Consider the following 120,639-nt stretch of genomic DNA (forward strand, 5'->3'; position numbering starts at 1 on the left):
CAGGTCAACCCCCAACCTGTACTGGTGACTGGGGTTATTCCTCCCCAGGTGCAGGACCCTGCATTTGCCTTTGTTGAACTTCATGAGGTTCCTCTCCGCCCACCTCTCCAGCCTGTCCAGGTCCCTCTGAATGGCAGCACAGCCCTCTGGGGTATCGGCCACTCCTCCCAGTTTTGTATCGTCAGCAAACTTGCTGAGGGTGCACTCTGTCCCTTCATCCAGGTCATTGATGAAGAAGTTGAACAAGACTGGACCCAGGACTGACCCCTGGGGGACACCGCTAGCTACAGGCCTCCAACTAGACTCTGTGCCACTGATCACAACCCTCTGAGCTCTGCCATTCAGCCAGGTCTCAATCCACCTCACTGTCCACTCATCTAGCCCACACTTCCTGAGCTTGTCTATGAGGATATTGTCTATAATAACTGTGTTTCACCTCAGTGTCTAGCACCTGTAAACTAATGCAGCTTTCCCCTACTGTATCCATACAGTTGGCTGTTTTCAGTGAGAGGGTTATTCCTCATTGTACACAGCAACCTGGGCCAGGAATCCTGGGCCAGGATTTCAGAGCAGTGGAGATTTTTTTTTTCTTCCCTCTTTCCAAACCAGTGTCAATTATTTTGGCATGCTTTCCATGTATGTTATTTAGTGACAGACTGTTTTCTGGCAGTATTTTATATTTCCAAGTGGGAATTATGGGTTTGTAAGCAAATGAGGTTTCAGTGTGCTGCGGATGTGGCTCTCTGTCTCAAAGGGACAGGACATTGACAGACTGGCAACCATGCTGTATAATGGTATCCTAAAGAGAGCGCTGCCCTCATGATAGCAGAGCTAGGTGTCATAATGCTACTTAAAAAATCAGTAACTGATTTTTTTAATTAATTGGTTATAGTCTGAACTGACAACACATTCTGTATTGCAAGCTGACTTTTATCCTGTTGACATCTTTCCTAGGACTGCTGTTTGATAGTATATCATCCTTATAGACCTTTGCTCCAATATGTGCAAGATATGGGCCAAGAAGACATGCTGCTACCTCTTGCATGGTAATGAAGAAAAGATTAATAATAGTGCCTCTTCTCAGCAGGAAAGCAAGTGTTTAATAGTTATGCTTCAGAGGTGGTTAAGTAAAAGCAAACTTAGCCGTATTTGAATACAAAGGGTGCCCTAGTTAACCTATGCAGGTATATGTCCGTGGCTTAACTTATTTTGTCTTTAACTCTGTAATGATTTTACTTTGAAATGGTACAATTTTTATTTCTAGACCAGCTCTAGTAGCACAATTTTCTATGCTCCTGAATGGTGGCTGAGAGTAGAGAAATTTTTTCTATTAATGTTAGTTTTCTGTACTATCTTGTCATAGCAGGTAGAAGCAGTATATAATTTTGGTTTGTTTAGCTGGGTTAGCAGAACTCTTAAATACTTGAACTGTTTCTCAAATATAGTAGACAATAAAATATTACCTGTATGTTTGCCCTAACTTGCTTATCTATGAACAGGGATTTTTTTTATGGCGTATGTCAACACCCTCTGCAGAATGACATTTATGATGCTATATTAAGTGCTTCCAAACCTTTGCTCTGACAACAAGGAAAATAATGAAAAGCTTTAGGAAATTTTATACAAGGATAGAGATCTCAACTGTGCTAATTTTGCCCTTGCAGCTTCACTGTTTCTGTTGTTTGGGAAATTCACAAAATGTTTATAACTTTATAACAAACTAACAGCAGTTTTTGAAGTCATGCAGACTAAAGGTGAACAGAATAATACTTACAAGCTCTTTTTGCACAGGAGGATAGTGAATGACACATACAGAACTGATCTTTGTCTGCTGTACCCTCCTTTCATGATAGCTCTAGGTAAGTAACAGCAAGCTGAATTTCTCTGTCATGTTTAAATAGATTGCTTTTGTACAGCATCCCATCAACAAGCATTTCTTAGAATGCCCTCCTAACGTTCTTTAGTTTGCATTTCAAATGGTACTGACAGCATAGCCTTGCAACTTTGAAAGTCTTGAAGAAAAATCAATTAATTTAATCCTGAGTTTCTCTCTTGAAAACTGACTGGGTTGGTTACAGAGGAAGTTAAGAATAATTTAGATCTGTATCATGTTTTATGTGACTAACAAAAAATATGCTGTTTCTAAGTGTATCAAAAGTGCATCTTTGTTCAGTGTTCATATCATGTTATCTTTGCAGCTTGCCTACATGTGGCCTGTGTTGTCCAGCAGAAGGATGCAAGGCAATGGTTTGCTGAGCTATCTGTTGATATGGAAAAGGTAACTTTTTCTTCTCCCCTAACTTGTTATGGACTGACCAGAAAAGTTTGTCATTGTTACAGAATTACTGTATTACATGTCTGTGATACTGATTTGAACTTCATTTAGTGATTTCATGATGGACACTGTTGAACTTGCATAGATCTCTGGGGTGAGGGGGAAAAGATGCCAGGACAGGCAGTTATCACTCTGCTCTGAAAGTCAAGGTTGAATCATTGCAAAGTGTTGCTGGTGTTGCCATTTTTCAGCTGGAAATATAAAACCAATATCCTATGCATTTTTGGTCAGAAGAAAATTCCTGTGGTGGTTCTTTTTATTTATTTATTTATTTTATTCAAGACTGCCAGCACAAGTTTGAGATTTAAATTCTAGTGCACATAATTTTCTGATTCATCCTTGAGCATCTTGCCTGCACACCACTCATTTCCTCCCTAAATGCATGTAGTGTTGCAGAGCATAAAACATTTCTCAGGATGAAAGAGACTGACTTCAGTCAATGTTAAACAGGTTTTGGGGAACAGGGAGAACTCCAAGATCACTCAGACTAGTTCATTGCAATTGCAAATGCCATGTCAAATAATCCCTTTCATAAATTTATCAGGTGCTAAGGTTCTAGTTCTTGTACTGATACGGTTCTTCAACTTAAGTTGCTCCCTTTACTTTTTAGGTTGATCTCCCTAATGTATTCATTCTTTTTTTTACCTTTGTTTTGCTCAAGTAAACAAGCCAAGCTCGTTTGAAGTACTTATTCCCCTTATCAGACTGTGTCAATCTGCACAGATTCTTCACTGTTTACCTTAGTTTAACCATGTCCAGAATTATATAGCATATTTCAGATGAGACTGTACCATTGCCCTCTGTGTTAGCATCAGCATTGTCTTTTATATCCCACTGACCTGTATTTACCTTTTTCACACTGGTACTACACAGGGTATTTTTTGTGTAATCCTGTGATTAGTTGGGACACCTCATCCTTCTGTTCAGTCCTGAGACAGATGATGTTGTTCTTAGTGTCCTCATATTTGACTTTGCATACAGTTCTTTTCATCTCCTTGAAGTTATCTGGATGATCTTAAGGACTGAATTCTTTGACTGTGATTCTGATCTTTTTCTGTACTGTATTGCTTCCTACCATTTGGTTACACCAGATTACTTCAGCACACTCTTCCTAGTTCTCATGCCAACCTTATTACTGAAAATGTTAAATAAGATTAATCCTTCAGGAGCTCCATTTGTAGCCTTATTTCAACATGATTATTCTTACTTCAATTCTACCTGCTGTCATCTTAGTTTGAGGTGGCTTCTTACGTATCTTAGAATTCCTGTACTAATACTTAGATTGTAACTTTTTGCACGTGGCAGATGGTTAGTGAAGTCCGAAGAGATGAGACCTCCTGGATTTCTTTTGTGTAGAATATCAGTTGTCTTATCAAAGAAGGATATCAGGTAACTCTGGCATGATCTACCTGCAGCAAATCCATGTTGTGTTTAGTCTACTTTCTGTTCTCCTGCCCTTGCTCCCCACATCTTGAAAAATTCCTTCAAATCTTGCATGCTTTTGAGATCATGATGATAGGCCTTTATGTGCCTGGATCTCTTTTCTTCTTAAATATAGGAGCTAGAGCTACCACTTTCCAGTCATTATATTATATTTACAGCTCTTGCCTGATAGACTTAATAAATATACTTTCTGCCAGACTTGCTGTTTAATTTACTAGTTCTTGTAGCTTTTTGCAGTGGAGTATCTATTTCCCCTGCCTTGAGTATACTGAGCATTCTGAGTTTTGCTGCCTTTTTTCAAAATAAGCATTCTGTAACCTATATTTCCTGCATATCCATATACATTATTATCGTTCCTGAAAGCTGAAGTGGGAGATTATCTGTTAGCTCTGCTTCTTTCCTTGTTTTGTTAGTCATATAACTGAAGAACCATTTGTGGTTTGGTTTGTGGGTTTTGTGTTTTTGCTTTTTTACAAGCTGTCAATTTGACTTTCAGAAATAATTGCTTTGGTCTCTGTTTCTTCAACTCTAGCTCTCTTGATCTTCCCTGATCCAGTCCTGCCACCCTTCCTCTTCTGTACACTCTTTGGAGAAACACATACACATAGAATATTACACGAGAAATTTAATGAGGTGAATGTAATTGAGGTGCAGTAGATAGCCTCCAAACTGGTAGAGAATATTTCTGCTTCCAGAAGTGCAATATGGAAATTCAACAATTTTTACTATAAAGTATTTAGATACTTCTTGGCTCCTTTCCCTTTTTTAAAGGAATTCGGACCAATGGTTTTTAGACTGTATTTCTGATATATATGGAACATTGCTGATCCTCAGACACTTTACTGTTAAGCCATTGTCATCTAGCTACTGTCGTGCTGCTGAGTGTCCTTATTTTCCCAGTGCCATAGGTATAAGCTGTGACAGTAATTGAGGGGGAAAAAAACAGTTGTTCAGTCCTCAGGGGAGGGGATGTGGTCTACACAGTTCTGAATAAGAGGGAAAGTATTCTGTTCAGGCTTATGTTCATGATTAAATCAAAAAAATAATTATAGAAATGGTTGATTGCCAGACCAGATTAAATGTGAGATGACTCTCTTATAAGATAAAAATTGTGCTTCTTAATTTAGTTCAAGGCATGTTTAGTTAATTACACGCTTAAACTGACTATGCTAAATCAAAATCACTGCTGCATCTGACCTTAAAAATCTACTTTTTTTCTATTTAGATTTTAGAAATAATCAGGGTTATTCTGAAGCTGTATGAGCAGTGGAAGAACTTTGATGAGAGGAAAGAGATGGCTACTATTCTTAGTAAAATGCCTAAACCAAAACCACCTCCAAACAGGTATTGTACCTCTTTCACTTAATATGCCTTTCATACCTAGACTACTATCTTAAGCATGAGTAGAGGAGTAAATGGTTAATTTGAGGTATATGGTTTTTTGTTTTTTTACAGTGCAGACCTTTCTATTATAAACAGCCAGCCTGATTGTTCAGGAGCTAGTGAGAAACATAGTATCTGTTGTTTTATGGAGGGCATTAATGTAATTAGAATGTGATCTCAATATAGCTCAGCAACTGTAAGGAACTGTGCTTGACTCCCATGGCTGGGAGGGCCTGATTCTTTGGACCTGTGCCTGCACAGTGCCATTTTTAATTACTGTGATTAAATATCAGGATTGGGAATCTGCACATGCAAGTTCCTACACACATGCTTATGTAATGTGAACTTTGAAATATTGATTTCAGAAGTAAATTCATCATGATGCTGCATGGGGATATATTGAAATTATTTATTACTCAAATACACTGAAGTTATTTATACATGCATAGAACAACCTTTGCATTTTTTTATGAAACTGCACAGAATTTCTTAACCTACTTGTGTGTATGTTGAAGTATTTTCCCTCAAAAGGCACTTACTACTTTCAGAACACCATATTTTTTCTTTAAAAAAAAATGGAGACATGTAATGTTATACTTCTGTTTGAAGATATATGTTTTTTTTCCCTCCAAACAGTGAAGGAGAACAGGGTCCAAATGGTAGCCAGAACTCTAGTTACAGCCAATCTTAAGACATTCCAAAGAATTTCTTTATGGACCACTTTGGATCAAGGCGTCCTGGGATCTTTCCTGTGTTCATGAAATGGACAGAAGGTTTTAGTTAACATCTTTGACAAAGAACTTGAAGAATAAATAGCTTGTTTCTGTCAAGCATTTTGAAAGCTTTTTCTTTAAAACTGCATCATCTTCTCTGAAGCTGGAGCAAATGTACTAAGATTTCTCAGTGTAAGGAATCATACGTTAAACCGAGCTGCAAAAGATTAACACTATCCACTCAAAACAAATAGTTCATTACTGGTTTTGTTTGCTTTGAGAAAGTTGTAGCTTGCCATTAAAATGAACTGTTTTTTTTAAAGCAACAGTAACCTGAAGCCTAAGTGTAACTATATTGATGACCTGTGTTGTCTTCATTTTGTTTGTGACTGAAGGAAGATAGTGCACTGTATGTTAAATCTATTCATTACCTAGTTTGTTTGTTTTTTTAATAAATATGGATACTGTAACAGGTAAAACAGCAATCCTTCAGAAACAAAACCTAGAAGAGTCCACAAAGAATGTTGTTTTAATTAAAACTGCAGGAAAGAAATTCAGTTCCTTTTTGGATTAGAGAAATGCTGTTTTACTCAGTAGATGTACTTGGATGTTTTTACCATGAAACCTAGTAGCCCAGCTTACCAGAAAAGTGCAATATGTATAGTGTTTCTGCAGTTTTCTTAATCATTTCAAGTGTTAGGAATTAAAAAACCCAACATACTATGATTTATTTGCAAGTACATGTACTGTATAGTACAATCGGAGTATTTTACAAGTGAATAATCAAATACAAATCTAGATATGAGTGCTATTTTTTATTGTGGATTTTTTTTTTTGTACAAGATATACACTGTTAGTCTGCCTTCACTGTTAGTGTGAATTTGTGTGGTTCATTAGAGAGGTTATTTAAGAGGATCAAGCTTTCAGTGAGCTTCATACTGGCTAATTTTAATAATGATCTTAAGAGCAACTGTTTAAAATAACTGAAATGGGATTCCTTGGTTAACTATGTGCTGGAGAAAATGCGATTCCTTCAAACAGAAGGCCATATCCTGTGTTCCTTACTCAGGCAGATCTCCCACTAAAGTCAGGAATTGGCCTAGATCAGACTTGTTGATTTTTAGATAACTCTGTTTCTAAACAATTTCTGTACAATTTCATTTTGAATGAGAATGTTGACTTGCCCAAGTATAAAAACTGAACAATAAAATAAAGTGCAGTAGCATTGTTGTCCAATTTCCTTTTCCTGAAGCAACACAGTTCACTAGCTTAAAATATTGGAGGGAAATTGCTCTATGATACTTTGGGTTTAAAAAAAAAACCCAAAAAACTGACCACTTGAAAAAAACACATTCTGTTCCTGCAGACAAATCTCTAACTGACTGGTCATTCAGTGAAATATAACCAAAATATGTGTGTTTGTATGCAGCCAGTTAGGTTATTTGCATTTATTACTGTTCAGGTTATTTTTGTAAAACATTAGATGATGAGCCCAAACCACTTTATGATGAGATAGAAAATGTGTGCATTTTGGCCTTTGCTATTTCTGTTGGAATTTAATCCATACCTTTATAAACACTTGATTGATAAAGTGAAATTTGGCTATTTATCTTTGTTTCTTGAAGTCTAAAATGCATTATTTGTAATGTGGACTTGGCAAATAGGAATAAATTAATGCAACCTGACCACCATGTGTAGTTCTCAAACACAAACTGTTCTTTAATTAAACATCAGTCTTCTCACAGCTATCACATACTAGTAACAAAGCCAGTTTTTTTTTTTAATTAGTTATTTTACATTATTATGAAGAATTCTGGTTGGAAAGATGAAAGGTTTTCTTATAGCTGTAAAGTCTTTGTGGACTTTACTTCACAACTATATGACCTAGGCCTCAGCTAAAACGTCAGGCACTTCTTGATGGTAAATAGAGGTATCTAAAGTGATTTCTGTACTGGGAAGGTGAGGATCATCTTACTATCTCCGATTGCAGTGTAAACAGTCAAAAGCAATGAAGTGAGGTCAGAGGAAATGGATTTAGTGAAGACAAGTAGAAAAAGAAAGATGTAAATTGGAAGCTGTTAGACTACGGAGTAAAGTCAGCAAGTCTATTTCAACAGTTTTAGTAGTATGGTTTAGATTGCTTTTAAAAGATATTTAACAGTTGAGATAAAATCCACAATTGATTGTCAGAAAATGTATGTTAAGATGATTTCTTATTCTACTAAGTTACTGAGTTCCTCGCCGCCGCCCCCCCCTTGCCATTATCATTCAACAAGCCTCAATTCTGTGAGAATGAACTAGGGAAGGGTAAGTTCCTTCAGCAGGAAAACGGTTTCACCCTAAGTGCTTTTTCCATGCTTGCCCTTTTTTAAAATAGGGATATACTGAGTACTCTGCTGCTTCTAGGTTAAATATTGTGTGTAGAGAGAGAGAGGGAGCCCTGTTAGCTCTCACTTCACAGAGGATTACTTATCTAAATGTCAGTTATTGACTCGTTCTACTAACTTTAAGTACTATACAATTGGCAAGCTGCTCAGGCAGTGCCAAGGAACTTTGTGGTAGTAATTCTGCACTTATTAATAGTAAGCCACATTCTTCTTAAATTTAATTTCTTAATAAACTTTAGTTTGATATATCCTGAGATCATAGACCCCCTTGTTATGGGCTCTTTTGGTCCCCAAGCACAAATTTGAAGTTTTTACCATTTATAGGAAGCCCTACAATTTCTGGAAAAAAAAAATCTCAAAAGGATTCAAGGGAAGTCAACCTGGCTGAGAAGGACATATCTTGGTTTGAAAAGGAAGTATTACTTGAAAAGCATCTAAGGAAGAAAATAAAAAGCAGTAATAAAATTGCTTTTATGCAGATAGTCCAAGTCTTAGAAGTAAGCTGAGGAAAAAATCAAGTTCCTATTTGATATAAATATACAAACATAACAGGCATATGAAAAGCTTGGTGGAAGGAAGGCGGGCAGTTTTGTACTCAACTATCACACTCCCACTAAGGGAACAACAAACTGCGCAGATGGCGAAATTGTGCTTTGTGAAAGCTGAGTTAGATATTGTAAGGAGTATGTATTAACACAGGTGGAGTTCAGGCCTGTAATTTCATTCATATATATATATAAATATATACACACACACACAAAGGCACACACATTTATACCTACATACATATATAAAACTAGTTCCTTTTCATGTGTAAGTCTATGTTACCAACAGCTTGCACAGGTAATTACTGTGACATGAAGGAAGTCTCCGTGAGAGCAGAAGATGCTGCAAGAATAAATGTAGTTGACCCACATTGTGTAGACAGATACCTGACACACTCAAGTGGCAGACCTAGATTTTTAAACCCAGTTTAAACCCAGACTACTTCATGGAGCAACAAGTTACAGAACACAAAGCGCAAATCTTCTCTAGGCTTGGTGCTGAGTTCAGGAGACGTAGTGGCTATTCAATGACAGGGAATGGAACATACTTGAATTCAACATCCTTGCTAGCAACCAGACAAAAATTCACCTGAATTGTGCTTCATTTCAAAGAACAGAACTACAGAAAAATGAGGAAGCTTGTTAAAAGAGAAGCTAAGGGGCAGGTGAAAGTCTTGATGGATAGCATGCACACAGGTGACAGCAGAGTGTCAAGGCAAACACAGGCCATCTACCACCTCAAAAAGACTTAAGAAAAATCTAACAGAAAGCAAACATGGCTCCACTGGGTCAGAGAACTTATTAAACTCAAAAAGCACCCTTTGAAAAACTGAAGTTATGTCCAAATGAGGAAGATATAGAAAGGAAGATTAACTTTGACAAGCTACATGTAAAGTTTCAGAAACACCCTGCAAAAACTACCACAACTAGTAAAAAATTCTTTGAAATCAGTGTGCAGTCCAGAAGTTACGATCACAGCCTCATCTTAGTCATCATTCTTCCTCATCTCAAAGCGGGTACAGATCTCAAAAAGATACTGAGAAAGATCTTGGTGCAATCAGAGGTGTACAGTGGTTTTCACATTAAGAAAAAAAAAAGGACTTTTCACTCTGAAAGGATAACAGAAGTCTATAAAAATCATAAGTGGCCTGAAGAATGAATAGGTGACTCCTGTCCGTCACTTCTTTTGACAGAAGAAATAGCGTCATCAAATGAAATCAATACGTGGCAAGTTTAGAGTGTACAAAGGGAAAAAGTTCTTCCCGCAACACGGAGTTAAGCCACGAGCCCCCCTTGCTACAGCATGGTGTGACTGCTAGAAGTTTGCATTGCTTGAAAAGCAAATGCACAGATTCATAAAAGATCCAGACACACCAAGACATGCCAAAGCCTGAAGAAACTTTCATAGCACTCTGACTTGTACATCAAACTACTCTGGGGATCATATCACTACATGCTTATCCTGTTTTAAAGTCGTACTCAGACATCTATTACCGGTTGTTGCTGAACAGAAAATGATGGGCTAGACACACCTTGTTGTGACCCAATATAACTGTTTGTTGTTCATGTTTTGTGGCTACATAATTTTAGATATTCCACCACACTTAACATAGCTACAAAAGGAAGCATTGTCACGAGTGAATCATGAAGAAGTTTAGTTATTAGGTCTCTGGGCTCTTCGTTCATCTGTATGATGAAATCTGGTGATTTGGTCAATACAGCTAGGCCTGATTACTTAGACATTTAGCTAAATACTTTCAGTGTTTCAAACTCTCTGTACAATCTGATCCTAATGGTCTATATCAAAAGGTGTCGTTAGTCCTGGTGAGGCTTGGCAAGACTAAGCCAACAGTGGGCTTCAGTTGCCCCTTTGATTACATGCTCACGCTGTGAAATTGATACTCTATGTCACATTAAACAGACAAAATTAAAAGATCATAGATTTGGCCAAATCCTACACACCATAGCATGTGTTACTCCTCCTGATCCAGCCTAAAAAAAAGAGACCTTTTAGGAGTAAGATGGCAAAAATTACAGAGTAGCCAAGAATGACAAGCTAATACCCACTCATCCTGGCATTTTAATTTCATCTTACTCCCAATAATTCATCAGTTAAACTAAACCGAGGATTTTGGAAGTTAGGTCTAAATTCTGGTTCTTCATTTAACATTTATTTTTTTATGGGCTGGAAATAAGGCCTTGTGGTAAGATTGCTAAAGAGGCAATGATACTTTGAAGAAAAATGTATTACCCACTGTTACGACAGCTACACCGCAGTTCTTTCTAATTATTAGAAAAGATGAGAGAACAGACACCCCCGTAAGCTAAAAGATACCTAGTCAGGCCAGCACAGTTAACACAGCTGGCTGCACCCACTTACTGGAGTTCTGCTCTAGAAACAAATGACAGCAGGAAGACAGATAAGATTCTAGGTAGATTACTTACCTTTTCTTGTCTGTTCTCTAAACCTGACAAGCCGTATATTTTTAGGTCCTCTAGTCATCTCGCCCTTCAAACTTCACTGTCAGAATAGAAGAACGCTAGGATAAGTGCACATTGCCTGCAATACTGATGAGAGCAGAACCAGGTGAAATTTTAATTCTTTTTTCCAGACAACCTGCAGAACCATGGACTTCTGTGCTAGGACTTCAGTTTTCCAGAGGCCAAAGCAATTCAGCTTTGCTAGTTTCTCTAAACTGTTAATACCATTAAAAAAAAACAGTTCTTAAAATTATGACTATGCAAATTTATAGGTGGAGACAGGTTTGTTTGTTTGTTTTTTAATGTCTAAGACATGCAAATTTATGTACAGAAAAGAAAGGAGTTAAGTAACTTCCTTGGACACCTCAAATTTTCCACCCTAAGATGATTACAGCTCTGTAATACTAACTTCAAATACAGGCAAGTTCTCACTTGACACCGAGCTGCCAAAGGAACAGAAGGAGTTGACTGCATGCCATAGCATTTTGTGCTCAGGAGTAGATTTGTGTATAAATATGTATATACTTTTTTAAAACAAGAAACTGCACAACATTTTGAAAGGCAAGTATTCTAACATCAGGTCAGTTTCTTGTTGTATTTTGTGATCGATAGCGGACTTTAGGTCTTGCAATCACATAGTACAGACCTAAAGAATCCTGCTCTCTACTTGTACTCTTCGGAACACAGCAAATGTTTCAGAACTATAGCTATACATGAAGTATAATAAATTTGTGCTTAGGACAGTTATCCCAATTCCATTAGAATAACTGCAGTCTATTCTAAACAAACTACCCAACACAATTAATATGGAAATGATAAGTTTATAAGAAAGTATTATCATCATTTGTTTAAACAGACATAAACCACATTTCACAAAAATCCTAGTAAACATCATAACCATTGAAATTGTTCCACATAGTTCCAGTGAAGAACATAGCCCACAGCAAATGTTGAACAAACGTAACATTCTCTGTTCAAATCACAGTGCTCAGATTTGATTTACAGCAACCAGTTAACATGCATGACTGCTTAAAGGTACATACCCAGTTACAAAAGAAAACAGGAGAGGGCTGTATTCTGGAAGTGGAATCCATGCAGTCTGAATGTTACAACCTACAAAGCATCCTGAAGCCTTGGTGGGGCAGGGGTTGGGGGTGGTCATCTTCATTTTTTCTCTGGAGGTTCACGTTTTGCCCACTCCTCAAAGCCACCAGCATAGTGTTGAACTCTGAAAATATACGGAAGATTCATCTGTGTTATGAAGGGCTCTTCTTGATAAAATTGTGGAAGAGGGCATGGCAAAAGAAAGAAACAGAAGGCAAAGCATACAGGAATTCTCTGAAATTAAATATACTTGTACCTAGTTTCAAGGAGCCAGACACAGTATAAGGAATGTCAAACAGTGCTTCTGTCCAGTGTGTTCTGTAACACATTTCCTCCAAATGACACAGTGCTGGAGATCAAACATCAAGCGAGTAGCAGTAGGCTCACCAATGAAACGGTTTGCCACTACCTTTTTAAAAAAGGAGAGAACTGATTCACTGTGGTGGGAGATTTACATGGTATTATGTCTAGCACCTCAGATATCATCAGATAAAAGCATCACACTGATCTTTAACTCCTTGTGAACCCACATGCTATGTAGATCTGACATAAGCCTGTGAGGAACCAAACCTAAACAAAGGAAACAAAAACCCACCATGCAACACAACACAGACTCCTTCAATTAGGCAGCATGAAAAACAGGTAATGAAGAATATTTTGCACTTATTAAAACAATACATTTATAAAACAAGAGGGCGCTTCTACTTTTTTGACTGGAATTGCCAGAATTATTCCAGTTCACGAGCTGTGGTTTAGTAAAAACACATGCAAACAACCAATTGTTGAAATTTCACCCTCAGTCTTCCAGTCAGCAAGACACCTTCTGTCAGGGGGGGAAGGATTCTGCCAACAAAATGCTGTTTTCATTTTCATTTTATCAATCTCACTGTCTTTTAACTATTTCCTCCACTATTTTATATCTGGCAAACAATGCACTGGTTTACTGAAAGCAAGGGAGTATTTTGTCTTTGATGAACTGCACAGGTGGAATTGCAACTTAACAAAGGGTGCTGTTTCATAAACTATTTAATGTAATTTAAGATTGTACTTCTACCAAAATGGGCAGTTCTCTGCCTTTCCAAGCATCCCACTGCCACCTTCATGTTAGGACAGGAGCGTATGAAGCCATATAAGCGAGCAACGTTTTGGTGAGGGAGCCACAAAAGGCAGGAGAAGGACCCTTCAGAGGCAGCATGGTCTTGCAGTAGCTTGTATCACTTGTAGCACATAAGCAGAGCTGCTGGGAAGTCATTTCACAGGACAATACACTTCACTTCACTCTAACACCAAACAGCATCTTTCAGGGTTCAGTGGAGACATAAGGAGGTACTATACATAAATAATAAAAAGCCCATACTGCCTACTTGGAATTGCCTAACTCAAATATTGGTCACTTTGTTCAGATTTCACATCTAAATTTTTACCCACACCTGTAAGGATCGAGTAAGAGTTTTGCTTCAGAGTGGCCTTATTAATCCCATCCTTAAAGGCAGAAGTCATAGGCTCACCTGCTGAAACCCAGGGACCTGGCAAAATCCAGTGCTTGTTTGCTTCTTACGCCTGCCAAGCAGGAGAAAACCATACGGTCCGACTTGGCAGGCATCTTTTGCTTGTATTGCTCCTTGATGTCCCCTGGGCTCATCTGGAGAGCTTCCACTAGCTCGCTCACTGGGAAACACAGAGAGAAATCTCACTTACCCTCCATCCACAAACAGGTTTGCACTATTTGTAAAGGCAGGTTTCAAACACCTCTTGGAAAAAGTCTAGTCTTACAACTTATTAGATGCTGTTGAGCACAGCTCATTTTTGCTAAGTCATCATCATTTGTCCACAGATTTGACCACTGAACCAAAAACCACCGTATTTCTAGGCAGCAGCCTGAGTATCTTACAAGGTATGTTGATGGACTCTGGGATTTTTCCAAATCTGTCAATCTCCCATCTTTCTCAGACATCTATGTGAATGACACTGTTTTTTTTTCAAGTCTTTTTTACAGATTTACATTGCAATCCTCTGTAAACTGGACTATTAACAACAACTTTAGGTATAGCTGCTATGTTGTGTAGCTTTTAGATATGTGAGCAATTTTGCTCTGTGAGATTATAACACTTTGGTCATAACAAGAATTAACGTCCACAACTCTCTGGCTTCACCTTACATTGGAAAGTCATGTCTCAAAATGAAAATAAAGATCTAAATAGCTTTATCATCACTGCATGTTAAAAACACTCATTAAAAAGGTAGCAGGGACTCATTAGTTATGATAATAAAATATTATACTTAATCAGCTCACAACCCTATATGGGAAAGCAAAGGGAATACAGAGGATGTTGTGGCTTCAAAAAAGGTGAAAGCAGGGAGCTGCTTTAGGTGGGGCACCTCCGATTACAGGAAAAAAACAGTCCCAAACAATTACCTTTACACTTAAACAGAAACACAGTTTAGGCCCCGATTTTGCAATATCTTCACATACAAAACTTCCACTGACTTAATGGCTCTGTGTGACAGAAAGACAGGATCAGGCCCCTTCTTGGACTGTTTTGTCTCTTGTGTACACTTCTTGCTGAGCAGGTTCGGAGGCCCACCTTGTGCTTCAGCTAATAGTTATCTTTTGGTTTGGACCTAACAGAAGTGTTTAGTGCAAGGCCAGGGACAAAAGAGCCACTAGAATCTTAAAAGCTATGCAGGAAATACTGTGAAGATCACTTAAAGGTTTGACAGGATTTCATGATAAATAACCATAGACCAGAAAAATGAAACTGCTGCTGTGAAGATGGACTGTGAAAGCTCGGCAAGTGTGTTTTATTCAGTGACAGTTGTTTTTTTCAAGCATTTTGTCTTCCTACTGTAGCTACTTCATTGTATTTTTTAATAAAAACCTTGAGAAGAGACATGACTAAGTAAGACCTTGGTTCAGCTTTCTCTGATCTTAATGAAGCTAGATGTCTTACTGGCAGAAGGCTTATTAGCAACTCTACGTCTAAAAAGCAGGTTATGTTAAATTCAACTTACATGTTGAATTTACTAATAAAGATGAGTAGTTTAACCTTTAAACTACTGATCATATTTGTAAGTTTAAGTCTTAAGAGTTATTTTCTTTTGCTTTGTTGCTGGATCAATGGATTTATTCTGTCAGCTTAATAACCTTACTGTTTTCACAATTTATTGTTCATCCTGTATTGATTATTTCATACTACTTTGATTTCTGAGTAAAAATATATATCTATCTTTATAAAAGAACATGGTGTTACTCCAAAATTTTAAAAGATGACTTCCTAATCCCTGCCATAAAATATATTAAACACGATCTGAAACCCAGTTGTTTCCCCTCAGTAGTCCCACTGTAATTTTATTCAAAAAATATTACTCACTGCTCTCTGTACTTTCTACCCTAAATTTATGACTAAACATTGATAAAATATATGAACATTTAAAACATTTGATGAGTTTATGATAGCATCTCAGTGTTCAGTGAAGCCAGTGAGAACATTTCCACTGATTCCAGTAAGGTCTGAATTTCACTGCAGGTACTTAAAAGTTAAGCAGCCTGGGTGAATAAATTATACACAGATTTTCCACTACCACGTACAGTACCAGCAAATGCTTTACACAGTTGGAATACTCAGTTGGTGCCTTCAGTTTCAGTTCACTCAGAAATTCCAGTTCCTGCTGCTTTATCTGAGCTAAGTAATTTCCATAAATGAGTCAAATTGTTGAAAAACATTAAAGTCTAAAGTAAAAGTAATAAAACCCACAAGATTAAACACAGATCAGTAATTCTGAAATTGAATGTACCCAAAGTAATTCTAAAAAGAATATCACTGTTATATTTGAGGACAAAAGCTGGTTTTATCATTAACTGCACCGCTTTTACCTCTATAATTGTCCATTTACATTTGCAATTGCTGTGGTCCACTGTTAACAATTTTGTGTCTAGTTTTGATAGGCTTTGATTTTGTGAACTGTCAGTCTTCCAGCTCCAAGGATTTGTTGTTAAGATAACGCTACCATTTTAAGTAGAGAAATGAGAGTCCCTCTATTTGGTATGTTTTAAGCCAGTATTGTATACTTACTACTGTACATACCTTTCTTTACACATATATGATGTACCTGAGATTCCAGCCTTCTAAAGGCAGGCACATTGCACCTTTTCATTCACAAAAGATGTATTTTGAGGAGTGTGTTGTTGAATCTTTACTAATGAGAGTTTTGTTTCTCAAAATGAGAAGAAAATATTTTTCAGTACTGTAAAGTGTGACAAATTGAACTTGGCACATATAACTGGTTCACTAGCTGCCCTTCTGCCAGCCCTTCCATATGGCTTCCTTCTTGACAGACATTTGCAAATTGTCTCTTTGAAGCAGTATATCTATATATGAGTTGAAGTTTTACACAGTTTTCATTTTCAACAAGATATGGGTAGAACACAATACTTTTGGAACTCTCTTTTGAAGTATATTTTACTGTATATTTGATCTGTAGTAAAATAAAAAATGACCAAAGTTACTCTCCATTTATTGTATAAATAGCTATGAAGATCATAAAGTAGGAGCTGCAGTGTCAGAATACTTGTCGTATGAAATGCATATTCATATGAGGTTGTATTTTTATAAATTAATTTCTAGTTATAATTTGAAACTGGATCACACATATATACATACAAACAGAACACATTAATTTTCTTGAAGAAATGGAAATGACACACTAGCCATCTTTTCAAATGCTCAGTTAGGAGTCAGTGGAGATCAAGCTAGGCAAACTCCCCCTGTTGGTAAAGGGATGGGAGAGAGAAAGATGAGCAGCAATATTCCAACCATCGATCCCCGTTACAGTATCACATAAATCTAACAAATCTAAATAAATCTAAGTTTCTAATAACTCTTTTGCCTCTTTTTTTCAGAGGTAGCATATTCAGTTCTTCTCTCCGCCTGCCTTCATGGCACTGCAATCCAGCACACACACCAACCCCTCCTCATCAGCTTTCTTCATTTCACCTTTTGGAACTATCTGTCTCTCCATTTCTGCCCAGTCTGGCACACCCGTCCCTGGTGGCTTCATTTCCCAGCTGATTTACCCAGTCACATTTATTTACCCTTGTGCATTCTGTATCCTTGCATTCTCATTTGACTGCAGCCCTCATTGATTAAAGAAATGGTTCTCTGACCTAGGCCTCCGGCAAGTATTGCTGGCCTTTCTGATTTTTCTGTTATTGCACCCTCTTCTTTTGACTATCACCTGGTTTCTTTCGTCAACTTTCAGCCTTCCCATACACTGATACTTTGCCTTCCCATAGCATTCTTCATCATGTCTTATTGTCTGCTCTTGGATTTTGCTTTCTGCTTTCTCTTTACTCCCTTTCATGGCTTTTGATTGCTGATGATCTTTGTGTTTCATTCTTCTTTGCCCTTGACCCTCCATTTTCTCTCATTACTAAACCGCAGACACAACTCAAATTCAACAGCTGCTTTTTCTGCCTCTGCTTTTGTTTTGTTCAGTCCTTCCAGCAGAAAGTTGGTGACCTGGCTGACTTGTGTGACAAATTTGTGTTCCTAACATGCAACTTTAACTTATATCTGTGTTTCCCCAAGACAACAGAAACCCATGCACAAAAACCCTAGACACCTTTTTATTAATTTTTTAATCCGTCCTGTCCTCACTCTCTGCACAGAACTGAATCAGTTCCTTTCAGGGAGCATTTTCTCACCTGATTTTTTCCACCCCTGTGCTTGCCGTCCCTTTCTGCCAGTCTCCTGACATTCTGCCTTTTCCAGATACTTCTGTTCCCTTCTCCTGTGCTAAATGAGCATAAGGGGGGAATCCCTTTGCATCACACTATCCCCTTTCACACACGTTCACAGTTTCCTTTCCTTCCCTTAAAAGGTTAAAGAACCTTTTAATCTAGTGTTTTCCCTTGCAGCGCAAGAATCCTTCCATCTCTCCTGTGCAGAGAAGAAGGAACCAAATTCTCAATCTAGTTTGTTTCCCAGGTATTACCTCATCTTCTGCATCCCTCTCACATATAAACTCAATGAACATGGAGCTCACTATCATGGCCTGGTGTCCCGCTGCTGCAGCCTGGAGTCTGCCTGCTGATCTTTGCGCTCAGCTGACACCACTGTCATTGACGTGCCTAAAGAATTGCTCCTACTGAAATCAAAGCCTGCTTAATCTGTCAATCTCCTCCAACAGTACTCTTCTGACATCTCATCTTTGCTGGGTCTGGTGACTTCTGGATGGATGTTGCCCTAACCATACTTTCAGCCAGTTTGCCAGTAGGACCAGGATTATCCAGGTTCTCCACTCCTCGTTTTGAGGCGTTCCATAGCAACCGCATCCTTTCTCCTTTTTTTCTCTAGGTCTTATCTCTACCTAATCTTCTTCCATTAAAATTAAACTACTATCTCTACATGACAGGCACACAATTCTTTCTCCTTAATTCAGACTTGCCTTCTGTCTTAAATATAGTTTTGTTTGGTTTTTGCCGCTGGCATCTCCCTGTGGATGTCTAGCCACATGTTGAGCTTCATCTCCAACCCGAGTCAACCAGCTCCTCCTCGTCCCGGCCACCCATTGCCCTGCCCGTCCCATCTCCCGCTAGTTCCTCTCACCTAGGCTCCCCTGAAAATGTGCGTAACGCATAAACCTGTACATGCAGCCCCTGCGTGTGACCACTCGTGTCCTCGCACGGAGGTAAAGCTGCCAGGTGGCTTCTCAAGAGCACGTCTCCCGCCAGCTTTGCTCGCACTCGGACCCCCACGGACGGGGATGCCCGGGTAATTCCGGCGGCGCCGTCTCCCCCTCCGCACCTCGCCGCTCCCCGTTGCCAGGCAGAGGCGCGTGAGCTGCCGGGCCGCCCCTGCCGCTGCCACCCCGTCTCGGCCCGCCCGGCGGCCGCTACGCGCCGCGGTGGGGCGGGCGGGCCCCGGCGGCGGGAGGCGCCTCGGCGGGCGGGGGCGGGCCGCGGCGGGCGGGCGGAGCGGCCCTGGCTGCGGCCCAGCTTCCTCCGCCGCTTCCTGCCGCCGCCGCCGCCGCCGCCGCCGCCCGTCCCTGCGCGCCCGCCGCCGCCGCCGCTCCGTGAGTGCGCGGCGCCCGGGGGGCGGGAGCGGGGCCGCGCGGGGGGCGCCGGGCCGCGCCGGGCCGCACCGCGCCGGCCGCGGGGGGCGCGGCCTGACCGGGCCGGGCCGCGCCGGGCCGGGCCGGGCCGGGCCGATCGGGGCCCGCCGTGGGGCGGCCGGCGCCCAGCCCGCGGCCTGCGCAGCCCAGCGCGTTGGGCGGCCGGGGGGGGGGGCGTGTGTGTGTGCGCGTAATTCTACCTAATATTGCTTCCGTCGTTTCCTAAACTAGTCAAGAAACCGCGCTCTCTGCGCCCCTGTGCTGATTTGCCGGCTGTGAGCTCGGTGCCGTTGACTATTGATTATTGATCAAAACCGCGGCAAGCGCCCGGCGAAACGCGAGCAGCGGCGCCGGGCTGTTTCCTGGCCTCGCAGGAAGTTTCTCGGCGAAATGCGTGTTTAACTGCGGGGCACCGTCGCGATCGGTTGGGCTTAGGCATGAGCTACGTTTGCGTTGCGTTGGGCGAGTTAACGAGGGCGTTCGACGAACGCGGTTTAAGACGGTGTTTCAGCCCTGTGCCACGACGCTGCGGCGACCGATCTCTGCGCGGCCCCGACAGCATGGCGTATGCCGGCCTGGTGATGCCATGGCCAGCCTGCGCCCGCTCCGGAGCCCTTCGGATAAAAGCAGACGGCAGGCGCCTCTGCCGAACGCTTCGGCGTCTGGCCAGCGCGCTTGGGTCGTCGCTCTCTTACGCGGGGTTTGCTTTCCGGTGAACAGCGGTTGGTATCAGTGACACGAGGGGAATTGGTGGCGATTAGGCGAGAGCCTGGTGATGGCACTGGCAGTTAGTGAGGTGCTTCCTATTTTAGACCTGCAACTGCAACTCTGCATGTCACATTTGAGTTTCTGTTTTGATTTTGGGACCTGGATTTTTTTAGAACTTCGCTCAGCCTTTTGCAGTAGATATGCTTTACTTTTAGCACATTGCGCTACTTTTGCTGTAGATACACCCAGTTAAAGGGAATTTGCAGGACTGCACCTTAAACATAGATGCACAAAAATAAAGTAAAATATCAGGAGTTTATAAGCAGATGTCAAAAACAACAAATATTGTTGTGTGTTGTCTTTAGCTGTCAGTATCCCCAAATTCCATTATGCAGTCCTTTCATACAAGCATATTATGCAGATTTTTGTTTGAAGGAAAGATGCTTTCCACAGTCATTCCTAGCTTTTCAAATATCACAAACATGCGCCAGGTTGGTCGTAGAATATGCCTTGTAAAATTACTTTGCAGTTTACTACAGTTGTAAATATTTTGTCAGACTTCTTCAGGAGCTACTGACGAACTGGCATTTTGTAGTTTTGTTTCCATGAGATTCACAGATACATAGCTAGTGTCTCATGGGTTTTGCTGGTAACATCAATCGTAGACCAAGGACAAGTTGTTCTACTTTAGATGTGTCATGAAAACAAACTGGGGCAGTTTGTATGTAGGGAGAAAATTGAATGAATTTTTTTCCTCTTAGCAGCCAGACTTTGACTTTCAAAGAGCTCAAACTCATTTTTCAGAGTCCTTAAAATTTTTAGTTGTTTTACCACCATTAATTAGCTAGCTGCCGCAACACCCCTCCGAAGTAGATGGAAGGTTATGCATCGACATTGTCTTCCTGTCTTAAAGAGACCTGCCCAGGGTCAGCCCTTAGGCAATGGTGTAGCACATTAGAAACTAAGATTTTAGCATTCAGTCTGTCAGTTTGACATGTTATCTTGTGTGGGCTTCAGTATACTGTTTCACATGGTATACTACAACCACAGTTCCTTTTTATTAGTTGCTGTTACTTTACTTTCTCCTTCTGTTTTCAGACTTTGCAGAATGAGCATTTCTCCCAAGTTCATCCTTTGCTGATACTGCCCTTCATTTTCTTTTATGACATCTTGAACCACTTTTTCCCCGTTTTTGTCCCATGACTCTCCTGCCAAGATACTGTGAATTCAGTGTTTGTCCTCCAGCTGTTTCAGTTGCCGCTCCCTCAAGTTTTCCATGGTGATGGGACTGTTTACAGCATTGTTCATATCACTTGCCTGCACAGGCTGTTAGCTGTCTCCTCTAACGGCCTTTTCACTGTATGGGGTTCTTTGCTTGCAGGCCAACATCATTACTTACAAGCTGTAGCTCTTTTTGTGTTATTTATGTGTTTTGCTGTTTAAGGGGTATCTGTGAATATGTTAGACCATAAACACATCCATCCAGATGTTTTTCCCTCTTAATATGTTAATATTTTTTAAGATGCGTTTAAAGTGGGATAGGGAGCATAAGCAAAAGTTGTATGTTTGTGTTATGAGGTTGGATATTGACAGGGACCCCTGACATTTTCTGTAAGACACTAGCAAAACCTTTGCTATAAGATACTAGCAAAAATATTTGACATCCAAATACTACTCCTTTTGTCCACTCAAGCCTTTTATTTACTTTAGTCATAAAACCAGTTAGAGGGTCTTTTATTCTGGTTTCTAGACGCATTGGGTTTTTGTTATCATTAAAAGTTTCTGTGGCAAGTATGCTTCAGTAGCAAACCTGGATTGTGTAGGATGCAAGCATGAAAATTGACAGACCATGTTTAGCATGGGCAGATGGATTAAAATTATTAATAAAAGTGAGAAATGCTATGGGATTTTTGCAGTCACTTGGAAAGTTGTACCTAGTACTCAGAAAGCTCTGTTTCACTCCTTGTGCAAAAAGTACATCCATGTATCACCCTTCTAGGACTGTAATACAATGTCAAGATTGGCATGCGAGCCCTAGTGATGGTGTAGGATGTGTGCGATGTGCCTTTGGGCAAGGAAATCTTGGAGATGACAATTCCAGAATCTCGAATGACATTTTCCAGGGGAAGAAGTGTTGCTGCCACTACCAGTTGGTAGTTCTGGTCCTTTTACTGCTCTAGCCGGCAGTGAGGGCTTGTTTGCTGTGAAGGTTTTGGTGCCTGTCAGAGCACTGAGCGCCCTGGCCTGCTGATTGATGGCACTGCCCAGTTGCTAGCTGTGATGGATGCAGTTCCTGCTCCGATTGGATGACATTTGATCTAGTAGCGAGCCAGCCAAAATGCCACAGGTAATGCTCTGAACAGCCATCCAGAATAGATCCACTTACAGCTTACATCAAACATGTAGCGGTTCTGCAATACTCGCAGAAGATCTGGCATTACCGACTTGTACAGGTCTCGTCCTTTTGTACTTTCACAGACATAAGGAAGTTCATAAAGCTTGTTCACAAACGTGCTACAGAGCATCTTGACCTTTTGACTGATTTTACATATCTTTTCTGTTCAACAGCCCCTTGCTTGGGTGGTAGTCTGCTGTTGGCAGCTGTACAATTCTTTTAAGTTATAGGGAAGCCCTCTGCTAATTTTTGGAGTGCTGTATTTGTGCCCTCTGTGCTGTCCCTGCATTTTTAGTGTGATGCTTTTTTTGTGTGTGTGTGTGTTAGGAACAAAAAATTGTAGCATCTTAATTGAAAAGTTTGACTACAAATGGTTGGAATTTAGGGTACCTCAAATGAGTTGAGAAACAGGTAGGTAAATGTATTTGCCCCAGCTCCTTTGAATTCAGATGTTCGCTGATGAAATAACTAACAATACTGATTTCACGGTTAATTACTGATCATACTATGTTACCCATATCCAAAATAGTACACAGGGACAATCTGTAGACTCATTTGGATATATTTCATAGGGTAAGAAAGTTTAGATAACTTGATGATTATTACATCATTTTTATCTTACTGTTTGCATTCTAGTAATGCAAATGCAAACCTCTTAGTTAATCATGAGTTGGGGAAAATGTCGTGCTAATTGTTGTACTGACAAAGAACAAAAAACACAGCACTTGCCTGAGAAAGCTGGTGCCCTGGTTATAAGATCAGGGAAAAGGTGGATCTTGACAGATGAAGTGGAAGCAATGATATGGTAATAGTCAGTATGACAGGTTATTCCTCTAACATACTGATGGTCTGGCTTGGGTTTCTTATAAACATCACAGTAAAGGTACAGCGTGGGAAAATCCATTAATGTTGCATATTTCAAAATTTAGCAGGTGAGCTATGAAGACCTTGTAGGAGGAGGGATTCAACCTCTAAGTAAGGAGTGCAGGACAATACGATGGGAATAGGCCTTGAGGAATCTAGACAGTGAAGACAGCTTCCCCACCTCTGCTGTGTACAGATGCTGTGAGAGGAATGACCTGGTTTTGCTTTGCTCTCCTAAAGAAAAGTGAGTTCTAGTTTATGCTTTCCGTGTATGTTTTATTGGTCCTAGCTCTATGGATTTTTAGTAGACTAAAACACTTAAAAAAAAATATATATATATATATATATATATATTTTTTAAGAACTAAAATCTAGCTCATTTTAGTTTCTAACTATATACTTTATGGAATGGCTGCTTTACTGTGTTAAATATGGACTATTTTAGGCATACCTTACATTTAAAATAGTCAAGGTATACCTTAGATTTAACTTAACAAATTTAGCACTGGTACCATATGTTGATTTTTGGCACTGTGTGTCAACTGCAGAGCTTTTGAAATTAGGTGGGCAGATTGTTCTGCTGCTTCTGAAGCGTTTTGATTTTTCTAGAAAGGTGGAAATGAGCAATTGTAGTAAGGAACTTCTGATCTTAATTGGCTTTTTGTAGGCAGATTGCCATTAGGGTTCTTTGTGAGTGTAAAAAGTAAACTCTACACCAAGAGTAGCAAGTGATGATTATTATACTTCAAACTCTTGTATGCTGAGTTCACAAATCTGAACCAGTTGGGCGAAAACTAGTTTCTAGTTTTGCATGAAATGACTGTTTAAAAGGATGCAGTTCAACTCTTCCTACTTTTACTTTTTTTCCAAGAAACTGCACAATTTTTACTTCAAATTATTACTGTATACTAAATAGAGATCAGGGTGAGGGAACATACTGTCCAAACTCAGCTTTTTCTACTTCAAAGATCTTCCTTACTGTTGTTATTGTCAGATTCATTTGTCAAATATCATGAGCAATGTGACTTCATTTTGTGGATAAGAAATTAAAAGCTTACTATATTTGTTTTTCCATTACAAAAAGAAACTTCTGAGCAAGACTTCATAGAGATTTCTTTCTGCTTGTCCTTTCAGAGAATATCATCGTAAAATGTCTCCTCTAGGACACCTGACAGCTGATGGCCATAGTTACAAAATAGAGTCGTTGAACATATTCAGAAAAGAGGAATGGGTTAGAAAGAAGCAAATCATGGGAAAATTGTCAAGGCTTTTAATTTCCAGAGGACTGAGCTAATTCTGTGCCAGTTGATCATTTCTCCTCTGCTCTCTTGTCCCGAATGGATTGTGCCCACGGTCAGCAGACGTATAGAGGGTTTCTCTTGATTTTTTTCTTAACTGTATTTTATGCTTTTTTGGCCCTACATTTCTTCAGGCTTTTCATTACAGTAAAATCTCAGTCTGTTATTTCACATAAACATTTCTTAGAATTAATTTCTGAACTACTTTACGTTTCTTCTTCCTTTATCTCAATTAAATGCAATAATCAGATTCCTAGCACAAGCATTTTGATATCTGAAATGTTGATCTTGTTTTTAATTGTTAAATCTTTTACTTGTAATGTTTTCTGCCCTCAAGTGTGCTGGAAAAGGGCAAATAGTGCTGCCTATGTACTGGCCTTCTAGCATCTCTCATGCTTGCTAAGCAGCTCCCTTGCTCTTACTCTTCTGTTTGCTTTTCAAAATCAAGCACAAACCCTGGCTAGGTCCTTGATATTATGTGGCTTCTCTAAGACCTCACAGGTCAGTAAGCCATGTATGATGTATGCTTCTCTACATGTGTATTAGTGAGAACTGTTTAATGTAATGGTACATGTTATCTTTTGTTCTACCCACTCTTACTAAAAGATGGCTGAAAAATCTCTACTTTGGTCAGTGGATTCCCAAATCTGCGGTGTGAATGCTTGGTTACTATGTCAGTGTTCATTTCTAACACCTTATTGATTATTTTGGGATAGAAATACTACATTTCCAGTCGTTCCAGATGCCTTTTCCACGTGTCTTGAAGGTCTGTGCAGCGTGGGTTCCAGTGGTGGGCTACTGATGCCCTGATCCAGATGGTATTAAGTTGCCTATTGGCCTCATGATTTCAGAGGTGGAAAAGACTTGCTAGCATTTCAGCTGGTCTGGTGCATAATTGTTCTTTCCTAAAGTTGTCTGAGATCCTGAAGTGTACTGATACGAACAGAATTCACCCGAATAAAAGTCATGTGGTTTGGACACTCTTACATAATCTGTCCAAATAGATAAAACCTTTTATGCTGAAATGAACTTGTATGATCATTTGTGTCCATGTTGAATAACCTAATCAAAACTACATTCCTCTAGGGAGGTCATTTTTCTGTCTTTGCTATTGACTCTTTATGTCATTTAGTGTAATGTCACCAGTTTTCTAATGGAGTCTGTACCAGTTGTACTGTTTGATCAATGTCTTTGCCTTACATGCATTGGCAAGTATGCTCTAGTAGTTTATGGTGTTAAATGCTGCTGACGGATCTACAAACAAGATACCTGTGAATAATGCACTTTTCAAGCCATATTTGGTGAAATGAATGCTCTTCAGAACTTGTATTAAGCATGACTTGCCTGCTTGAAAAACGTTTTGTGCTAAGTTAAGCTGCTGTACAATAACTGATGATGGGTAGTTTCACAATAGTTTACATGTAAATTATAAGATGACAAGGCAGAAATAAGCACTTAAAAGTGTTTGGATATGAAGCACCTTTTCCTTTTATAGGGATGCTGTGATGCACAGCTGCTGCTACACGTTAGGGATTTTAAATGTAGTTGAATATAAATGCTGAAGAGCTGGAATAGTCAGATCTTGTTGCATGAACATGAATTTCGCTGCAGGCTTGGCACTTGCGGTACCTGCCCCTTTCTATCTGTTTGGACTGTTGTGTACATTTTGATGCCTAACATTAAAAAATACTCCTGCCAATAATTACTGCATGTAGGACATATAGTTATTTAATTTAACTCATTCACTACTTCATTTTTTAAATTGTAGAGATGATGCATAATATTTTTCTTACGGAGTGAACGTTTTTAAATTAAGGAATGCATTTGTTAACTCAGTCTTTCGTAAAACAGTTCAAAAGCTAGTGGAAATGGAAATGAATGCAGGTGAAATTTATCTTGAAGTAAAACTTCACGGTGATGACTTTGACTGATTTCTGACAGCAAAATTTATTATACCAATCCATGTCATTATTATAGTTTAAGCTATTCAGCAACCGTGTTACCCTCAACAACTGATTTCGCTAGGCTTGCTTGGAATTGAATGTCTAAGTAGACCTTACAAGTATATTACGAAGTGAATAAAGTGATTAAGTTGCCGTCATGTATGTGGGATAAGAGAATAACGTATTGGGACTTATCATTAATTATGCATGTAAAACAAGACAGAAATTTGTTGTCTAGTCAAAGCTATAGTTTAGCTAACAAGCTTTAGGTTTTAGTTTTGCAAACCTGCAAAATCAGCAAACCTGAATTCAGTGGCATCGTTTACTTGTGTTTGAAGCTTTAGACTCCTAAGTATATGTAATTTAAGAACGTTATGATATTTAATATAGTATAAACTGATTGCCATGTAAATGTAGCATTTTACAAAAAAATGAAGTATTCTGAAAGGTTGAAGAGGCATGAAACCAGCACTGCAAGGATGCAGAGTGTAAAGGTTTCTTTCTTACTCTGCATAGTTTTGACTTTCCCAAAGTAAAGTTGTAACTGCTATGGCCATACAGAAACCCCCCATCACTAACAGTAAGTGTGACAGATGCAGAGATGTCTGTCTGAATTTGTAAGATTCCTGAAACAGTAGCTCTGAGGAATGAATTGCCTGCTTTACTTTAGTGAGGTCTATTCAGACACCAGTGATGGTGCTTCAGTATCACTGTTGCAGACTTTTTAAGTGATTGGCACAACGGATGAGAAAGGAGGAGAATACTGAGCTCAACATACGGCTCAATTCTAGTGCATCTCAGAGTTTCAGTCTCTCAGTTTCAAAAGTCTAATTGCATATGCACAGAAGAATTAAAAACTTAGATGGACAAATTTTTAAACTTTGGGAAACTCTTAACCTGATTGATCTACAGAGAGAATATATTTATTAGTATTACCAAATGTAGGACTTTTCAGTAGTTTCATATACATAGATGTGGTACTACAGTTAAAAATATTTCAGTATTAGTGGATCAGGTGACATTAGTAACCTGCAGGTGATACCACAAGAAGTCATTTATTTTCTAAACAGAAATGATGGTTCACAGGTTTGCAGTGTATGACTATTTGATTATTTTACATTCATATGCTTTGTATATCAAAACATAAATTTCTTTATCTTTTTATGAAGCATATTGTTAAAACGGCAACCTATAAACTATGTTACAGAAGCTGTTTGTATGATGCACAGCTGCACTGATTCAGTGGATTCACATTTGGATTTTGGTTAAAAAAAAATGGTGTGTTGAAATCTCTGGAGGATTTTAGAAAAAGTTTGGTGGGAAAAATGTATCCTTTAGTTCCATTTCTCACAGAACTCCTTGATTAATGAGCCAGTTTTCCTATGAGAGAGTTCGTCTGTATGGATTCTCTGATGCTTAATGAAGGCGTCAACTCACACTGCAGTCTGTCCTCACTGATAAGTGAGGTCTCCTTCCTTTTCTTAGCTTCCCAATTTCATGAGGTCTGGAAGACTTCTGTATTTTATTAAACGATTTGGAATTGCTCAAAAGCTTTTAGGGAAAGCACACAGGTTAATGGTGACATAAACCTTGTTTCTTTTGGAAAATATGTTAAGAAAGAGAAGCTTCTATTTTAATAAAGTTTTTCTGTTAAGGTATGTATGGAACTCTGTGGTAGTTTATTTTAAAACAACAAAAGAAAATCCCAGTATTTCAGATATTTAACACTGCTGACTGGAAGTGTGAGTGTCATGTAGCTACAGATACAATTTGTAACTTCATGTAATATAATTGATCTTTCAGTATACCTAAGAGTTCATTCCTGACATGTTCATATTCTTTATTACTCATTACTCTTTATTAATCAAATCCTAAAACTGTTTGTGAATTATGAGTTTTGAATGTGTGATTTGATCTCAGGCTTTCAGTGTTTAAACTCTCTAAATTTGATGAAGTATTTAGACAATAAAACAATCCCTATTTCTCTTTCCTAGTCAGTAACAGATGCGGGTGAAAGATCCATCAAGAGCTAACTCTGAGAAAACAAAGAGGAACAAAAGGCCTAATAGGCCACAGGATGAAGACTCTTCAGATGATATTGCAGGTAAATACATTAAGTGATGCTGGGCCCTGAGGTTGAGGGATATCTTCCCTGTTAACTGTTGAAAACCACAAAGCAGTGGTAGAGTGAAATGCTTTTCCTGTTTGAATTCATAACATAAGTATCTTCAATCAAATGTTTATGACATGATCAGTTGTTACACTGCATGACTACCCTGAAGGGCAGGAGAGCTGGTTGATCTTCAGTGACAACCTCTCCAAAGCACAAGAACAGCCCTTTCCAATGTGCAGCAAGTCAAGCAGGCATGGCAGAAGGCTGCTTCGTCAAACAGGGAGCTTCTGATTGAGCTCAGATGCAAAAAGGAAGCATGCAGAAGGTGGAAGCAGGGTTGGGCTGCCCTCGGGGGGGGTACTGAGTCTGCAGGGGTGGGACTGGGTAAGCCAACCTCAGTTGGAGTTGAATCTAATGAGGGATGTGAAGGGCAAGAAGAAGGGCAGGGATACTCTCACAGCTAAATGAAGACTAACGAAACTGTGAGCACACTGCTTGAGAGGTGGGGAACCTAGTGACAAGGGACACAGAAGAGGCTAAGGAACTCAGTGCTTCACATGTGCCTCTGTCTTCACGCACGAGGTCTGCACTCAGTCCTCCCAGGTCCCTGAGCCCAGTGGCAGACTTGAGGTGATTTAAGCATTATCCAGAGTAGAAGACTGAGAGCACTTAAGCAAATTGAACATAACACACGTCTATGGGATCAGATGGGATGCATTTGAGGGTGCTGAGAGAGCTGGCTGATGTCACTGTGAGGCCACGCTCTGTCATTTTCATATCAACAAATTGGGAAGAGTAATCAGTATCCTGGAGGGTAGGTCTGCCATTCAGAGTGACTCAGACTGGCTGGAAAAATGGGCTGACAGAAACTCCATGGAGTTCAGCAAAGGCAAGTGGAGAATCCTGCACCTGGGCCAAAATAACCACATACAGTAGTACAGGCTGGGAACTGATGGCTTGAAAACAGCTTTGCAGAAAAGCCTCTGGGAGTCCTACTGGCTTGCACCTACTCTATAGTGGATTGTAATAGCAGAGTATATTCGACAGTTGGAGGGAAGTGATTCTTCATGCCTTTTCGACACTTGTGAGACTTCATCTGGAGTACTGTGCCCAGTGGCTCCCTAGTACAAGAAAGATACGGACATACTAGAGTGAGTCCAGCAGTGGGCCAACCCGCCACATGGTTAAGGGGATGGAGCATATGGCATATGAAGAGGGACTGATGAAAATGGGTTTGTTTAGCCTAGAGAAGAGAGAGTAGGGTTTCTTTCTTCAACTGTCTGGTGGGAGGTTATAGAGAAGATAGAGCCAGACTCTTCTTGAAGGTCCACAGTGAAAGGATTAGAGGCAGCAGACCTTAGCGCAAGGGAAATTTGATTAGATACAAGGAAGTTGTTTTTTCCCCATGAGGATGGTCAGACAGAAAACAGATTTTCTAGTGAGATGGTGAAACCTCCATCCTTGGGGATACTCAAAACTGAGCTGAACAAAGCATTCAGCAATCCAGTCTAAATTTGTAGTTGGCTCTGCTTTGAGTGGGGGTTTGGACCAGGTGCCTGTGGTATTTCATTGGAGTTGGTGCAAAAAGTTGACAAAGAAGAATGGTGGTTGTTAGTCATGTTCAAAGTGGGCAGTTGTAGTAGGAATGGATGGGTAAGTGATGTATCTGGAAATCCTTCTTTAAGGATAGGAAGGGATGTCAGCTGTCTGTGTTGATATATGCAAAAGTAGCTTTGCGTAATATTTCACTGTTGACAAAAAAACAGGGAAGTGAATTTTATACAAAGTAGTCCTTAAATTTAGCTGTTTTTAAGAGGTAGTGTTTATTAACTTGAAAATGATTTTCATTGTGGAAAGACCAAACTAGATCCCTCATAAAATTCAATATATGGGGGAGCTGTTGGCCAGTTTTTGCTATTTGAGCTCTTTGCTATTTTTTTCCTGATGCTGAACTTGCTGAAGATTCAGCTCTTCCAGTATACCTGTGCTTTTTCAAAACTATAATTTTTAATTGGTAAAAGTGGGTATGTGCCATTTTCTCAAGGCTTAACCTGCCAGCATGTGAGCCAAGCAGTGGATGTGCATCATGTGAAGAGAGCGGTAGCTCAGAACGTGTGGTCAATATGTTCAGAATGTCTCAAGGAGAGACGGATGAGCGATGGTGAGCCCGTGGCACCTTCAGACATATGGCTGTGTCTCAAATGCGGCTCTCAGGTAAGCTTACACTGTAATTTTACAGAGGTGAATAGGCCTTGATTTGCTAGAAAATGTGACCAGTATAGATCCTGTCTGCATGGAATCTAGTTACTTTCAGTGAAACACTGTGAGATAAGCGCTTGGCTGTGGTCTTGTTTTCCTGATGTCTGGTTTTCAGCAGTGATTTGGGTTAGGTTTATGTATTAAGGTGCAGTTTGGCATTGCAATTAGTAAGGGGTAGTCCCATCATTTTTCTTTTCTTCAGCTGCAGTTTCTTGCCACTTACATAAATATAGCTCCAGGAACTGTACAATTTCAAAATACATCAGGTTAGCTGGCTGATCTGGCAGAAAGTCCTGCAAATAGAAACAAATAAATAAATGAATGTGTATATTGCTGAATCAGCTTGCACTGTGGATACTCTGTTGCTAGATTTGACTGAAAGCTAGAAGAAAGGACTGTGCTGGAATAAGAATGCTGCTTTTTGTGGCATCTAGCCTTTAGATTGGATCAGTTATATTGTCAAATCGTGCCCTTGGAGTTTAAAATGACAGGTCCTGACCCCAAGGGCTCATGCAGATTTCTAGCCTGAGAGTGAAGTAAAGACTGATACTGAAAAATCTGGTTAGCAGTCAATGACACGCTTGATTCAGCTAATAGCTGCCCAAATAAAGCATTTCACAATTTTCTTAGACTTTCTGTAGGTACAGTGCCATAGTACGAGCAGAAGCAACCCGATACGAGTATTTTCTGAACAGATTTAACTTTGCAAAGAAACATGCTGTTGGCAGGCTTCGGAAGATAGTTAACTCATTCTGAGGAGAGCTTGTAGAGTATTTATGTAAATTTGTAATTAAGGAGGCTTTTAAAAGGAGCTAAATCTCTGTGATTTTTCATGTTTATGCTCTTGAGACAGCCTCCAAAACTCATGTGTCATTTAGAGACCAGTCTTGAAGCCTGTTCACTTTATCTTCTAAGTCCCACTCTGTAGATACTTGAACAATTGCAAATGCTTTTTCTCAAAGTTGTTGTATGTAAATGATGTATTCTGAGTAGCTTCTTAGTACAAAACCAATTCTTGTGTTTTTTGCTTTTGCTGTCTGGAGTATTCTTGAGGAATAAGGGTTACCTGAGGGGTTCCTTTCCTTGATGTTTAATCCATGGATCAAATAAGCCCATGTAGTTCTCTTGTTCACATTTTTTAGGGATTTTTTTTTTTTGTGAATTGTACAATTTGCTGTCTGTTGACAATATTTATTTTACTTATTAAAAAAGTGGAAATTATTTCTATTAAGTAAAAACAAGCTTAATAATTTTTCCATACATGTAACTGTTTTTTTCAAGTAGAAAAGATGAGATTCTGGTTTTGTGTCATAATAGATTTTTCTTTATTGGTAAAAATATAATGTGTTTATTTTTGCAAAAAAGTTGACTGATATTTATAATATTGGATTATAAAGAATGTTAAACTCTCTCATTCCTTGAGAATGCTAAGAGCATTCCAGACAACTGTTATAGCTGTGAGTATTAAGGATACTATAGATTTCTGCCTATTTTTTAAAGTAAATTTTTTGTAGTTTATTTACTACAAAACTATATACTATTTTCCTACTTTCCAATTTTTTCTTACTGTGTTAATATTTCCATTTCTAGGGATGTAGTAAGAACTCAGAAGGCCAGCATTCTCTAAAACACTTCCAAACAGCGCACACAGAACCTCATTGCATTGTTATCAGTCTCAGCACGTGGATCATATGGTAAGAATGGGTATGCAGGTTTTTATATAAATTTTGTTATATATATTTATGTATCAGGACTACTTTTAACCTAAAGCAATGTCTTCTCATGTTAAGGAATAATTCTGACAGATAAAATGAATACTTTAGCTAGGTCTGCAAAGAGGAAAGGGAGGCTTTCTGGAGAGCAGAACAAGAAAAATAGTTTGCCCTTAGGACTCTCAGAGAAGGCAAACCAAATCAAGTGTGGTTCTGGTTTGTTTCTCCATTGTGAATGAGACCTGTTGTATTCCCCTCATCTCCTCCATTGTCCAAACATAGGTTTCTTCCTGTTAAGCAGTTATCAATCATATCACCTACCTTTCTCTATTATATCAATAATTTTGATGTAGACAAAATGTCCTGACTTGCAGTCTTAATTATGTTTTTTGCAGTGGCCAGCATAGTGTATTGCCATGGAAGAAGGTTAAACAGCCTAAGATAGCAATTCATGGGTTCCTTGTGGTCTGTAAGAGTTGGCTGGTTATAGGATTTTGACCTTCCTCCTTGCTTCTGAGTATTCCCAGGGCTATAAATTGAGATTATTTAGATCTGTAAGCATTGAAGTGAATCAGGGCTAATCTGCAGAAAAGTATGTATGGGACAGAGGAATTCAATGTTATTCCCCTTTTTAGTATGGAAAATTGAAACCTAGAGCTTAAGTAATGCTTTCCTGAATTCCAGTTTATTTCTTCTTTTGTTTAGGTGTTATGAATGTGATGAAGAGCTGTCAACACATTGCAACAAGAAGGTTTTGGCTCAGATAGTTGACTTTCTTCAAAAACATGGTTCCAGGGCTGAACCAAGTAAGTTTGCGCTTTTACCTGGAGACCTCTGTAATGTACTGTCTCTAAAAAAGCACATCTCAGATTTTGAAACATATTAAACATTAACTTAAATTTAGTTAAGTTTAGTTAATAATTAAGTTACTAGTTGTGAATTTAAGTTTGTGTAAGTGGATCTTGTAGTACTCTGTTGTTGGATGTAATGCTTTCTGTTCATTGATTTCTTTGGGTTTTAATTGATAGAATGCTCATTTCTGTTGATAGAAAATCATACTAAAATCTTCTTTTACTTTAGAATCCTGCTATATTTTCTTTGCTGTACACGTATAGTATAGAGAACTTTGTACACATGGACCTCAACTGTGTACTCTTGATTATAGTGCTGATGTTATTCATCCCTACCATAACTCTGTCTGCAGCAGTTCAGGCTTGTGACTTATGGAATACATCAGATTTTAGATTGTCCACACACACACACACGCACGCACGTGCGCGCGCTTAGGTAAAGCTTGGTTGCAGTTTTTAGCAGAGACTGATAGTCTCATCTAGTTAGAAGTAAGATTAGAATAGTATGCCTTACTGGGTTGGACTATGTATTCTTCTAGCTGTGGGTACATAAATCCTGGTAGTTTTAAGAGGTATTACATATTTTTTGAGAAAAAAAACCTACTAGGGGTCACTCAAAAATTCATATTCTACATTTTCATCTAATCACAAGTAACAACTTATTTAATTATAATAAATTAACAAATTACTACTTTTTGTGTTCTTCTCACTTGGCCCAGTGAAAATACAATATATGATTTCACTTTTATTCACAGCTTCAGTTTCAGGTTTTCATGTGCTAATAAATTAGCTTGTTTGCAGAGGCAAATGCTGTAGTATTTGTTTCAGTTAATTTAATGGAAACAATTTCACTCTGTTTTTGAACTGCTGGATAAGATTTTCAGGAGTGATATTATTCTGTATGCTTCATTTTTTAGGCTCTTGACTTGTGAAACTTCAAAACATCTAAAGTTTTCTGAGTTTGGTGTTCAGAACTTTTCTGTGAAATGTCGTAAACTAAACATCCAAAATTCCAAACCAACTTAGAAAAAGTATGCTTAAATTAGACTCGGTGTTCCTGAAAAATCATGTGTTTGTAGTAGAATTTATCAAAATATATTTCTGTTATATAGGTATTTATATTTCATGTTGGTATTCTGTATTCTGTTTTGGTATTCTGACATATTTCACTTAAATATCTTCCAAATAGAAGAGGGAAACAAAAATGTATTGTTTTTGTTGATTTTTTTTTTCTAAATTTTTCTGTTTCATTTAAAGCAGTTTCCCCTTCAGTTTCTTAAATCAGGCATTAAGTTGAAAAACTGGCTATCACCCAGCTTTTGTCTGTAGTTGCCTATTCTGTGATATATGTGTACTGAGTAAATCAAACTTACTCTGAAATCTTGCAAGTGATCTAAATGTAGGCATTAACAGTGTGACACGTGCAATGATGTGAGACTAGTTTTTATTGTGAATGTTTTTTCAATGCGTTACCCAGTGAAATTTTAAACCAGAGTCTCACGCTGTATTTTCATGAGCTTTTTAAGCCAGCACTGCTTCAAACAGAAAGGCCCTGGCTGCTTGCTGCTGCTCGTTCGTTTGCAGTCTCCTTGTGCTGGCCCAGGCATTAATTGGATACGTGGGACACTGGTTTGGGGAGCTGAGGGGGGGGATTTTCGCTGTGTTAATTCTGATCTGGATCAGTTCCCTGATATGATTCACCAAGGGTGACATCAATGTTTGTGCCGGGACTCCGTGTGGAAGGGAATCGGAGGGGCAGGAATGCGCTGCCAGGAGTGGTGGGTGGACAAGACCACTTCTTCTGTGCAGCAGTGCCAATTGGTGTCAGCTAAAAGGGCTTAGAGGACTACAGTGGTGGTGTGTTACGGGCAATCTGGCTGCAAAGCTACGCTTTATCCTTCAAATTTATGCACATGTCTGTTTTTGAGCATGCGAATAGCCACATTGATTTCTGGGAGTTATTTGTCTGTTCAAAGCTAAGGAATTCACATGTAAGCTTTGCAAAGTGGCCACCTTAGCAGCAAGAGGTCTTAACCTATGGGGGTTGCTCCTGAAAGGTAACCGTATTTCCAGCTTCATTCCAGCAAAGGGTTAAGGCTCACATCTGAGCTTGTATTCCTGCAAAAAGTGAGCATATGTGCATACATCCATTAATGTTTTAAACTTAGAAATCAGCAACCCTCTCTGTTTGCCAGAAATTCTGATTGTACTAAGCAATTAGGATCAAATTCTTGAGAGCTCTGGGAGTATTGGCACAAAGATAATTTGCTGGGTTTTCTTAAGTGGAAAGGAAAAGAGGGAAAAGCTGTTTGCCTGGCATAGTCTGTTGCATTGGTCCCGGCTACTTACTGGAAGAAGCTAGGAAACATTGATGTACTGGTGAATAACTGATATGTCTAAGAGGAAACTTCCAAACCAAATCGACAGCATTTTTTCCATTTGATAAATTTAACAGCAGTGCCCTTTCTGTTGTTTTTTTTGTTTTGTTTTGTTTTTCCAAATCCTGAAACAATGAGTGATTGTAAAGAAATATAACTTAGGTAAGATTTTTATTTTTTTTTCAAGTTAAACTGCCTTTAAAGATTTTCTTTTTAATAAAATCTGAGATTCAAGTGTAATTCATGCTGTTGTCCAGAAAACAAAGGAGAAAAGGTGTAACAGTGAAAATTAACTCTATTATTATTAACTTATCTTTTTTTTTTTAAAGGAGTAGCAGTCTATTTCATGTTGTAGTGATATTTTCACTATCACTATAATGATATTTTCACTATAACTGTCATTCTTTAAATTCTTATCTTTTTTTATTTTGTATATTTACTAGAGGATCAACAATGTTTATTGCAATAGTTAATAGTAAAAATAAACTACTCTGATTTTAAGTGGGGAAACATGAAATATCAATGGTCAATTTTACAATACTTGTTCCTCACAGCTTATTTTTCATTTCTTTAAAATGAATCTAGTGCTTTTCCCCCATTTACTTTTTCTTTCAGTTCAAAAAGCAGACAAAGTGAAGACACTTACTTAATTTTCATATCAGAACATGGCACTGTAACAAAACTTCATTTCATATCTGTAAGAACTGGTTGGCATGGTGCTTCATAAAATATTGTGTAGAAATTTTTCCTTCAATGCAGTATGGGCATGGGTATAAGTAATAGATGAGAACTGTTAGGGTTTTGGGGGTTCTTTTAAGTGAAGGAGTCATTTAAAGATAAAGTAAATTAGTTTAAACATGTATGGGAGGGTATATAGATTGCCTAGTTAATGCATCTTGGAAAATAAACAAAAGCAAAACGCATGTCATCTGGTACTAATGTGGTGGAATAGTGTGGCAGCAGGATCCCTGCTTTTCACTCAGCTTCTCATAAAGATTCGACTTCACTTCAGCTGTAAAAATGTGCAAATTACATTACTACTACATGACTGACTTTTGTAATTACATTAAGCGATTGAGATAAATCCCAGTGCTGGGTTCCCAAAAGAATGCTTGCAGCTGTGTGATTTTCACATCTGATCCTATGGTTTGTTGTACCCAGCAATGCCTGCTTTTTTTTTTTTTCTTTAAAGGAGTCTGTTTGTTTAAGAGGTCATGTTGGGCACAAGATGGAAGAATAAAGCAAGATTGCTTTCCAGGGTGTACCACCCAGAAATTTGTTTTGTGGAAAAGGTTAGCAGGCCATGATGATTTTCACAGAAAGGCAGGTGCAGTATTGTCAGCATGGCACACTTGTGAGCTTCACATGGGCATAATGCACATGTAGTACACAGGAACCATGCTGAGACATTGATGTCTGGGTGTCTGCTCATTTGCTGGAGAAAATAAATTGTTCTGCAGTCTTAAAAATGAATATTATGTATATTTTCTTATAGAAGGGAAATTAGATATCTGTGAAGACACAAGATTGCAGACTGAATTTCTTTGTATACCAGTTGATTAAATTTGTTTGTGTGGCCATAGAATGGGAAGGAAGAATATTTGTTCTCAAATTTTGTAGTTAAATTTATTGCTGGGAAGATCAAGTAGAGGAATGAGATTTTGTTAATAAGTTCAGCTGTCCTGCTTTTGCCAATAGGTTAAACTTAGAAACTTGATTTCTGTTTTAATGGATACAACTGGTGTAAAAGTGAGATTAAAAAAATAATTTTACAATACAAGTAAAGTTTATTAACTTGTGTGGAACAACAAATCATATGAATACTTTTCCAATTTGCATTTGACAATGAATATTAGCAATTGACAGAAGATTGTACTGAAAAAAATAAAGTTGTTCTTTCATAACTGACTTTCACAGCATGTAATTTGAAGCTTGGAGTTATATGAGCCCATTGTATCTACTTGTAGTTAGAAATATAATTAACTAGCAAATATGTTGACTGTCCAAATAGGAGATACACTTCAGCAAAAAGACATTTCTCTTGTCAGCCATAAATTTTCTTTCACATGTGCTTACTTGTCAGGGGCTACAAGAGAAATCAGTCTTAAAATAACATAAAAAACCATAAAACTTGTTAAAAAACATAAAACTAGTGACCATTTAAGAAGTGAACTGTGCTATTTTTCTAAGGGTTAGGTTTTCATTATTGTACAATGCTGAAAAAACTTAAATTGTCTGGCACTCCTTTTTTATTTAAAAAAAATTAGTAGCCTATTTCATAATACAGCATGATGAGAACTTGGTAAAAGAAAGGAAATCTATTAACCTTGTTTTTACTGCAAAGACCTTCAGCTGAAGTAACAGAGTTGTATTCAATAGAAAAGGCTTGACCTTGGAATAAAAGTGCATATCCCGGAACCCTCCTTTTTAATTAAAAAAAAAATTGTATTGAAAAGACGAGCAAATTGCTTACTCCCCCAGCTAAAAGAAAAATTGAATGTCATTTATATTTTTGCTTGCATACCATCTGCACCCCCAGGTACATTTCAGTTTCAGCAGGAGAAGTGTAGAAGTACGTGTACACTGCAAATACTTGAAATACTGTCAAAATAAATTGATACAGAATCTGTGATAAGTTTTCTAAGCATCTTTTACAGGAGGACATGTCAGTGCTATGTTGTTGGTTTTTTTAACTCCTCATCTGGTGACTTGTTCTAATTGACAAACTGAATAGCTCTTCATAGTAACATGGTGCTTAAAAGTCTCAGTCACAGACCCATTAGACTGGTGCTGTACAGGTGTGGGACAAAAAGATGTTTCCTACCTCCCCAGAGCTTGCAAGAGAAGACAACAGATGAGCAGAAGTAGATGATGGCGCTGGAGGAAACACTGACACGGTATTGGTCGGCACTGTAGGCAAGAGTGGTAGCACAGCAGCAGTCTCCAGCTGCCGTTGTCTTTTCTGGGGATATCGTGAAAAGGACAGTTTTGCTAGGATGGGAGAGAGAAGGGTAATGGCAGGAAGCTCCCCCAAGCGCGAAGGCTGCATGTAAGCGCAAATGCAGTTATCTGAGAATCAAAGTAGGTGCAGGAGATGGACATTATCACTGGATCAAAGACAGGCACTGATCTGATAGCAAATAAAAGGTGATGAGTAGGGTATGGCATGCTAAAGGGACGGCTAGGATGTGAGTGTTGGCAGAGCGCTCTGGTAGAGTATCTCTGGTGCAAGGTACACTTTGTCAGAGGAAAAGGAGGTTGTAGTAATTGAGGCACAAAACAATCACTTGGATGGGAGTTTTTCCTGTGTGATTGGATTAGAAAGGCCATCTCTCCAAAAAAGCTGCAGAAGTAATCTGACAGAGAGAGGCGTAGTCCAAATGTGAGAATCCCCAAATGGTCAAAGTTTATTGTGTCAAAATAGTCAAAATCTATTGCTGTCCAGGTCACAGAGAGATAGGTCTGCATGAGGCTGATGTTCACAGTGCCTGAGAAAGACAGAGAAGTTGGGGGGAAATCACGTTAAGACTCTGAAAGATGCAATAGTGAACTACAGGCAGAAATGAATATATATTTTTAATTATTTATGTGTTTTTCACCTGCCTTGCTCATGTTAACATCACTGAGAGTTCCTTTTTAATAGGTATTACTGCATGGGTGTCTTTTTCCACTCTTTCTTTTCTCAGAACACTATTCGGCCAGGAGTGGTAAGGCCCTTGTGGACACCAACAGATTATAACCATTTTGATAGAACCGTTTTGTGAAAGTCTTTGTTGTAACTGTACTGGCTTAAAAGTCACTTTTCTTTTCCAAAAGCACTCCTTTTAAAATGTTGCAGAATTACAAGATTGAGCCAGGAAGAGTGTAGGAAGCAGTTCAGAGCAAATTCACTTTAAAAAATTACATATTACTCTTTGATTAAAACATGCTCGTATCCTTGGGTTATCTTGCAGAAGGACCCTCCAGCCACAATCTGTGGAAGTATTAGCTATCACAGTCATTACCAGCATCTTCTGTTAAGACTGACCAACTCTTCACATGTCAGCTAGACACATCCAGCTTTAGGCCTGTCTGTCATTTATCGCTGACTGGGGACTTTACAGAGTTAAATTAAGAACTGCTGTTCATCCTATGGCTGTGTGTATGTCCTTGAAATTCTTTGCATGGAATAAGATAAATACCAGATAATGCTTGTAATAGCAAAGCAACACTTTTCTGTCAAGATTTTTTCACAGACAGAAAAAACTAGTACAGTGTCACAGGAAATGTATTTGTAAACTTGGTTGAAAGGTAAGAGACAGTAATTAAAATCTTTCTGAATGAAAGATTTCTGGATGTGTGTAGCAGACTTCTTAATTTACTACTACTTGTCCTTATCTCTATACATTTTATTTAGCTTTCTGAAACCAGATGTCTGGTTGTCATTTATTGCATTTTGTAACTACACATTCATCCAGCTCTTGGCTCAAAACTGGGTGCTTTTACTTTGTTTTTTCTCCCCTTAAATAATTTATATGTAAGGTTCAGCAAATGGAACCTTGCTACTTGTGTGAAGCTGCCATTTAACCATGACGTGAAATGCTTTTATTGAGTTTGCCCTGCAGATATGGTTTGCTGTGGCAGGGCTGTCCATATTTGGTGGCTGTGCAAGGAGAGCCAGGTGGTGCTGCAAAGCATAGCACAGTGAAGCGTGGACAGATCTAGGTTTGACATTTGTCATCCTGTACTGCTAAAGGGAAGAGAAAAATCTGCTTTTCCATATGCTTATGCTTTAATTTTTGCCTGCAGTTTTGTCCAGATGGCCTTGTGAACATTGTTTACTTTAAGATGCTGTCCCAGATGTTTTTGAATGCCAATGGATAAATGCAACAACTGTGGTATACTAATACACAAATTATTTACACAATTTTGGCTTTTTTTTTTTAACCATCTCTTCTCCCCAGCACTCCTCTGTATGGCACACTTCTCTGAGGGGAAGAAGACTCCAGTAATTTTATTAACTTTCTGAGACTGACCAGTGCCTTCAAGTTGCAGATATTTGGAACTCATTCTTGTGCTAAGGTTCTTCGGGAGCTCTGCGTGGACAGGACAGTTTCAGACACTGTAGTGTGCACCTTGTGAGCATGCCAATAACACAGAGCCTGTAAAACAGAGAGCCTCTTTGGGGTGCGAACAGCTCCCATGCTATTTGTCATCTGCTGTGTTCAAAAATACTTTACCTGCTTTTTCAAAGAGAATTTGGCCTCTTGCTTTGTCCTTGTACTGTCTTCATTTTCCACACCAGTGGAATGGAGGATATTTTAAAGCTGGGTAAGCAGTATTACCAAGAACATTTTAAGATGTTTTTAAACAGCAAAGCACCTCTAACTGCATTTTGACAAACTCAGATATAAGTTGGAAAAAAATTATTCCTTAACGGTGTTACAGGGTGCAGACAAACTGCATCAAAGGTGCAGTGGATATTTTTTAATGGGTTATTTTTATTTGATTATGTTTTTTGCATCTTCTAAGCAAGAAAGTATCTAGGAGTGTACATAAAAGAACCTTTTGGCATGAGCATTTCATTAACGTAAATAGGTCTGTTAGTTATTTCTCAAGAACGCTTTAATGAGACTTCACTGTGAAACTCATTAGAACAAACATGAATTCATATATCAAGACATAGATTGCAGCATCACAGTTCTTGGCATCGATTAAGTCCATAACTCGTTTACATTGATGTGCATTGTTAATCAATATTTAGGACACTGCAGATGTCAGTAATGTTCATATTTAGTCCTGCAACCATGACAATATGAAAGTTGCTAGTAGAATTCCAGGCTAAATGTTGTTATCTCAAGTCTTTCCATTACCTCTAGGCTACAAGTTAATGACTGTCTAACTTTGCTGCCTCTCATCTATTTAAATAGTAAGGCAAACAGGAAAATGCATAGATGCTGTGCTGGTAGCATATTCCATTGCAGTTTTATCAAATTTTTGTTTTTAGAATGAAACCAAATAGCAGCATTGTATGTATATGGGTTGTGTTAGCAGCTCCTCAAGCTCCTCAAAGGGAGGTGGGTGGGGGAAAAGTGTAGCGTTTGGGAAAACTGATAACAGCTCAGATTCAGCTGTTGAGTGAGTTGTACAAGCCAATTTGAACAAAGTACAGTAACTGATAAAGAACTTAAGTATTCGAGTGGTAACTTTTGGTTGCCTCTTTTTAAATGCACCAAAAAGCAGAGTGATAGCTATTGTGTGGTGTTTCTGCGGTGTGTAGTGAACATATATCTGAAGTGCCTCTTGTTAAAGAATGAATGAAGCCATTTTATTTATTTATCATTTGGAATAACCGAAGAAGTTAGAGCCTTATGGGATAATCTAATTTTTGTGGAATGTGTTTGTTGGATATATGTTGGAGGGAGACTTTTTCCAGGGGTTTAGCTGCAGATGCCTCTTGTTTTTTAAAGACTGTGAAAAGCAACTTAAAGTAGCATCAAGGTATCTTTCAGTATATGTTAGAAGGTAAAACCTAACCTATGGAAGGATGGAATTGCTTAGACTACAAAATTATATAGTAACGCTAATCCATAGTTTAATTACAGGTTCATCAAAAATTATCCGACTCCGTGAAGAAAATACCGAAACAAGTGAAATACTGAAAGGAAAAGGTTCTGGTAATGGTGCATCAGTTCCAGTTAAAGGAATAAATAATTTAGGAAATACATGCTTCTTTAATGCTGTCATGCAGGTAAGATAGAAAGATAGTGTACAGCTTTCTCTTCATAGATTTCAGATATACTTAATCTATATAAAATGGGGGGTTCATAAAAGATTTTGCATATTATCAATTTTCCTGCTACTTTCTGAAGGTCTTTTTTAAATCCTTTTCACTCCTTCCTGTCTAAGCAGTATTTTCTGATATAACAAAAAAGAATTCCCGGATCAGTAGCATTTTTCAAAGTAATGAGACAAATGAAAATGTCAAGTGTGTTACACATTGCATGTGTGTGGGGGTTGTATTCCAGCATATGGTTTTATTTGTAGCTCTACATTAGGCACTCATGAGTAATACACTGCATTTACCATACTGGTGGGTGTCAAAGTGGTACTTTATGCATAATTTAAATTATCAAGCACCAAAGTCTGCACAGTGAGTTGTGTTGATTTAAGCCCCTACAATGGATGCAGATATAAAAGTACTTTTATTGATTATGTTTTTTTTTTTCTGACCAGAATGAGCTATACTGATATGCTTTTATTGATGTTGAGGGTATAACTAATCCAGCATACTAAAACCAACAGCAACCTAATGGAAATGGGTTTTATATTGGAACATCCTATTGCTTGTTAGTTGAGCAGAGACGTCTGTATGTCTGCAGGCAGGAGTGAGCAAATGAGATAAAACTACTACAAAGGTGTTGTGAACTAGCATGCTTTACTTTGCATATATGATTATGGTGACTACAAAATTCAGTCAAAAAGAAGTAAATTTTAAGGAGTAAAATTACTGCAAATTGTTGTCTGTCCGTACTCAGGGCATTGTAGAGACCTAAGTGATTTGTGATCAAAGCTTACCAAAAATAAAGAAACAAAGTGGAGATACGTTGAGTTGGTTTCTCATAAATTCAGACGCGCAATGCTTGTCTGTGTTCCAAACCTGTATGCTTCCTGGGGCACTGAGGGAGGCTGCAGAGTTTAAAAGAAACAAATGCTCTCTCATATTAATCTCCTCACCATTAGAAGAAAAAAAAACCCTTAAAATGAATGAATGTTGTTGTTCAACAAAAATAACAAAGTAGTTACTAAGAACTTTTGAGAATTATAGAAACAGAAATAGGTACAGTTTTGGCAACATTCTGAGATCAGTGGTACCTACTATGAGGGTGAGACCTGCTTTTTCTAGTGATTTGATTTAAACCTCAGTGGTATATTTATTAAATATATATCTTTTGTCTATTCCTGAAGTTAGAGTTTATAACTGAAGAAAATAGTATAATTGAAAGATCAGTGTTTCTTGTTTGTTTTTTTTCTTTAAGAACTTGGCACAGACTCACATACTAAATGAATTGATGTATGAGATGAAGGAAAAAGGAACAAAGCTAAAAATCTGTCATACTTCAGACTCCCAGTTGGTAAGTATGCAGTGAGAAATACAAATTTGGGGAATGTGGGAAGAAGCTGGAGAACAGAAAATAGCATTTCTTTGAAAGACATGCTCCTATTATCTGTTTTCTTTTTGCCTTTAAATTTTTTAGACATGATATCTATGAACTCACTTCTTTTATGAAACTAATTATTCAGCCCTGAAGAAGGAACAATCACCTCCTTTGACGTTTTGTGATATTAAAGTAGCAAATAACACTTGACCTTAAGAGTGGCTGACTTTTATTTGTTTCGCATTTCTTTTCTTTAATGTGCATGTATAATACAGGAAATAATATGTTTGACTGTATAAAGTGTTCATGAAATATTTTATTCCAGTCTGTCCCAGCCCTTCTTTGGTAAGGCTTGTAAAATTTATTAACTGCTTCATAGCCAGAGGATTAAATGTAGAGAAGCAAAATTCCAGTGAAGACCAAATTTCTTATCCTCAAGCTTGTTGGAGGCATATGGGAAAGAAGATACTGTGGTTATTATCAAAAGAATATGTTGCTGTTCCTCATCATTTCTTAGACTTGTGTTTTTATAATACATTGTTGGTAAATGTGAAAAAGATAATACCCCTTTCCCTCTGCCAGCTAACAAAAGCAGTTTACAGATGTTTTCTTACTCCCTTTTGTTTTGTTTTTTTTTTCTCTTTTTCCACTGTTTGCCTGGAGCTTTCTGGTGGCGGTAAGGGTTGATGGGGTGGGAGTCTGTTTTGGATACCTCTAAAATTACGAACAGTTCTGTTGGTTGCCATTGGTGATGTTCGTAGCCTCCCCAGGCAAGAACAGCATGAAATTCACTGGATCGTTGTCTATATTACCTCTAATAGCAGCTCTGAACAGCAACATTTCAGTAAGTTATTCCTGAGCTGCAACTGAGATCTGGAGCTTATGCCTGGAGGCTTGGAAAGACAGTGGTATGTTGGTTCACGCTTGATGTGAACCTTGCACAGCCATAAGGTTGAAAGATTTCTTTTTTTTTAATTTAATGTGAGTGCTTACAATGTAAATAAGATCTTTGGAGCAAAGACTGTATTTTCTGATTCTTGAGTGTTAGCACAGGCTTAGAGGACTACAGTGGTCTAACAAATAGTAATGTAGAAAAGCCTAGCTTCCTGCTTGGTAAAGGGTATTTTTCAAGTTTTGATAGTGCAATATTTGTGAGTATCCATAGAGCTTATCTTTTGGGGGGTGGGAGTGGTTGTTGTTGTTATTGTTTTTAGAGAGGCATCCCCTCTAATAGTTCATCCGAAAGTTGTAATCTGTTCTGATGAGAATTGGACCAGCTAGTAAGAAGCACTGTGGTCATGCATGAACCTAGGGGCACGTAAGGGAGAGCTGGCTACACTGCAGTTTTGGAGGCTCAAGTGGTGCCAAAGAGGTTTAAGAGTGTCTCCCACGCTAAGACTGTGTCAGATGGCTGCAGGCCGGGTCCTTCCAGCCCGGGAACCTGCTGGGTCACTTGAATCTCCACGCCGGAGGGTCTGCTGAAGCCAAGGGCAGCTGGAGATCTGCCACAGCCTGGTGCCGCCTCCTCCCCTGTCCCCTACGGAAATGCTAGGGCTGTAGGGACCTGCTGCCGGCCCCTGCCTGTGAACTGCTGCTGGGGCCCTCCCTGCTCTTCCACTTGACATTTATATTCTAAATAACATCTTGAATAAATGAGCTTTCATCTTGTGTGTAGCTAGTTAGTTTCAGAGAAAAACTGGAAAAAGTTCCCTTTGATGTCCCATAGCCTAACAATAAAAGAAGTTCCTGTTAATTTTTAGAGGAAAATTATAATAAATTATACTGCTACCAGATGATCTTATATCAGTGCTCTAGTGTGTTTAGAGGACAATGACATAATTTTAAACTTTTCCTGCAGTCTTAATTGCTTGGCCTTGATAGTTTTATATAGCAGACAGAGGTGAGGCAAACTTAAAAATTAGGAAACCCATGTCTAGCAAAACTATGTGAACAATATGGGCAAAAATAGATCAAGAGCTGTGCTTTCTTTTTTATTTGCTCAGACTCTGTTTTTTGGCATGGTTTCCAGCCTGAACTTTGAACTTGGGAAGCTCAGTCTCTTAATGAAAAGAGTGGGCAATTTGTTTAGCTGTTGGGCAGGCAGCACCTAATGTTCTGGAGTACCTGACAGCACCATTTCAACATTATAAATCCAGCCTGTAAATGTGATTTACATAGCAAGAGAGAATATTTGAGCCTTCTGAATGTTAGTCAGGAATATACTGAGAACTGTGTTTAAAAACTCATCCCTATTTGTTACCTTAAGTGTTACTATATTTTACTTCATTCCATTAATCATTGACATGCCTGTTTCCAAAATTGATGGCTACCAACCAATTTGCTCATCAAGAATTGTTTAGTTTTGTAGCTATTATTTTTTAAATAATAAACTTTCTCCTTGACTTTTTCAATCATATAGGTGACAACACGATTAAAAAATAAACCCTCTAAGACTAAAAGCTACCTTCTTCTTGGGTATAAATGTACTAATCTGAAAGAAGTCTTGTGTGTCATTCATTATGGAATCTGATGTTGAGTTTACTTTTCCTTTGAAGGATCCTTTGATGGTAAACCTCTCCAGCCCGGGACCCTTGACTTCAGCCATGTTCTTGTTCCTTCACAGCATGAAGGAGGCTGGAAAAGGTCCTCTTTCTCCCAAAGTGCTGTTCAGCCAGCTTTGTCAAAAGTAAGTGTTGTTGGTATCTTTTTTTTTTAATTTCCAACAGTATGTTTCTACGTGTACCATGTCTGTTGTCCTTTCTAAGGAGCCACTAGACTTCATTGGGCTGTCCAGAAAATGTCTTCCTCATGTTTTAAAGTTGCATGGCTCCTTGTTACAGTGCAGGATTATCCCTGCTCTACATGAGGTGTATGGCCCTGTCCCCAACCACTAACTTGCAGTGGGCTTTGAAGTGGAAGTAAGGGGGTGGAAGAGAAACTAAAGAGAACAGCATTGCCACTCAGGTTTTGCTGAAAGTTGTATATTAGGACGAAGCTGTGCTAATACTGCAAAATGTGTGTAGGTGTTTAGGAAAAAAAAAGGGTAAGCTTTTAAATGTGAAACCTCTGCTATGTCTGTCCTTGGCATTAATCCAGTATTAGAAAGGACCTAACAAGTAAGGACTTGAAGCACTACTGAAATGGCATATGACTCCAAGGTTGCAAAGGCTCACAAGCCGTAAAGAAGCCTGTTTCTTGGGGTGGAAAATGTTTACAGTGGTATTTGTAGGTGTCTTCAGTTATGACACAAACAATCTTGCTTTTTAAAACACCTGTAGAAGGCCTGTTTGAAAGTTGATATACATATTTAAATATTGACATTACAGGTAAAAGAAGCTGTAGAAGCAGAGTAACTGGAATATGATATAGCTGAATCTTGCATTTTAAAAGATTTGGAAGTTAATAATGTATGTTAATGTATTTGCCACAATATTTTTAATGGAATTTTAAGTGCTCTGTAGCAAGAGAGTTGGGAGGAAGGGTGCTGCTTACTGCTACCTCACTGTGCAAGCACGGGTTAAAATATCCTATAAAGAAACAGAAGCTTTTAGACTAGAACAGGGACAATTTGATTCGGATACAGAAATCCGTTATTACTTTCTATTTGTCGTCAAAATTAATCTTCAGAAATGTATTGTTATATTTTTGTTACTGTACTTGACTTCCTTTGGGTTCTTTTGAGCTGTAAAAGGAAATGTATATAGGATGTCCTTATAGTGACTTTGAATCAAATAGCAGTTTTCTCTGTTTAGCATTATTAACCTGAAGAAAAAATATATAGGAAAGAAAAATATGTCATTCCCACCCCTCCCCCCCCATTTGGGAGGACAAATCAAGTGACTGAAAGAAAGTTTTGGTAAAGAGATGAAAGGGAAATGATTAAATAGGACTAGCAGCTGTTGCTCCAAGTAATAATGGTAGAAGGGAGAAGATGGCATAAAACATGTTTTGGAGTCCCTCTCAGCAAAATCAGTGTAAAATAATCACTGTGCGATGCATTTTAGATGGCTTTGTATTTTTTTTAGATGACAGCTGTTTTGTATCTTGTGTGTACCTGTATATGTGTAGTCAGGTGATGCAACAGTATTAAATCTCAGGTATCTAGATTTTCTTTTTTGTTATTATTTGATCTTTAAAATGTGTCTGTACTTTAAATACCTGTGTAAAAGTGTAACATTTTTTGCATGGGCAGCAGTCTTTTGTTACTTAGGCATGTATCTGCCAGCTTCTGCAAACTCTTGCTTTCATCCCTGCTTTTACTTTTGTAGCCTTGCAGAACACACAACTCGGAGATCTGAATCCTTTTGTGGCTCATGTATCACTAATGAAGCTGTCAGCTACATCCTGTTAGCATGAAATTAAGCATTCAGGGACAGGAAGTGGCTGTACAGGTAGGACAGAAGGTTTTGGTCGTCTGATTCCGTTGTTATTGGAGGTGGCATATGAGCCAGAAAGAAGAAAGGCAGGATTTCAGAAAATTCAGCAGAATTTGGGGGGAATCTTTGTCTTTTCAAACTGAATACATTTGTTACATATTAATTTAAACAAAAATGAATGCAGTGTTCTGTCATGCCACTTTTAAGAAGCCTTTTTTCATGTTCTAATGTTAGCTTTCTACTCCCTGGCAAAGCTGAAATAAAAAGAGAAAGCATGACAAGATTGTGAGAGCGCCAGCTAGGAAGAAGTATGTGTTGCTGCAGCATTCTCTATAAGCTGCTTCTGAATCCTACCAAGAAGAAGTTTTATTAACCAAGTAGTCTTAAAGGCATGCGTTACAGTTATGTGGTCTTCACATGTATTAGCCCAAACTCATTTCTTTAACAAGCAGATGTGTGAGAAACAAAACTAAAACTACTTGTTTTCAGATACTGTTCTCCTACATGGGTTCTCTGCTGTTCAGTAAAGCTTAACTCTTCCACAGGGGAAAGAGAAAGTGGAAGGGTATTTATAGTCTTTCCCTTATTTCTATCCAGCCACGTGTTTTAACAAATTTTAATGAAATATTTCTAATTTTCACCAAATTTGTTTGAATCTAGCCAGCAGGCTCAAAAGTTATGAGGATCAGATGACTGTGTGCATGCCTATGCATTTCTTCATGTGTATACACCCACAATAGTGCTATCACTTAAACCTCATTTCCTCAGGAAACTATTTTAAATCATCAGACCAACCCACCTAAATCTGTGACTGTAGTTCTGTATCTGACTTTTTTTGCTGCTTCATTTCTGTGCTCATGATTGTTCCCTCCCTGTCAGCTCTGGTGATACAGAACTGGTGAACTGGACCCTCAATGGTCTGAGTTAAATGCCCTTCGGGGTGGTGGGGGGAAACTGCCTTTTTAAATCCGTGTCATTTTAGTGATCTGGTTTAGCAAAAAAAACACAGAAGCAGTTGATTAGTGCACCTTCAGTATAAGGGCAAAAATAATTAGCTGAAGAAAGGAGTTCTTTATTATCTTGGATAGCAGCGTTAATATGTCGAAGGATTTGCATCCCTCTTGCAACTCCACATCTATGCAGGTCTCTTAGTCCTTAAGTAATCTAAATCCACCTGCTACAGTGAGAAATAGCAGTGAAGGTAAGATGAAAAATTTGGAAGTAAGCATGGAATTTTGAGCAAAATCACAAATAAAAGGATTACATCAACTATACTAATATCACAAAATTAATTAGAAGACTTGCAGCTACTCAGAAGGCGATTAGGCAGTTCTATAGCACAAGCGAAGCTGAAAAGGTGGGACTGGGGGTATTCTTGCTGCCTTATCTGAGGTCCAGAAGTTGCAAGACTGATTTCCTGAGGCTTCCCCTGCGGTGAGGGAGATGGGCGCCCTGCAGTCTCAGCCTGCTGAGGTCTGAACAGCCTTAATAGAGGTGTTTTATATCCTTTTCCATTAGCTATATAGGGAACTCTAGACCAGACTATCTTCTGAATTCAGGTATACAAACTAGGTGCCTAAAGTTGCACACAGGTCAGCCTGTGTGTTTTGTAAACTGGTGCAGTTATTTCTATCTCCCTTACCTTTATTGGTTCTGAATTAAGATTAATGTCCCTTAGGCCCCAAGTAGGGGAACGTTTAGGAGGGGTGCAAGATGGTCTTTTGGACCCCAAAAGTAGACCAGGTTTTCTTCAGACCCTTCATCTGAAAAATTAAACCCCTACTCTTGTAATGAATTTCCAAGTGTAGAAGATGGTTGACAAGCCTTGTGTAATGTACTCTGATGTGCGGTTGTAAAAGGCAGGTGAATATTTTTGTAGTGTGGACTGCGTAAGTGTGTATGGTGTGGTAGTGTCTGTAATTTGAAGGGAAAGATCAGTAAGAAGGATATAGTACATATAGAAATTGCCACATAAAGTAGTATTCTCTTCTAATTGCTTTTAAAAGCTGCTTGGGAAAAAAAGAGTAGAAATAAAACCTGGCCTATACTGATCTAAGAAATGTATTCCAAACTTTCTTGCTTTGCAGTGTATCAAAGTTAATTTAGTCTTAGACTAACCTGGCCTCAAAGTAATATTTTATTATTTTTTGAATGCCTGTGACTTGAATTTTAAAAATGAATTGAATTTATGCTTTTAAATATCCACTGGCATTTGGGGGCGTTTTAAATATGGAATTATTTTGTTGCTTTTGTAAATGTGTAAACAAGTTTTCAGGGGAGCCAGGGAAGGCTGTGTTTTTTGAAGGGATTGCCTTTCGCGTACCTACTTCATGTTGCTTTCAGCAGAAGTTCCTAGGCAGGATCCTTGGAAGTTCTCAATAGAAATATAATCTTGGTCGTTATTTAAACGCTTCATTGTATTGTAGATTTAGCAGTAATGCTGTTATAGGTGTGATACTTGAAAGACATGAGCTAGGCAATAAGCCCTACATATTTTTAAGCCTATAATAAGCCTATACATATTTTTGTTCTTTAGTATGCTTAAAAATCTACTGAAAATGTTAGCAAAATTAGCTTAAGGGAGCTAAAAAAAAAAAAAGATATTTGGTTTTGGTGCCGAAGGTGCTACCTGGTTCTAAGGGCAGAGATTTGGTGGGGAGGGTTAAGTCCACTTTAAAACACTGTAAGTCTGTTTTGATTTGTCAAACTCATTACTGATCTGTTGTTCCATCCAGGTTAACTTGTGTGATGAGGAAATGCTGGGATGTAAATTGGAGTCAAGATGCCAGGTTTTTTGTGTTTGGAGGTTTGTTGACATTATTTTGAAACTAGTGCTAACTGACACTGAAATGTGTTATGGTATAGACAGCAGAAGTATTTAAAGCTTTTATTGAAACTGCTATAAAAATGTATTCTAAATTCTTAATTTCTAGTCAGTACTGGATGAAATAATTTGAAGATTTCAGTAACAAAAGTGATGCTTTTACCTGAGTGTACCTTCTCTCTAAAAAATGTCATCATTCTTCTGCAGATTTGACAAACATAATATATAATTTCAGCTGATATTGAAGAGTGATCAGCAAAATTGACACAAGAGTTTTTCTTTATTTTATCAGCTCTTTCCAGCAAGTTTCCATTTTCAGTTAGAACGGTCTGGCTCTCTATGTCTTTAAAATAGACAGAGAAATTAAATTTTGAATATTAGAACTATAAAAGCTTCCAGGGAGGTAAAAGTCCAAACAGCCTCTTCCCTAAAGAGATGAGAGTTTGAATATGTAAAAGGAAGAACCATATTGAAAAAATACGTTCATATTTCTGAGAACTCAGTGTTTTCTCTTGGGAAGTGGAAAGACGAGTCAGTTAACTACCAGGGAGAAGGGCATGGGGAAAAACTTCTAATATTACGGGTTTGTTTTTATGTAATATACACAGCATAGAGGTTTGCTGAGTCCAGTTGCAACCTGGTTGTTGTTTTTTAATTTCTTCTTTCCCCATCATGGATCTCACTGTGTCAGTTCCAGTGCACAATATATGACCGTACTAATGTATCTACTACTAATATATGACCATACTAATGTATCTACTAATGTGCTACTGTACTTCAGTAAAGAATTTATGAAATCGATTATAGGATGTGCTTAGCTGTGATATCAAGAATTGGACTCGGTGACCCAGGACTTCTCTTCCCAGTCCCATGTTCCCATTTACCCGAACACTGTTTGTTTTGAGTAGTTTCTTGTAGCTTTCAAAATAGGGAAATACACACTGAGCGATAATGCAGAATTTAGGCATTTTACTTAATACTTTTTATAGTCACTTCCAAATACATATTTGGATAGCTGAAATGCTGAAGCTGTCTGCAGGTAATGGTATGCTGCTGTCCTTTATATGTTTACATCCATCTCCTGGTCAGGAGATGTTACAGCATGCTGTCTGGCCAAAAAGTAGCACAGTGATTTCCTAGTAACACTGTTCTCCTGCATAGCAGCAGGCTGATCCTTTAAAAATGGATGCTTTTCCCTGATGATGAAATAGGTTATAAATATATGAATTTTGATTAAACTGGTATTTGATGGATTTGGGTTTTTTTGATTTTTAATCTGCTAGCTGAATAGTGACATATTTGCATGTTAGATCAGTTGATGCAAGATATAGTAAGGATAGGTGTATAATTTAACGCCTGACACTTTTGCCCTCATTTGCGGTTCAGTGCTGGACTAGCACTTTTAAATTGATGTCTGGAGTTGTCTTTTTTGATGTCCTTGTAGGACTTCAGGTGTCCACCTGAACCATCCGAATGTTTCAGCAAGAGTTTGAATGCCAACATTTGAATGGGGCATCCTTACTCAAAAATGGTTTGAAAAGTGGCCAGTGAAAGAAATCCCGAGAAGGTGGGGAAGAAAGGAAGAGGAAGAAAGGAGCAGATGAAGGGACTTGCAGCTAGGTTTCGGTGGAGAGCGTGTAAAGAAACAGAGCAGGTGCTGCCGTTCTTCAGCTGGCGGCTCTGTAATGTCACCGCATGAAACCCCAAAATCAGTAAGTGAAGAACTCGGTAGGTCAATACATGTCTTCTGCTCAAAAGATTTAAGAGAACTGGGAAGCGGTCCTTTCAGTTGTGAACTGTGTCTTTAAGCATCCAGAGAGATCACGGAGTGAAGTTCATCGTCTTGTGTATGGAAGGGTGGTACGTTTTTCATAAAATAACAACAGAAGAAAATTGATACTGAGTGTTAATTTTATCAAGTGGTGGGGTAGCCAGGTTGAAGAAAAGGGGAAGAAGAGAAGAAATGGATGAATTTTTCTATAGCAACTGTTTAGCGTCTGATACTAATTCATCCACTGTTAATTTTATTAGTGTTGCAGCTGTCAGATGTTTTGCTAGGACAGATTGTGAGCATAGCTACAGGGCCCTTCTGTTTGTTTTCCACTGTTCTGAATATGAGGACTGCAGACTTCTGACTTATCTAGAGACTTAGTGACTAATGCAACATTTGTATATTAAGAGGACATAAATTTTATTTCATTTGTTATGACCGAGTAATTTTATTGGTAGAAAAAAGCGTAGGTTTGTTTAGCAAGTAAATGTTGCAGTATTTAAGTGATTAGTAAAAAGTAGTCCTTACAGATCTTAGAAAAACTGCTTCAAACTTCCACCAAAGAACAATTTATAGTGGTACTATATTGCTACATTAACATGCAAGCAGTAATTTTTGCTTACCAAAGATTTTATTGGTGGTTACCAAACACAGAGGTTTTTGTTTTGTTTTGTTTTGTTTTGTTTTGTTTTGTTTCCTAAGAGATAGTAATCATTCCTTTGCATGTGTAGAAAGTAGAATTCAAGATAAAGGTTTATGTGGGACTGACAGAATTGAGATCATAGGCAGTTAGGGCTATTGGCCATTTTGGAGGGAAACCTGAAAAAATGCTTGGAGCATTCCACATGAATCCCTTCTGAGAGAAAATATTTAGGGAAAAATGAGATAATATTGTACGAGACTTAAGGACTGAAGGAACCAGAGGGTTTTTCTCATGATTAGGAGTCTTTTTGATCCTTTTACTTTCAGTAAAGAAAAACCTTTTTAAGAAAAAAAATTTCCAACTTTCCCATTTTCCAATTCTACTTTTACCATTTAAAAATAATAGCAGTGGAACACAAGGTTTATATTTTCCTGACCAACTGTAAAGTATTATTTTGGGTCCACGCTGTGCCTTGCTTGCAGTGGCTGCTTTGTGTTCTGGAGTCCTCTGAGAGAGGAGGTTGAATGGTCTTCTGGTTGCAGCCAAAGTTGAGAGATTGCATGTGTTTATCTCAGTTAAGTTTCCCAGAGTTTCCCTAATTTTAGGAAGAAGTTAACAAAGCTGGATGGATGAGGTTTGGGAATGCAAAACAGATAAATTGCATATGTAAGCAGCGTGCACTGAGTTTTATATTCACTTTTTCCATTTGGGTGGAGAACTTGTGCATTGTTTTGAGCAACAAAAGTATTGGCAATGTGTGTGGTATTGATGAACTGACAAAGAAATGTTTGTAGATCTAATAAAACAACAGGAAAACAGTAATTTCATTAACTACATCAGAGGTGTATCCTCGGCTGGAATGCTCATGCTAACCTGAATGGAGCATTACAAGATAAAGCAATTTTAGAGCTTTAGGGAGAGGTAACAAAAGTAGGAAGCTTTCATATGAAGAGGGACTTAGGAATTTAGACAGGAGAGGAAATGAAAAGGAAGCGTGACAGCAAAAGAACACAATAATGATAGAAGATTAATTAGCTGTGCTTATTTAACTGCCCTCATAAGAGTTCAAGGAGCTGTCTGTGAAACTGAAAGGCAACAGGTTTAGAGCCGGGGGAAAAAAAGTCCTTCTAGCATTCTATGTAGCTAGCCTGTGGAATTTGCTATCCTTGTTGAAAATAGTAGCAGGACTTGAAGGAAGAAGCATTGGGTGTCCATAGTTATATAATGCAATGACTTTTTTTGAAGGGATACAAGACCTCGTGCATAAGAGCCTTACTTGACTACCAGATAGTAGTCAGGAAGAAATCTCCATGGACAGATAATTCTATTATTGTGAGTAAAAAGAACCATGTTTTTCCTCTGATGATCAAGTGGGGAAATGGATCTGTTCTAGCATGTCAGCTATTACATCCATTCAAAGATGCTTCTCACAAGTGCTTCATGAGGAAGTAATGATGCCTTGTTTTCTCTTTGTGGGGAAAGTGAGGCAGAAAAAGATGGAAGAAATCGGTCAGCAAGTCAAAAGAAGAACTAATTCCTCTCCATGCCACTAAGGTAGGACAGGCATGTGTTTCATCATTTATTCTAGTTACACGTGGTGGCAAGCCTATCTTTATTTTATTTATTTTTTTCCTACTCAGCACCTCATGATAGCAGAGTTTTTATGATTCTGGAACAGGCTTGAGATAGTACCTGCTTCATTGAAATTTAGCAGGCATGGGGGGATTAATCACGTGGTAGGACTTTGTTCTCCTTTTCTTACATACTAGTGTTGCATATAATTTTGGATAGCTCAGTTCATCAGCTTTATGTTCTTGTGTTGTTGAGACCAATGTCTCATTGAGATGGTAGACCCAGCTATAGGGCACTATTGCAAGAAGGAAGATGCCATAGCCACATGATGCAAAGGCACTGGACTGTGCAAAGCTCAGTCTTTTGATTCAAATTTGTTTAAAAAATTTTGGAGCTGTAAAGTTTTGCAGCCCAACATTTACTAGTTTTTTAGTGTTTTTTCTCTGTAGCATGTATCTGCTGGGTCAGATATCATCTGTCTTCTTGCTGCTAGCCTAAATCCAGCACTAGCACTGCATCATATGCTTTCAAAAGAAAATGGATCAGGTGCTCAGTCCTGCACTTGTGGTAACCTGGTAGTGTGTGAATGTGGTGTTAATAATATGGAACCACGGCCTCGAAAGCTTCCCAATTTGTTTATGTATTGAGTTTTATCTGGACACATGTGGTTTGCTGTAACTGTACTTTGATAACATTAAATGTGCTACGAATACATGTTTTGAGAACTGTGCAAAGTTAGCAAGGAATAATTAATCTTGAACTTTAGAGTTATGCTAGAAAAAGTTTTAGGTTTTAGTGACAAGCATTGTTTTAGAACCTTTTTGTTCTAGCTATTCTATAATGACAATGAGTAGATATAGTGTCACTAAGGAAGAGAAGTCCTACGAATTGTGGTAACTTTTATAAAATGGCCCTTCATGTGCTTATTTATAACTCTCATTGGTCTTTTATCTGATCAGTCATGAGGAGGGATTAACATCTTCATTTGCAAATAAGCAAAATTTCTTCAGAGACTAGCATTAAGTATGCATTTTACTTTGCTTCTCTGTAGCGTATTGCAAGATTAAAAAGTTTCCTCTGCATTTTAACATTATTTGAAACAATCAAATAGTATGTTCTTTTTTTTTAAATATTTCCAGGCATTTATTGTAGTTCCATAAGTTTCCAAAGGTATTAGGCTATCTGTTCAAAAATAGTAATTATTGTTTGAAAGGAGCACCTTAGAGAGGGTTTTTATTAAAGACAGTAAAGTATGTCAGTTCTGTGCAACATGACTGAATGACTTTTGCTATATTTAAGTTTTGTTTTTAAAGCATAGCTTAATCCCATCATATGAACCAGACTGAATATGATAGGAATAAAAAAGCATTAATATTTTTTTTCTTCAAAAATATATGTTATTATGTAGTTTTTGTTATTAAAAACACTGTAGGAGGGGATCATCATAAAAAACATTTCTTTAACTGATAGTCAAGGAATTCTAACTTGTCTCCAGATAAGCAATGAGAGGATAGGTTATGTATATAGCTGTCACTGTTGTCCTTCACCACTTATGGCCATTTGCAGGAGTTCAACCCGTTCTGTCATTATACTGCTGATACTACAACAGGTTGTATCGCATTGGCACTGGCTTCCATATGTCAGCACATCTGTGAGCGGTCAACTCAACCAACCATCCTGAAGTTCCTCACTTCTGCCAAGGATCTTGCTTGAAGCATATTTTCAAGGAGATGAGAGTGCACATCTTTTAGTTGTCAGATTCCTATGTATCAGCATGGATTAATTCCTTCGCCCTCCCCCCCAAATACCGGTTTATAAGTGCAGGAAGTGTCCAATAAATTGTGTAGTATACGTTTCCCTCCCTCCTTCCTTTTCTTCTTGGCTTCTTCTTTTGTGGCTTCCCCCAGAAAACAAATGCACTATTCTGAAATGTTTCTCCATGGAATATCAGCTATTTAGAATTATATGCAGCATTAAATAGCATGCCACAGACATGAATGACCAATTATCCAGATATTAAACAGTGTTAATAGTGATATCATTTGTCAGAATAAACCGCTCGGACCTTACAGAGCATCTTTGCAAGTTGCTTTCCCTGCCACTTCTGTTTTGAAGTGGTAACTGTTACATTCCCGTTGTCATCAGTTCCGTTAACTTTCAAGCATGTGGCAATAAGCAATTTCAGTTGGTTTATGTAAGGTTGGATGAGGATTTAGTGCAAGCACAGAGAAGTCTAAATCATCTTGTCCTCTTAGGTGTACTGTGGGCTAATAAGATATTAAAAGAAACTAGTGCTGCCCCTGAAAACTGCTATAGTTGGGTTTCATTTTTTCCCTCCTTTTCATTTAAGCCAATAAAATTGGTGTGTGAAACATACAGGTAAACTATTTTTCCCTGAAATACAGTTTAGTAAGTTAATTTTTGTCTGAAGTGAGTAATATGTTTTTCATCAGTGGGAGGTTACTCTGCAAACCATAAACATAAAACTTGAAAGGTATGTGTGGGGCTTTTCTCTGAAATGCATTGAAAATTTTCTCTGAAGTGCACCTATAATGAAAAGAAACTCCTGTAACACTGATGAGATTTTTGATTGTTTCCTTGTCAAGTAAGTGTTCATTTTTCTTCCCTTTTACTATGTTGTCTCTTGCAATCCTGTGACCCTGCTTCTGTAGCAAAGAAAATCCCTGTTAGGAAACTAATAGCACAAGAATCCAGTGTTGTGTAAATGCAAGAATTTTGTTTGCGTACTATACAGTGCATATATTGGCGGATATATGTTGAATATGCCCAGTATTGCTCGGTGTCTCAGGAAAAACAAGAAATTTCCCATAAATAAAAGTAATAATGCTGTGGCTAACTAGTTTTCTCAGAATTGAACTGATTTCTGCACGTGGGTAAGCTAATAATAATTCTTCTAATTTCCTCACTGTTCATTTAAAGAAATGATGAGAAAAATGTTTTAACAAATTAAAAAGGTGCGTGAATGTTCCTATAAACATGTGCACGCAGGTAATATGTTACTTAATTTTTTAACAGAAATTGAATGTTTTATTGTATCTGAGTGCTTTTCAGAATGTATCTAGTTATAATCAATTTGACTGGAAACAAAATATTTGAGTTTAATAGAAGCAAAACATGACATTTTAATAGTAAGAAATTAAATATTTTCATTTCATAGGAGGAACATTTCAAGATTGAATTTGTTGTTTTTTAATTTGAAATAAAATTTTTAGGTTGACCTGCACATGCAAAAAAAATTTGGTTCAAAAAGAATGCTAAAAAATGTTCACCTGCTTTGCTAATTCCAGATGTCATAGTCAACCTCAGAATAAAGCAGCATAATTAGTACATTTGTTAACTATAGATGTTGCCAACTTTGCATCAAAAAGTAGATACAAAATGAAATGTTTTCACATTTCATATTTGTTTCATGTGTATCGTGTCATTTTTGTAAATGTGAACATGTAGCTTTGCATATGTAAGTCCAGATTTATTCCACTTAATTTTAGGCACTGACCTTAGATGCCTAGTCACCTTAGATCCTTCTCCAGTTACTTACTAAAGTGCCTCCAGAGAGCTGTTCAAAGCTTAGACCCTTGTATACTGCATGTAACCCAGGGCTACTGTGATCCGAACTTGGAGTCTTGACATCTTGCCCAACTTTTAAGTTTCATCATTTTACGCACATTATATGTCCGATGCATTCCCTTATGGCAGCCTTTAATATCTCATATCCCTGAGCAAAAATTTCTGAAGCAAACTTGACTAGCTTTGGTGTAAGAGCAGGAAAGAAACCTCATCTTCAAGAATCCTAGAGCAGATAAAGAGCTCGGTTGGGCAAGTAGGATTACTGCATGTTGAGAAAACACTGACACGTTTACAGCTTGATGCACTGATTAGTCAGCGCATGCAATCTGAGGCTGAAAATGAAAACTGGCTCAACATGCATTAAATAAAATTGAGTAACTGAAGAAGTGGTTGGTTATTCTGGCCACTCTGCTAGTTTGATAAAATCCCTATTTGAGCTGTGCTCAGCCAGTTGTCTCCTGTGCTAGATTTTGGAAGAGGTGCAAATGTGCCTCAGCCTGCATGTGCTCTTACCAGTGTGCAGGGAGAGTCACAGCTGCCATTTGGTGGCAGTAGTGGCAGAACAAAAAAAGCCTTTAAATCTCGTTTTAGATGAACTGGTCTCAGGCTTTAATTAAGATCTACAGAGTAACTTGTCTGGAAAGATATATGTGGTTTGGTCAATAAGTTATACTCAACGTGAAATAAAAGTATGTTAAGAGTGAACAACTACACGTAGTCTCATTTGGGGCTGCAAGAAGCTGGAGATCCAAATTATTTATGAGAAGCCTTCTAACTGTGGTTATCCTAGTAACATAAAATAACACCCTAAGGATCTGGCCACATATTTGTAAGTGTATTTTATAATTTGTATATAATTTATGCCCATAAAATACAATATTTAGAGTATATTTTAGATGTTGTGGCTAGTACAAAGGAAGTCTACAGTTTTTGAGTAACAGTGATTTAGACTACTGAATGCTTGTTTTATAAGCAGAGGCAATATTAACCCTGTGCAGTTGACTGAAACATCGTTGGTGGAAACTGGTAGTCCAGTCTGAAGCAGACTTTTTTTCCCTCTTTTTGTTTGAGGGTCATGCTATTGCTGCTGATATTCTTTTTACAAGAATTTTATTTGCTGTGGAGTCTTCAGTTTTCATTTGTCCTGTCTAGTAAAGTGTAAAAGCAAAAAATCATCAACTTCCAGAGTTCCTCCTGTGTCCTTGGGTCGACTCGCAAGCTGGCTTGCCTCTTTTGGCGCTGTTGCCAGACACCATAAAGGAGGGCAGCTCGAAGGACAATGTAGTGTGAGAGGATAAGGGCCACATCAAATGCATATTCACTAAGGCATGTAGATCCTTTGCTTTGAGACTTCTCATTTCTAGAGATGAGAAGTTTGGTGGAAGTAGGCTGTTTTGGGGTTTTTTTGTTTGTTTTTTTTAATGCTATTGCAGTCTTTGACAATTCAGATCATTGTTTAACCCTAGTAGTACATAGATATTATTCTAGAAGGTGTGCATGTGATCTAGGAATAACAGTCATTTGATATCACACATCCAAAAGACAGTGATATTTGCATTTATGCAAAAGCATTATCTTTTCTAGTCGCAGCTCTAGTTGCATTTTTAGCCAGCGCAGATCTCAGAAAAATTACTTCATTCAACTTTATTGTAAGAAAGAGGCCTGAAGCACACAGTTCTACAGTAAGTGCTCATCACCCACCTCACAGACAAAATCTCAGGGCAGTCGGACTGTAGGAACCTCATAGCTTTCTCCTGCCGGCCCCTTGCCGTGCTCAGCCAGAGGCGCTGCTCGCCCCTCTCTGCCGCTTTGGGGATAGCCAGGGAAATCCCCGTGGGGGCTGCCCCGCCAGCACAGTGGACTTCGATTCTGGTGGGCTTGGTGCTGGCAGATGTGCTGTCTGGGCTCACGGGTGCAGCGGGCAAATTAGGCTCTGAAAGATTTTACCAAGGGTTATAAAGTGCTCAAGGGTTGGACCCCACTATCCCGTATCTTTTAAACCTGGTTAGCATGAGGAAAGAGCACTGTATTGGGATTTACTTTTTAATGCTGGCTATTCAAATTAGTAAAATAGACTAAGTGTGGTAGGAAACACAGCAAGATTAAATCACAGTGACAGTATGGATTCTTTAGGATCTGCCATAGCTTGTGCAGATAACATTTTTGATGCACTCAGGAACTGCAGAAAAGCTAAAATTTGTAATGCGTTGCTATTTGATTTGCTGTGGGAGCAATAAACTTGACATACTTTGTTGTTATGATGGGGGAGTAAGGAGAGTTTCTTTGAATTAGCGCAGAAGACTCTGGTGACATTTGAACCTGACTCTGTCTTCTGAGGGGTTTAAGGGTTTTGTTCGGTTGTTTCTTTTTTGTTTTGTTTTTGTTGTTTTTTGGTTTGGTTTTCCCAAAACTAGTTGGGCATACAGCTCTCTTAGGCAGCTAAGAAGGAAAAAAAAGAAGGATCCTTTGAAGAAGGAAAAAAAAAAAAAAGGATGTTATGTAAACCAATTTATTACCTGCTTTTCCAGACATGGTAGTTCTTAGAATCTGTATTCAAATGTGTTGTCTCAAACAAAAAATCTCGAAGAGATTGTCTCAGCAGTTCCAGGCTTTTTATGGATTTTAGATATAGAGCTGCATTCTGTTTGTTTCTAGTAGTATCATATGTTTTAATATGAATTTCAGAAATGATCTGAGGTATTGCAGAAATGAACTGAGGTATTGCAGTTTGTTAGACTGGGGAACAAAAGTTTGGATGTGGATATGGTGTGAGTTGATAATTCATGATACTAAAAGGTCCTTTTAAAACTTATATGAAGCAGTTGTTGTTACTCTTACCTGATAATTTTAAGACTAACTCTACAAAAAAAAACCCTCAAGCACCTGGCTGTTCTCGTGAGAAATATTCTCCAGAATGCAAAACCTGTGTTTAGAATATTTATGATATTAATTGAAGAAATTTAGCATAAATGAAAGGCTAATAGAATACTGTATAAATTACATATATTAGCATATCATGTCATTACAGTTTTTTAAAGCTTTTTTTAGTAGCATTTGAAATCCATGTTCTGTGTGACACTAATGTTTTTTAGCATATTCACCGTCTTACTCACTGAGTGTTCCCTCAGTTCAGTAAGCTACAGCTCAATGGACTGATTGAATGTGAAGCCATTCTGAAGAGATGGTTGTATATGCTTTAGTTTCAGAAGTTAAGAAGTTCGTATTTGGATTCTGACCTGAAGTTTGTTTGTCTGATGCACAGCTGCTGACATGCCTTCCATTTCAAGAGACTCTTTTTCCAATAAAGATGATAGTGCTGTTTCAGTTTTACTATATACAGACTGTTTATGCACATTTGAAGTTTCTTTTCCTAGTGGTAGAGAGGGTGGTGAGGTAGTAGGAGAGTTTAAGCACTCTGAAAATGTTCTTTGCTCTCTTCTATGACCCTGGGATATGTTCATACTGGGACCATTTGCTGATACAGAAGTACTGGTGTACTCTGACAGCAGTGCTACTAGTATGGATGCAACTACAAAAAGCTGTATTTTAGTCAAACCATTCCCAGTAGGGTCAAAATGCTATCCAGATTCAAGTGCAGACTTTGTGGTGTAAATGCAACCATACCAGGAGCTTTCTACAGCCTCATTATGTCATTTAGGAATTGCACCTATTTGTACCCCTGACATCCAGCAGGAGTCTAACGTGGATGTTGTCTCATTAAGAACTCCCAAAGTAAATTTAAAATTCCTTCTGCTTCTTCCATAGGGCCCCTCGGTTTAAGGGGTTCCAGCAACAGGACAGCCAGGAGCTTCTGCACTATTTGCTGGATGCAATGAGGATTGAAGAGACAAAGGTAACATCTTTCTGTGTATTTTTGAAGAACTTACTGTGTATTATAAACTAGGAGTCATTATTTCAATGTTGGTTCACGTTCCTAATGTTTTAAAGATAAACTTAATGGAGTAAGAGTGGCTTTTCTCATTATCTTCAGAAAAATGCTGACTTTGTATACAGATGATTTAATTATGTTCATGTTGATATGCTAAAATTGCTGATTGGAATAAAAGTTTCAATCAGAAGCAGAAAGAATATGATAAATACATCACTGATAACTTTACGAATCTGAATTTTTTGGCTTTGTTAAAGAAGAAAAATGACTTGTTTTATAAATAAGACACTGCTTTCCAGTATTTAAAATCTACATCTAACTATGCTTAGTAAATAACAAGTTATATTATATTGAAAATGTGCCTGTGTTTCTTTTTGTATTTCTTTTTCCTTTGCTATTTCTGCCTCCTGTATTGTTGAATACAAGAGAGTGGTTTTTGCTTGTTTTACCTCTTTTAACTAATCTGATTTGTTAGTTTTCTTCTGCTTGTCTTTGAACCCTCTTTTCAGATGATGTTTTGATAAATAGCCTTTTCCAAGACTAGTCAAAAGGAGGTGCTTAAACATCATACTGACCAGCGTGCTTCCTCTTTTGTCACATTTGATAATATAATGAATGTAATGAACCTAACCTGAATTATCATGGAGATAAAGATACAAAGCTGTATCTGAGCCCAGTTCCTGACACAAGAGTAGCACTGAACTAAATCTTATCCTACCAGAATATTAACATATATTGTCCTTGGCAGCAATATAGTGAATCGTGAACAGAACTGAACTACAGAAAGAACTTGCTGAATCTTGACATTGTCATGCTTATAAAATTATATGTTGAACTGGGCACGTAACAGAAGCAGCTGACTGCTGCTTCCTTCTCTTTTCATTTAATGAAAAAGTTGTCATGTTTTTGCAGTAGAGGGAAAGCTTATTTTGTTCTTCATAGATTTTTCATATAATAAAAGGTGGAAACTATATTTGCTTCACAATTGAGGGCTCACCAAAAGCAGAATTATTACAGCAAATAAGCTTCTTCCCCAGTGATTGATTGCTGTCTTTCCCCCCCAAATCAATCTCCTGTTTCATCAGTGAATGTGCTGTCATTATGATAACCTATGTTTTGTCTTTCGTGTAGTTTTATTAGCAAGAAGTGATAGCTGCTGTAGCTACCATAAGAGTAATGGACTATACTGAGGATTTTAAATTCAATTTTAGGCAGTACAGTATTTCTGCAACCCGCAGCACTGGGCAAGCAGAGGTTGATCCCACCCTTTACTGCAATTATACCCCTGCTTTGCCATAATGGTGCATTACTGCAAACAGTGACTTTATCACCTCAGGCTGCTCAGCAAGGGACATTACTAGTAAAAGCTCTCTGTCTTGTTCTTTTTTTTCCTTTTTTTTTCATCCCGGTTTTTGGGTCCGTGGATGGTGTGACAAACGGCGAGTGTCAGATGCGTGATGCATTCGGGGTGGTGAGCAGCAGCAGCAGCGGGGCCGGGCGGACGCAAGCGGCGCGGGCATTGTGCAGCCTGGGAAGCCCGCAGCTGTTAATCGCGCTATTGTTGTGCCCTGTCGCTACCATGTGGGCTCCGATTGAGGAAAGCCTACAGCAATATGTCTGCCACCAGAATCCTTTAGAAATGCTTCCAGCCACGAACCTTTCCCTTTCACACCGCTTTTAAATGTGCTTGCTTTTGAGTGTAGAAAGTTTAGGTAGCAGCCTGCTAAAATTGCGGCCGGCTGCTTCAGCATGTACTTGTGGCTGTTTCAGGATCCCTACCTGTTTTTTTTTTTTTTTTTTTTTTTAGAAACCGTGAGAGTTTTGACCAAAGAAATACACATAACACTGCATTAATTACAAGAAGTTATATAACTAATAAAAATCACATTGAACCATGCCTCTTACTTGCATCTTACAAAACAGCTTTCCGAACCCAACAGTGACCTTTTTGCTATCTCCATTAAAAAAAAAAAAAAAAGCACATACACACACAAGTGGATTTTTAAGATAAAAGGTTGTTGATACTACAATCAAAATTGCACACTGCCTGCCGTTTCCGGCAATGTGGGCTGGAGATTGTTTCACACCAGGGCCCGAAGAAGCTGAACCCTGCTGCTAATTGATTAATGTCTGCCGCCGTTGTTAGCGGCACCCTGACCATTCAAAGCCTATGTCTTTCTTTGACCTAAATAAATGGTTCAACGCACTAATCCCAACAAAAGGCTTGCTTATGGCCCGCAACCTGTTTATGGTGTTCAGCTGGGTGAATTACCTATTGATTAGTCCGTTTAGTATATTGTTGACTTTAAGATGAACAAAGCTGAGCTGGGGCAAAGAGAGTTAATTCACAAGCCAGGTCACATACTCGTAAGGTAGGAGTATGACTTTGTCTGATGGGTGGCTGCACTAGAAACCAAACCTCCAAAGCAGTCCATCCTCATAACGTTTTGTTAATGTTTTCAAAGTGTACCTTGCTGTCTGCAAATAAGTTATTAATTTTTTTTTATTAGTACATGGGTTGTGAGCTATCTAAAGAAGGTTTTGTCTCACACTTCGTTTCTAGAATGGTACTTTGCTCTAATTGTGACTTCAGTGTCATATTTAACAGTAAATTTTGTTTGCGCACCTACATGGGAGAGATCGGTACGTGTTATTAGAGCTTGTGAATTAGAGAGCAAGTACTTTTACCAGGAAAAAGGAAAACACAGCTCATGCATGCTACAGCGTTCCCTGGTGGTGTGTCTGATACTGCATTCTGCTTCAGTCCTCATAGTTTATCAGAAAAGGGACCAAGGTATATTTTGTACCAGCGTGTGCAATTCTGTTACCAGTGTGTGCATCTGAGTAATACAGTATCTCATTATAACAGGTGCAACTAAGAAATAGGGTGGAAAGCCCTGCTGTTCAGCTGTGCAACTACAGCATATGGTGTGAATTTGTTTCTTTGTAATTCTTTCAAATATATTTTTTAGGATTTTTGAGTAAATGTTCATATGGATTCATAAAAAGTTTTGTCTCTCTCCTAAGGTATTAGAAAATAAATAAAAGTAATAAAAGTACTCTGTAAATATGATCATTGAAGTCTGGCTATTAGAAGATATTTAACTGCTTTCAAACATTTTGTAGTCCCAGTCAGTCTGTAACAGCCCATTTTTCTGTCAGTACGTTTCTTTTCTAGCAGTGGAAGAAGTGAAAAGCATTTGTTCACTGAAAATCTCGGTTTCTACATAACCTCTCCAGTGATCTGCAGCTGCTTCCTTTTTATGGGGAGGAAGTTTTTGGATGGCTACTTACTGAAGTGGCTCGTGTAGCTTTGACAGTGTTAACAAGTAAAAACAGTAGTTTTAAAATATTAAACTATGCTTCTCTTATGGAAATAAGAGTGTAGAAAATCTAATCATATATTAATAGTTTTTAGAATGTTTAACTCCCACTTAAAGTACTTTCTTTGTGGCTTTTATTGTAGCGTATACAAACTGGAATCTTAAAAGCATTTAATAATCCAACTACTAAAACAGCAGATGAAGAAACTAGAAGAAAAGTCAAAGGTATGTAACTCTTTATTGAATCACCTTTAAAAATGCACAAGTTTTCAGATAGTATTTTCTTCAAAACTGTTGCAAACAGCAATCCTAAAGTACTGTAGACAGCTTTACAGGACTTCTATTTTATTTTATTCTAGTGCCATCTAGTGCTTATCTAAAGTATAGAAAGCTTAATATGTATTGACTTACATCTTTGGTATCCAGAGTAAAAGCTTCCACTATATTAATAATGCATCTTGTAATGATATATAGAGTTGTTTTCTAAAATATTCTGCTGCATCTTCAGATTTGTTATATCGCTATACTTGTATCACTCAGAGAGGCCACTTCAAGAAACAAAACTGAATTTTTGTTAGTTCACTGATACTGTGAGAGTTCCAAATATGATTGCAAAGCCAAGATATGAAGCTTTTTGATAATAAGGCCAGTTTTTCAAAGCAAGAGTCGTTAATTAAATTTCAAGGTTTTTTTCTTTTGTATATGTAAAACAGTTCTAATTTGGGGATTTTGTTTTAATTAAAATCTCAATACAGTTTGAACAGTTCCAGAAGTGCCCCTTCTCACGTCTACAAGAGTTGGTGCATAGAGACATATTAGAACAAGCTTTTGTCTCATTCTTTCGGGTTTTATAGTTTCAAAAACCATTTAGAAAATGGGACAGCCGGTCTGCCATCTTAGCGTCTACTTCAAGGCAATAAAATGTTATAAGACTGATAACTCAAAATCTTGTTTTTCTTTAATGCAGAATATATTTAAATGTCTCTTCTTGAAAGATGCATTATTATTCTGTTTACAGTAGATGGGGAAGGGAAGGATAAAAGGAAATTGTATCACTGAATAACTAAAATATTATTAAATGTTAGGATAACTATATGATGTATTAGTCATTGAATTGTGTTGAAAAAGTTTTGAATATGCTTAAATATTATACTTTCACAATAACTCTTAGAAAGAATTTTGTACTTATAGTGTGGCATTGGATCTGTTTTTTCACATTTAAAAAAAGGCAATGTTTTTTCAGCATATGGAAGAGAGGGTGTGAAGATGAACTTCATAGATAGGATCTTTGTTGGTGAATTGACTAGCACTGTCATGTGTGAGGAATGTGAAAATGTAGGTATTTTGGAATTTGGTTTGATGTGGAATAGATCACATACCGGTTTGATTATGTTGTCTTGAAAGTATAAAATTGTTTTGCCGATTTTATACTTGCTTGCTTGTTTGTTTGTTAAAAAAAAAAAAAGACTTTGTTGAAAGTTTCTCATTTAAAATGACTTATTCCTTCTTTAAAGCATTATCCTCCACAAACCTAGGAAGAGGGGTCATGTGAATTTAAAAAGAATTCAAATATTGGGTTTGATTTTTACATCTAACTAATTTAAGGCTGGAGGTTCTAAATTCTGTAATTGTCCATGCTACCCCCCCCCCAATTTTATTTTATGTTTTTTAAACACCTATCTTAAAACATAAATCCTCCTGCCTATTCTTCTGGGTATATCTAAAATTTGGGAAATATTTACTTTGAATTAGTAGGAGTGGGGAAATGCTAAAACCCCTTTTTTTTTTCTTGAAGTACTTTTGAGAATTAACTTAATATCTCTAATGAACAACATTTTCCTTTCATAATTAATATCACTGCTATTTCATCATAAATGCTTTCCATGATCCTTATAATTTTCTTTAACTTTGGAAGAGAAAAAGCTTATTTGCATGATTCTTTTTAATTGAATGTTACATTTCTGTTTGGTTTAAAACATTATATTTCATATTATAGAGATTAAGTAAACCAATCAGTCTGAATAATTAAGCACAGTTCTGCAGTGCCAGGTAAACTTTCCTGTGTGTGATGTGCAGATTATATTTCAGTGTGCTACTAGTATCAATGAAGAACTTCAACTATATCCAAAATAGAGATTGTATGTACTATGTGCATCTCATTTATTTTTGCTTGATTCCTGTATTCCATGCACAGGACTCAGGACTTGCTAGCAGTAGCCGTATTAGGACAAGTTTATCATTCAGCTTCCTTTGCCTGCATTGGCAAAGATATTTTTGGCTAGTGTTTGTTCATGCAAACTCATGCTCTAGAGGAACCCCAGTTTGAACATTGCTGATCAGTGAGTCAACATAGTTACGACAGTTTTAATCTAATTTATTGTTTTACTAGAACCTAAACCATGCAAGGTCACTTGCACAACAGATAAACATAAGCTTTTTGCTAAGAGGAGCCTACAGTCCCAATCAAATACCACAGGTGGAAGATAGGGTCCTAAATATAAGAGAAGAGCAACAATTGTGTTCAGTAAGTTAAGTGCACAACATGATTTTTTTGTAAGCCTTGTTTTTCACAGTCTTTTCAGAGGTAGGATAAGTCAGTTTTGGAAGGAATTTCAGAGCGGCAGGGAAGAGAGTTTAAGAAACAGGCTTGAACAGAATATTCTAGCCATAAAGGCAGATGGAAAGTGCTGTGAGAGAATGCCTTTAGGTACGATTTACTTTCTAGTTTCAGCACAGATTTTATATGCTTTGTAGAAGACAAAATAAAACTGTAGAATAAAAAAAAGATATTTCTTTTAAAAAATTTTACAGTGTGAAAATTTCTAATAAAACTTTTGGCTATAATCAATAAGCCTGACTTAAGCTTTCCTGGGAAGTACGAGGTTAGAACTGTCATCTAACTGTCATTAACCAGTCTTATTACTTAGCATTGCACAAGGTCAAACCCTGCACAGAAATGTCCAGGATCAGGAAACTTTGAAAGTTAGTTTTCTACATAATTTCACTGGATTTGCTGCTTCTGCAGTCCAAAAAGTTCTGACCCATCTGCAAGCCCCACGTGACTTCCCAAATGTGCCTGGAGCTCAGAGAAACTGTACCAGTGCTTCTAGGTCCAGTTTGACTCTGCCTAGATGAGCGGCCCGGCCCCTTATTTCTGTCTGCTGAAATTTCTGGTGCAGTGTTCTCCCCTAACTACTGAAGTAAAAGAAAATCAGAGCTACCTTAAAATTAAAAATAGAAAAAATGTTTCTGGGAAGTTCTTCATTGTAATCTGATACATCTTGTAACTAATTAATTTGTTGTATGGTCTTTGATAATAATTAAAAAAAATGGGAGCTACATACTAATCCCATGTATAGTTTTATGTATTTAATACAAAATTTTTCTTTTTTTTCTTCAAGATTTCAACAGTAAAAGAACCTTTCATTGATCTTTCACTTCCTATAATAGAGGAAAGGGTAAGAAACAGAATACCTAATAAATGACTAAAGTTTCCAGTGGACTGTTTTTACATACTTTTATGAAAATGTGTGTTTCTGTGTGTATATACACACAATTTTGATTTTGAGCCTAAAAATGTATGCCTGTCCCTAAATATATGCACTGTTATACTGTCTGTTCTTTATATGGTGTTCATATATACAGACATACATTGTAGTAAATGCATATATTTCTAAATTTGACTAAAGGTGGAACAAATCACCATAGTTAATTACAGTATATGTAGGTCTGAGATTAATTTAATTTAACAGTATTTTTAGTGTGTACATATGAATTGAATGATTGTAAAGTTTTTTTTTTAAAAGGTCCTTCAGAATATTAGATTCTAGCCTATTGGTTTGCATCTAGAGAAATGAGCTGTAATGTTTTAAATGCTGTTAGATTTGCCTAGGACTGAAGTGTATCTAAGGGATGAGATGGTGTAAAAATGGACAGCATTTGAATATTTGGTGTTTTCAGCCATAAACAGTTCACAGAATGCCTCCATTAGCTGCAGAGGAACTGTATGCCTTTTAAGGGGTATGCTCTCTTCCCATGCGGTTTGGGGATTTAATTTAGGAGTGGGGGAGTGGGGTGGGGGTGGTTCTTCCCCCGCCTCGGGTAAATTCACATGCAGTTAAGGAAGAGTATTTAATGTATTCTGTATAAAATGTACTAGTCTCCAAACACCAGTTTTGTCCGTAGGAAGTTTTTCATCTTTGTTGCTGCATGGAGTAGATAGTAGATAGGAATTAAATGTTTAAGTACATTTTGAATATTTGGATCCCTGTGCTTCCCGACTCACGTGGGTAGCATGGGAACTCATGGGTTTTGTTTGAGAGAGATGCCTGCTGGCTCTTAACTATCATTGCACTTATTCCAACATGCATCTGTCTTTGTGGTCATTTCTCTTTGCTTTATAGTCTAGATATGCTGCTGCCATTAATGTGATAGGGGATGCACAGCAGCTCCTTCGTCATGTCACAAGGTGGTAGGATGCACCAGAACTGATTCATGGTGTCACGCTGTCATGCTATGAAGGTTCGATAGCAACGACTGGGACAGTAATATAATAATAATAAAAAAGATGTTTATTTCCTCACACAAGTTCTTGGATTAGTAACATCCATTAAAATAATGCGATTACTAATTTAGGAAGGATAACACAAAACCATCAGTTATAATTTAGAAAGGATAACCTGAAACCGTCGATTACTGCGTTATTAATTGGAAGCACTGCTTATCCCTACTTGAAAGCTTTCTTGTTCACTCTCCTAGTGAGAGGGCTCTCAACCTCGAGGAGTTACCTTAACCCAGCGTCCCAGGAAAAGGGGAGGGGGGGGAATACTCACAGTCCAGCCGGAGAGGATGATCAGGTCACGTTCCCGTCCCTGCTCAAACTCTCCTAGCTCCCAAGTCTCTTTTTATACGGCTGGGGCTCTGGGCAAACACTGCTTTTGCTGACTTTTTGCGAGTTTCGCAATCACAGGACTGTCTGTTTGTCTGCTTGGGAGGACCCTGCTAGCGAGGCAAGACCACAACACCTCCGTATTGCTTCTCCCCTCCCCGGGGGTCCGTGCGGATTCCAGGTGGCAGACCTCTTCAGTCTTGTTAGTGCTGCCATTCCGCAGCCTTGCGCATATCAGTCCTTGCACATATCGGTTGGTAGACGACTTTAGTCCTGTTAAGTCCTCTGTTCAACAGCTTTGCGCAGTCAGCTCTTGTGCTATCAGTTCTTCTGCATATCAATTGACAAACTTCAGTCCTGTTAACTCTTCACTCGCCCGTCACATGGGGAACTGTGTCCCCTTTGGTAAATCAACATCTCATATAGCTACATATATGCTTATATGATGCTAGAATAGATTATTAGGGATATTTTCTGTACAGAAACTTTGTAATACTTCAGTTTCTTGTGGCTCTCAGTGGATCCTTCAAAGATGTTGACAGTATGATATGTAAAATCAAAAGCAGTCTTGTATCACAAGTCAGGGGCTAGCTAATTAGGTTTATGTAGGTTAATATTTTCTGAATTAAAGAGAAAACCCTACATTCCTCTTTTCTGTGGGTTGCAAAGGAACAAAAAGTTTGTATACTTAATTTCCTAAATCATACTGTCTAATTTCTTAGGTTGCAAAACCTGTGCCTTTGGGAAGGACAAGTAAAGGTAAAAGTGTACAAGAAGCAGATCTTGGTCAGTATAACTGTTCTTCTATCACTACACTGAATAATCAACCAAAAATTGTCAAGAAACACCCTTTAACAAAAGATAAGGTAAGAATTTAATACCCTCACTAGACAGTCATAAGTTTTTTCTGAAGTTTGTAGGGCTACAGGGGTGGGAATTTTGACAGCTAACTGTTTTATTTTTCATATGTCTGATGTGGATTTGTTTTAAAATATTTAGGTTGTTATTAGAAATGTGAGAAATGACAGTCATTGAGAAACCATTTGCTTTTCAGTTATGTGGTCTCATTTTTAAGGAGGAAAAAAATCTGCAAGTTAGTTTTAATTCATGTTGCTTTTGTTTTTGTTGCCCTCTCTGCTTTTGCTGTCCTCCCAGTTTTTTTCTGGCTGCAGTCACAAAAACTGTAACACTGGCTAAAAGAGCAGGCGAGTCTGCGTTAGTGCCATTTGAGGGATTAGTTGGCAGGGGGTGCAACAAAAATAGCGCGGCCAGCAGAGTCTCTTGGAGACTGAGAGCATGATTTCAGTGATGCTCTTGGCCTTCAGTAGCCCAAGGGTTGGGGAGTTCAGTTCAGCCAGTTATGCCTCTTCATAGGGTTCTTCCTGATGGTGGCAAAGGGTTCTGTAAATATGCCACCCTAACAGAATGGAGAGTTGTACATATTAGCATTTACAGATTAAGAGAAATCTGTAATAAGTATTGTGCACATATATTATTCTCAACAAAAACATGACAAAGGCTCTTGGTTATTATTAACATTATTTTCTTTAATAAGCTTTATCTTCCTTACAGGGTTATGCAGTTAATTAGAATCTGTAATAGAGGAGACACAGCAATTTCCAAAATAGCGTGTGACAGTGTTAATGGTACATACAAATGTGATTACTGAGATGTTTTCAAAATTAAGAAATAATTCAGATTTTGAAAGCTTTTTACTGACTCTAGTATAGATTCAATAAACTAGACTAGATAGAATAAAAAGGAGACAACAACTCTGCTTTCAATAAGAATGGATAAAATGAGCTACTAGGTATGTCCGTCTAATTGATGAGGCTTGTAATTTCCCCCTTCCCCTTCATCTTTTCAGACATTCTGTGTCATTACTTTCATCTTTCTGAATGATTTTAGTTGTAATGTGTCCGTCCTGCAGTAAATCTTTTAATCCAAAACAAACAGTTGTTGAATTCAGTTAGTGTTTGTTGATATTCTGTGACTTCAGCTCATCTGTTCATAAGTTTACTTGTGAAAACGGGGGGTATCTAGTTGGTAGTTTTGCAGATTCAGAGTATCTAAACGCTGGTTGCTAGGCTTTTCTCCTGAAATGGAGAACTTCACAATATTAAGAGTTCTTTTTTACAACTGTTTGCATAATACCTCTGAGCTCTAACAGTAGTTCAGAAGTTCCTCTCTCTCTTCTATACCTATTAAAAAAAAAAAAGAAAAAAAAGGCAAGCTTAACTGAGACAAGAAATAGTCCTAATGGAAAATAGTGTTTTGGCTTGTTAATGAAAATTTTTTAAATTATTCTTTGCTAAATTATTCACTTGCTTTTAAGTTTAAGGCCTTAAATTATGAATGCTTATGTTATTTCCCTCTTTAAGAAAATATTTAGGAATGTGTCTGTCACATTGACTTCAGTTGGACTTAAGTTCTTGCTTAAAGTTTAAAACTGAGTCTGTTCCTGAATTGAAGCCTGTGGTGTATATTTAAGGAACAGAATAACCAAAGAAAGATCTTAAATGCCTGCAAGTTAAGTGCTTGTAGTTAAGTGTCTATTATTTAGGTACCTGTGAGCTAGACTGGAATCCAAAACCTCAAGCTTTAACTGTAATGCATATATACAGATAGGTAACAAAGACAATCCAGAAACCTTCTCTACTAAATGAGAAGCTTCCTAAAGATAGTCAGTAGGAAATCCTAAACACAAAGCCATGTCTAAAATTTCACCCTTGCTGCAGCTCAGGCACATGATCAGGTCTGCAGGAGGGGATTGCTGTCAACTCAGTTTCTGTGCTATGAAAGCAGCCTGTGAAAATTAGTCTGTCTAGTCTGTTCTGCAAAGGCACTGATATACTATAAGTAGTACTGTGCATCACTTTTTTTTTCTGTTTAAAAAGATATCTTTGAAGTAGTTCCAAAAAATGGGAGATGCAAGTGCAGGGCTGCTGACACTTGGAGGGGATTCCTGCTCCTCTTTAGGAATGTACCTAGTTGTAGTATTTTTCTGTGGCAACAAAGTTGTTTTTCTTCTTGCAATCTGTCTTGATTAAAAAAAAAAAAAAAAAACTCCAGACAATGTAAAATTTACAAATTAATAAACATATTGCCAGGGACAGTTTATTTACTTCCAAGACAAGCGCCTAGGTGGGTGAGATGAAATTTCTTTTGGGGGTGCTAATTTTCATCAGCTAAGGCCTCTAAAGGGAGGCAACAGTGACTAGCTTAAACTTGAGTATTTTTAGATGCTTAAACTAGATTAAATGAATACTAGTTTGAATGTGCCATCCACAGCTGTCACACAGTGAATGTAATTAGCTGTGGAAAGTATTGATCTCACAATAAGCATATTGCTCTTAGCTGACTGGTTTATAGTTTCTAATCCTAAATTGGTTTAAAAAGATCTTAAAGAGATCAAGTTGCTTAAACATGTGTGAAAAGGAGAAGATAAAAAAATAGGCTTAATTGACTTTGAATTTGCCATGTTTCAAAAGTTATAATAGATCACAAATATTTTTCCTGTTTCTCCCCTATATTAACAAAATAATAATGCCATAATTTACAGAATCAATTGAACCAGGAGAGAAGGCTTGCCAGAAAAGCTTCCTCTAATGAAGAAGAAAGAAGTCCTGTTATCATGCAGGAAAAAAACAGAAAGCTGGAGTCAGAAGGCAGCTCTGGCATTTTGTACTCCAAAGACACAATTGCTGAATCTGCTGTAAATGGGAGTCAGACTGATGGCAGTGAGAAAGAAGCCAGTCGTTCTGAAAGCAGCTTTGATGCAGACAGTGAAGCCTCAGAAAGCGAAAGTGCTCCTAAGCAAACAGGTTTTAGCTCATCCAGCACCGTGTCTGGTTTGCACGTTAACCACATAAATGTTAAAATGCCACACAACAAACCAAGTGACAGTAATGACGAGGTGATTTCCTGTGCCATATCCCAACTCAGCTTCTGTGATACTATAAATGAAGATGAAAAACCTAGCCATGGTGACCCAGCATTAAGTTTATCAAATAATTCTGTGTTCTCAGTGGAAAAATCCGCTTTATCCCCAAACCCACAAAACGCTTTCCAGACGCTTTCTCAGAGTTACATAACTAGCTCCAAAGAATGCTCTGTTCAGTCCTGCCTTTACCAGTTTACCTCTGTAGAGCTATTAATGGGGAACAACAAGCTTTTGTGTGAGAGCTGCACAGAAAGGAAACAGAAGTATCAGAAGAAAGCCAACTCCACAGGTAATGTGCTAATATCTGCCAAAACAAAATGATAAACATGACAAACAAAATCTCCTCTCAGAACCTGTAGTCACTGCTGTTTCATTGCTCCAGCATCAGGCTTCCCCCTTGTGGCTAAACAGAAAATGTCTCCCCAAGCAAAACTTGCTTTTAACCACTTAAAACTTAATCCTGCAACAAATCTAAATTTTATTTTAGAATGTAATCGTAAATGTAACATAGAATTTATTTTGCAACTTTTCTTTAGTTTTATACAATGACAATAACTTAAAGATGACTTTAAGGTGGATAGGCTCATCATTTGTTGTTAATCTTTTCTGCTGTTTACATGGTCCTTACAATCCTGGCAGCTTTGAAATAAATGCTGTAATATTCAGCTGCAATTTACGTTTGTAAAGAAGAAGCGGAAAAAAACTTTTAAAGAGTTGGAAGATGAGATAGAGTTGGAGATGAAATAGAATTGTTTTCCTTTATATTTGTGTAGTCCAAACAGACAATTAGTGTTCATTGAGCAAGAAAAACAATTTAAATAAATGAGAAAGAAACTTATAAAATAAATTGGGCAACTTCTTTGAAGTACAGTAATTATAGAAGGTGAATTAAAAATCATTGCAACATAGATCTATTCTGTCAGCTATTTAAAAAATGCTTTCATTCTGGCTGCTCTCACCTTTAAAAATTGTGATTTCGATATTCCTAAATACAGAAAAGAAAACAGAAGGTATTTATACAAATGCTCGGAAACAGCTGCTGATTTCTTCAGTTCCTGCTATTCTTATTCTCCATCTGAAAAGATTCCACCAGGTAAAAGGCCATCTTGTATATTCCTCTGCCACACTGGTGGACAAGCAATTTATTACCTAAGTGTTATTGTGCGTAACTATTTGCTTTATATATGGAGAAATGGTAGAGACACCATTTATTTCTGTTCTGAAACATGCTTATGTTTTTTTGAATCTCTCATACCTTCAGAATGTGCATTTAGCCTTTCAGATATATCCATGGAAACCTCTTACGCTTCCATTATGTTTGTATGTAGTGTGTACTGTATTGAAAACGTAACAAAGAATGTTTAAGAAAGAAACAAATTTTATTCTTGGTTATGGTTTATTTTAATAGTACAGTAATACACTTAGCTTTAAAAAGCTTCTAGGAAAAATATTTACCTTAGTCTTTATTTTTTTTTCTTTTGAAGGCTGGTTTGAGTCTACGAAAAGTAAACAGGCATGTGGATTTCCCACTGGTTTTAGACTTGGCACCGTTTTGTTCTGCTTCTTGCAAGGTACACATTTTTAAATTGATTTTTATTGTACTTCAACAGTTGCTGTTGTCCTGAGCACAAGTTAAACTGGATTGATTTTATTACTATTATTCCTTTCTTTCCCAGAGAAATTGTATATTGAATGCTTTAGAATAATATACTGAGATCAGAATCTTAACTGACTGAATTCATTGATATGAATGGATTGATGTTATCTAGTACCAGTTAAGCTATGGTACCCTGACTGTTTTACTGCATCTAACAGCATTCAGGACAAGTATTGCTGCTTCCATGGTAACTGGACTCAGTTAGTAGACTTTTAAGTATTCTTAATGGATTTACTTCACCAGTGGAAATGCTGTAGCTGCCTGTTTGCCTCTTTTAAAATAATATTGTTCAAAGCTAATTAAGATATCTGTAACAAAAATCCATCATGAAATAATTCATTCTTATTTTCTGTGTTTCTTGGAATACAGAATGTTACAGATGGTGCAAGAGTGCTATATAGTCTTTATGGAATAGTGGAGCACAGTGGGTCAATGAGAGGTGGTCACTATGCAGCATACGTCAAAGTCAGGACACCCTCCAAGAAACTACTGGAGCATATTTCTACCACTAAAAATATTCTAGGTATGTACAACAGAACCTCCTTTCTCTGTGAGTAAAACCAAAATCAGCCACTGGCTACAACTCCTTAGCTTTAATCAGATTTATAGCAAGTAATTATTTTGGCTCAGAATAGATTCAGTTATTTGTATGGCCACACAAATCCTTTTTGTTATGTTACACCCAGTACATAATATACTTCTATATTAACTCCACTTAGAGCTGAGCAAATAATGGAATTTTGGTTCAGTTAAACAGAAAACTGATTGAAAGAAATCATCTTTTTTCCTAGTCACAATTATTCACTCAGATGAGTAGTTATGTCTCCTAAAATGTAACTATTTTGGCAAATTTGGTGTTTGAAAATACCAGTGCAAGAACTGAACCCACAACAATTTAATTTAAAAGTTCCTTTTTTCAGCATCTTATCTATCATAGGTATGTTAGGGTTGGAAAACTTTTAATGCTTACAATTCTGGAATACTCTGGTTTAATGTAGCAATCAAGATGCTTTTTCATGGAGGACATAAAATTTGTCATGGGGATTCTGTTGGTGTTTTGAAAAGAGCACACCTGTTCTTATTAGTATGTTTTGGATATTGTGGAATGAAATAAGATTCTAAGATAGAATCTGTTTGTGAATGATTTATGGAGGCAAGGCTGTTGAGTTGTCACAATAAGGTAAATGTATTTACTGTTTCCCTTCATGGGTAAACATGGGGAGAGGGAGAACCAAGCACATACTTTGCCTCTCCTGTGTAGTATCACTTTGCATTTGAAGCGTATCTCCCAGAAGTACAATATTTTTAAACAGAGGTCTCCCTCAGTCCTATGTTTCCCTTGTTCATTCCTTGAATGATTATTAGAATTGATTCAATCCTTTCTGTGTTCCTCATTTGCTACTGGTCAGCTTCTGAAATAAGATTTTTCCATGTCAGAACTGGTCCTGGGTGCTAGCATAACTTAATGTTAAAACTCAGTAAGCTATACTTGAAATGTCTTTGGCTTTTTGAATAAATATGAAAAAAAGTGATGGCAGTGTAAATTTATAAGCATTATCTTTCACCAGTTTCTCTTACGGCATTCTTTGACATGTAAATTTCAAACAAACTATAAATACTGAATTGCACTTAAGTCATGAGTTACCCTTGTGGTTAAAAGTGTTCTCAGTTTTTGAGATATCCATCGTCTTTGTTTGATGATAAAGTGAAAGACAAGAAATATGACAGACTTTGTTTTTGCATTTCAGGTTTAAAAGAAGCTGTGGGAGCATCAGCAGGACAGTGGGTATATGTTAGTGATGCTCATGTTCAGGTGGTTCCAGAATCACGAGTACTAAATGCACAAGCCTATCTGCTTTTTTATGAAAGAATATTATAATTTTCACTGGTTAAAATTAAAAAATGGTAGTGGTTATTTAGTCTATTTTATTTAAATGCTACAGTGGTAACAGTACCTGTAAATATTGTGCCTTTATCTTGTAGAGAATTTATCATATGTTGACTCTGAAGTTCAGTCAAGCTATTACAAATATCTGAATGGTTCTTTTAAAATATGCACTTTGCCAAACATTTAAAATTCCTGAACTCATTAAAATACAGTACAGTTAGGATGTGAGATGATGTCCTATCCTAGTGAAGTCAGTGGAAAGTTTGTTCTCGATTTTAATGAAGATAAGCTTTCGCCCATAGTTCTAGAACAGTAAAGAATAAAAATCTTGATAGTGTTAAGTGCCTGGATTTCCTGGTGTACAGTAACAATATAAAGTATTTCATCTTCTTTGGGATTTAGTCCAGACCCTTCCCATCACCGGGTTGGGTGTCTGCTGTTAAGACTTCTGCAAATAAAAACATGTCAAAGCACATTGCTTCCAGATGTAACTAATGGAAAGCAGTGCTTCCAGAATGGAGTTATACCAGATGTCTCTGGGTAATGCTGCAGTGTAATTTCCTGATATATTGTTGGGAAAAGACTGGGAAAATATAGCTTCTGCAATGTGACCATGAATCTTCAGATACCCAGTGCCCTCTGAGCTGTCTTCAACTGGCACTAGTATAGAAACTTACTCCTGTTTTAGTATAAATATATACTACTGTGGTGTGCATGTATATATCCTCTGGGATATATGTATATCTCTCTCTATAGGGATACATATATACACACATACAATATATATGCACACCATAAATCCATCAATAGATATTGTCATTTTACCTACTACAATAGAAGAATTGCAAATACTTCTATATTTAGTAAATTTTCTAATTCATATTATGACACATGTACAGCATATAGTAAGCTTGTGTATGAATATATATGGAGTTTTCAAGTATAACTGGGTAATTCTTTTACTTTTGGTTCTAAACATTAATTTGTTTATCTGTTCCTGAATACTCTTCTCACAGGAGTAATAAACTATAAATTATTTTTGCACTGTGTGAGTTGGAGAGTAAATGATAACTCTTGCCCTCTGATGCATGTCTGGACCTCCCTTTGTCATCAGCGGAGGACAACACAGCTTGTTCCTATATGCTGACTCCTGTCCATACTGTGATTGCCCTGTTTGAGTTCTTTCTTCTTTTGATAATTTCTCACTTCTGTCCCAGATAGTAATACATACAGTACATTTGAAGGCCAAAACCTCATGCAGTTATGTGATAATTCATTCAATAAGCAGTTACTTAAATACAATTTACAGTTTAGATGCATCTTGTCCAACTTACTCTTTGGTAAAGAAAAACCTGTGTTAACTTCTACTTGCTATTTTCATTTATAGAAACACTTTTTTTCATGGTGAAAAACCTTGCTGTCCCTTTTACCATCTGTACCACGTCATCATACCCTACTTACACCTCTCTTAAATATTCTAGTCCTATTTCAGAGCTACATCCCACCTGCATTTATCTTTTAGTGTAAGAAAATAACAAAATCTGCCATAGCTACATTTGCTTAGAGATAGCAATCAGGCTGCTGAGATATGCTCTACAGCCACACTACTTGTACATACTTGCGCAGGCACTGAGGAGGGTTAGACCATACAAGTGAGTGCAGAAACAAATACAGTGAGCCCCTGGTCACACAGGATTTTATTTTCCAAAGGAAAAAAGCCCTTTGGGATAGGTCAAAGTTAGGCCATGTATTTTAGCCAACCCAGGCATTTCTTCCCTCCACAGATTAAAATTATCAGTTTACCTAAAAGAAGTAAAATTCAGAGAAATCAGTCAACTTTAGCCATCTGCATTCAAACTAAATGCACTGAACCAGAGTCTGCACTAAAAAAGAAAAAATCATGTTTAGTTTGGAGTTAACATATTTACTAATTTTCTTTTTTACCTCTTTACCGTCTCATACCCTTCCCCCACCTACACACACCTCCCTCATCTTTGTATATAGCTGGCCAAAACTCAAAAATAGTCCTGGCCAAGAATCACAGCAAATACAGGCCAGGTTTCACTTCTGTGACACAATCAACTTCATCGATCACTGATGAGCTGTATTTAGATCTACCTTAAAGCAGGCAGATGGACTGAATGACACCCTGAAGTTCCTGATTTTGCTGATTTCTGAGAGTTTAAAACTACTGAACTTATATATGTATCTGTATTAACCTCCTACTTTTTAACCTATAACTACACTCTAGAGTGCAAGACTAGGAGAGAAACAGAACAAGATTTTCTTAATCTGTGGGGGGTATTTTAATGCTATTTTCAGGAAAGTCCTGTTGAGGTGATCTTCACTTCTCTTTAATCAGAGTTCATCATACTGTTTAGGCTGCCTAAATTTTCTTCCCATGAAAAATGGACATACTGATTAGGATGCCATGAAAGATATTGGCAGGATTTTCTCATTAACACACCAGAAACATTTTCTTGCTATTACGGTATTTTATAGAAGCTGGGGGGAAAATGACATGAAAAAAAGCTAGTATCTTTATCCAAGATGGTCATCACTGCTGCTCCTGGATGATGCTACCTGAGTTGAAATAAAAAACAGTGGTAGCAGCAGCTCCAGTAAGTTCAGAGTCAGAAACAGGTATGAAACTTCTGCAGGAAAAAGCATTCTGTAAAAATGAGGGCAACAGATGCAGCTGTGGCTTTAGAATGAAGAACTTGGAATGATATCCACACCTTTAGTTTTGTATCCACACCTAAAGTTTTGTATCTCTGAGTGTATCCCTTAAGACCACAGTTTCTTGTGGTAAACTCTGGCTCTGGCTTGTGTTGTACACAAATATGAATGTAGAAGACCTGTTATAGTTGGCACATTCTTTATCAGGAATTGCAAAAATTGCAAAAACTGCAAAAAAAAAGTTCAGAGTGTTCCAGGAGAACAGGGATGTGCATCCTACATTTGCTAAAGTGTTGAACACATTTCTAGAGTCTATTTATGAAGTCTAGGAGCTCTTAGTTTCCCACAACTGCCAAAGGTGTGCACACTACTGTAAAGTTATGGGGTTTTAGAGTTTAACTGAAGGGCTCAAACATTTCAGACTCTCCTTGAAATCTCTTCTACTACTAGACTAGAAATCGATTCAGGCCTACAGTACCTGCTCTTCATATACCATAATGTTATATTTTTGCAGAAAAAGTGCGGTAGTCTACTCCACCAGGGCCCCGATGTTTTCTTCAGCCTCATCTGGGTTTTACATTTTGGGGTCTCCTTAAGCCTCTGTGTACATGCCTTTTCTTTCACCCATCCTTAATCATAAAATAATGTCTCCTCATCCCATCACTTGGGTTGCTTGAACTAGCAGAACTCTACCTGGAAGAGGTACTGTAATCATAGTCCTACCTCTCCCTACCATCATACTGGTTCTACCTACAGATGGCAATACAGGTATCTGAGAAAAGCTGTGACTCCCGAGCAGTTCTCTGTTGCCCAGTCACCAGACAGTGCCTTTAAAACAAAGAAAAAGAAAACAAAGTAAATAGTTCCACAAGCTTCACTAAGTAAACCTAATTTATGAGAAGTGTTTGATTTGTAATGGAACAACTGGAACCCCATGAAAAGTTTCCCCATAGCTGAGGCATCAAAGATGGCTCTTATCAGCTGAGGAAGGTGTCACGCTACGACAGTTTGATAGTAACAACTGAGACAGTAATATAATAAAAAACCTATGTTTACTTCCTCACGCAAGCTCTTAGGTTAGTAACATCCATTAAAATAATGCGATTACTAATTTAGAAAGGATAGCCCGAAAGGATAGCCCAAAATCGTCGATTATTGATTCAAAAGGATAGCGTGAAATCATCGATTACTGATTTAGAAAGGATAATCCGATACAATGCAATTACTGATTTAGAAAGGATAACCCGAAATAGTCAGTTACTGCACTAGTAACTGAAAGCACTGCATATCCCTACTTGAAAGCTTTCTTGGTTCACTCTCTTAGCGAGAAGTCTCTCAAATTCGAGGAGTTACTACTTGCAAGCTTTTGGTTCACTCTCTTAATGAGAGGGCTCTCAACCTCGAGGAGTTACCTTAACCCAGCGTCCCAGGAAAAGGGGAGGGGGGGAAATACTCACAGTCCAGCCGGAGAGGATGGTCAGGTCACATTCCCATCCCTGCTCAAACTCTCCTGCTTGGTGACCCTTTTTTATGCCTGGCTGGGATTCTGGGCAAATGTCATCTATCCTGATTCATGCATAGTTGCCTATTCTTAGAGCTGCTTCTCATTGGCCTTTTTTTTGCTTTATTATTCGTTTCCTGCCCCTTCCTGATATGCTAATTAGGAGGGGGTGTGTGAGATAATATTAAAATAGGGTGTAATGAGCTGAAGGTTATCGTGGGTCAGAGTTAAGTTCTGTGATCATGGTCTTTTGCTCCTTGAGAAACGGGGAGGTGGACTGCAATGTCTTCACATAGCTTCCTCCTTCGTCTCGTTTGTCTCGCCACCATCTTCATGTAGACAGCTTGACCCGACCACGCTCATTACTCAATCCTTAACTTCTCCAATTTCATTGATTTATGGGCTCATAATAATAATTTTGAGACGGTCTTTAGTACCCAAGTATCCTTTTTTATACGGCTGTGACTCTGGGCAAATACTGTTTTCGCTGACTTCTGCAAGTTTCATAACAACAGGGCTGTTTGTCTGTTCGGAAGGACCCTACTAGCCTCTGCAGGTCCATGCAGACTCCTTAGTTGGCAGACTTTTTCAGTCCTGTTAACCCTTTCACTCGACAGTAAGAAATCAGTCCAGATTGTATAGTCTTTCCCCTCAGAAAGAACTTTATCTTTGGATCTATAGCATTATGCTAAATTTGGATGAAGATGGCAAAAAAGTCATGTGGAGGAAAATTATTGTACTGACCTGTCTACACCAACATACAGACAGACAGCATGTTTACATAAGCCTGTTCTCCTAAGAAAGTGGGCTGCAAATACACAGTGCTGAAGAAAAAAAATTAAGAAGCTTCTCTGCCCAAAATGCATGCACTGTAATTGTCTTTGTTTAGAAAATGAAATTACATTTTGCCAAATGTTCTTCCCCTACTCCCATCTTCACCTTCAGGGTGTATGAATAAAGTGCCCTTACTTACGAATTTCAAGTGGTAGCAGATGAGAATGGTTTATAAAATCATTAAAAGGCTGAAATGTCTTAACTTCACCATTTGCTTCTCTTTTGAACTTTTTTTATACTAACACAAACTGAATCTAAAGGGATGTGAAATTAATGCATCTACATTCTCAAATTAACCCATTATAGAATTCTTATTTGAACATATCAGTAACAAGCTAATATTTGGAAATGAAAAATTTCTTGAAGAGAAACTTCAAGATGTATTGAAGTGAGGACAAAGAAAGCATTTGAATACAACTTTTATGTTAGGAAGAATTAGCAAATATAATACTAACGTGGTTTTGGCTGTACCCTATACACATTTATGTATGTTGGGATGGACATGAGAAGGATGTCATTAATTTTCAGTAGAAACAGTTCAGTCTAATTATTTTAATGGGTTATTTTTGCTTCTGTATCTATATACTCTGTTTTAGGGTATCATTTTGCCTGTTGTTTTAGGTGCGTGTATCTCTCCCCTTAGTGTATAAATGGCAGAAATAATGAGAAAGTGATTATTCAAAAAGATTAAACATCTATTTTTTCCTATAAACTGAGTTTATAAAATATATTTATTTTCAGACAGAAGTCTGTTAGCGCAAGTCAAAACACTTCCTTTGTATAACATTACATAAAAAATCTAAATGAATTCACTTTTTATAATAAAACAAATGGAATTCATTGCAACTATTCTAAAATGGCTTGGCAATCATTCTATTTATATAAAATTAAATACTTCTGTCTTCATTGATAGCAGTACCAAGCCAGTATTTTTAAGTGTTAAGAATGTTTCTTCCATCTATTGCAGCTTCCAATATTTTTGTAATACAAAACATGCAGGTGCAGTACTGCTTTTAAAAGAGAACAAAAAGCATTTACTTTGAGTATTTTTATGACTTTTTAATACCTCATTGCTTCGCTCTATTAAATTTTTGTTTTTGAATTGCATAACCTGGGACTGCAATGAATTCTGTGTCTTGAAATCTCTATGTCAATGGCACCAATTCCCTATTTAGCCATTTTACAAAGTCAGGTTCTGATTCTGTTATCTGCTTGGGGATAATCCCTGAAGTGCTCATATGTGGTTGCACAACTGGAAATCTATATAATCAAAAAAATTGTTGCTAAGTCTGAAATACTCTGAGCAATAAATTAAATACATTAAAGTTTCACCTTGTTTTTGTTCATTTACTCTTACAGGGCCTTAGATGGAGATTCTGCTTATAAGAAAGAACACCAAAAAAGGTCTGATTATTTTTCCAATCTATCTTAGGTACTTTCATGAGTTTCTCAGAATAGAGGTGCCACTTATTTTCTATTCATTTTGTCTTTTACATCTACAGTATATATTATTTGACAGCTGTATGAATAAAATATCCAACCATTTGAAAAACTGTATTGTCTAATTCTAAGCTGTATGTTGTACAGTTGAGTTCACAAAGCTGCTGCTTTTTTTTTTTTTTTAACTAAAGAAAGAATTTTTTTCCTTTCACCTTGTGTGACAACATCACTGCACCTGGAAGAGTTCCCCAGATGAGTCCATATCCTTGAAAGCTTAAGCTACACCACTTGTTTCCCACTGCCTTACCATCTATGGCATTGCTCATAGACTATGAGACAGTTTGTTCCCTTTACAAAAACAGAGTCTTGTAACCCTGTGGTAAATAAGACCAGGACCTACACCAGATCCCTCCCATCCCCAGTTTCACTAGTAGCTTAAAGCTTGTCCAAGCATGAAGTACCACTCCAAGTTCCCAGTTGTGCATCAGGGGACACGGCACATACTTGAGACTTCCAAACCATTTTTGTTCATGGAAAGCATTCTTGATCTAGCCATTTCTTACAACACAAAGAGAGAGAAGTCTAGACTACCTCAGTTAATAATAATATACAGCATAAATGGCACCAACAAATCTTAAAAATAAAACCACTAAATGAAGTAAAGCGCAAATTTCTTGAAACTTTGAATTTTCTATACATTTATAAAAGTTAATTTATTCTGTTAATCCATGTCAGTATTAATGTTGCTTTACCAATGATGAAACAGATTATGGATGTTTTATGCATTTTCTTCAGATGAAGTGAAGGAAGTAATCATAGTGGCAAGTAATATACTGGCTAATGAAAATTTCTGTTCCACAAAAAGCAATGCAACCACTAATATTAATTCCTTTGCCGGTGAAATCAGCCCACTGTTCATACAAGAAGAGCTGTTTACCAAAGATGATTTTGATTCATCTTCACACTTGAGAATACAGCGATCATAATATCAAAGGTAAATTTCATGGGAACACAAAGTTTAATTTAAATATTCTGAAACTATTGAATTTTTAATATTTAAATGATTATTAAAACAATTAAAACTACTTATAAACTACCCTCCTCAATGAGGACTCCAAATATACATACATTGACTTATTTAGATACCACTCACATCCTGCAACTATGCAGGATGAGATATTCATATATTTTAATGCAATGTCACCACTGAGAGTTATATTCGCTTAATGTAACGTATATAACTTACTTTTAGGCAAGGCTAATCACAACACATTCACATGTCTGAGAGGGGAATGACAAGTCTGAGTCAGCGTTGGCAGATTGCCCCAGGCAAAAAAGCTACCATGCAATGAGACAGACAAACCTACAAAAAATTTGATCTTTTGAAGTTTGCAATCATCTAAATGAATTAAAATGAACGCGTGACTACATAAATTGACATTACTGCCAATACCTTACGCCCACATAAAGCCCTTATATACTTGTTCAGAGGCGTTATCTAGTCGTTCAGACCGTATTCTCCGGCCAGCAGGCTCAGTCGAGGCCATACGGCTGCGGAGCTCCCACGGCGCAGCTCGGGTTAAGGCGCGGAGGAGGGAAGTTTAACGCCGGTGGCTTCTGGCCGCTGCGGCAGCCGCCGAGGCGCCCCGTGCCGGCGGCCCATCACGGAGAGCGGGGCTCGGAGCGGCACAAACCACACCGCCACGCCGCAAAACGACTGCGTTTTTTCCCTTAACGGCTGCAGCCGCCCAGCAAAGCCACCGATTTGCCTCAAGCAGATCGAAGCTCGGTGCCAAAAGGGTCTTTTTATTCCCCTCGCCACCGAGGCAGCCCCGGGGCGGACCCGAAGGCGAGAGGCCGGGGCGAGCGCGGCTCCCCTCGGCCGCCGCCCCTCCCCGCTGCGCGCAGCCCCCGCGGGCGCTCGCAGCCCCGCGGCGGGCGCCCTCCGCGTTACCGCTCGAGACGGTGGTTTCCGCCGAGGGCCCCCCGCAGGTCCTGGCCAGCAGCGCAGCGCGGCGCGCAGGGCCGAGGACGCGCCTCAGCCGCCGCTGGTGACCGTTGGTCGCGGGGGCGCGCGCGGGGCGGGGCCGGGCCGCCGTTGCCGGGCGCAGGTGCGCGGCGAAGGGGAGGAGAGAGGCGCCGGCCGAGCACGGACGCGCCCCGCCGTGCAGAGGAGGCGCCGGCCGCCCGGGGCCGCTCTCCCCGCGGAGGCGGAGGCTAGCGGGAGCGCTCTCCCTCCCTCCCTCCCTCCCTCCTTTCCCCCCGCCGCGGCTGCCATGGAGAACGAGGAGCGACAGGAACTTGTGTGGCTGCCCTCAGTAAAGATGGCGGCTGCTGGGCGTCGCCTGGCCGCTGCCTGAGGCCAGCCGCTAGCCCCTTCCCGCCGGGGAAGGGGGCAGGGGAGGAGTACGCCGCCTGCCTGCGAGCCCTCACCAAAGATGGTGGCGGGAGGCGTTCGCGTTGTCCAGGGAAGGGTCAACAGCGTGACGCGTTTTACTTCCGGGTGAGCGCGGCTAGGCGCCATATTGTCTTGTTCGTGAAGACGAGAAGCGAAGGGGGGGGAGAAAACGGCTGCGAACCGATAGTAACGGCAGCACCTGCGGCGGCAGGCGGGGGAGATTGTAAGTAGCGGTGCGGGCGCTGCTCGCTGAAGCTCCTGGGGGGCTGGCGGATGCGAAACTGGCTCGATTTTCCCCTTCACTCCTCCTCCCCCAGCCGAGCCAAGCAGGGAGGCGTTCGAGGGTGTTGAGCGCTGTGTCTGGAGCCGCTCGGGGTGCGTGAGGAGCCGGCGGCCCCGCGCTGCCTCCGAGCGGAAACTCATGTGCCTGGACGAGAAAGAAAGACTTTAGCGCCTCGCCTTCCCCCCCGGCCCGGGGGCCCGGTGCGCATGCGCGGCGCCCGGAGCGGGAGCAGGGGGACAAGAGGCGGCTGGAGCCGGGAGACCTGGTTTTCCCCCCTCCTGCCCAGCGCGCATGCGCCGCCGCCCTGGCGGGGGTCCTGGGGTGGCCGCTGGAGACGGGTCCCGTTATCTGCTCGTGCGCATGCGCTGGGGCTCCCCGGCGTGCGGGCCCGGGGCTGCGGGGCGGGCGCCGTCGGGCAGGGGCTCCGCGGGGCGAGCCTGCTGTGGGTGCTTTCAGCCCTGGAGCGTGACGGTGAAAGGCCCGGGCAGGGGACACGTAGCCAGGCCACGGGGCGAGCACGCAGCTTGGCCGGGGAATTGTCCGGTGGATGCTTTTCAGTTGCTAATAAAGTAGTGCCCGTTGGTGCACAGCTGAGAACATCTGCTCACCTAGCTAGTAACCCGGTTAGGAAGCAACACTTGCTCTAGGATTTTGTAGTTGACTGTATTAACAGCCTGACTTGTGCAGATAAAACTCCTTTGTGGAATATTTGTGCTATTTCATGGGTATTCTCATGAGTTCATTCCACTGGAGGGCTCCAGAGAACTAAAATTAACATTATCATCACATGCAGCAACTTTGTAAGACACCTGAACCTGGTTCTGTAGCTTGGCAAATGCAGGATGTTCCGAAATGGATCTTCAAACAGACCACAAGTTTTCAAGCCTTTCTCCATTAAGCACTTATCCAGACAGATTTTAAGTACTTTTTGGACAATTGCATGAAGTTCAGTGTTGAATTAAACATGCATGAGATGTGCCAGGCTGAGCCTTTACAATTAAGGATGTGCTATCCCAGCTGAAATTTGTCTAGTTTCTGAAACAAGTTAATGTACAGATTAATCTAACCATATATAGCTTGTTCATTTCATCTCTTAAAGTCTTACCTGTAATTGTTTGTCTGTAAAATACCATTATTGAAAGTTATGGGAGATAGGGAGTAACAGATGATCTGAAGGATTTATTTTGAGATAAAGGGTCAGCAACATTTTAAAGATGAGAGATCATAGTCTTCCTTCAAAGTGTAAGGTAGGTCTACCAGTAGACAATAATCAAACCTCATTTTACAAAGATAGGGTTACAAATAACAGTCTGATACAGCTGAACAGCTACATCGTGTGCAGGAGTAAGAAACCTCTTTCCAATTTTAAAGTCAGGCCAAGCTGAGAGCCGTTGCCTCTCATGGAGGTGAATGATGCTGTGGTTCATGCTAATTGCAGAACTCGGTGGAAACTGAGAACCTTGGTTTTGTTGAGGGACAAGATGCTAGCATTATTGTGAATTCAGTAATAAGTCAGAAGACAAGCTACTGATTATTCATTTGTCTGGGGCAACAATGAACCTTGTGTCATCTCTGCTGTTTTGCCATTGCAAGACTTCCTATACTGTCTCTTTCACATGTCATGCAGACTCCTGCTACGAAGATTGGTTTCTACGCTTTTGGGCCCAGAGATTCTGTAGAACTTAAAAGTCCACAAATTCAGTACAGTTCCACAAATTCTCAGTGGACGGCTTGCCATATCATCTGTAGTGATAGAGGGTAGTCTCAATCATGGTTAATTTTCAGTTAGGCTCAGGATTATGCAAAGATATTATAGAGGCAGGAGTATCCAGGCTCTTTTCCATAACTGAGGTCATTGTGATCAGAAATCTGCCTTTCACAATAAATAACACAAAGCAACTTATCTGTGGGTAGGTTTTATCAGTCATTCTTGCTTCTATCTCTAGCTAGTTTCCTTTGCTTAAATGATAGCTATATTTGTTGTTGGAGGTAAAATCTGTTCACAAACAGGGAGGAATACCTGTTTATTCAGCTGTTAGTTCTTGTATTTTGTTAATTGGCTGTTGATACTATTTGGTCCAGAACACATCCTTTGAGAAGGAAGTTGCAGATGGACAGTATGCTTCAGGAAAAACAATATAGTGTGTTACATGTCTAATAGAAAGTTTAATATCAGATCTTCTATTGGAATGATGTGCACAAAGTAATCATATCAGACTTTTTTTGCCCAAATCAGTAGAATTTTGACTGAAACTACTCAATTATTTTTAGTATTTTTGTGGTAATGAACATTTTAACGATGGTTTCTGTGCTTTATAGTAGTCAAAGTAATGCATGTGTTTGTCCTTATGTCTTCAAAATACAAAAAGTGAGTAAATATGTGAGTTGCTAGTACCTTGCCCTTTTGTGCTTTTAAAAAGGTTGGCTACAGCTCAGCTTACCCACTGTAGATTTAAGTTTAAAATAACAGAAGTTGGAAGCCTCATTCTTTGAATGACTCACTGTAGAAGTTTTCAAAGCACTTTTTTTTTTTAATTTGGCTTTTGTTCAGCCTACTTCATCTTAGTAGTACCGTAAGCATTAGTCAGACATGCTAACATATGAACCAGATTCTTGAAAACTTATAGATACCAAAAAAGCAGTTTTCTTCAATTACCTTTATGTTTCTATGTTTTGGATCTTGGTTAAGTATTTGGAAAACCTGTATTCCTCACTCTGAGAAAGAATAGCTTTTTTTGTTGTTCTAAATTCAGTGAAGTAATTAAGACTGACTTCCAGCACTCTAGTGGTACTCAACTATAAATGAGCTGAAGGATTTTACGCATTTTTTGACTTGATATCTTGCTGACAGATCCCAGCAGGCAAAAATACATTCCTGTTGTTTCTGGGTCTCAGGAAAAAATACATAGTATCTCAACATTAAATACCAGCAACAACTTAGGTGATGCCATAGATACTATAGCAAAGTCTTTGGCCAAGCATAAGTGGAATGGGTGAAACAGAGTAACAATCAGGATAGCTATTCTGATTTTTTTCAGAAGTATGCAATCTTAACTCACCTGTGAAACATTTCACTTTCTGGTCAGCAGTTGAATATAGTATTGTAGCTATTGCAGCAGTTGAATGTAGTATTGTAGATTGGTTTTATCAGATAAAATGGAAGCTGGTATGTTTTTCTCTGAGTGATAATCCATGTTTGGTTTGACTCTGAGTGAATGTGTCTGCAGCACTCCTGTAGTAACTCTTAGTGTTCGTACACAGTGCATAGGGTGGAACATTCTTCTGTACTCTCAGTTCTTTTCAGCTCCTGAGATGAAGTGACTACTTGGATCTCAGACATGAAGACCACCTGCTGATGATTCATATGGTACCTTCTCTGCATTATTTTTTCCTTTTTGGTAGAGTGGCTGGCTCCTCAAGGTGTGGAAGATGTTTTTTCATTTGCATATCCCTTTTTAGTCACACCTATTATGTACAGATTCATACAGTAAAGTAGTATTTACTCCACAGAGGCACAGTCATGGAGGAAGTGCTCAATTTATGCTTCCTTCCAGTTTACAGCACACTGAGATAGGTATTCTTGGAGTTTGTACAGTCTGAGTGCTTTACTGACTTTGGACACCGGCTCTGTTGGAGGTTCATGATACCCAGGATGGTCTGGTCTTTGTTCTTCCTTGTGAAACTTATGAACTGTTGGGGGGGGGTTATGCGTGAGTCCTCCTAGCCTCATCAGTGAGGTCTAGGCTATCATGACCCTGATGAAGCAATAGCATAAGGAGAGAAAGAGGGAAAAATGGCTCTTAAGTGAAAGTGTTCAGCTTGAGTTCTGCTGGTGGCATTTATCTGATTCTTGTCTTGCTTTTAACTGCGCTACTCCGGGTATTGTAAAAGTATGATTAGGTTTATCCTGCTCACAACTGAATGGTTCTGCAGAATTCATCACGCAAATTCACCACCAACCTTAAGTCCCTGTGCTAAAATTTGACAGTGTCAATATCCTTCTGCAATAACTCCCCTTGAATGAAAGGATAAGACCCTACATTAGAACAAGACACTGTACAAAGGATCGGAGATCAAGCTGTGGATTTCAAGGACCTTTGCTTCCGAGCGCTATTCATTTTTCTTAAGGTCCATCTCCAGAGCCTAAACCTATATGGGCCGGAGATGCTCTGCCTGCAGAGTATGTGGTGCTTTTGAGATCCTCCTTCCCAAGCTGCAGCTTGGATGACCTGCTACAGCCAAGGAATTCCACAAAGAGAATCGACCAGAGACTGGTTGATACATTTGCTGCTAGAAGCACTTACATTATCTCGAGCTCATGCCAAAAGGTTACCCAGCTAACGACAGTGATTATGAAATAATTTAATGAAAATTAAATAAACAATAATTACTTTACCGTAAGCCATCTGTTAGGATCCTTCCCTTCAGCTACTTGGTAGACTTAAAGATAGGCAAAAAGTCGTGGCTGCAATGGCAGTTTGACTTAAAGGAGATAAAGTATCTGTTTTTTTACCTAGATATTGACTGATGAAAGGAACATCAAAAAGAGCAGGCCTTCTTTAAACGATGGAGTCCAAAGACCATAGTTGTATAGGGGTTCTGGGTGCCTGCTGTTTCAGCATCTTTGTTTATTTTAGATAAAGGATGCTTCTTTGCTGTAGTACCATGCCTGTTTGGAAGGCCTGCAAGACCAGATCTTTATTCACCAGAGGAATTTTTGCAGGAATTTATACGTATTAGAGCTCAGACTGCAAACAAAACTTCTTGGGCCTTCTCATATCACATCTGGAGTTGTCATTCAGAGATGATGGGTAGCATCATCAGAAAGGTGATGCAGTGGCCTCTCTTCTGCATCAGAAAGCATTTGGTTCCTGGCACTGGTTCAGTAGGCTCCAAAATAATCTGTTATTAGTCTGCTTGTTTAGAGGGTTGAGTAAACCCAATTGCCAGATTATGTCTTGGAGATTTGGTCAAATGTTGTTGATATGTGGTATAGGAATTCTCCACCCTGATCTCTTCAGCTCATAACACAACAGAAGGTGCCTGTTACTTTCCTCCTAGGACAGCCTGAGTCCTGGGCTGTCTCCTGGTTTCTTGGAGTTGAGATTGTTGTGTGCACTCCCTTTAATCTTGCTTCTAACATGTTTTCTTTGGAAGATGAAATTAAGTAGTGTACTTGTTTTTGTCTGTCAAGATATTTTGGTTCCAGGAATTTTCCTGCCGCTAGCCAGAAAGAATCTCCAAATCTCATCCTCTTCTGCAGGAGCTGTTTCAGGCATTTTGTCTAGTGCACTTCAGAGTTTGGATGCTGTATGACCCTTTTATTGAGGAGGAGCATATTTTCACAATGACAGGAGATTCTTGGATTTAGGAGATTCCTAGAGCAAGAAAGAGTCTGCTAGATGCACTCATCTGACCAAGTAGATATGGGTGGTTCTCTTTATGATGCTCTTCTGGAGTTGAGGCAACTTCATAAGCCTCTGTGCTTCTTATCTTGCACCATCCGCATGAATTGAAGGAATTCACATTATCCATTAACTCTACTAAATTTTGTTCAGGGACAGTTTTTGCTTATGTTTCCATGGAAAATTTCTTGGTATTTTTCAGTTCTGTAGTCAGTGTCATAAGGCATGTAATGAGGACAGTCTCTCCACGATGACAAGACTTTGTCTTTTTACATTCACAGGACTGACCTCACTCCCTGAGACTGCTCCTCTCCATTGCCGAGAGGTCCAACCATAGTTACCTCTATACAAGCACTGTTGAATTGGATGACAGATTTCATGGGATTACACTATGAATCTGCCAAGGTAGAGTTGCCCCAGGAATCTGAGGGAGTGCATTAGAGCTCAAACTCTGTTGGTGACCTTGTCTAAAAAATGACTCCATTTTTGACATCCATGGGCCACAACCCAGAACACCACTGGGGCCTTCGCCGAGCACTGTGCCACTGGGAAGTTGTCAGGAAACTGTGCTGCACTTGCCAGGGTGGCTTTCCCGTCTGTGTGAAAGAGTCTGTAGCTTGCCTCAAGGTAACTGTGTTTTGTGGGGAGTGCTGGGGGCAGTCTCCCAGAGGTAAAAGAGGGCACATGAACTACCACTCAAAACTGTGGTTACTGGTAAGCAGCTGCTGTCTGTGGAGTCTTCAGTGTGTGGTGTGTCTGGGCACGTCATAGAACTCTGTCAGAAGATACCTTATTTTGTGGATGAATAGGAAGTCTAAAGAAGATGGCTTTTCTTCCTAAAAGAACAAGTTAACAGAGAGTCTAGTCTGCAGCTGAGATGTGCATCACAATTGAGGGAAGGAGTGGAAAGGCGCCTTTTAAAATACTTGCTCCTTCTCTGTCCTGACCTAGCATTTTTTTGAGTAAAATCCTGAAGTAAAGTAGAGAGTTTGAAGCCTACTTAAATTTTTTCTGGGTGCTGTTGGCTCTTGAAGGTTGCTATCTGTTGGGGATCAAGGTAAGTCCTAGATATGTCATTATTCCTGATTCTTGTTGCCAGAACAGGTGCTTTCACCAGCAATCCTTTTGAAGGTGTTACATTTTTTGCCAGTAATTTGATATATGAACATTCAAGTAGATCCAGCCTTTGAATATAAATCAGTCTTTTCAGCTTACAACAGCATATACTTCTGAACGTGTCTGCTTTTAAAAGCTTTAGCAAAATTTTGTGATGTCGCATTGACTTGTCATAATCTGTGACAGTCAAGTACATGTAACTGAAAACCAATGATAATTGACTGGGTGTTTTTCCTTCTTGTGATTGTGTTTCTGTATAAAAACAGAACAAAAAAAAAATCAGAATTGGCTTCTGTTTTTCCATTGGTAAACAGATTTTTAATAGATTCAGGTTCCTGTTCTGTGATCTGGCATTCTTGGAGTGCCAATAAATACTCTTTTGTTACTCATGTTTGCTAGAAAGAGGAAATACAGAAAGGCTATAACCAACTAAATTGGAGGGTAAAACAGCTAAATAAGAGAACTGTAATCCATTGTCATGAGGGAGGGTTGTGCGTGCATTTTCCTTTGCCTGTAAAATCTATTCTTTGAACCTTTTTCCTTTTCAAAAGTTGTTACATGCGCATTACCCACCCATGACATCAGGACCAGAGTGTCTTAATGACTTCTAAGTTGACATACCTCTCTATTAAGAAGGAGGTGTCTTCCTAATGTTTGAATTTAGTAGGCTTTAGGAGGTATTCATCTTCTTCCTTTTCAGTGGAAAATAAAACATTTCACTGGAATTCGGATGTTCTGCAGTGTATTTGGCCTCATGTTACTAGTGGGAAATCGACTTAGAGCTGTCCACTGCTGTTGGATGAGGCCTCTTTCTTTCAGGAGATGCTGATCTGGAAATTTTGTAAGAAATCCAAAATTGTTTGTGTTTTGTGTGGCAGCATCCCAACTTAGTTTTCGCAGTGTAAATTTTAATTAGATCAGAGAGATCTTTCTTGTATCTGTAACTGATTCTCTGTTCTCCATCCTTTTATTATTACTACTTGCATGTGTGAAAAGGATGTCTGCTTCTCACCATATGCATCAGCATAAGGGGTTTCAGCTGTTCCAGAGATGTGAAATTGTTGATTTGGTGGGGCAGGGGATGTTGTTCCCCCCCCCCCCCCCCCCCCAGTGTTTGGGCTGATTTCTTTACAGTAAATTTAAAATTGCTGAGTACAGGCTACTTAGTTGCATTTTTATGTGTTCTTTAGAAATAGTTTGTGGCCACTTCCAGTTTATGGGCCTCATTTCAAAACTCTTATTTTGGTGGCTCTCACATCTGGTTAGTCTATTATGGAAATACTTGCACCAATCTGTATAGATACTATTTTTATTTTTAACATCTCTAAAATAGTTCCCCTGGCAAAGGAAAATGTCTGATGGAACAATATAAAGCTTCTCTCTAAAAATTCTTATTATGTGCATCACGATAAAATTACCCAAGGCTTTGGTTTTTTATGTAAAGCAGACTAACATCAAGTAGCCTATGTACAGGAAATTTTATAGATGTGTGTATATATCAAAATTTTTTAGTTATCTTTTTGAATATGATAAAGAATTAAAACCAGTTTATGTTTGCCTAAGAGTATTTGAATACATCATATTTTCTCCTTTTGCCAATGTATTTTAAGGTTAGTTTTATTTAATAAAACCACTTCAAAATGCTAATTTTGTTCCCTCTGTATCCAATTCCTGTTTCTGTCCAAAAAATAGCACAGTAGAAAAGATGAGTGACAATAAATAGCATGTGAGAAATGGTTTTGGCCATTTTTCACATAATATTTGAAAAGTGCTTGTGTGTGTACATACACAGATGCATAAAGAAATTGATATATTTGCTCAAGTATTTGTGTAGTACATGCTTCTGATTAGCAAGGGAAGTTTTATGCTAAATTTGACGGTAAAGCTGTTTACTTGAAAGCCAACATGTTTTATAGTTGCCAAGCTATGAAAATCAACATTTCTTTAGGAAAGCAGCTAAAGTACAAATGCAATACAGAATTAAAATCTTTCAAATACAGATCACAAATTAAAATTTGCATTTTCAAATGGCAGTGACTTTAAATCAGTCTGCTCTGGATGGTATAAATTGAATTAACCAAATGCAGAACTTCAAAGTTTAACAGAATTGTTGCTGTCTTATCATCCTGTTGTGGCATGTATTTCTATCAAAGTACAAATTGATTCCATGTCTGTCGTGTCCCTTCAACCTCTTGCTTTGCACTCCCCCACCTGATTTTTTTCCCTAAAGTAGCAATGATAGGGTGAAATCATCTCTCTGGGGAAAATTGAAGACTCCAGGCTGTATTATATTGTAGAGCGATGCACTAGCAGCTATCTATACTAACAAATACAGCATGACTGGGATTTTCCTCTTGCCCTGAAGCCAGCTGGCCCAGCCCGGCAGTCTCTGACCTTGCGAAGCAGAATGGCCCCATCCATGCTGCTGGCAGGGTGCTGGTCCCCGCCGCCTCCTCAAGTGCGCTGGGACCAGCACAGCGGAGCGCCGACTGGCCTGGGGCAGAGCTGTGCCGGGGACTTCTCCCAGTGGTGGTGATGGTTGGATTTCTGTGCTGTTCTGTGGCATGGTGGCATAGTCTGGACTTGGCCTCAGAGTCCTAACACAAGGCAACATACTGCGGGGAAAATTGGGAGGGGAAGGAGATCTGCTGGCGCCCGGAGTCAGGATCCATGTCTCTCGTGCCACCTTTACAGATGCCACAGGATGTGGCTGCAGTATACTTTACCTCCCCCAATGATAAAGCGCAATTTATGTCTTTGGACAACTTGCAGAATAATAGGATAGTTGCTGACTGTCTTGAGTGTAGGCTATAGAGAAGAGATCCTGAGGAATTAGTTCTCTTAGACCTTCTTACATTCCAAACTGGTGTTTCGTTTTGTCCATAGTGAGGATCAAGGCCTGAGAATAAAGAAGAAAAAGGTAGAATACTAAACATCCTTTTCAGTGATGAATCCATTAGAAACAGATAAGCAACGAGCATTTTAACAGGTACAAAAGTTTATTGCAAACTAATTGTGTAAGTTGGAACATGTCAAAAGATCTGATTTGTCCAAGATTTTAGTACAGAGATACAGACAGTACAACAAAAATAAATCTTATCTGATCCTATTAGGTCAAAACTGTATGTGGGCGTCTCCAATTCAGTTGAATTTATAGATGTGTTTTAATAATATTGCTACGTTTCCTTAAGAGAACAATTTAACCTCGTAAAACCTTTGCTGAATTTATTTTAGTGACGTATCACAAACTTTTTCCAAGGTAGTACATATTTAGGTAAATAACTAATATCAAAAATACTGAAATAGGTTTTTCATTGCTGGTGTGATTTAATAGTTGGAGCTGAGCACCATGAGGCAGTTCAGTTCTTTGAAGACTAGTGATTATCCTGAACCACAGTTGATGCAGCTTTATTTTAATATGTTAACAAGTTTATTTTGACAATTGAAAGACTCTGGATCCTGAAAGGGAAGATGAATTGAAGGGAGGAAGAGACAGAATGATTTGCTTTCTTCTTATTTTAGGATGATAATATTTATGAGATTACTATTTCATATTTAATGTGTGAAATATGTATATGTGAGTACTCAAAGAGCTAGATGTTTCAGGGCCAGCTTAAACGTTACTTTAAGTGGCAGGGTAGTTCCTTTATTAGCCACTTTTTCTACACTTAACTAATGCAAGAAAGTTGGCTTCCCAGATACAGATGAAAATGCTGATGACATGCACTCTGTCTTCACCTACTAAAAGTTTGAATATCGTAAAAATGTCATTGAAATAAAAAAAAAAATTAATTTGGCTAAAAAAGGTAATAAAAGTAGCAAAGCAGGTTTTGCCTGATACTTTTCTCTGGTATTAAACTTGATCTGATCTTGTTGAAAGTCTCCAAAAAGGGGTTTCCAACCTGTAGTTTTTGTATTGGCTTGAGTGTAAGTGGTCTCAAAACTAAGGTGATCTACAGTTTTTCAGAATAAAAATAAAAATTGACAAAAATATGGAGAAATAATGTAGCCTGCATTCATCTGTGTTTGACCCAGCATCCCACAATGTTATGTACAGGGTTTTTGGTAGCTTGCTGCTCTCTTCCTGTACAGTCATGCAATTATTTATATGAATGTGTAGCCATTAGGCACGAGGTCCCTTTTTGAGCAGGACCCACTATAATTGCTTATGTTGTGTCTGCTGAAAGCTGGCCCTCTATGTAGGGATTCTTGTATACTATAAACTTTTATGAAGTAAAAATGGTTAGGGATATATCCCTGGCTGTGCATCCAAGTGGCACTGACTGCTTTGAGCTCACTTGCTCTGAAGCAGACTGGCTGTATTCATTCATTCTGTATAGCGCTTGCCTCCTGTGAGTCTCCTCTAGGTTGTGTGTGCTGCCCTGGTAGCTTCAGGAAATAAATGTTTTTGTGTGGGTTATTCAGTTGTTTTTTTTCCTTTAAGTTCAGAGTGTTTGAAGCAGCCCACATGACTGATGTTTTATAGCATGAAATCAAGAGTTGAGTGCCCTGTGGAATGGCATTATGGCGTATAAGGTGTTTGAGGGTGTAAAGCCTTCTGAGTTGTCGTTAATAGAGACTGGTAGGACAGAGAGAGTCACGCTTGGTGCGCTCTCATCCATACAGGTGCTTGGGAACAGTCCCTGGAGTGAACTGTCTCCAAAACTGTACCCAGGCTTGGTCTTCAAGAATGCAATTTGGAGCAGTGTAGACAGCGCTATCTGGCTCTCTGTATATAGCAGGTTGGCTATACATAAGAGGTGCAAATTACCCGAAGAATTTGGTGTGCAATATGGACATACCTGGTAAACTGCTGTACCTCATTTATTTCTTGCAAATCTGGTCCTGGAACAGCACTTGAAGGAGGTTGTGGAGCTCCGCTTCTTTTAAGTTCTAGTGCTGTTACTTGCCACTCAGCAAGGATATACATTGCTACACCAAAAAGGTTTCTGATGATTTTAAGGGACCATGTGGTGAATCTGCATATATGCAGTGAAGCTTTTCCTCAGATTTTAAGGCATATTTCACTTAGAAATTATAATGAGCTTATACCATATATAAAGCACATGTGGAGAGCATTTTGTAACTGTTTAGCTCTCCATTGTAATTGTTAATGATCTGTTTACCATTCAGTGACTTTCCTTTGTCTTGGTTAACAGCCTTGTATGAAGCTTGCATAGAAAAATACCCCTTTTTCCCTAAAAAGCAGGCAAGAATATCATTTAAATAGCATCTTGTTTATTCTGACTTTCTTTAAATTGCATTTATTGTCATACATGTGTTTTTTCTGACGGACTTCTCATGTCTCTCCTTGAATGTCATTTTGTAGTTAATTTCCTCACAGAAATATGGAGGAAGCATACTAATCTTCTGGAATCTTACAATAATATTTTCAGATGTTACTCTAGAGGATGAACAGTTTCCTTCAGCTAAAAATACTGAGCCAGCATTGCTTCAGCTTGCTTTGGAAGGCTTAAATGTATCTGCAGTTATATGTTTCATTTATGTGATATTTCATGGGCATCCATTTAAACATACAACTATTATTTTTAGTTGGAATATAGACTATATAAAGACTTAAAAGATGTGGGATCAAGGTGGACAACCTTGGCAGCAATGGCCTTTGAACCAACAGCAGTGGATGCAGTCATTTCAGCACCAGCAAGATCCAAGTAAGTACAGAAAGCTTTGGGATTTAATTTTATCTGTTGTAATGTGAATTTTAGAATCTTCATTACAGATCATTACTGATAATTGCTTTATTATATCTGCTTTTAAGATGATATGTTTATGATGCTTTTCAGAACAACTTAAAAAATAGAATCCGTACCTTGATTTCTAGTCTTGACACTTTTAATATTTAATATGCAAAACAGACCTCTAACTGAGTTTTCTTGGATAAATTATCAACATTCTACCAGTCATACAGACCTACATTTAGACCTCATGTCCTTTTACAGAATCTATATGCTTTTCAGTTCTTCAGCCAAGCTAAATCATAAGAAACCTTCATTTGAGAAAATCTGCCTTGTCGTGGCAGAATTTTTAATGCAGATTTATACATAGAAAAACCTCTCACTGGAACAATTGATACAATATTTATTTTAGGTTACAGTAGTGATGATCATGACCTAGTTTATTCCCCAAAAACATTTTAAGCAATAGAATATAATTTACCTTAAATTGTGTACGAGATAAAAATTCAGAGCATCCCGAGGTATCCAGAAAAGAGGTGGAAGGATGTATTTAATACTCAGAGTGAACAGATTGACTGGTTTTGCGTTGTTATCCATTGCTTAAATTTCTGCAACCTCAACATTTGTTGACTTGATAATGAGCAGTAGACATAATACTGTTCTCAGATGACAGTGCAATTTATTCACCTACTGGTAGGAATCATGGTAAAGAAAATAGGGGAGAGAACTGTAACATTAAATGGCATTCTGAAAAGCAGATGTTATACAAAGACCATACATTGTAAAATGTTTTCTAGCTATGCACCTTTCCTAAGCTTGAATCTTTATGAGTTTAGAATTTAAGGATATATTTCTTTCTGACATAATTAGTATACTTAAGAAAAAAAGAGTACTGCTACTATCCAGTGCTAATGTGAACCTAAAATAATCTGCCTTATGGCTTTTTGAATGTACATGGAGAAACTCTACTTCAACAAGTGTGTACATTTTGGTATTTGCAGCCAGTTTGTTTTATTGTACACCGTGAATAAGTAACAATTGTGCTGGTGGTACTTGCTGAAGGTAAACGTTGCCTGTTTCTCTTGAGCAATTAGACATGTAATTGAGAAGCAGTGTTACACTTCAGAAATGTGAACACTAACCTTTTATGTTTTCTCTGTTTATTTTAGGCCAGATAGACTGGGCTGCATTAGCTCAAGCATGGATTGCTCAGCGAGAAGCCTCAGGGCAACAGAATGTAGTGGAGCAACAGGGAATGATGCCAAATGGACAGGATATTTCAGGAATAGAATCTGGTCCAAACAACCATAATAATTTTCAGGGGGATCCCAACTTCAACAGAATGTGGCAGCCAGGTTTGTTTTCCTTTCTATTCATTTCTTTTTTCCTATAATGAAATTTTCTTTTTGTCAGGCATATTTTGGGTTGGTGTATGCTCTGTCCCTCTGAATCCAATATGCAACACTAGCAGTAGGATCAACTAATTAATCAAGTATCAGGCTGCTACTCTGGTCAGTGTCCCACAAAATATAGGTAAGAGTAGAGATACAAAGGTCTTAGATTAGTGAGTTGTGTTATAAATAAAAACATTGGTTTATAATAGTACATATGCAATGGATTTGTTCTATCCCTGAATATTGTAGAATGATAAAGTGTGAATTGCAGTTATATATTTATTTCCCCAAATCTATTCTTGCATCTTAAGTTTCATTGGTTATCCCAAGGCACTGCAGCACTGAAGGCAGCAGGATGCTCCAGAATTATAGAACATCTGTTGCTCTCTCTTGTAGCCCAATATCTGCTTCTGGCATGATTTTGACATGTAGAAAAAGTTCATAGTTTAACTGGCAGATGCTGGCTTTAGCTGTCTTAAAATCTTGAAGAAGGAGATAGGTGAAGTTCTGTGTATAAAATACACTGTTATTACATCTGCTTCATATATAGAGAGGTTAATCTTTGCCTTTTTTGTCTTGAGTATCTGATCATCATGCATAATTTTTCATTTATAAGTTAAAGTTGGTTGAAAGCTTCTGTTAATATTGATTACTTTCAGTTCTTATACAACTGTCTCAAAACTTTAGTTTCTTTTTAAAACCTCATAAAATACACTGACATCAGGCATGAGGTAGAAACTGGATATTTTCTGCTAAGAATTTTTCTGAAGTTGTATTCTAAAAATTTTCCAGAAGATTTGTTGCTTCGGCACAGTATGATGTAATTAGAAATTTGTGAGGAAGGTAGTTTGTAAGTTTGCATGCATGCCTTCTACTGGCTCAGTAAAAACTGCATTTCATGCTTGATTTCGTTAATGAGTGAAACAGTAATACCTCCAGTTTTCACTGTAATTATTCAAATTTGCGTAAGTGCAATATTTAATAAAAGTAGGCTGTCTCAGAATATCATTGGTAGTTCTTATACATGCATAAAAATGGTTGTAGACATCAGGTTTCACTTAAATTTAACACTGCTGCCCTGGGCTGTAATTTATTGTAGTCACATGTAAGAATTTAAACTTTACTATGTGGTAGTATATAGAGCATATTCTAGCTATATTTCTGCATTATAAGCAGAAGTTTGCACAGAAATATTGTATCATTATCAAGCAGCCATGTTCTTTATATGATCCTGCAGTGATGAGTTCTTCATCCTATCCTGTTTCATTTGCGAGGTGAAAGAGAATAAAATCTCTGGTGTTAGTTTTGCAAATAGTCACAGAATGGTAAAAGCGAGGAAGATGTTTGGCTGATAACAGGGTGTTAGGAGCTCAAGCTGCCCCAGAAAATGGAGAGCAGGAAAGTATCCATTAAGAATTAGATCAGAGAGCAAAAAAATGTAACACCCTGTGTTGAGGGGAAACTATGCCAATGAATGCTATTACTGTTATTGGGCATATCATTCAAAGAATATGTTGTTTTCCAAGTCTTTTTGGATACTCTAATAAAGACCATGCTGATGCAGATACGACCCAGCTTCCATTAATTTAGGCAACTTCACTCTTAGTTTATAAAAGTAATCGCAACAAACTAAATCATAGTATATATGTTTAGCCAAAATACTCCTTCACATATTCACTCTGTTTCTAGAAAACTTCATCTTTCTTCATATGCCTTCCAACTTTCTCGATCAGCTTTGGATCCCAAAAGTCCTGTGCACACTACTGACAAAGGAGGATAATGGCAATGTGAAAGCTAACTGTATAGCTAGCAAGCAATTCATTTTGAAGGGTGTCATGTTCCAGAAGTGAAAACCGCATCTGTTGTGTGCAGCTTGGAAGTTTCCAGTCAGTTAGATTGAAGTGAACCAGGCATTTAAATATTGTCAAATATCAAGACATATATTTATAAACAGTAACTGTTGTAGGCTGTTCCTAAAGGATAAAGCATTCTGTCCTGGGAGGTATTGGCTCTGGAGAAAGATTTGAATAATCAGCTAGACATGACATTACAGGATGACACTGAGAGTAAAAGGAGTGGTATAATCTTTGAACCTACAAATAAGGGGACTACCAAGTGGAAAAGATATGCTACACCTTTTTAGTAACTACAGTAATGGATCCAATTCTGATACTGACAGACGAAAAAGGCTCTAAAAATGAGAAAAAAATAGAAGAATTATTAAAGGATTGGAAGCCAGGTGTTATCACAAGACGCTACGTATTAATTCTTTAGTGATGAAAGCTTAATCACAGTCTGTAAGTATCTGTATGATGGATATAAATTTTAGACTGATTTCCTGAGAAAACAAAGCTTATGGCCAGAAGAACTGTTTATTCATTCTTCTCAATAACTTCACTCTGTTAGCGAATTGTAACTTAAGTTTGAGGACTAATGGCCACAGCTTATACTGGGACCTCTGTTAGATATTGGAGAATCTATGGAAACATCCGTTACCAAGACATATGACTTTAGAAAACAAATTTAATCAGTTTTGCTGCTCTCAGACCATTTGTGTCTATAATAGGTCTCTTAAGTCTATCATGCAAAGGAATAAAACAGCTCAATGGTTTGAAATTTGAATAACACAGAAGTAGGGAAGTAGGGGCAGTTCTTTAACAGTTGGTACAATTTGTAAGTGCTGTGGTGGACTCAATATGCCTGTAAACCTAGAAAAACAAATTTATAAATTTAGATTTTTTTTTTTTTCCTCCAGAACATATGTTCTAGTTCAGCTACAGCTATTTGTCTGTATTTCTGTCATTTGGTCAAGGAAATTATTAATCAAGACAGTCTGTAGATCAATGATTCTTCATAGCTTTACCATCTGTGTTGCTTTGAGGAACCTTGTGACTCATATAAATCTTATTAACTTGGCATTGAATTGTATTCTAAATCCTAAACAGAATGGGGAATGCCTCACCAACCCCCTCATCCACCTCCAGATCAACAGTGGATGACTCCAACCCCAGGTCCGATGGAAATTGTTCCTCCATCTGAAGACAGCAACAGTCAGGACAGTGGGGAATTTGCTCCTGACAACAGGCATATATTTAACCAGAACAATCACAACTTTGGGGGACCTCCCGATAACTTTGCAATGGGGCCAGTGAACCAGTTTGACTATCAGGTGAAACATATTTGTTGCTTTAATATTGTAGACGTGCAGAGTCCCTTCCGTGGATGTGTTCCTCTAATATCATCTAGCGGCGACTTTCATTCTGCGGTTCTACAAACAACTACAGAATCTGTTATCTGCTAAGATATGTTTTTACAAAATACTTTACAGAAGACGACTTTAGAGTTTTCAGTTCTGTTCTGAGGCCAAAGTGTTTTTTTTTCTATACTAGTAAATAGAAATGGCTGTTGTGTGCAATGTTAAAATGACTCACTGTTTTCCGCTATATAACATTATGAAGTTTTGTGTGTATAAAAAAAAAAGGAAAAAGAAAAAAAATAAAGTTCAGAAATACATACTTAAATGCACTAGATAATGTACTGTAGGGAACAGTCCTGTATTTGCAGGGAGATAGACTGGATGATCTATTGATCTTTTCCATATCTATCTACTGTGATTCTGTGAATAAACAATGGTATTTCTAAAAATCCACATCCAATTTTTTCTTCATTTTGGCCTACAGGTTGTATAGCAAAATAAAATTAGAGGCAGTTTTAACACTAATAATAAAAGGGGGCATTGCACAATTCTTTAAACACAAAAAGCTTATGGATCTTTCCCCGGTTTTCAATACTCTACATTCAAAACTCTTGAAATAAATGACAAACTGTACCTTTTGGAACATCCACCTCCTGTTCATAAGTCCAAGGGGAGACTGACAGAACTGTAGAAATGTGTTTCTATCTTCTGGCCTACTTTTCTCTATTACTAAATATTCATGTTCAGCAGTATTGTTAGACAGGAGGTGAACTAATCATTTTTGAATACACTAGGTTATAATAATTTCCTATGTTTACTATTGTGGGATCAAAACTTAATTTCTCAAAATTCTCTAAATAGTACATAAAATTTGTTTTGCACACAGGAATACATAACCTTAAATTGTAGTGGAAGAGTGCTTCTACTACTAGTGACTTAAATGGATAGTCAATAGAATATAATAAAAAATATTTGATGCTATAGCTTTCTTCCTAAATGCTGTCATCTTAAATAGTTGCATTAGGCATTCTGAGCACCAAATACAACAAAAACTGTATACCTCAAGACTTGTGACTCTTGGGTTATATAAACCTTGCTCAGAACCCAGAGTCTGTACCAAACTTGCATATTCATGTATTTAATATTTTAATCAACAATAAAATTTATTTTTACTGATAACATTCATGAATAATTACTCAAAAATGCACAGTACCAAAATTTTTGTGCAATAAAAACTTGAACTTTTCATTTTTGTCCTCAAATTGTAGTTGCAGGGAAAGACTGCTAACAGAACCGGACTCTAAGACTTTAGTTTGCATACCCTTTGTTTAACTGCATGCTCTGATGCTAAGCTGGCAAGAAATTGGTGGAGTTAGATGGTGATTGTATGGCCTAATGTTTAGCTCAGTATGAAAGGAGATCGTTTGAAGCCCTTTCAGCTTTGTTAGTATCCATGCTTATATTCTAAAAATCTTTTTCAAATGTGTAAGTTAAATCCTTAAATATTTAAAGAAAATCTGTTTCTTGAGGAGCACGGGAAAGCAGATTGGGAGATCTTGGTAGCCTAGAGAACATGGATCCCTACTTGCATGGATTTCTGTAGACCTACTTGCACACATGCTCATGATGTATATAGTATTAAATGTGAAGAAAAATAAACTGCGTTACTCTTTCAGCATGGGGCTGCCTTTGGTCCACCCCAGGGTGGATTTCATCCTCCTTATTGGCAGCCAGGACCACCAGGGCCACCAGGGCCACCAGCACCTCCTGCACCTCCTCAGAATCGAAGGGAAAGACCCTCGTTCAGAGACCGTCAGCGTTCACCTATTGCGATGCCAGTGAAGCAGGAGCCTCCACAGATTGGTACATGTTAACCACTCTTTAATAAAAGAAACATGAAAACATTATTTTAGAAAGCGATAGACCTTTTTTTCTTACAAGGTAAAAAACAAAGGAAAGGAAAAAGCTATTATTTAATGGTTTTTGCCTGCAATCTGGTGCATGATTTGTTTGAATGGGGGTGGAGGGTTTGCTGTTTTTTTGTTTTGAAGGTTTTTCCATCTTAAAAAAATGTAAACCTCACTTGTGTAGATGCTGTGAAGCGCAGAACTCTTCCTGCCTGGATTCGTGAGGGCCTGGAAAAGATGGAACGAGAGAAACAGAAAAAATTGGAAAAAGAGAGGATGGAGCAGCAACGTTCACAGATGTCTAAAAAAGAAAAAAAAGAAAGCGAGGAGGCTGAAGAAGGGGATGGTCCACGGTTACCTCAGAAAAGTAAATTTGTAAGTAGAAGGGTTTGCTTTTTGCTCAGGTTTATATTTCCTGAAAGGTACCAACTTTTTGGTCTCTTCAAAAGAGAGACTGTGTATTTCAGTTTATTTCTTTCTGTTACTTAAGTGTATATAGCTAATTCTTTGTTAATATTTATTTGATATTTTAAAAGTTGTTAATGGCTGATGGGTAAAAGTATATTACCTGATCTGTATTAGCAAAGAATGATAAAATTATGCTTGTTTCAGTTCTGTATTTTGGGAACGTGTATGGTCTTTAAGGAGGTGTGAGTTCTAGATAAGTAGCTGAACAAATTCAGACATTGGTATTTGTTAAACTGAATCAGTTTAAGGAGCTTTGTGTTACATTTGCTTTAGTAGTTAGCCCATTTGTTTGTAATTCTGAGTGCCCGTCTGGCAGTGAACTGACAATTTACTTATCCCATGTGGGAAGGGAGGGATCTGTGTGTTTATTTCAAGGGAAAACAGAGAAAAGAAACAGGGTTTTATGATAGCTGTAGGACAGTCTCCATTACAAAATAAATAAATTTCATTATTATAAATAGAAACTAATGAGCTTTAAATCTAATTTTTTCCTGAAATGTACAATGGTGTTCTTATAGGACAGTGACGAGGAAGATGAAGATGCTGAAAACACAGAAGGTGTAAGTGTTGGGAAAATCAGCAGGAGTCCATCCCCAGCTCCTCAAGAGGAGCAAAGTGAACCAGAAATGACAGAAGAAGAAAAGGAATATCAAATGGTATTAATAATCTAGTTCTCACCAAGTATTTTTATTTGCTGATCTTTTTCATGCATAACAAAATTTAAGAAATTTTTCTCTGCCTGATACTGTAAATATGGGTATAGCACACATCATACAGTGAAGCAGAGTTACATTTGCATGTCTTTTTATAATGCTGTCTTTTTAATATAGACAAGGACATAGGTTATATAACTCGTGTTTAACATAATGGTGGAAGAATACAATGACTGTAACCTTTGTATTAATTCTGTTGTTTTGGTTAACTCTGCAAATTTCTGAAAACTTTTAATGATTAAATGCATCCATCTGAAATCTATGCTACAACCTCAGTTCCTGTGCAAGGGAATTTTAAGAAGTATGTTCTTGCAAGGAAATGCCAGAAACTTTTTAAGTCCTGGACCAGCAAGAATTTCACTCTGTCTGCAAAACCTTTGTACTTTGATATCATAGTTGTTGCTCTAGAAGAGGGAGCTTCACACTCCCATGAAAGTAGGCATACCTAATTTTAGCAGTGAGAAATAGTGATTCCTAAAAGTTCTCTGTCTTTGATATTTCACATATATGAGATATAGTAATTTTGCTGTATAGCTTTTCTGTTGATGTTTTCTGTTTTCTGTTTTCTTTTAAGTGATGTCTGTTGAAGGAAATCATTAAATAAAACATGCAAAAGAATGCTTTTATAGCTATTAAAAGAAATAAAGTTGTGTTGTGGAATACAACATGAATGCCCATTTTAGCCAGGAGGTTTTACCTTTAACCATATATAAAATTTTCTTCAGATGTTGCTGACAAAAATGCTGCTGACAGAAATTCTTTTAGATGTCACAAATGAAGAAATTTATTACGTGGCCAAAGATGTACACCGTAAAGCAACTAAAGGTATGCTTTTTTTTTTTTTTTTAAGTTTCTTCTGTGAATATTCTATATTTGCATGTCTCTAGAACGCTTAACCTCCATAGCTGTCCCCCAAGAACAATCCCACTATAATGCATCCGACTTGATAGAGTTCAGATCCAGTAATCATGTACTGTTGTCCTGTGCAGTGTATTGTGAGTTACTTCAGTTATTCCATTTCCTTCATATAATTCATTTAGTTAAAATGGTACCTGTGTGTCAATCGCTCTTGAGTTGTAGCTGTTTCTTAATGCTATCATTTTTATCTCAAGTTCTTAGCTGTTCAGAAGTGCAAAGAGACGAACTTTGAATCCTCAATTAGTAATTCTTTTTGCTTTTGCTATTAACATGTTACTGTATTTACATAACAGATGGTTTTTAACATAATTGAGTTAAATATGTAACTACTGAAACTTGAAAATTATGTGCAGATGCTGTAACTTGGAAAGTGATTTATGAACATAGATATGGGTTTTTTTGTTGACTATTAATTTGCAGTTAAAATCTAAATCTTCGTGGTCAGAAAATCTAGAATTGGTTTTAAATGGATGATGCGTTTTTAATGTTTCTTCTCTCCCCTCCAAGAACAGCAATAGTAGTAGATTTAACAATACCATAGACTCTCATGACTATGAAATCGTGGCTATTTGTGTTAACATGTTGTTCCTGTTGTTGATGTGATACAAAGCTCCTGCAAAACAGCTGGCACAGTCCAGTGCACTGGCTTCCCTCACTGGACTCGGTAAGTATGTTCCTTATTTTTGAGAGGGCTTAAAGGGGGAGTTTCACTCTTGCCTTGCGTTTCTAGAAATTGCATTTTGAAACTAGATTTTAATTGCCCAAGAGTATGGGTCACTTTCCAATAACTTTTTCATTACCAGCACCTCTGTTTGTTCCACAGGTGATCCTACTGATATCAGTGGGATGGTTTTTGGAGTAAAGGACTAGTCAGTGTGAGTTAGTATATCAGAATCTTGCCCTAATTTTGAAAAATATGTAAAAACATGAGATAAACTTACTTTTCAATAGGAGGATTGTTCCAGCAGCACACTGCAGTCTCTTAGAGAGAAGAATACAGTTTTTATATTTTTCTCCTGTTTTGATCCATCCAAACAACAAAGGAAAGTTGGCAGAACAATAATGTTTATAAACAAATGTTTATAAATAAAAACACAATGTTTGGAATTTCTATTTTATTGAAAAGCTACATATGTACAGAGGCTCCCATATCTCAGATTACCAGTTAAAGGCAACGCAGGAAAAAGAGCTTGAAATTCCAGCTTGAGACATAACAGCAGAAGATCTTTCCCAACACGCACTTTTATCATCTAAAAACATAAGACAACAAAGTGTCAGTGATCATTTATGTGCCCATTACATGGTATTACAATGAATTAGTTTGAAGGTTCTCATTCCGAGTATTCAGACGCTTTAAAAGTGCTTTAATAAAGACCATAAGAACCTCAACCTCAGAGAAAGTAAAGTATCTCCATGTCAGATGTTTAAATTGACTTTATTTTTTTTATCAGTCCAGTAGTTATTAATATCTTTGGGGAGAAGAAAGACCATTTCTATTCCATCTCTGTACCTGTCAAAGTGCAGTATTTTCTAAATCAGTATAGAAAGATTGATATGGCATTCAGAATTTCTGTTGCCTTGGACTACGGAGGCGGCTGAAGTCATTTCAGAGATGTCTTCATGGAAAAGTCTGAGGCATTTCCCTGCTTTTTCTGTGCAGTCGCTGATAGGAAGGCATTGTTTTGATCTCCACAAGGAGTTTTTTTGCCCTTCCATACAATGGAAAAAGTATCATGATCACAGTGGTTGCCTGACGAAAATAGACAAGCTGTTCCAGAAGGAGTAGAACCAGTCACTAAGCATCAATACAGATATGGGGGCCTTGATCACACCAGTCAAACATTGGCACTTACCAGAATAAAGTGGCTTCTTCAGAGAAGAGAAAGTGAAGGAAGGGCAGTGTTACTCTCCTCTTTGCCCCACAGAAATATTAAGAACAAAGCTTAATCTTTCCTCGTGATAGCCTGGACTTTATGCACGCAGGTGGACTGGGTGGTTATGGATCAGGAGACAGTGAAGATGAGAGGAGTGACAGAGGCTCTGAATCATCTGATACTGATGATGAGGAATTACGACACAGAATCAGGCAAAAACAGGAAGCATTTTGGAGAAAAGAGAGAGAACAGCAACTATTGCTAGAAAAACAGCTAGAAGGTAAATCACGTCATGTCTTCCTACTATGCTACTCCATGTGTATTCTGCTATTTAGAGAGTATATGTTAATCGGTTCGAGTGAAAGAATATTTTGAACCAAAAATATGAAGCCTAATTTAGAAATAATGTTCTTTAGTAAAATATTTTAATAAAAAAGATGTTCAAGCTACTTCATAAAAATTGGGTTGGCTTCTTTTCTTTCTAACAAGGAAAAATCCATTAAGTGTTTTTTTCATAAACTATTTCATTGTTAAGAAAGCAGACATGTTACAAACATTTTATATATATATATATATATATATATATATAAAATATCTCTCTATGTGTATAATATACATGTTTAAAAAACAGTTCAGTTAGTATCCAAGTTGTGACTGGGGGATAAATTTTACCCCTCTGAGGAACTGCAGCAGACTGCGTTGCATATAGACTAGGTTTCTTAAAGTTGTCCACTCTGAGTATTTGAAGCACATTTTAGTTCTGAAAAACTTGCTTTTAAATTACATAATCTTGTGCAGTGTGCCTTTCCGAATGTACAGCTGGAGGCTATAGTTTCTTTGAACTTACTGTTTTCAGTTGTAACTGAGGCATGTGTCCACACGCACTGTCTTCATAAATGGGTTTTTGGACCTATTGCTGGGGACAGATTATTGAAGCCAATCTCTGAGAATTATTGAACCCAAACTCTGAGAAGTTGGCAGGTGTGATAATTTTTTTTTTCTGTGATTTACTGCTGCTTTTCCCTGCAAGGTAAAGTATCCTGTTGTATCAATATTATAACTCAAAAGGCTATCATAGTCAAGCGTGTACTTTTCTAGCTGAAGAGCAGACTTGATGGACAGATGAATACAATGGTAATAAGCCCACATAATACTTAGTGATCTAAATTTCTAATCTGGAGAAGACAGAAAATGCTATCACGATAGCATATTTATTTCTTGTTTTAAGATGGATGATTTCCTCCATTTTGTTCTTATTTTAAAGGCCTAGAAATAGGCATATGGATCCTTTAATAAAAGGATGTGCTATCTAAACTTTTGCCTTTCTTATCATTCTTGTGTCTCCCTCTGAGTATTTTAAGATTTATGCCTAAAAGGATAGCAATATGGAGAGTGACTGAATAGTTGCCTATGACCTCTGTCTTCATAGTGCAAGAGGCCAGATGCCAGTTTGGGGATGTCTCTCTGGGCTATTTACAGAAATAGGAATCCAGAATACAAAAGCCCATTCTATAAATCGAGAATACTGAAGTTTCTTCCCGGAACTATTCTCTGTAGAAATTCATAGTACTACAAAGCAACTTTAAGCAATGCTAGAACTGTACGTGAGCCAGAGTCTCATTTGAAGGATTCAGAGAAGGCAGATTTTTAATATACAGTACGGCATCTTCTAACATACAGTGGCTTCTGCCTGTACTACCTGATACCTCGGGGACCACATGGAATTGGTGTGTGGGTTAGATTTAACCATGAGTTGCCATTTCAAGCATTCCAGGTTTCCTGATGCAGTTTTATTCCCTAAGCTAATTCAGGAACTGATGGCACATGTCAGAAGGCCATTTTTTGAGTAAAAATATTATATGTGAGTTATTTTCTCTGAGTTCAATTAAAAAATGGGGAGGGGATGTAAACTTACCCAGTGATGCAAAGGATCATAAGTGGAATAGAAATGAGTAATACTTTTTTCAAGTTCGAAACCTCTGGAAAATGCTCTGAAGGTCTGAATTTCTTTGTTTTGTTATCTGAAAATCTTGGTCTGCATACACATTATATTACTTTTAAGAAATGTATTTTTATTTCAACAGTTGTCTTCTTACCATGTTTATGGTATTTGCTGACTACCAAAATGTTACACGATCTCAACTGATGTTAACTTTTTCTTCTGTAACAACTTCACAATCTGTCTGTATTAAATGCTGTGGTATTAACTTTTGAGCTGAGTTTTAAGCAATTCTTAAGAATTGTCTATAAGTCTCCTTTTTCTGCTATTCCTCCCCTCCTTGGTATTCATTTACTATCAAAACTGTTTAAAGTGAGGAAAAATGTAAATTGTTTGTAATATTTAGCATTTAGGTCTAGTCTAAGTTATCCCTGGATAAAGCCATAAAAGGGATGTTTTCTCTCAAAAAGCAAACATGTATCACTACAGCAGAAAGTACTGTACAGAAAGTGTGTAAGACTGTTTTGGATAACAAGTCCTACAGAACATATAGGCAGGTACAGCCTACATTGTTCTGAGGTTGAGAGGCACTGTTTGGGAAATACATCTTTAGACCAGACAGCGATTACTCAAAAACCCATGAACAGGGCTGGAAGGAAGGCAGGGAGCATAGCTATGGCTAGAGGAGCAATGAAGGAAGGAGAAAGGGAGAATCAGGTGTGTGGAAAGTTTGCAGGAGGCAAAGTATGTTTATGTGGATGAATTAGGAGGTCTAGTGGTCCAGGGTGTTCATTGGAGAACTTTGTCTTAAGCCACTGAAATATGAAATGACATCAAATAATTCCAAAAGTCTCTGGCTTCTGCACTTTTTCTGAAACAGGGGAACAATCTTTCTAGAATTAAAACAAAAAAAATAATCCAAGAAACAAGTTGTTTGATAAGTAGTTTGTATGATGGCAGACAGTGTATTAATTATAAGTATTAGGAAGGGTACTTGGAAACCTTGTTTTTGCCAAAAGTAACAGTATGGAAATTATTGACATATTACTTCAAATTACTTGTATTTTTCTTTTGTATATTTTTTTTCAGAAGAAAAGCTACAAAATGAAAAAGTTTCAAGAGAGATGAATGAATTTATCAGCAAGGAACAAAACAGTAATTTAACATCACAGGAGGGAAAAGAAATTGAAGCAGATATGGTTCATGAAAAGAAAAGATCTCCAAATGCAATCGCACCTGATATAGAACCCAAAAAGGAGGGTAAAGAAAAAGAGAGGACAGGAAGGAGTAGGTCAGGAAGCTCTAGTAGTGGTAGCACTAGCAGCAATAGCAGAAGCAGTAGTAGTAGCAGTACTGTGTCTAGTTCATCATACAGCACTAGCTCAGGTAGTAGTCGCAGTTCTTCACGTTCTTCCTCTCCTAAGAGGAAGAAGAGACATAGTCGCAGTAGAACCCCTTCACATAAAGTTAGGCGCAGTAGAAGCAGGAGTTACTCTCACAGAAATAGGAGAGAGAGAAGTAGAAGTAGGGAAAAAATAAGAGAAAGGAGAAGACCTAGTAGAAATCGGAGTACTGAAAGAGGGGAGAGACGAAGAAATCGGAGTCCTTCCCGAGAGAGAAGTTGGGATAGACGTAGAAGTAGTAGTCGATCAAGAGACAGACGAGTTAGCCGTGCTAGTCGCAGCAGAAGTAGGGATAGACGTAAAAGTGAAGACCAGCGTAGAAGCCCAACTGGAAATAGGCACAAACATAAAAGTGATGGCAAAGATCAAGAAAGGAAAAAAGAGCAAGGTGGAAGTATAGATAAAGACAGGAAAAAGAACAGAGAAAGGGAGAGAGATCAGGAAAAAAGAAAGGATAAGCCGAAAAAGGAAGAGAAAGAAAGTAAGACCGGCAATCATGATGACAGTAGATTAAAGAGAAAAAGAGACAGTGAAAGAACTTTCTCTCGCAGTGATTCAATATCTGTGAAAATACTAAGACAGGATTCCAGACAAGAAAGCAAAAAAAGTTCTACCAAAGATAGCAAAAAACATTCAGGCTCTGAATCTAGCGCAAGGAGTAGTTCTGAATCACCAGGAAGCAGTAAAGAAAAGAAGGCTAAGAAATCGAAGCATATTCGATCATGCTCCATGGAGAAATCTCAAAGGTCTGGTAAGAAGGCAAGCCGCAAACACAAGTCTAAGTCACGATCAAGGTAGTATACTTTTTAAGTACTTTGTCTGACCTTTTTTTTTTTTTTTTTTTTTTTTTTGGGCTATTCGTCTTCATGTGTACAGCATATGAAAGTTTTTTTTTTTCTAATAAAGTATGGTATTTATTAAATTTCTTATCTTGGGCAAAAGTAACTTTGGAAAATCTTTTAAAACTATTAATTATTAAGCCTGAAGTGTGTGTGGGCTTGGGGGTCTTTTATTTTTTTCAATTAACTTTTTCCCCTTTTTCCTTTATTTTTCAGATCAACGACTCCTCCTCGTCGTAAACGTTGAGGAATGATATGGCACCAGTGCTATGACGTTTAAAAATTCCATGAGTTATAAAAGGCTTGTCTCATTATAGAGGCACATTGTGGCTATGTAGGTGAAACCAGAATCCTTTTTTTATCTGTAAATAGGTGTATTTTTTCCAAATGCTGCTCAGAATTAAATACCTAATAGGATTTCTTTGTATTACGTTTTTTCAAGAACGGTAGTGCTTAATAAGAATATAAAACATGCCATTCTCTTTCAGCTGTAATGTTCTTAAATTACTATTGAATGTACTGTGATGTCAATAAAGCTCTTTAGTTCATTTTTGTTTAAAATTCTTGCACCTGAATTTTGTGTTAAGCTGTAGAAAGTATTTTTTTTTTTTAAAAAAAGGCAGCTTTTTGGTATAACAAATTTTTAAAGTACTTGAAAAAAGATTTTAAAGTAAAACACTTGTCAAAGTATGTTATCCATGGACTTGATGAGATTAATCTGTTGGGTGGGGAGTGTGGAGAACAAAGAATAGACATCTTATTTTTTCTTTAGATATGTGTAATAGGTTTATAATCTCTTTTTTATTTGGACTATCAAGTGACATATGCTGTGTGTGTAAAATATGGGTCACTGTAATACAAGCTATACTTAAACAGACTGAACCCCTTTAGGAAAATGTGCAACTAACTGAACTTGTGTGATAGTGTTAAGCTCTGGAACTATATTCCTCACCCACTTTTATTTGGTGTTCAGAGAAAACTTTTTGGACAGTCAGGGATATTACAGGAACAAGATTCAGCATTTTAGATGTCTTATTGAATATATTTGTAAAGGGCACGCAGTACACATTAGAAAACTGACAATAGATAAACTTTACATTTTGGCACATGCATCAGAGTGTAGTCAACATAAAACTGATTATTTTTGTTAGTGTTATGAGAATTGTGATTCCTGTAAAGTTGATACATTGGTTAGACAGCAACTTAACTAAATCTTTGATTTTAATATTACCATAAAATGAAAGAAGTCACTGATTACCTCCTTGTTCAGGAAATAAACTGTTGTTAGTAACGAGACTGTGAAATAACACTAATAAAAAAACAAAAACAACCCTACGCCAGCGACTGTTATAGAAGAGTATTAGTTTAGAAAAAGATTAGTGATCTGTGCCTAGAAGGTCTGGTATAATAGCAATTGTGAAAAAGAGAAAAGGCATAACATCAAAGTAAGATGGCTCTTTGATGGCTATCTCTTATAAGAAAAAATTTACTAGTACCAGCAACTTGCAAAGCATGCCTTCTTGAACAGATTAATCCATTTAACTAAAAGTAGAGTTCAGCTACGTAGCATTTTTGCATATGTCATTTTTTTCATAAATGAGATGCAGAAATAAATTCCTTTGGTGCTTTGGCAAAGAATCCACATTTTAACTATACATTTATTAACCAAGTTAATGGCTGGTGAATACATGCATGTTATCAAAACACTTTTACAGATAAATAATTAGTTAATTGAATTATAAATAATATACCCCCCAAATTTAAGTCCTTTTACATGGAGTAGATTAAGCAGTCATACCTAATAGCAAAATAAGGCATAATTTGCAACACGCTACTTTTACTTGCATTGGTATGGATATAAATAATGATATATCGATCCAATCTCAGTACACTATTGGCTCTTGGTAAAAGTGAGGATTTTACTGAAGAGTAGGTAGTACAACAGTTCAGATATCTTAGAAGGACTCCTTTTTTGAGAGAGAAAAATAAACTAAAATTAAGTGGAAGAAAAGCTATTGAGGAATACAGTTTCCATGATGCGTTGCATTTGATTTTCAGTTCAGATTTTATCTTATCTGTTCGATAATAAAAAAGACTGTGTATGAAAAGCTTTATATACTCTGCCAACAACTGGAATTTTGTCACTTCCTGTAAATATGAAAATTATTTTTTTGACACAAATGCACTTATATGGGTAGTGACTGTATGCCAATAAAAAGAGCATACGACCGCTGTATTTAACTGTTTCGGAAATCTTACTAAGCAGCAAACTCAGCACACCAGTAATTAACAGTACATTGGTATTGTGTCAGCTTCACATTCATTAGACAACTTCATGTTTTAGTAATTCCGTTACTGAGTGTTTTTCAAATGTAAAGGCTAAAATAGCATCCAGTCTTAATTCCATATATTTGAAGTGATCTTCAATTAAAACATATACAAATATATACAAAGATGGGAATTGTAGAAAAGTCTAAATTCAGTTGTTATTCTATTATTTTACATTTTTAAATACTTTAAAAATATTTTAAGAATACTTGTGCAGCATAGGAGAGAAAGACATACGATGAGCAAGACGTACACCTCTGAATGTTACGCAGCGACTCTGGGGGAATTGTCTTGAACTTTTTTTTTTTTTTAATATATAAATAAAGAGATGGTGTGGAATCAAGTGGAAAATGGTTTCCATGAAAGTATTGCTTTGGCCATAAGTACAGCAGAAACTCTGTAAGTATCCAAAGGTACCTGTTGCATAATCTAAGACCAGGAGCAGGCTGCTGCAATGGATAGGCCAGACAATGGTAGTTAGGTAAGACAGTCTAACCTTAAAGACTGAGCAACTCCAAACTTTCTGAAATGTGGCATAATAACTCTTCCTGGTTTGGAAAATAAATCTGCTATCATTTGTGTCTTTGAGTGTAGGAGGAAGAGTCTAGGCTGCTACTTTTAACTGTTGTTATCTTAAAATCTGCATTTAATAATAGAAAAATGGAATAGCTACCTGTAGTTTAAAATCAACTTATTCTGTTAAGTAAAATACTTGCCAGTGTGCATGTATTTAATTACTTGCTTGTTGTTAATTTTTTTGAAATAGCAAATATAAAAGTAATGGCAATCTAAGCATTAGTTCTCATTCTCCATATTTTGCCTTTGCTCTGCTAAATAAATGAAAAGTTATCAATTAATTTGCATAAGTCTAATACACAAAAACACAGTTTATGGGTAGGCTTAGTTTTGAGTCTTAAGGAAGCTGTGTTTCTTAACATAAAGGATTTCTTTCTTTGAGCTCTGGTTCTTCAGTAGCTCTGAGACATTATTAATGACCCCTAAATCCACTGCACTATGAGCTTTGTTGGATGGAAAGCAGGTGAGTAGGGAAGCTGTCCACAGCTATAGTAAGAAGGTTTGTCATGTATTTACTCACTGCTGAGAAAAACTTCTTGGAGACCTTGCTGTAGTCCTTGTTTAGTGGGGGGGAGGGTAATTCTTTTTTTAATTCAAAATAGCATGTTTTCAGAGTATGCTGTACAACACTTTCTGATAGCAAGTTCTTTCTAACTGGAGTAAGAGTAGAAAGAAAATAAATCAAGAATATGTTTGTCTTATCCAAGAATTAAACTTCTGTGCATTCACTAAGAATTTGTTCAGGCATTGTGTGTCTGACAGGCATCAGTGTATTACAGCAAGGAGAATATCAAAAACCACTGAAATGATACAAGCATTCTCAGAGAGAAGGTAACTAGACAAGTTTAGAAAGTTCACAACATTTTGTCATTGAATTATTTTAACTATGGATGCCGTGCTTTCTATCTGATTCGGGCAGCATGAGAGCCTGTGTGAAGAAACTTGAGTGTTACCCAACAGAAACGTCCTGGAAGAAGGGGAAAAGGTTACAGTCTGATCCTGTCTCAGATAAGATGTTCTTGTCTCTTACAAATTCAATAGGAGAGTTTTACATATATAGTATTTATCATTAGTCTGTACTGTGCCTACCATAATAATCTTAAAAAAATAAAGTTTTCTATCTTCAACAGCAGATCTACAGATGGGCACAGATTTCACATGTGAGTCTTGTAGCTCCTAATAATATCAGTTAATGACATAGACTTGTGTTAGATACAGGGGAGAGTGAGCCAAATCATGACTATTTTATGCTACTCCAAACCTCCTGCTGCCAGCGGCCTGGCGTTGCCTCCCTGGTGTGGATGGCAGCGCCTGCCAGCAGGGCAGGCCCCTGCCTCGGCACTCCCTTCTGGGACGGCATGGGGATGCTTCCAGCTGCCGCTCCACTGCTTCAGTGGCTGCTCCTCCCTTGCTCTGCTCTGCTCTGCTCCGCTCCCCTCCAGCTGGCACTGGCTTTCATGAGACTTTCTCGTGAGACCCTTAACTCACTAACGTGACAGAAAACTATTCTTTCTTCTTTCAAAACCAGCTTAGTTCTTTACCACTTAAGCGTGCTAAGCTAGCTCCCTGTGGGGATCTGAAAGTACCAAAGTCAGCCAGCGGCAAAGAGCAGGGAAAGAGGAGCTCCCTTTTTTTGTCAGCATTGAACTGCTGGATTTGGTTACGGCATCTCATGGATCTAAACCCTTTGATTTAACAGTGCAGCTAAATTAATATCTTGCTGGTGCTCATGACAGGTTTGTCCTGTCATCTCCTCTGTAATAGCTCTTGTGCTTGTTGGGCCTGTGTGAGCCAGTTCAACTTACTAACCTGACTTAAGAAAAAGGAGTAATTTTCTGCTGGGTTGGTAAGTTGAATCATCTTTGAGAGGTGTCTGACAAGTGCTGAATCTGGTTGTGAAAAGGAGAGTGATTAGCCAGGGCTGTGAGCAGTACTGTCTGCATGAGGGAGCGGAGTGAGTCTTGTCCCCTTTGGGCCACAGACTGGACTTTGCTTGCTTTAAGCAAATCAGGAAGGAACACCCTGTCTACAGAAGCCAGCAAGCCAGCTTTGATGGTTCACAGCAGAAGGTGCTCAGAGGTTTGCCTCAAACCCTACCGGATCAGGGATCCAAGTGCTTTGCTCCGTGCTGCGGATCTGCAATCCAGCTGTGGTTAATTTGCTCCCTCCCCTGCCCTGCCCCCAGAAAAAGAAAGGTGAGGAGTCTCATGGTCTGGGCACTCTCAGTTAAGTCCAGCATTATGTAGCTGTAAGTAAGACTGTCCAGCTGTCTAGCAGTGTAAAAATTAAGACAGCTCTAGCTAACACCCAGAGCAAATATTTAGATAATTGTATTGGGAAGTGCCTAGGAGATAAGACAGGTGCTAAGGAGTTGCCATTACATTCTAAAATTTTCGATTTGAGTACCTGTGGTTGCCCTCAAGATAGCACATAGGAGCCTAAATCATTTTATGGATTCTACCATCCATGCTAAAGCCTGGACAGAGGGGTTAAACTTTTTCATTCTCCAGAAGTTAATAGCTAATCACAACATCATGCACATAAGCCTCTGCTAAAGAAGTATTTTTCTGTTCCAATACGAGCAAGGATCAGGTCCACATACAGAAATAAAGGAGTGTAATTTAAATAATAGTGGCATTAATTTTCATAAGAACTTCAAGGTTAAGACATAGCAACGTGTCATGAAGCTCAAATGTGACAACAGTGGTTTTCATACTTAGAGACTAGATTTTGGAAGCAGAAAGGGTACGAAGGCCTGCTTTGTTAGCAGCATTGCAATGAAAATGCATTTGGACACTGCAGTGCTTTATTGTTGTGAGGAAAAAAAGTATAAAGCATTTTTTCTAGCTCATTGTACTATAAGAAACTCTTATTAAACTGGAATCTTTTTTTTTTTTTAATGGACAACCTTGAATAAGTGCTTCAATGTTCCGTCCCTTGTTTTGTTTTGCTTCTCTTTAACTTTACAAAAGAATTTTTCAGGTACGACACAGTAAGTAGTTGCCAAAATCATTCTTACTTTTTATCTTCTCCCGTGACGTCATGATGGACACTGAGTCCCTGTGCATACTTGGAGACACTCGCTGTTAAATTACTTTTCATCACAGTTTTAACATTGGAAAGTAAATAGTGCTAAATCAGTCATATCTTCAAGCATCCCAAGTCATTTTCACAGGAAAGCAGGTGTTGGGTAATGAAAGGAATAAA

General features: G+C 38.0%; 3 protein-coding genes and 1 non-coding gene across 10 annotated transcripts in view; 3 read left to right on the forward strand and 1 right to left on the reverse strand.

Annotated features, from left to right (window-relative positions):
* Nucleotides 1-7,097, forward strand: part of CCNC (cyclin C) — a 19,352-nt gene extending 12,255 nt beyond the window's left edge. Inside the window, exons 8-12 of the mRNA XM_067293929.1 lie at nucleotides 955-1,046; nucleotides 1,792-1,859; nucleotides 2,199-2,278; nucleotides 5,004-5,122; nucleotides 5,798-7,097. Coding sequence (XP_067150030.1) covers nucleotides 955-1,046; nucleotides 1,792-1,859; nucleotides 2,199-2,278; nucleotides 5,004-5,122; nucleotides 5,798-5,852 — 414 coding nt within the window. The 3' untranslated portion in view covers nucleotides 5,853-7,097. The remainder of the gene's footprint in view (nucleotides 1-954; nucleotides 1,047-1,791; nucleotides 1,860-2,198; nucleotides 2,279-5,003; nucleotides 5,123-5,797) is intronic.
* A 5,042-nt stretch (nucleotides 7,098-12,139) lies between these two features.
* LOC106489647 (uncharacterized) lies at nucleotides 12,140-19,248 on the reverse strand. The gene is made up of 3 exons (XR_010883899.1): nucleotides 19,000-19,248; nucleotides 13,900-14,059; nucleotides 12,140-12,515 (listed from the first exon to the last, which is right to left on the reverse strand). It is a non-coding gene; the product is annotated as an uncharacterized protein (transcript).
* A 155-nt stretch (nucleotides 19,249-19,403) lies between these two features.
* Nucleotides 19,404-85,091, forward strand: USP45 (ubiquitin specific peptidase 45). Of its 4 annotated transcripts, XM_067293934.1 has the most exons (19): nucleotides 19,404-19,465; nucleotides 28,707-28,816; nucleotides 30,870-31,039; nucleotides 32,675-32,778; nucleotides 33,502-33,602; nucleotides 42,610-42,755; nucleotides 44,044-44,139; nucleotides 46,719-46,849; nucleotides 62,703-62,790; nucleotides 66,293-66,374; nucleotides 67,393-67,484; nucleotides 69,551-69,607; nucleotides 71,760-71,903; nucleotides 74,600-75,269; nucleotides 75,976-76,073; nucleotides 76,465-76,551; nucleotides 77,007-77,160; nucleotides 78,386-78,423; nucleotides 84,899-85,091. In XM_067293934.1, exons 2-19 carry the CDS (start codon nucleotides 28,717-28,719, stop codon nucleotides 84,923-84,925), a joined length of 2,385 nt encoding a protein of 794 aa, XP_067150035.1. In that variant the 5' UTR covers nucleotides 19,404-19,465; nucleotides 28,707-28,716; the 3' UTR covers nucleotides 84,926-85,091. The 4 variants fall into 4 exon arrangements, with proteins under 4 accessions (XP_067150035.1, XP_067150032.1, XP_067150033.1 ...); XM_067293931.1 differs by having other exon boundaries at nucleotides 78,386-85,091; XM_067293932.1 differs by lacking the exon at nucleotides 19,404-19,465 and adding an exon at nucleotides 23,541-23,715 and having other exon boundaries at nucleotides 78,386-85,091.
* A 2,404-nt stretch (nucleotides 85,092-87,495) lies between these two features.
* On the forward strand, nucleotides 87,496-115,076 carry PNISR (PNN interacting serine and arginine rich protein). Of its 4 annotated transcripts, none has more exons than XM_013948896.2 (12): nucleotides 87,496-87,600; nucleotides 99,735-99,853; nucleotides 101,047-101,232; nucleotides 104,217-104,440; nucleotides 106,144-106,330; nucleotides 106,559-106,749; nucleotides 107,361-107,498; nucleotides 108,281-108,380; nucleotides 109,084-109,137; nucleotides 110,457-110,627; nucleotides 113,376-114,483; nucleotides 114,745-115,076. In XM_013948896.2, exons 2-12 carry the CDS (start codon nucleotides 99,766-99,768, stop codon nucleotides 114,773-114,775), a joined length of 2,478 nt encoding a protein of 825 aa, XP_013804350.2. In that variant the 5' UTR covers nucleotides 87,496-87,600; nucleotides 99,735-99,765; the 3' UTR covers nucleotides 114,776-115,076. The 4 variants fall into 4 exon arrangements, with proteins under 4 accessions (XP_013804350.2, XP_067150037.1, XP_067150038.1 ...); XM_067293936.1 differs by lacking the exon at nucleotides 87,496-87,600 and adding an exon at nucleotides 91,011-91,027; XM_067293937.1 differs by lacking the exon at nucleotides 87,496-87,600 and adding an exon at nucleotides 94,107-94,122.
* The last annotated feature ends 5,563 nt before the right edge of the window (nucleotides 115,077-120,639 follow it).

Source organism: Apteryx mantelli, chromosome 3 (assembly GCF_036417845.1).
Source record: "Apteryx mantelli isolate bAptMan1 chromosome 3, bAptMan1.hap1, whole genome shotgun sequence".
Lineage (NCBI taxonomy): Eukaryota > Metazoa > Chordata > Aves > Apterygiformes > Apterygidae > Apteryx > Apteryx mantelli.

Excerpts from the sequence above, each read along its gene's own strand:
- USP45 (XM_067293931.1), top strand. The coding sequence starts at position 28,717 with ATGCGGGTGAAAGATCCATCAAGAGCTAACTCTGAGAAAACAAAGAGG. Across the intron at positions 46,850-62,702 it reads TTCAGCCAGCTTTGTCAAAA|GGCCCCTCGGTTTAAGGGGT; the intron begins GTAAGTGTTGTT and ends CTTCTTCCATAG. Across the intron at positions 62,791-66,292 it reads TGAGGATTGAAGAGACAAAG|CGTATACAAACTGGAATCTT; the intron begins GTAACATCTTTC and ends CTTTTATTGTAG.
- PNISR (XM_013948896.2), top strand. The coding sequence starts at position 99,766 with ATGTGGGATCAAGGTGGACAACCTTGGCAGCAATGGCCTTTGAACCAA. Across the intron at positions 106,331-106,558 it reads GCAGGAGCCTCCACAGATTG|ATGCTGTGAAGCGCAGAACT; the intron begins GTACATGTTAAC and ends TCACTTGTGTAG. Across the intron at positions 110,628-113,375 it reads GCTAGAAAAACAGCTAGAAG|AAGAAAAGCTACAAAATGAA; the intron begins GTAAATCACGTC and ends ATTTTTTTTCAG.